This window comes from Medicago sativa, chromosome 7 (assembly GCF_051527215.1).
Source record: "Medicago sativa cultivar Bolivia chromosome 7, Bolivia_mono, whole genome shotgun sequence".
In the NCBI taxonomy this organism is placed as follows: domain Eukaryota; kingdom Viridiplantae; phylum Streptophyta; class Magnoliopsida; order Fabales; family Fabaceae; genus Medicago; species Medicago sativa.
In genome coordinates this window covers 13,285,203-13,429,381 of record NC_140755.1, presented here as the reverse complement: position 1 = coordinate 13,429,381, position 144,179 = coordinate 13,285,203, and the positions used below count along the sequence as shown (strand labels likewise).

The window sequence follows — 144,179 nt, the reverse complement described above, 5'->3', positions numbered from 1 at the left end:
CTGATGGAGATTAGGATATTTATATCCAATGGTGTGATTTGAATACTTTGTGTTCAATGGATAGGATGTTTTGTTGGCATCTTAAGGTGACGGCCTTTGTTGGTGACGGTACCGCATGCATCTAGAAGAGTCTAGAACATTGCATACATTTGAATGGTTGATAAGTCGTGTCATAATTGAATATGTGACTTGATGAATTTGTGCATTGGTGGAATTTGGAGAATGTTGCAATTATGTGGATTGGTGTATATGTGCATTGGTGGATTTTGTTGATGGTTGTGAATAATCGAATTATGCTCTAATTGCATGTCTTACTTGCTTGTGCTTATACACTTGGTGAATCTATTTGATGATAATTATTTTGGTAATAGTAATGAGGTGATAATTGTATATGTGTGTCTATATATATATATATATATATATATATATATATATATATATATATGATGTGGTGATTTCTTTGATAATGATGATTGCTTGCTTATAAGTTTGAAATGATGAATTATACTTGTTGAGTTAAGTATGCTAAGCGAAGAATAAGGTGAGTAATCCTTTAATTGATTGATGTTGATAAATGATGAGCTTATGTCGATGACTTGATTAGAGATTGAATATGCTTGCTATGCTATGTTAGTATTGTGATAGCTTGATGTGTTTGAAATGGGGGATAATAATCATGTGATGTTAGTATTCTATGAGGGATAGGTATGTATATGTGAGATGCATGAATCCTTGAATGCTTATGTTTTCATATGTTGATTATGATTGATGTGAAGCTAACCCCTAGTGGTCTGTGGTGGACCGCCTACCTGTTTGTATGAATGGGTAGACAACGTGCAGGTTTAGTTATGTTGCTTGTTTGGTGAGTGCTTGAGGGTAGCGGGAGCTACCTCGTCTATTTGTTTTTCGATGTCTTAGATTAGGCTCTGATCTAGGATGTCAGTTGTTATTTTATTTTGGATTTGTTGATGTTGTTGAGATTTTACTCTTATGTCGGGATTTGGAGATTTTACATATTGATGTACTTGGAGTTTATGACATGTATACTTGGAGATGTATGTTATATGTCCGCTGCGTAGTTGTTTGAATTTTTATGCATGTTATATTTTTGGAGAACTTTGGAGACGCAGCGTCTATTTCTTGAATAATTGTATTATTCGCGTGTTTTATCGCTTTAATAGAAATAAGGCGTTACAATGCACCTCTAAGAGGTTCTGTTGAGCTTGATCATGCTCCTCTGTCAATTGAAACTTGTCAGTTGGCAGGACAGTAAGATTAAGTTCAACGCAACCTCTTGGAATGCATTCCTTTGTGTGTTTACTCATTTTATATGAGGGAATTTGATGTGAAAAGCTATAAAGTTGATTTTCTAGAATACATGTATTGTGTTCTCTTCATTCTTTTGATTTTTCAAAGAAGGTTGCAAATCTCTGCCCGAAGTATACGACACTTCAATGCCAAGATTTTCAGTAAACTTCCAAAAGTTAAACTTAAATATATCCAACATCATGATGATACCACATATTTAGGGAGAATGTAATGTAATGTAGATGAAATTAAAACTAAATAAAATTGTTTATTTTTTTAATTGATTTTGTGTATTTATGCAACTTTATTCAAAATTATTTAATACTCAACTTTAATCGAAATTATTCAATACGCAACTTTAATCGAAATTATTCAATACGCAACTTTATTCAAAGTACCAAAATGCGCAGCATATCAAAAAAAAATCCAAAACAATTAGACATTACAAGCCATTACATTTAATCATCTTCCTCGTCACATAAGTCAATTGGGTTGTCCTCGACAGTCCCTGGGGCATCTGCTTTTGATTGAGGACCAAAGTAACAAGTCCTTCCGCTGCTCATCAGCCTGGAATGATTGTACACCGACAACTTCGAATTGCTTTTTTTAACGGAACCATCGCATTAGATTGTGTGCCATGTCACAGTCGATTTTGCTTTCTTCTTCTCACCCTTTTTTTTAATTGAGCAGCATCACCCTGTTTCTGAGACATATCTACACAATGCAAACATAAGATCAAAACTTACTCTAATCCTAAAAATTCTACCATAAATTCCTAACAATTTTTACAATTTCTAACAATACCTAACGATTTCTAACACAATTCTACTCTAATCAACATCTAACAAATTAATAAATCACAAACATCTAACATCATAAAATCAAAAATCAACAAAACCTAATTATGTGACAATTTATCCAAAAAATCTAACAATTCATTCAAAAAAAGGCAATGCAATAGGATAATAAGAACTTACTTGATTTTGTGTTTGTAATTGGCATTGAATGGCTTTAACTTGGAGAAAATTGCACCTAAGAATCTCAAATCCGCAACAACGAAGTTTTGGAAATTCTTGTCTATTTTGTTCTTATAACAGAGCATCGGCAGTTAACTGCCAATGGAACCTCGGTAGTTAACTGCCGCCGGTTCATTGCATCTATAGTTAACTGCCGAGGGGGTATTCGCGTCTTTTACCGATGTTTTTCAGCCTTCTAAGAACTATGAACAACAATTTTCCATATTATTATGCATTTTTCTCTTTTATAAATTATTCGTAGCAAATAGTATTGTCCATGTCGGGATTAACAAGTTTTTAATGAGTATTATTTTTTAAATGTGGCTTAAACATTACTCACTCCATTTTACTTATCGCTTTTGAAGAATAATTTTGTTTCACATTACTTGTCACTTTCAAGTTTCAATGCAACATTAATTATTGATTTGTCAATAATACATTTACCTATTTATTGTAGAGAGAGAAATAATAGAATGAAATAATAAATGGTTAAGGATATTATAGAAAAAACACATAGAATTTCATCAAAAATAACAAAATTTGTTTGATTTCTTGGTATGCGTAAATTCCACAAAAGCGATAAGTATTGTGAAACGGAGGGAATATATAATATACAATTAGGTTTATGTAGCCGGCTCTTGTTTGTTAGTGAGAGAAAATCCATCTTTTTTTAAGTTCTCTTTCTCCTTCACTAATCGAGGAGGGGGTGGTTTTAGGTCATTTGTTGACCTAGAATCACCCCTCGGTAACTTTTTACTCATTTCTTTCAATCTAAATAAGTAGTTTTCACATATATAAGTTTTTTCTTTTGTGTTCATCTGTCTCAAATTATATGTCATTTTAACAATTTCACATAAATTAAAAAATGAAGTTAATGTTGTATAGAAAAGAGTAATTGTGTGATATTTTACAAAAACGTCATTGATTAATGGTATTTAAAACATAAATTAAAATAATTAGGAAGGGGCGTAATAGGAAAATAAGCATTAATTTTTTTGACAAAAGGAAAATAAGCATTAATGATTCATGGATAATGTAAAATAAAATATAATTTAGGACAAACAAATTTTGCTAGAATCACATATAATTTGGGATAGGGCAGTAACATTTTGTCAAAAACATTAATCAACAAACTTAAAAATTAATCTCAGTAAAAAAAAAGTTAATTAATACTCTCTCCGTCTTAAATTATGTCATTTTAACAGTTTCGCATATATTACGAAATGCAATTAATGGTGCTTAGAAAAAAATAGAAAAAATTACACTTTTAGTCCATTAACTTAATTTTAGGTAACGGCTTGATCTTTTATCTTTTTTTCATTTCAATTTTGTTCTTTTGATCTATTTGCATATGAATTTTCAAACTTCAAATCTAATATTCATATGCAAACATAGATGAAAGACCATATATTTGATGATTGAGAGGCCATAAGAAAATAAAAACATGAATTTTAAGCTAGAAAATCTATATGTGAATGACCCAAAAAGACAAAATTGAAATGAAAAAAAGATAAAGGACTAAATTGTTACCTAAAATTAAGTTAAGGGACTAAAAATGTAATTTTGTCAAAAAAAAATAATTATGATTTATTTTACAAAAATATCATTCATTAATGGTATGGGAAAGGATAAAGTAATAAATAATAAAGGACATAATGAAAAAATAAACATTAATAATTCATTGATATTGTAAAATTACATATAATTTAGGACCAACAAATTTTGCTAGAATGACATATAATTTCGGATGCAAGAGTGAACATTTAATATTATATAAAAACCCGTTAATAAATTAAGTGATTATATTTCTTAAATTATTCAAAATATTCAAAAGAGTAACTTGTGAGGAAGACTCTAATTTGAATTCTAAAATTATACTTTCATCAATATTATATAAAAACCCGTTAATAAATTAAGTGATTATATTTCTTAAATTATTCAAAATATTCAAAAGAGTAACTTGTGAGGAAGACTCTAATTTGAATTCTAAAATTATACTTTCATCAAACGTAACGGGTATATAGGTTATACACTAATATCTTAATGATTTTAAAAGGTTTTAAAATATATTTTGTTTTAAAGTCAACTTTGATCATATTCTCAACAATCTCACCTAAGTTCATACTCATTATTTATTTATAAAAGCAAAGGAAAAACAAACACCACACACATCACAAACATTGTAACAACTCTTATCAACCAAATCACAATGTCTTCTGTTCCATTCCTATTTCCTCAAACTCATTCAACTGTCCTCCCAAACCCTTCAAATTTCTTCTCACAAAACTTACTATCCACACCCCTCCCTACTAACTCATTCTTCCAAAACTTTGTTCTCCAAAATGGTGATCAACATGAATACATTCACCCTTACCTTGTCAAATCCTCAAACTCTTCCCTATCTGTTTCATACCCTCTTCTCCTTTTTTCAACAGCAATGTTATACCAAGTTTTTTCACCAGATCTTACAATCTCATCCTCACAAAAAACTCACACAAACATACCTAAAAACCATGTTATTTCATCATATAGTGATCTTGGTGTGACTCTTGACATTCCCTCTTCAAACCTAAGATTCTTTTTGGTTAGAGGAAGCCCTTTTATAACTGCTTCAGTTACAAAACCAACACCTCTTTTGATCACAACAATTCATAGTATAATTTCTCTGTCTCCTTTTGATAAGAAAAAAACCAAATACACCCTTCAACTCAATAACAATCAGACATGGATCATATACACTTCTTCACCAATCAACTTCAACCATGATGGTTCTGAGGTTAAATCCGGTCCATTTTCCGGTATTATTCGTATCGCGGTTGTTCCTGATTCCAATGGTGAGAAAATTCTTGATAAATTCAGCTCTTGTTACCCTATTTCTGGTGATGCAAACATCAAGAAGAAATTTGGTTTGGTTTATAAATGGCAAAGAAAAAATTCTGGTGATTTACTCATGCTAGCACACCCTCTTCATGTTAAGCTTTTATCAAAAAGTAACAATCATGGTGTTATTGTTCTTGATGATTTTAAGTATAAAAGTGTTGATGGTGATCTTGTTGGTGTTGTTGGAAATTCATGGAATTTGAAAACTGATTCTGTTAATGTAACATGGCATTCAAACAAAGGTGTTACAAAAGAATCACATGCTGAAATTGTTTCTGCTCTTGTTAATGATGTGAAGAAGCTAAACTTTTCGTCGATAACAACAAATTCATCTTATTTTTATGGTAAGATTGTTGGAAGAGCTGCAAGGTTTGCTTTAATAGCTGAAGAAGTTTCTTACCCTAAAGTGATTCCAATTATCAAGAATTTTTTGAAGGAAACTATTGAGCCATGGTTGGATGGAAATTTCAAAGGGAATGGTTTTTTCTATGAAAAAAGTTGGGGTGGATTAGTTACTCAACAAGGGATTAATGATTCAAGTGCTGATTTTGGTTTTGGAATTTATAATGATCATCATTATCATTTAGGGTATTTTCTTTATGGAATTGGAGTTCTTGCAAAAATTGATCCTTCTTGGGGACAAAAGTATAAACCACAAGTTTATTCACTTGTGAAAGATTTTATGAACTTGGGCCAAAGGGATAACATAAATTATCCAACTTTAAGGAGTTTTGATCCATACAAGTTGCATTCTTGGGCTTCGGGGTTGACCGAATTTGAACATGGAAGGAATCAAGAAAGTTCGAGTGAAGCTGTGAATGCGTACTATTCAGTAGCATTGGTTGGTTTAGCATATGGCGACAAAGATCTTGTCGCCACTGGATCAACGCTTTTAGCGTTGGAAATTAATGCCGTGCAAACTTGGTGGCATGTGAAAGTCGAAAATAATTTATATGGTCAAGATTTCGCGAAAGAGAATCGGATAGTGGGAATTTTGTGGGCAAACAAAAGAGATAGTGCACTATGGTGGGCTTCATCTGAATGTAGAGAGTGTAGGCTTAGTATACAAGTTTTGCCTTTGTTGCCTATAACTGAGTCTTTGTTCAATGATGGTGTTTATGCTAAGGAGCTTGTGGAGTGGACAGTGCCTTCTTTCAAGAACAAGACTAATATTGAAGGGTGGAAAGGGTTTACCTATGCTTTGCAAGGTGTTTATGATAAGAAGAATGCATTGAAGAATATTAGAATGTTGAAAGGTTTTGATGATGGTAACTCTTTTAGTAATATGTTATGGTGGATTCATAGTAGGTAAGGAGTGATGTATAAGATCAATTGTGCAAAATTTAATAATCAATAAAAGATTTGCAATTTGATGTTTCAATTTGATAATTTAGCTATATTTTTAGTTTATTGTAGTTTATGAAATTCTATATTTGTTATAAGATTTTGTGATCATGGTGATGGTGTAAAATTGATCATTGAGATATTTTTATTGATTTGATGGAATTGAAGTTTACCATATTTTCCAATTGTACTAGAAGTTCATGTATCTTTTAAATATAATGCATTGACATATATAGTTCTGACCCAATTGGCATTCTTTTCAATCATTGAATTTCAAAATTAGGCTGCTTGAAGGTTCCTCATTGGCATCTTGAACATGTCAAATTCACACACAAAAATGGGCCAATGAAATTCTCAAATTTCAAAAAATGCTTTGGGTACTTTTTGGTCAAAGGGGCCTCAAAAGCAAAGCCGTTTTAAAAATGACAAAACCTAAGTCATGTGACATACTACATATACACCAAATCACAACTCACGAGACATATAACGATAAACATTTGAATTAACGTTAATTTGGTGTTTACTGGTCATTAACTATAGAAATAAATACACCCTTCGGTCACAAATATAAGCAAAAATTCATATTTTAGATTCATTCAATAAATGATGTATGTGGTCTTTATTGTAGACAACATACATCATTTATTGAATGAATCTAAAACATGAATTTTTGCTTATATTTGTGACCGGAGAGTGTATACTAGTAGTCCTCTAAAAAACTGTTTTCAGTATAACATGTAAGTCCCTAACATATAAGCCCCCTCAACTATAGGGTTTCCTGCTGTAAAGCATCAACACAGTTTCACGCTATAATATATAACATCCGTTGATTCGAGATCGGATGGCTCAAATTTCATCTCAGTTTCACACAATAAAATAATCCTGATCATTTATTTTGATCGGACGGCTGCCATTTGTTACTGCAGGACGCAATTACAGTAGCAAATCTTATTCTCAACTATAGTAATTATTTCTTCCTTTTTTTAAAACAAAATAGATACAAATTTGGTGAACTAAAAACTAGTTGAGGGACTATGTTCTTTTTTCTTTTTTTACGGTTTGTGCTAAATAAAATATTATAATAATTAGAAAATCGTAAAATATAAGAGATAATGATAATTTGACCTTATCAAAAAGAATAGAATGATAATTTAACCTAACAGAAAATTTACACGGAAGCAAAATCCTTCTAAAGACGCCTTGCCTGCTTCATTTGTTTTTTTCTTTGGGTCCAAAACTTGCTTCATTTCTTCCAAGGTAAAAATTGCAATAAATATGGGAGTGTATATTTTCCTTTCTAATTTCATATTATATAACATAAAAAGCGTAACACACGTTAAAAATATCTCAAAATTCTCTATTTTTTTGATTTTATAATCTGAATAGAAAGCGTAACACACGTTAAAAATATCTCAAAATTCTCTATTTTTTTGATTTTATAATCTGAATAGAGTGTGATAGAAGATTGAAGGGTTATGAAAGAAACACTCTAACTATGGATGTACGATGAGAATACATGCATTTTTAGGACTTTTAGATCCGATGGACCTTTTCATTGGGGCCTTCTTCGAAATTATAGATACCTAAAGAAATCATGGGACATCAACGAACTGTATTTCTCTTAAAAAGAAAAAGACTAAATTAATTTCACGTTTTACTAAATTAAAAAGGATCTAAACTATGTTTTTTGATAATAAAAGAGGGCTAAGATCCAAAAAGAAAAAGGACTACAAAGTTATGCGGATATGTCATAAAAAATGAGACTTATAAGCTCACTAGGAAGAGTGTCGTGAACATGTATATGGAAAGAACTCAAAGAAAAATCAAAATTGGTGAGTCAATCCGTGCTTTTAGTGCAGTCCTACCATGTATGGTTGAATTGCGTCGATCAATTCAAATATAAAAGCTTATGTATCTCGTGCATTAAGATGATCAGATTTCTATTGATTTTATTGGTCCTTGTTACCAAGTCAATCAGAGTTTTGGAAACGCTCTCAACCTAAAGACTTTTGAATCTATGTCTATCTCCAAACCAGCTCCATATCCAAGTTCATTCCTCGCATTTTAGCATGAAGCACGTCACAACTTCGCTAAAAAATCTTATTAAATATATCCCATTTGAGTTCCGCATTAGACCACCACAACTTGACAAATCCATTGTCTTTTTCTTAAAAGCTCCATCACAGTTAAGCTTAGTCCAACCCTCTAGAAGTCTTTTACAATCAATGAAAATGGTCTCTCACTAATGAAAAAGTCGTTGGGAAAAACTGACATATAAAAAATAAAGGAACCCGAGAATTTAACATGGAAACTCCAAAACTAGAGAAAAACCACGACCGTTGTCTAACGACCAGAGAATAACATTATGTAAATATTGTTACAACATATAGATTACTTTCAAACACGCACCAACCCCAATACATTCACACCCTCCAAACGCATGCCTAACTACATCTCACAACACTCTTAGACAATAGTATAAGAAAAAAAGAAAAGAGTCAAATATAAATTTAAAGTGTTTTTGACTTGTGCATCTTGCAACAAAGAAGTAGAGCATACATGTATACATTGCTCGGCTTGTCTTGCACTTCAAGAAACATCCTTGTGGCCTACAAGAATTGACAAACAAAGTAAACAAGTGAAGGAACTATCTTGTTTATCTTACACTTCAAGAAACAATCTTCATTATTTTGTACTACCTCTTCCTTTATAATTCTAAGCAATGTGATATTTTTTCAACATGTATATTTTTCGACCAACACTAACAAAATCAAACGGTGGTTAGTCTAACATCAATGTTTTTAGTCATTTTTAGAACAATATGTCAATTGATTAGTGAAAGTCTTCATCAAAAACAACTTTGTTCCTCCATGACCACTAGTGCTAGCATGCAACCGGGAAAATTGAGTCCCCCTCCTTATTTTGAGTTCCGTGAAGTAGTTAGTTGATATTCTTGAAAATACAGTCCCAACAATTCAAAGAAAATAAATTTGAAATTTGATTTGAATGGACTAACTTGAGCCAAATTTGAGTTGCCTCGGAGCAATCTCACTGCACATCCACATGAAAGTAACTAATTCGTGTGATGTTCTTTTTGATTCCATAAGACCTTCTAATCTCTTTCTACGAGTTGAAACTTGTCCCACTATCATTTATAAAATAAAATTAATACAATGGATAATTTCAGAGATTTTATAAAATGAAACACAAAATTTAACGAAAAAGGTAGTATATTTTGGGAAGAAGGGAGAATAGTTTTGTCATTTCCTAGTTAAACAATGTATGGATTTTATAAAGGATTTTTTTACTATATTAAACCAAGTTGCACTGATATTGGAGTTTATTCTTTTCTAAAATAGACTAATATTTACAATGTCAATCGATACTAATTATTTTATTTTAAAAAAAATGTTAACATAGATCTTTTTTTTCTCATAGAACTCAAAATTTCCCCTCCCCAATGTGTAGATTTTGGGATTATTCAATTATTTTCTACTTTAAATTCTTCAAAAAAAAAATATTTTCTATTTAAAAAAAAAAATCTTAAAACTCAGTATCCAACCTAAGATCGATTAATCCAAATGGTTCAATTCAATCGTCCAGTTGCAAGATCCCATTTAAAGTGAGAGCATCATTCATTATTTTGGGTGTCTTAATTAGTTCAATAGTGCTGCATGTCATTGTTTATCTTTCTCTAGTTCCCTTGCTGATTTCTTGTTTCTGCCCGTTGGTTCTTGTTTGACTTTGTTTTATTTCCTTAGTGGACACTGGACATGATGCAATTTCCTTTTTTTGTCAAAAAAATGATGCCTTTTTGAACGTTGGATAAAAGATTCTCTCAAATATTTTATGATCCTCAAGTCACATGCCTAGATCCAAACCCTACAGCTTGGCTTCTATGCAGCAACAAAATCAAAGGTCTAAGAAATTTAGTCTTTTTTTTCATGCTAACAAGTACTTTAATGTTTAAGATTTAAAGCTAGTTTGGTCCAGCTCATCATTTAATAACAAGGTTGGACTCAAACTTTTTATAAAGCTTATTTAATCGAATAGGCGAGGCAAATGTTTACAAACAAGTCTATTAAACCCGTCGGTTCAGCCTATTAAGCTTTTTATGTATAATATTTATTTCATTATTGATATTTTTTAAAAAAAATTATAAACCCAAGCCTTCATATTATTTAGTTATTTAGTAGCATGTGTATTTGTGTGACTAGATCTTTATAATATTTCATTATTTAGTAGCAAACTTATTTGTATGCTTTAGGAGCCTAGATATTTGCATAGGATGGTTTGTTATGATGAACTTAATTTTGTTAAGGGTAATGTGATAATTAGAGATGATGATGTGATAATAATCGAAAATCTTGAGAAGGAAGAAGGTTTGAACTAATAAGAAGGTCGGAGATATTGTTAAAAGTCTTGAAGTGTCAAATATGATATCATAGACCTCGTCAAAGATTAATTCAAATGTATATGATTAGGGAACAAAACACATTATATATTGATATTTTAATATAATTATCTATGTTTTTATTAGTCAAATTCTGCATTTGATGAATATCAGTTAAACTCGCATAATTATACCTCTGTTACATTTGCATTTTCTGTTGTGTCCTACACTTTGGGTGTTTTTGGATTTTACAATCCAAAAACGGTGAAAGATATTTAAAATTGAAAATGTGGAGGGCACACAGGAAATATGGAGGATGGAAAACGAAATTATTAAAAATAATAGTACAATTTATTTTTGGGTAATTTTTGCTGCATTTTGTAAACGGGCTTTCAATTGGCAAATATGGTCATGATATACATTTTCTTTTGTATTTCGTCTTTTTCATTTTTTGATAACTAATTTAAGGTATCTCTAAAAAAAGGTAGAAAAGAAATTATGAAGAAAATTAACTACCGCTGAGACCCAGCGGCTGTTAACTACCGCTGAGTTCTGCATCTTAAGAACGCAGACAGCTTCCAGTTTCTGGTTCAAGTTCAAAACAACACAAAACCAACTTGACCCCAACTTCAATTGCACGGATTTGAGGCAAATTTCTTCAAGTAATTAACAAGTAAGTACCTTTCTTCCTATTTACATGTAATGTAGGCTGTTTAGGTTGTTAGTTTTCATAATTTTAGCAAAATGTTTAGAGTTTAGGTTAGGTTTAGGTTAGGTATAAAAATTGCAAATTATGATAGAATTAGATGTTGTTTAGGCTTGGTTATGCTGACATTGTTGTTTAGAGTAGGTTTATGTTCAATGTAGTTGAATTTGATGTTGAATTAACACTAATTGTGCTAGTATTTTAAAATGCACTTAAGGTGTTTGATGAAATGCCTAAGTGAAATAATCTTGCTTTTTTGTGATTTTTTTTTCCAAATATGTTAAATTTAATAATGTATATATGTTATGTTGGATTTTGAATATGTGAATATGTGAAATTTGTTTTGTTGTGTTATGTTGGATTTTGAATATGTTATATGTTATGTTGGATTTTGAATATGTTATGTTAAAATGCACTTAAGGTGTTGGATTTTTTGGCAACTTATTTATGTTTTTTAAAATTTGTTTTGTACAGATATGACTAGGGATACGGATGAGCAGCAGCGGGTTATTAGAGAGGATAGGATGCGGAGAGGTAAAGAGGCGAGTACCGCAAGTGCTCGGAGAGAAAAGAGGGCTGAAGACCCGTATGTCCCTAAGACTCGGAGGCGCAGGGACCCGATGATATATGGAGAGGGCTCACAGGCACATGTGGATGACTCCTCCCAGGTGGTTGATCCGACACCAGCGCATGATTATGATGGGTATGCGGATGATGATTTTGTTGGCTATGATCGGATGGAGGAGGAGAGGATGTATTTTCAGCCGGAGGCCGAGGCAGAGGATGCGGAGATGGGACATGATCAAGGGGTGCCAGAGGATGTTGTGGCAGATTATATGGAGGCACAAAATGTTATTCCCGATGGTGAGCCTGAGCGTGAGCCTCAGCCACGACGAGGTTGTCGTGTTCCGCGGATACCGCCCTATCCTGCTGGAGAGGCTCCCTTTCCTAGAGGACCTCAGACCACGTCATTGTTGTCCGACTACGCGAGACACGTGGCGAACCTTCTTTGGGTGAACCATAATAATGTAAGTGTTTAAATTGTTTAAAATTCTTTAAATGTTTTAAAGTGATTATTTAAAATATTATGTAGCGTAAGTGTTTGAATTATTAAATATAATGTAGCGTAAGTATTTTAGTTATTTAAAATAATGTAGCGTAAGTGTTTTAGTTATTTAAAATAATGTAGCGTAAGTGTTTTATTTATTTAAAATAGTGACAATGTCTTATTTAATTTGAATTTCAGATGTGGCATGATGCAGCGGGTTATAAGTGCGTAAACGCAAGGAAAAGGTTGAAGGAGCTTGATAAGCCGGAGGAGGCTTTGAGGTGGTTTTGGGAGCCTGTGGAGGGGTCTGGCCTCCATGGTTTGATACACGTTGGGTATTCGACTGTGACCCATGCCATGATACGTGCTCTATGCGAGAGGTGGCTCACGGAGACGAGTAGTTTTCATCTACCTGTGGGGGAGATGACGATCACTCTAGACGATGTGCATAATCTTCTGCACATTCCTATTTACGGCCGCATGTTGGAGCACGATGAGTCGATGGATCGGGACCGATCAATTGATATGATGACCAGGTTGTTAGGCATGTCAGATGCTGATGCCAGAGCTCAGGTTAGGGATGAATCTCCTGGTCATATCAGTTATCCCGCACTGAAGCGGGTTTATGAGGAGCACCTGACTGAGGCTAAACGACTTGAGCATCCACAGTCGAGGGAGGAGATGCAGGAGAGAGCCAGGAGGAGGGCGTGCTGTGTGAGGAGTTTCCTTCTATATCTCGTCGGTTGTGCGTTGTTCACTAACAAAACGAACAGACACATCGACTTGATATATCTTGATTACATGGCGGACTTGGGGGCGATTGGGAAGTGGTCATGGGGAGGGATGACCTTAGCCTACCTCTACGATTATCTGGATGATTCTGTTATCTTGAATAACAGAACGATGGCTGGCTCTGCGGCTCTTTTGATGGTAATATTTATCTTAATTTCTTTATGAATTTATTTTAATAATTTTATTATCATGTTAGGCTATTTTATAATGTTTTAGATTTATCGAATATTTAACTCGAATAATTATTTTTGTGTATTATTTATTTTGTTGCAGGGATGGATTTTGGAGCATTTGCCAGGTCCTTATCCAAGGAAGCGTAACCCAGAGTGGGACCCGCGGACACCATGTGCTAGGAGATGGCTCACTAGCAAAGGCCATAAGAGTGTGCACCATTACCGCTCACGCCTGGATCGCATGGAGGTGGATGACGTCGGGTTTTCTACCTATGGTGATCACAGAGACGTGCACCCATTTAATATCTTGTGCACTTACTCGGGATGGCTCATGTGCGGGAAAGAGAGGGTGTACCGTCATTTGTCTGAGCGGGTGAATAGGCAGTTCTCCTTTGTCCAGGACGTTCCCAGACATCCTTCAGCTGTCCCTCAGGTGCCTACACAGATGCTGACCACTGTGTTGATGGACGCTCGGCCATGGCTTGTACCTGCTTGGGTAGATGGGTGTGAGACACCATGGCAGCATGTTCCTGGCTACATGGCTTGGTATGCCAGAGTCTCTCACCCTCGCATTCTCCCACCTGATGAGGGATCCCCTCCCAGGCCGGCGAACGTGGAGCAGCTGATTGAGGAGGAGCATGCCAGGGAGATGCCTGACACACTGACGATCGTCCGGGATGTGGCGCACATAGCCCGAGATATTATGGCCAGGCATGGCGAGATGACCAAAGAGGAGGTTGTCCAGGAGGTCATGCGGATAGTTAGTGCTACTGAGCCTGCCCTTACTTATCAGATTTCCAGGCGGCGCAGGGGGCAGGGTGTAACGCCCCGGATTTTTCATCCAAGACATTACGTCTAATTCATTTTCATTTTTCGAAAAACACTGCTATTTTTTTTACTTCATCAAAAATAAGTTCTTAGCTAAACCTATACAAAATTCTTAAAATAAATATCCTTCAAAAATATCTTCCAAAGTTACAATTCAATCAAAAACCCAATTTTTATCCCCGCGTACGCATTCATCACACATCAAACTTCATATAGCATCTTTGGTACCTACAACATTATATTAATGTAAGGGTCAATTTCCTTATCCAAATTGGTTCATACTCAAAGCACAAGAAACAATGTCATAAAATAGATAATATCAAAACTTATCAATCAAAAAGAATTTAGAAAAATACATTCGAGTCATATGCTTCAAAGTAAGGTTCACAGACATCTTATTTACAATAAAATAGTTTAAGTCAATAATCAATCACATGCATACAACAGACTCAATGCAATGCAATGATGTGTAAAATGCATGCTCTTATAACTATATGATCCGGATATAATTCCCGCCACACAGGCATCCACACAGAATATAATTGCAATTCCCGCCACACAGGCATCCACACAGAAAATAATTGCAATTCCCGCCACTAAGGCACCACACAGATGCATATGCCATGCATGATCATGAAAATGCAGACTAAAACCCGCCACACAGGCACAACAATGCAATATGATATTATCCCGCCACTAAGGCACCACAAAGAAATATATTATTATAACCCGCCACACAGGCATCCACTAAGAAATAATTGTAACCCGCCACTAAGGCACCACACAAAAATAATACCACATCATGCACACGACAAAAGAAGTCTTTCATAAAAAGCTTATTTCTCTTCTTATTATTTCAGTTCGATAACAATCTCAAATTTTACGTGCAACATCCATGATCACATACCCACACATAAAAGAGAATCAAACTTCATATAACAAGTCATAGACACACATATTTCATGAATAATAAGCAAGCACCAATTTTATAGTCCACCAAACTTAGCTGCACAAGCATTCAAAATAGGCAGGCATTATCTCATCAAGTATATAGTAGTGTACTATCTCACTGCCATAATCCTACAAAAAGTGGCTCCCGAAGTGAAAAATATTAAGACTATAGTATGTTTGCTCTAAACGATAATTAGTCACCCATATACCACAAATTTAGACATCTATTAATTCATTCAAGAATGATTTGGAGCACCAAATCTATATCTTCTTATAACACATATTTTCATCTTTTTCCTTTCTTTAATTTATCAAAAATTTATCATTTCTTTCCTAACATCACAAAAACATAGCAAGCATAATAATATAAAACATATCAGTTCACATCATACACAACTTTCATATAAAACATAATTAAGAATAATCACTATTAGAAAGGATTAAATTTTACCAAGAAAATACATTTTTAATTATTTTCCTTTTTAAAAGACAAGAATTGATACCTCTACTTAATAACAAAGCCCTAGCACTTAGTATGGACGTATGGGGAAAAAGCCCTTACCTTGGATGCTCTTCCATTGAAAGACGTCCCTAAGATTAATTCTGAACAAAACGCACGAGCCTGTCCTAAGATTGATTCCGACCAAACGCACGAGCGAGTCTTTGAAGTGCTACACGAATATAGATATACAATTGGAGAGGTGGGTAACAATAAGCCAAATCTTCAAATGAGAAAAGGACTTAATAATAGAATATGAACGAGAATGGAAAAGGGACAACACCATGACTTTACCTTAAGATTTTATACACAGACGAAGTTGTTGAATGAGCAAGGGTTAAGCGATAATAAGAAAGTGGCGTGACGGTTTTCTTTTGTGAAGGCTAGAAAATTATTGTCTCTTGACCTTACGTTGAAATGGCTTGAGCAGTAAGAAGGGTTTTATTTTACTCAAATGAATTCATCAAGAGGCCACTGAATAAGGGAGTAGTAGTATCACCGTGAAAGATAAAGGGATAGAGAGATCATGCACTTTGGTTTGGGTCAAAAGGAATCAATAACTACTTTCCCATGTAGCCGAGTTATAAGAAAGGAGGGGAAAATCAATTAGGCACGTTTCTCTCAAAGCCAATTACAAGTGGATACTCAAAATAAATTGGGATAAACAAGAGATATGGTGATGAAGCACATACTATACTGGCGCATGGCATGAGAACTTAAAATTAGGGTATGGAAAGAAGGGTCGCGTGCTTGCTATACTAGGAGACAAAATATCATTTTAGAGTAGCAAAGATGAATTTGTGGTTTTAAGAGACATCATGGTGAATGAAGGGCAATAATTGGTGGAAATTAACATAGTGGTCGGGTGATGTAATGGAATTTGAGGGGAATATCTGGTGTTTATTGAGTCAGTAGAAAGAAAACTAATTGAGAGAGATTGGATTGATGGATAACGAGTGGTTTGTTTTTAGGAACAAATGATACACATACTGAATGAGAGAATTTGACTACTAAATATTTCATTGACTCCACAATTCAAGGAACAAAGTGGCTTATAGAGAGAACAAAATCTGCACGTTGGATGGTACTCCATTGGTAACTAAAATCTCTAATTAATATCATTATAATAATAACCAAAATAAAAGAACATGATTTGTTATCTATGGTTTCCCTCACGAGGCCACTAAATCCGATTATTTAGGATGATTGAATATGAAAACAAGTTTAATTGGCAATTCAGGAAAGGAGAACGTGGGATATGACCAAATCAAATTAGAAAACCAATTAATAAAATAATTAATATAATAAAATTATTAACTCTAAAATAGATTAAAAAAAAATAATAATAATACAACATTTAATGATTTGAAAACAAATTTTGTAAGGAATGATTATCCCTTTTTTTTTTGTCACACCAAATTGATTTATAAAAAGAAATGTTTGTAATGATAGATGGAATCAAATTCTAAATAATTAACCAAATAGAAAATGCCAAGTTTTTTTCTTAAATTTTAACACGTAAAATAAATTGTCGAGTGAATCATAAATCAAGGAAAATACTATGAATGACATATATATAATTGGATAAAAATATCGGGATGTTACATTATTACCCCCTTAAAATAGTTTCGTCCTCGAAACTAGAAAGTGGAAAGAAGAAAATGATAGGTTTAACAAAACATTTGTCGTAAAACCATTCAACTTTTTTTTTTAAAATAAAATAAATTTTTCAGCCAAAATACTTTCAAATTATTTTCAAAAGAAGAAAAAAATAATCGAACATAGACATTCATGTAGACAACGACAAGTAAGAAAATTTAAGCATGAAATAAAACATCCAATGTCGATAAAAGAAAATGAAATGTTTCCGCTGCGCACTCTGATTAACTACTTGGTCATCTATCATAATGGTGGTACATACTATCCTACCCCAACAATCATAATATTCTCTATAACTTGCACTAGGTGTTCTCCGAGTTGCTATTAGTATTCGTCACTCTTGGTTTACTCTCATCCACCAAATAACACAATTTATCACCACTGAGGTGAAGGTTTATACGAATTGATACCTAAAATAGACACTTTTCGACAAGGGATGACATTAAGACGAGGTTCGAGTAGTGGTGGAAAAGAACACACCATCTCTTGAAGATGGGAGAAGAGTCATCTAAGTCCTATAACCTATTATAGTAAGAAAATATATTTACAATTTAGTCTTAGCTCTAGAACTTCCAAAAGTAACATCTAACTTGCAACCAACAATATTTTACTAAAAATTTCAACGACAAGCCACTAACAATAAAAGAATCAACCAACTTAACAACAGGTTGTATGCATGCAACACACAAGATACACATTTTATTATTATCATTTTCACAATAGAACACACAAGTTACACAATCAAATCACTTTTTAGTTTTTCAACTCTTTCCTTTCAACCACAGTCAAAATGATATCCTTTCAAGACATACATTTACACATAATCAATTTTTTTTCTTCATTCCAACTAATCCAACCAATTTAACTTAATAAATACATTAATTAATTATTATTTTTTTCAGCAACAACAACAGTTTTGTAGAAAGCGAAAGCCACAAAAACAGAAAATACATTTAGTGACAGACATCAGAAAACATAAATACACAATAAAATGGTTTTAGTGACAAACAACAACAAAACTAATTATAATAATGAGAACATCAACACAAAGAAAAATTGATAAGCTAATCCTATAAAAATCATTTATAAGCTAATATATCATCATTTAAATCTTTTTTTAATTCCCTGATTATGATCATTAAAATATATACTCATACCATCACAACATGATTGAACAAAAGAATAAATCACAACACAAGGATAGGACCACTGAATTCGAGTGAGTGAGTACTAATCATGTTATCTAATTGTCTTGCATATATGATATGGCTGCCACTACTTAGATTTAATAAAGAAAGACTTTCCGGAAAGAAAAATGCAGATTAGCACAAAGCTAGAAAATTAGGAGAGCTTTCACAACCAGGCCAAAAAGGAAGCAATATAGATGAACCTTTGAATATGTTACTTGCATTAAATTTTCTATAATCTAAAGTACAATTGATACTATTCTCTTGATGTATGTTTCTCTTCATACAACACAAAACTATTTATTTCATAAAAGTCATTTTTTATATATATAAAAAAATTAGATTTATTAGAAATCATTCATATATTTTTTTATTAAAGCCAAGAAATTATTAAGAAAAGAAGCAAACGAATGGGGACCAAGTTCAAACCCATTAACAAGCAATAGCTAAAAATAAAAATTAGCCTGGACAAAGCTGATATACTACACCAAAACAGAACCATCAACATGAGGAATAACCTAACACACACAAAACCACATGAAAACATCATCTCAAGAGTAGCCTTGGTTCACGAAAATGCAAAACCAATGCAACAGTTAACATATGAATACTAGCAACTTTATATCACCAAGAAACAAAAATAGAGAAGGATATCAAAACCAAACACATAGGGATCAAAACATCCACACATACACATCAATCAAAGCATGCGTCATACAAAAACGTCCCACCCAAAAACATTTATCCGAGGATTATTGCTCTGATACCATAATGTAACGCCCCGGATTTTTCATCCAAGACATTACGTCTAATTCATTTTCATTTTTCGAAAAACACTGCTATTTTTTTTACTTCATCAAAAATAAGTTCTTAGCTAAACCTATACAAAATTCTTAAAATAAATATCCTTCAAAAATATCTTCCAAAGTTACAATTCAATCAAAAACCCAATTTTTATCCCCGCGTACGCATTCATCACACATCAAACTTCATATAGCATCTTTGGTACCTACAACATTATATTAATGTAAGGGTCAATTTCCTTATCCAAATTGGTTCATACTCAAAGCACAAGAAACAATGTCATAAAATAGATAATATCAAAACTTATCAATCAAAAAGAATTTAGAAAAATACATTCGAGTCATATGCTTCAAAGTAAGGTTCACAGACATCTTATTTACAATAAAATAGTTTAAGTCAATAATCAATCACATGCATACAACAGACTCAATGCAATGCAATGATGTGTAAAATGCATGCTCTTATAACTATATGATCCGGATATAATTCCCGCCACACAGGCATCCACACAGAATATAATTGCAATTCCCGCCACACAGGCATCCACACAGAAAATAATTGCAATTCCCGCCACTAAGGCACCACACAGATGCATATGCCATGCATGATCATGAAAATGCAGACTAAAACCCGCCACACAGGCACAACAATGCAATATGATATTATCCCGCCACTAAGGCACCACAAAGAAATATATTATTATAACCCGCCACACAGGCATCCACTAAGAAATAATTGTAACCCGCCACTAAGGCACCACACAAAAATAATACCACATCATGCACACGACAAAAGAAGTCTTTCATAAAAAGCTTATTTCTCTTCTTATTATTTCAGTTCGATAACAATCTCAAATTTTACGTGCAACATCCATGATCACATACCCACACATAAAAGAGAATCAAACTTCATATAACAAGTCATAGACACACATATTTCATGAATAATAAGCAAGCACCAATTTTATAGTCCACCAAACTTAGCTGCACAAGCATTCAAAATAGGCAGGCATTATCTCATCAAGTATATAGTAGTGTACTATCTCACTGCCATAATCCTACAAAAAGTGGCTCCCGAAGTGAAAAATATTAAGACTATAGTATGTTTGCTCTAAACGATAATTAGTCACCCATATACCACAAATTTAGACATCTATTAATTCATTCAAGAATGATTTGGAGCACCAAATCTATATCTTCTTATAACACATATTTTCATCTTTTTCCTTTCTTTAATTTATCAAAAATTTATCATTTCTTTCCTAACATCACAAAAACATAGCAAGCATAATAATATAAAACATATCAGTTCACATCATACACAACTTTCATATAAAACATAATTAAGAATAATCACTATTAGAAAGGATTAAATTTTACCAAGAAAATACATTTTTAATTATTTTCCTTTTTAAAAGACAAGAATTGATACCTCTACTTAATAACAAAGCCCTAGCACTTAGTATGGACGTATGGGGAAAAAGCCCTTACCTTGGATGCTCTTCCATTGAAAGACGTCCCTAAGATTAATTCTGAACAAAACGCACGAGCCTGTCCTAAGATTGATTCCGACCAAACGCACGAGCGAGTCTTTGAAGTGCTACACGAATATAGATATACAATTGGAGAGGTGGGTAACAATAAGCCAAATCTTCAAATGAGAAAAGGACTTAATAATAGAATATGAACGAGAATGGAAAAGGGACAACACCATGACTTTACCTTAAGATTTTATACACAGACGAAGTTGTTGAATGAGCAAGGGTTAAGCGATAATAAGAAAGTGGCGTGACGGTTTTCTTTTGTGAAGGCTAGAAAATTATTGTCTCTTGACCTTACGTTGAAATGGCTTGAGCAGTAAGAAGGGTTTTATTTTACTCAAATGAATTCATCAAGAGGCCACTGAATAAGGGAGTAGTAGTATCACCGTGAAAGATAAAGGGATAGAGAGATCATGCACTTTGGTTTGGGTCAAAAGGAATCAATAACTACTTTCCCATGTAGCCGAGTTATAAGAAAGGAGGGGAAAATCAATTAGGCACGTTTCTCTCAAAGCCAATTACAAGTGGATACTCAAAATAAATTGGGATAAACAAGAGATATGGTGATGAAGCACATACTATACTGGCGCATGGCATGAGAACTTAAAATTAGGGTATGGAAAGAAGGGTCGCGTGCTTGCTATACTAGGAGACAAAATATCATTTTAGAGTAGCAAAGATGAATTTGTGGTTTTAAGAGACATCATGGTGAATGAAGGGCAATAATTGGTGGAAATTAACATAGTGGTCGGGTGATGTAATGGAATTTGAGGGGAATATCTGGTGTTTATTGAGTCAGTAGAAAGAAAACTAATTGAGAGAGATTGGATTGATGGATAACGAGTGGTTTGTTTTTAGGAACAAATGATACACATACTGAATGAGAGAATTTGACTACTAAATATTTCATTGACTCCACAATTCAAGGAACAAAGTGGCTTATAGAGAGAACAAAATCTGCACGTTGGATGGTACTCCATTGGTAACTAAAATCTCTAATTAATATCATTATAATAATAACCAAAATAAAAGAACATGATTTGTTATCTATGGTTTCCCTCACGAGGCCACTAAATCCGATTATTTAGGATGATTGAATATGAAAACAAGTTTAATTGGCAATTCAGGAAAGGAGAACGTGGGATATGACCAAATCAAATTAGAAAACCAATTAATAAAATAATTAATATAATAAAATTATTAACTCTAAAATAGATTAAAAAAAAATAATAATAATACAACATTTAATGATTTGAAAACAAATTTTGTAAGGAATGATTATCCCTTTTTTTTTTGTCACACCAAATTGATTTATAAAAAGAAATGTTTGTAATGATAGATGGAATCAAATTCTAAATAATTAACCAAATAGAAAATGCCAAGTTTTTTTCTTAAATTTTAACACGTAAAATAAATTGTCGAGTGAATCATAAATCAAGGAAAATACTATGAATGACATATATATAATTGGATAAAAATATCGGGATGTTACATTATTACCCCCTTAAAATAGTTTCGTCCTCGAAACTAGAAAGTGGAAAGAAGAAAATGATAGGTTTAACAAAACATTTGTCGTAAAACCATTCAACTTTTTTTTTTAAAATAAAATAAATTTTTCAGCCAAAATACTTTCAAATTATTTTCAAAAGAAGAAAAAAATAATCGAACATAGACATTCATGTAGACAACGACAAGTAAGAAAATTTAAGCATGAAATAAAACATCCAATGTCGATAAAAGAAAATGAAATGTTTCCGCTGCGCACTCTGATTAACTACTTGGTCATCTATCATAATGGTGGTACATACTATCCTACCCCAACAATCATAATATTCTCTATAACTTGCACTAGGTGTTCTCCGAGTTGCTATTAGTATTCGTCACTCTTGGTTTACTCTCATCCACCAAATAACACAATTTATCACCACTGAGGTGAAGGTTTATACGAATTGATACCTAAAATAGACACTTTTCGACAAGGGATGACATTAAGACGAGGTTCGAGTAGTGGTGGAAAAGAACACACCATCTCTTGAAGATGGGAGAAGAGTCATCTAAGTCCTATAACCTATTATAGTAAGAAAATATATTTACAATTTAGTCTTAGCTCTAGAACTTCCAAAAGTAACATCTAACTTGCAACCAACAATATTTTACTAAAAATTTCAACGACAAGCCACTAACAATAAAAGAATCAACCAACTTAACAACAGGTTGTATGCATGCAACACACAAGATACACATTTTATTATTATCATTTTCACAATAGAACACACAAGTTACACAATCAAATCACTTTTTAGTTTTTCAACTCTTTCCTTTCAACCACAGTCAAAATGATATCCTTTCAAGACATACATTTACACATAATCAATTTTTTTTCTTCATTCCAACTAATCCAACCAATTTAACTTAATAAATACATTAATTAATTATTATTTTTTTCAGCAACAACAACAGTTTTGTAGAAAGCGAAAGCCACAAAAACAGAAAATACATTTAGTGACAGACATCAGAAAACATAAATACACAATAAAATGGTTTTAGTGACAAACAACAACAAAACTAATTATAATAATGAGAACATCAACACAAAGAAAAATTGATAAGCTAATCCTATAAAAATCATTTATAAGCTAATATATCATCATTTAAATCTTTTTTTAATTCCCTGATTATGATCATTAAAATATATACTCATACCATCACAACATGATTGAACAAAAGAATAAATCACAACACAAGGATAGGACCACTGAATTCGAGTGAGTGAGTACTAATCATGTTATCTAATTGTCTTGCATATATGATATGGCTGCCACTACTTAGATTTAATAAAGAAAGACTTTCCGGAAAGAAAAATGCAGATTAGCACAAAGCTAGAAAATTAGGAGAGCTTTCACAACCAGGCCAAAAAGGAAGCAATATAGATGAACCTTTGAATATGTTACTTGCATTAAATTTTCTATAATCTAAAGTACAATTGATACTATTCTCTTGATGTATGTTTCTCTTCATACAACACAAAACTATTTATTTCATAAAAGTCATTTTTTATATATATAAAAAAATTAGATTTATTAGAAATCATTCATATATTTTTTTATTAAAGCCAAGAAATTATTAAGAAAAGAAGCAAACGAATGGGGACCAAGTTCAAACCCATTAACAAGCAATAGCTAAAAATAAAAATTAGCCTGGACAAAGCTGATATACTACACCAAAACAGAACCATCAACATGAGGAATAACCTAACACACACAAAACCACATGAAAACATCATCTCAAGAGTAGCCTTGGTTCACGAAAATGCAAAACCAATGCAACAGTTAACATATGAATACTAGCAACTTTATATCACCAAGAAACAAAAATAGAGAAGGATATCAAAACCAAACACATAGGGATCAAAACATCCACACATACACATCAATCAAAGCATGCGTCATACAAAAACGTCCCACCCAAAAACATTTATCCGAGGATTATTGCTCTGATACCATAATGTAACGCCCCGGATTTTTCATCCAAGACATTACGTCTAATTCATTTTCATTTTTCGAAAAACACTGCTATTTTTTTTACTTCATCAAAAATAAGTTCTTAGCTAAACCTATACAAAATTCTTAAAATAAATATCCTTCAAAAATATCTTCCAAAGTTACAATTCAATCAAAAACCCAATTTTTATCCCCGCGTACGCATTCATCACACATCAAACTTCATATAGCATCTTTGGTACCTACAACATTATATTAATGTAAGGGTCAATTTCCTTATCCAAATTGGTTCATACTCAAAGCACAAGAAACAATGTCATAAAATAGATAATATCAAAACTTATCAATCAAAAAGAATTTAGAAAAATACATTCGAGTCATATGCTTCAAAGTAAGGTTCACAGACATCTTATTTACAATAAAATAGTTTAAGTCAATAATCAATCACATGCATACAACAGACTCAATGCAATGCAATGATGTGTAAAATGCATGCTCTTATAACTATATGATCCGGATATAATTCCCGCCACACAGGCATCCACACAGAATATAATTGCAATTCCCGCCACACAGGCATCCACACAGAAAATAATTGCAATTCCCGCCACTAAGGCACCACACAGATGCATATGCCATGCATGATCATGAAAATGCAGACTAAAACCCGCCACACAGGCACAACAATGCAATATGATATTATCCCGCCACTAAGGCACCACAAAGAAATATATTATTATAACCCGCCACACAGGCATCCACTAAGAAATAATTGTAACCCGCCACTAAGGCACCACACAAAAATAATACCACATCATGCACACGACAAAAGAAGTCTTTCATAAAAAGCTTATTTCTCTTCTTATTATTTCAGTTCGATAACAATCTCAAATTTTACGTGCAACATCCATGATCACATACCCACACATAAAAGAGAATCAAACTTCATATAACAAGTCATAGACACACATATTTCATGAATAATAAGCAAGCACCAATTTTATAGTCCACCAAACTTAGCTGCACAAGCATTCAAAATAGGCAGGCATTATCTCATCAAGTATATAGTAGTGTACTATCTCACTGCCATAATCCTACAAAAAGTGGCTCCCGAAGTGAAAAATATTAAGACTATAGTATGTTTGCTCTAAACGATAATTAGTCACCCATATACCACAAATTTAGACATCTATTAATTCATTCAAGAATGATTTGGAGCACCAAATCTATATCTTCTTATAACACATATTTTCATCTTTTTCCTTTCTTTAATTTATCAAAAATTTATCATTTCTTTCCTAACATCACAAAAACATAGCAAGCATAATAATATAAAACATATCAGTTCACATCATACACAACTTTCATATAAAACATAATTAAGAATAATCACTATTAGAAAGGATTAAATTTTACCAAGAAAATACATTTTTAATTATTTTCCTTTTTAAAAGACAAGAATTGATACCTCTACTTAATAACAAAGCCCTAGCACTTAGTATGGACGTATGGGGAAAAAGCCCTTACCTTGGATGCTCTTCCATTGAAAGACGTCCCTAAGATTAATTCTGAACAAAACGCACGAGCCTGTCCTAAGATTGATTCCGACCAAACGCACGAGCGAGTCTTTGAAGTGCTACACGAATATAGATATACAATTGGAGAGGTGGGTAACAATAAGCCAAATCTTCAAATGAGAAAAGGACTTAATAATAGAATATGAACGAGAATGGAAAAGGGACAACACCATGACTTTACCTTAAGATTTTATACACAGACGAAGTTGTTGAATGAGCAAGGGTTAAGCGATAATAAGAAAGTGGCGTGACGGTTTTCTTTTGTGAAGGCTAGAAAATTATTGTCTCTTGACCTTACGTTGAAATGGCTTGAGCAGTAAGAAGGGTTTTATTTTACTCAAATGAATTCATCAAGAGGCCACTGAATAAGGGAGTAGTAGTATCACCGTGAAAGATAAAGGGATAGAGAGATCATGCACTTTGGTTTGGGTCAAAAGGAATCAATAACTACTTTCCCATGTAGCCGAGTTATAAGAAAGGAGGGGAAAATCAATTAGGCACGTTTCTCTCAAAGCCAATTACAAGTGGATACTCAAAATAAATTGGGATAAACAAGAGATATGGTGATGAAGCACATACTATACTGGCGCATGGCATGAGAACTTAAAATTAGGGTATGGAAAGAAGGGTCGCGTGCTTGCTATACTAGGAGACAAAATATCATTTTAGAGTAGCAAAGATGAATTTGTGGTTTTAAGAGACATCATGGTGAATGAAGGGCAATAATTGGTGGAAATTAACATAGTGGTCGGGTGATGTAATGGAATTTGAGGGGAATATCTGGTGTTTATTGAGTCAGTAGAAAGAAAACTAATTGAGAGAGATTGGATTGATGGATAACGAGTGGTTTGTTTTTAGGAACAAATGATACACATACTGAATGAGAGAATTTGACTACTAAATATTTCATTGACTCCACAATTCAAGGAACAAAGTGGCTTATAGAGAGAACAAAATCTGCACGTTGGATGGTACTCCATTGGTAACTAAAATCTCTAATTAATATCATTATAATAATAACCAAAATAAAAGAACATGATTTGTTATCTATGGTTTCCCTCACGAGGCCACTAAATCCGATTATTTAGGATGATTGAATATGAAAACAAGTTTAATTGGCAATTCAGGAAAGGAGAACGTGGGATATGACCAAATCAAATTAGAAAACCAATTAATAAAATAATTAATATAATAAAATTATTAACTCTAAAATAGATTAAAAAAAAATAATAATAATACAACATTTAATGATTTGAAAACAAATTTTGTAAGGAATGATTATCCCTTTTTTTTTTGTCACACCAAATTGATTTATAAAAAGAAATGTTTGTAATGATAGATGGAATCAAATTCTAAATAATTAACCAAATAGAAAATGCCAAGTTTTTTTCTTAAATTTTAACACGTAAAATAAATTGTCGAGTGAATCATAAATCAAGGAAAATACTATGAATGACATATATATAATTGGATAAAAATATCGGGATGTTACATTATTACCCCCTTAAAATAGTTTCGTCCTCGAAACTAGAAAGTGGAAAGAAGAAAATGATAGGTTTAACAAAACATTTGTCGTAAAACCATTCAACTTTTTTTTTTAAAATAAAATAAATTTTTCAGCCAAAATACTTTCAAATTATTTTCAAAAGAAGAAAAAAATAATCGAACATAGACATTCATGTAGACAACGACAAGTAAGAAAATTTAAGCATGAAATAAAACATCCAATGTCGATAAAAGAAAATGAAATGTTTCCGCTGCGCACTCTGATTAACTACTTGGTCATCTATCATAATGGTGGTACATACTATCCTACCCCAACAATCATAATATTCTCTATAACTTGCACTAGGTGTTCTCCGAGTTGCTATTAGTATTCGTCACTCTTGGTTTACTCTCATCCACCAAATAACACAATTTATCACCACTGAGGTGAAGGTTTATACGAATTGATACCTAAAATAGACACTTTTCGACAAGGGATGACATTAAGACGAGGTTCGAGTAGTGGTGGAAAAGAACACACCATCTCTTGAAGATGGGAGAAGAGTCATCTAAGTCCTATAACCTATTATAGTAAGAAAATATATTTACAATTTAGTCTTAGCTCTAGAACTTCCAAAAGTAACATCTAACTTGCAACCAACAATATTTTACTAAAAATTTCAACGACAAGCCACTAACAATAAAAGAATCAACCAACTTAACAACAGGTTGTATGCATGCAACACACAAGATACACATTTTATTATTATCATTTTCACAATAGAACACACAAGTTACACAATCAAATCACTTTTTAGTTTTTCAACTCTTTCCTTTCAACCACAGTCAAAATGATATCCTTTCAAGACATACATTTACACATAATCAATTTTTTTTCTTCATTCCAACTAATCCAACCAATTTAACTTAATAAATACATTAATTAATTATTATTTTTTTCAGCAACAACAACAGTTTTGTAGAAAGCGAAAGCCACAAAAACAGAAAATACATTTAGTGACAGACATCAGAAAACATAAATACACAATAAAATGGTTTTAGTGACAAACAACAACAAAACTAATTATAATAATGAGAACATCAACACAAAGAAAAATTGATAAGCTAATCCTATAAAAATCATTTATAAGCTAATATATCATCATTTAAATCTTTTTTTAATTCCCTGATTATGATCATTAAAATATATACTCATACCATCACAACATGATTGAACAAAAGAATAAATCACAACACAAGGATAGGACCACTGAATTCGAGTGAGTGAGTACTAATCATGTTATCTAATTGTTAGGGAACTAAAAAATAAAATTTTATCATAAAATGAGTATTGTTTAGACTTTTAAAATATAGTCATGTTAACTAACATTATTGAGACACATGTTAAATAAACTAAAAAAAAAACAATTATAGTAATTTCTTAAGTACCTTGGAGTTTAATGGGGAGCCAATACTCTATAGAAAAATTCATTTTACATTTGAATTTATATTAAAATGAATTAATATAAAAATATGACTAACATTGAATAATTGAATGAAGGATACATACTTAACGAAAGTCCATGAGTATCATTGTGTTTACTAATTTTTTTTATTTAAAATAACATTTTTTTACATTTTTAAAAGGTTGACTATAAGTTTCCAGAACTTCTAATAAATTGCTATTATTATTACGTTTGATTCCTTTACAAGATGTGTATGGATATGGATTCTCTCATTCTCTTTTATCTCATTCCCTCTCTCCTAACTCTCTAGCTTTCTCTTAATTTCACGCTCTTTCTTCGTTAGAAAAATAAAAGCATGAGAGAGAGAGAGAGTACTTGGAAGGGTATTTGTTAGCCTTTTTTCAAAACAAAGTTATGCCTATCAAGTGTTGTCTATTGTTAAGAAATTAAAATTTGAGAGAGATATCAACATTTTGTGTCAGACACGTCTTGAATAAGATTTGAAAAAAAGAAATAAGAGAGAGAGAGAGAGAGAGAGAGAGAGAGAGAGAGAGAGAGAGTACTTGGAAGGGTATTTGTTAGCCTTCTTTCAAAACAAAGTTATGCCTATCAAGTATTGTCTATTGTTAAGAAATTAAAATTTGAGAGAGATATCAACATTTTGTGTCAGACACGTCTTGAATAAGATTTGAAAAAAAGAAATAAGATAGTTGTTCATTGAAAAGATTAATGATATATTTTTTAAAATAAAAGATTAAAGAAAACGTTAAGCAATGTTCTAAGGCCATTGATTAATCATCTAAAACAAATAAGTTTTTGTTTTTATAAAAATAGTGTGATTATTAATACGTCAAAAGTGACGACTTATATATTTTTAAAACAATAACTTCTATTTATATATATTCTTAATCAATACGCTTTAAAACATCGGATATTAAGACCCAAATACTATAACCATTTTTAATATAATAATTAAAAAAACAACTTCCAATAATATATTACTTCGTAGATTTATTTATCGCTATCTTTAGATCACTCATTAACATTTTTAAAGAAAAAACATTGAAAAGGTTGAGGAGTTTATCTTATTACAATGACTTCGATTATTCCCACCATTATTTATCTTCATTGTTTAAAATAAAAATTGCACTTATCCCAGTACGTTTAAATAATGAAAGACAAAATAAACATTTAATATAGCCTTTAGGGTTAAATATGTTTTTGCTCCCTATAAAATTGGGAACTTTTAAGTTTAGTCCTTACTTAATTTTAATAGCTTTTTTAATCCCTACAAAACATATTTACTTACAATTTTAGTCCCCGCTAAAACAAACTTTGTTTAATTATCCTTAAATTCTTAAATTTTTTAACGATTTTTTTAAGACAAGTTTAGAACACTGTGAAAGGTTCATTTACCGAAATCTATAATTTTGTAACATAAAATAAATTAAATATGAGTTTTTTTAAACGACAAAAGTTCAAGATAAAAGTAACAAAAAGATGGACGTAGAAATCAATTTTCTGTGATAATTTTTTGTGGTGGAACTTTTAATAATGTTCTTAACACGTCTGTGAAAAAATGTTGAAAAATTTAAGAGCTTAAGCATAAATTAAACAAATTTGGATTGAGTAAGAACTGATATTGAATGCAGAAATTTTTTATAGGGACTAAACGAACTATTAAAATTATGTAAGGACTAAACTTAAAACGTCTCAATTTTATAGGGACCAAAAACATATTTAACCCTTTAATATATTGTAATGCATATTCCAACATGCAATTTTAATCTCTTCGATATCTAACGCATGTGCGTTTCGATTTTTTAAAGGTTAAATTACACCAAAGGTTCTTTGAGTTTGAGGTAGGTAACAGATTGATCCTTAATTTAAGTTATTTTGGTCACACATAAGTTTTTAAGTTTGAAATTTGTAACAGATTGATCATTTAAGTTATTTTGGTAACACTTAAGTCCTTTAAGCCTGTAAACGTTTTCAATTTAGTCCTTCTACCACATCATCGTTTTGGTTAACAGAATGACTAAATTGAAAACGTTTACAAACTTAAAGGACTTATGTGTGACCAAAATAACATAAATGATCAATCTGTTACAAACCTCAAACTTAAAAGACTTATGCGTGACCAAAATAACTTAAATTACAAACATCAAACTTAAAAGACCGTTGATGTAATTTAACCTTTTTTAAATTGTATTTAATCTTTTTGGTATATATCTAGCGTATATGAGTTTTTTTTTCTTTTTGTGAATCTGGTATCCTCCACCTGTAACTTACAAAGACTAATCATTCGAGCCTTACATGATTAAAATAGGTGGCAACTCTCCCTATTAATCTTTTTGGTATATATCTAGCGTACATGAGTTTTAACGTTGTTTCATGTTAAGTGACGGATTCAAATTCAAGATATAGATTAAATTAAAAAATACTCATATTATCTCATTTAAACGCTCTTGAGTACGTTGCCTACGATAATTTTAACCAACATTTTTTAAAAATTGCATATAGCGAACAATCTACTCCTATAAGCCTAAGTACAACATGACGAATGAATTTAATAAAAGGACGCATGCGTGTAGCACCTGTAGATCTGACAATTAATCTAATAATTCTTCCAGATCGAACTACCTCACTCACTGCTCAGAACACACGGAAAATACTTGGGTGACATAATGTCATCGTGACATTAAATCTGGGTCACACAAAGGTGTTGTGTTGTGTGGCCCAGATGTGTTGTATGTGTTGTGTGGCCCAGATGTTGTGTGGTAATGTGTGTTGTGTGGCCCAGATTTAATGTCACGGTGACATTATGTCACCCAAGTGCTTCCCGAACACACGGAAAATACTTGGGTGACATAATGTCACCGTGACATTAAATCTGGGTCACACAAATGTGTTGTGTTGTGTGGCCCAGATGTGTTGTATGTGTTGTGTGACCCAGATGTTGTGTAGCAATGTGTGTTGTGTGGCCCAGATTTAATGTCACGGTGACATTATGTCACCCAAGTGCTTCCACAGAACACACACCTTTGGATTTGGAGTGGATACTCGGCTATGAAGCCCGGACACTCCAAAATGGTGCCGTACCCGTGTCGGATACGTATCGGATACCGATACTCCGCGGATACTCCCGGATACGTATCCCAGAAGTATCCGAATGATTTAATTTAATTTTTATTTAAAAATATATTGGATACCTTAAGGATACGTTAAGGATACTCCCGGATACGTATCCCAGAAGTATCCGAATGATTTAATTTAATTTAATTTAATTTTTATTTAAAAATTTTATTTGTATTTTGATCACAAGTATTAATTTTTGTAAATTGGGATCATTATATTGGCCATTACTTGAAAAGGGTGACTATCTTCATACTACCTTGGTATCATCATATTGCAGGTTGTTTATATGGTATGTTTTGGTTTAAAGGATGCTATCTTAGTTGGTGAATGGTCCATTGTATTTTGACTTGGTGTAATTAGTTTTAAGATTTCACCCTATTTATTTTTTGTGCGTTTATGTCTAATATATATATATATATATATATATATATATTAAAAAAAATTGTAAACGTATCCAAGCTGTATCGTATCCTAAATTTCAAATTTTTGACGTATTCGCGTACCCGTATCGTATCGTACCCGTATCCGTATCCGTATCGGGGCTTCATAGATACTCGGTAAAGTAACATACAAAGAAAACGTAGGAAGCAAGAAACAGTATATGTGACGCAAATATATACATAAACAGCATGATTTCAGTGAGAATTTATAGCTACGTGAATAGTATACAAAATATCTGAAATTTAGATAGTATTCACGTGTTCTTATGAATTTCTCTTGCGTTAGTAAGTCATAAGAACATAATTTAATATGAAGATAAATGTCAATGCAATATGCAATAATGTCACGTAGGGGACATAGGATACTATATCTATTTAAACATTATTGCTATCATTATATGGAATTTTATAAATTGGAAATAGGAAGAACGTAGATTGTTCATGCGGGTCTTGAGGAAGAAGATGGCCATTGACCAATCAGATGTGACAATGACAAATACCTTTCTCAGTCTTTTAATCAATGCCTTTGAATTTAGGTTAATAATAGTTGGATCTAGCTAGGGTAAAAAAAATATTAGGGAAGCTAGGTTAAATTTTTGTTTCTACCAAATTTGTTATATATAGTTTTTTAGGGGACCAAATTTGTAAATTGCAATATATAAATAAGTGTAAAGATGAGTATAATCATCTGAACAATACATAGTCACGATCTTAAATAAGATTTATGTAGACATACATGAAATATAAAAATGAAACAATTAATAACTTTCAAGTAGAAAAAGTTACTTTTTGATATTTCAATGTGTGGAATTTGAAAAAATTTAAGATAAAATTTCTATTTTAAACTTCTTATCAAATGTCATAAAGGCACTTGTTATCATTTTCTTAAAATTTAAAGGGGAGATGAAATTTTAATTGATGTGACTAATTTTTTATTTTAATATAAGAACAATGTTTCGTCTTGTTATGTTCAGATAATACATGTAGGTTGAGAGCGTAGTTGCTTCATTCTGGTGAACACAGTCTAAATTTTTTGGGTCCATTCAAATCACGCCTCTTTTTTGGAGCAACTTGTAAATTGGAAGGCATGTTTCGACCATCTGATGAGCCTAATTGGAGTTCATAGGTCTGAGTGCAGCGGATAAAATCAAACAAAAAGATAAAGGTGGAAAGAGAAAGCAGACACAAAACAAATATACTGGTTCCTTCTACAATCCAGGAGTAGTCCAACCCCTTTGTGTAACACCCCGTTTTTTCAACATAAAAATTTCATAATAAAAATCAGAGTTTCTCAATCATAACGGAATGTCACATTCTTTTCTTAAAATCATAAACTGAATAAATAAATATTTATCCTTCAAAATCCAGCAACAAAATTATTTTAAACTTCGCAGCGGAATAGTTTCAACAACTTAAACATAATCTTTGGCACAAGGGTCTCAACATAAAATCTCATAAAACTTAGTTCAATAACGATTCATGAAAACTTCTGAAAATAATATGTAAGGAACATAAAAGCTATAACAAAATTCTCATCCCGTTACGTATCAGAGCACCTAGGACACACTTGTGAGGAGTCCACTCACGACCGCGACTAATCTTGGTTACCTGCAAGTTACCCATACGAAGGGCAACATTTTCAAGCAGAAGGGGTGAGATTTCACAAACAATAATATTAAGCATATAATTCATCAATTACATTTAACATCATAAACATCATCAACGTATCATAATAATAATCATGTAACATCATATCATCATCATAAACAACTTCATATTAATCATCGACATCAACTTCATAATCAATCATCAACATCAACTTCGTAAATTAATCTTTAACAACTTGACGACTTTGACTCGACTATGCAACTTCAACTCGACTATGCAACTCTTAACATCTTAAATCATCTTGACAATGCAAATGCATGTGGTACCAATCAGGGCATCAAGCCCCCAACATATTTGAGCAAAACCACCAGGGCATCAAGACCCCAACATATTTGAGCGTAAAAAGGCTCCAGGGCATCAAGCCCCCAACGTATTTGAGCAAACACTCCAGGGCATCAAGCCCTCAACTTTGATTGAGTATGCATGGACTCAACATCTTACATCTTAAACATCTTGAACATCATGAACATCTTATATGACTCCAATAATTTGGACCACATCTTACAACTTTATAACTTAGACCGACATTTACAGCTTTATGACATTAATGGTCAACAACAGCAAAACAGCAACATATGCAGCAAATAACAGCTCTTATACATCATATAATCATTAAAGAATGAATCGCATCAACAAAATCATCATAAGTAATACTTAAGGTGCATATTTAACAACATCACATTACTATTAATATTAATCATCTTAATTCAGGTCTTCTGGATAGCTTCTAACATCATCAAGAACTTTCATTTCCTACCCCAAGGTCATCTCATGACTACACGTGCGAAAGGTTCGCAAGGCAACAATTCAAGGCAGCCTATCACTAGTTAGACTCATCACAACATAGGTTAAATACTCTTAAACACCTTAATTAAACTCATAGTATACAAGCTTTGAAGTTTGGAGACAATCCATAAGTTTTGGTTTAACTTAGAAATAGTTATGCTGAATTTTCATAAAGTTTTACTAAGACCCACTTGGAGTATTTTCATCATAACTCAAAATCTAAAAATCATTTTTGAGCCAAACCAAGACCATTAGAAAGCTAACACAATTATCTAAAACTTTCATGTTTACACCTAAGGCCAATTCAAAATAGAAATGTCTGAAAAAGACACGAGAACGCAAAAATCAAAGTCCTGACAGCACACAAACGAAGGCACAACAAAGCAGTCACCCATGAGGGGCTGCCTTGCTGCGCTCAGGCGCTGGCAAGCTGCGCCCAGGCGTGGGCAGGCAGTAGCTAGTGACCTACGCTGCAGCTCTGTGCAGTCCCGGTTCTTCCCCGGTTTTACCGTTTCGTCCGTAAAACCTAACTGTTACCCCGATTCCAATTCCGTTTTCGCCTACGCGTTCTATTCGACAAATCCTATCATATTTTACTGAAAAATCACATTTTCAAATCTCCAAAACAGCTTATCCCAGAATCACTTATTTCCCAAAAACACTTAAAATCACTTTTTCTCAAAATCTCAATTTTCATCAACTCAACCCCAAAACTGGTTCTAATCGTTGTACTATGAAAGTTCTAAGGTCTGAACACTTTTTTCCTACATCAATTCAACAGGTTTCCATCATCTAATCAACAATTTACAACTTCTAACTCTAATTCCCAAATTCTCACAAACTAAACCTACAACATGTTAGATGCAATTTCAGAATCACAGACTTAATATTACTGAAAGATCGTCTCACCCTTACCTTAGAAAGTAGAAATCGCAGCACTTCTAGGTCTTCTCCTCTTCTCTTGACTTTTTCTCCCTTTTTCACCAAAAACTGATTGTACGCGTTCTTTGTCTTTCTAACCTAACTTCTCTTAGGTTGATTGGTAGCAAGGTTCTACAGACTTCTCCTTCTCTTTGTCTTCTCTTATCTTCTCTTCTCTTTAAACCTTGTTTTTTCCAAATCCTTGTTTTTGCACATAATGATCTTTCAACCTAATCTCTCCTCTATTTATATTACTCATTATTCTTCTTAAATCTAATTAGGCCCAATAACTCTCTTCTTTCTATTTCAGCCCCCAAATCTACTTATTCTAATATTTATTATATTTCTCCACTAAATATATTCTTCCACTAAATATATTCTCCCACTAAATATAATATAGGGGTTACTAATAAATATAAACACACAACAAAATATCACTCATCAAATAAATTAATTAAATTATAAAAAGTCTCTAAACTTAACAAAATAAATAAATAACAAGGAGGGCGTTACACTTTGCACTTTCAAGGGATTTTCACTATAATCGCAACTGATTACAATTGTTCAAGGACACAACCAAGAGTCTTCATATGCTCAAGCACACAGGTAAGAGACGTCCAAATACTTAATCACAACTGAAAGAGTCTTCTAAGAGTTTACAAATAAAAGTGTTTTCTTACACTTGATATACAGTCAGAGGTGTAAACAATTACAAAACAGAACAGACTCTACAGACTTAGAATTTCTAAGATATGAACTTAGTAAGAAATTCTAAATTGTTCTATGTGCTTTTGAATTTGATAGAGTAAGGGCACAATTAAAATTGAATAGTCTTCTTATCATTCTTCAAGTCTTCATCTCCTTATGTAGGCGAGAATTTGAGAGACTTTGGAGAGTGTCAATGCATTAAGAGTCATTGAGAAGCTTCAAATTAAAGACGTTGAAATGTTGTCTTATATGGTTAATGTCTTTTGAAGAGACTTTCGAAATCTATGCAAATAGAATTATCTGTTTCATTTCTTTTGTCTTTGAATTTGACTAAACATGTGATTCAGAAAAAAGACAAATTGTTATGTCTGAAAGTGACCCTTCTCAAAAGAAGACAGATAACTAGGCTTCTGGATCCCTCAGAGTCTGGATGCTACAAAGTTTGGGTGACTCCAAGTCTGAGTGACTCATAACCTGATTGTTTAGAGTCTGGTCTTCACTTGCTTATGGGTGACTTCTTTTCTTTTGATCTAAAGTGTTGACTTCTGGTTGACCTTTCTCCAGATCTTCTACCAAGTTTTTTACATTCTCTTGTGCATTTGATACTCTTATACATGTTCAGACCTTTTAAAATTTTAATCTATGGTCATGCACACTTAAACATATATTAACATATCCAATTATTCTTTAATACTTTGTTATCTTAAAAACTTTAGAGGTATTATACAAATCCAATTTTGTTCCAATATCACATAGGCTTAGCAAATCTCATATCCCAAAATCAAAGCTTATCTGCAGTCGTGTAGTGTTACCTTAATATCCCAAAAACAAAATATAGGCATAGTAATTAGAATACTTAAATTTCATCATAACCCTCACTGAAATTGGTACAATCATTTTGATTTTTTAAACCAGTTGTTATGACGATATGAAAACACGGGACATAGTTATAGCGACAACTCAAGTTAGCTTATAATTATGGTTTGATAAAATTACATGATCCGTCCATTAACTTGATTTTTGGTAATACTTTCGTTCTTTATCTTTTTTTTGTTCCAATTTAGTCTTTTATGTTATAAAATATCAATATCTTTATATGAGATTTTTTCAATGAAACGTGAGTTTTTAAGTTTGTATGATGAAGATTTGAATATGTTTATGAGTTTGTTGAGTTTTTGATATTTTTTTAGAGTTTTTTGATTTTTGTTTTATAAAAAAGGATAATTATGTTTCTCAATTTGGGCGAACCAATTTAGTTTTAAAAAAAAATGAATGGACAAAAAATTAGACTTAATATAATTGAGGTACTTTTTTCTTTTCCAAAAAGTCTTGACACATTTCACATGCAACGTACATATTTGTTTACGTACATGGAGTTAACTTTCACAGTCAACAGAACAGACAATATATACACCAAAAGTGCAAGATATTACACACGCACACACTGAAGAAGAAAGATACTAACCTTGTTTAATCTTTAATGTCTCTAGCTACGATTTCATATCTTTGATTAAACGTTCACCCAAAAAAATATCTTTGATCAAATCACTCTAATAGTAAATGGCATATTATTAATTAATGATGTTTTTTATTTTATTTTAATCCCAACCATATGCACGAGGGGTTTGCATGAATATTTGTTCTTTGATAAAGCCATTAATTAATTAAGGGTAATGTTAACTTGTGCCCTAAGGGCACATGTTAAGAAACCTAAAAGAAGAAAGATTCTCTAAAATTTTGTGCATTTAAATGATTAAAAAGTTAAATATTGAATGCAATGCACAAATTCCAATAAATTTTTTCTATATTTGAATCATTAACTTGTGCCTTGAGGGCACAAGTTAACATTTCCCATTAATTAATGTCAATCTCTTCAAAGAATGAAACAAGAATATAAATACTCCAATCAAACTATTAATTTTTTTTTTTGGTTACAATCAAACTATTAATTAGTTGATGATGAGTGTTTGATGAATTTCTAATTTTTCACCATCTAATTTTTCACCATAGCATAGATCCATTAAAATTTCAAAATCACTGAATCACGTTGGTGTTTGATGAAATTGGTAAAATGAGAAGTCACTTTTCATTTCAGAAACTGTAAATGACATCACGTTCTTTTACATCAGTTCTGGCCTCTGAGCACAACACAGTTTATAGGCAGAATAGTGTAAAGGCATTTAAATCTGATAATAAGTGTGACCCTTTGCCAATTTTTTTCTGTTTTTTTTTTTTGCATTATTTTGCCTTTTTTTTTTACAAGAATAAACGATATTCATTTGTTTAAATTGATTGAGTAAATAAATACAGTACAAATTTAAAAATTTAAAAAACAAAAAGGATAATATGTGAATAAATTTACAACATTCAGGTTAATAACATAAAACGGTAGAGTACATATGCCTACAAATATGACTATATTCAAGACATCGAAATACTCATGTTTTCGAATTTGCAACTTTGACGACGCAAAAGTCATTGATTGAATCTACACTTGATCAAAACTAATATTTCAACTTGAATCAAATAAAAACCGCACTAAAACGAGAAATAAAAAATACACCCCACAAAGACGGAAAATCAAAATAAACAAAATCGTGTTAGACGACAAAATCACAAAACCAACTAAAGAAAGCTAAAAATACGTGAGAAATCATTTATTTAACTAAAAGAGAAAGAAAAACAAATTGAAGGGTGATTTTGATTCAAAATTGATTCTAAATCACCCCTTTTTAATAAATCACGAAGAAGAAAAGTTGTAATCGTTAAGGTATTGGAAAGGGAAAAGAGAGAGAGAATTACTTTGCCAATTTTTTCTTAGATAGTATATAACATGTATCGATAATTAAGGCTAAAATATGGTTTTAGTCCTTGCAAATATGTCTGGTTTTGGTTTTAGTACCTATAAAAAAAATTTGTAGTTTTTGATCCCTGCAAAATATTTTGTTTTTGGAAATAGTCCCTGGAAATATTTTGCAGGGACCTTTTTAAAAATCAAAATATTTTGCAGGGATTATTCTTCTACAAAATGGGTTCATTCATTGTGTGCCACGTGTGCAAATCATCACAAAAGTGAAGCCAGGGACCAAAATCAAAACGAGACATATTTGTAGGGACCAAAAACTACAAAAAAAAATTTACAGAGACTAAAACCAAAACAAGGCATATTTGCATGGATCAAAACCATATTTTAGCTTAAAATTAATAAAAAAATAAAAATTTTGACAACAAATTAAGTTTTATCTCACTAAATAAAGTCACATATATGAATCGAACAACATTATAATACTTTTTAGAAACTTTAACGTGGTTCAACGTGATTTTTTATCGTGGTTTTGATATTTTAAATACACATTAATTCATGTATCCGAAAACACTCACTTCTCGGCTTTTTGGCCAAGATCAAGTGTAGTTTTTGTTCTTATCAGTTTAATATCTGATATGTGGTCTAATGAGTCACATGATATTAAATTACTTTTTTGAGGGGGAGAAGCCACCTCAGTAGCTTGCTACTGGGCTTCTCGAGTGTCGCTTATATGTTGCACTATCGCATAGGCTGGCGCACCCCACCAAAAAAAAAAAATGTGTGAGCTATAACCACTAGACTACTTGACAAAAAAAAAACACTACTTTTATTACCACAAAATCTAATGAGAAAATTGAAATAAATTTTACATTTTTCTTCACTAAATTTTTCTTACTTTCACTACTAAAACAACATAAGTTAGAGAGAAAATGTTGTGAGAAAAACATCAAATCTTCTCGAATTTTTTTTTTTTGGTCAAGAGATCTTCTCTAATTTCGTCACTACTATGAGAAGGAAATTAGGAAGATTTTTTTTTCTTGCACTAATATTTGTTGCTGATTTTATTTTTTAATAATAATTCTGTTTTTTTTTTATAAAATTATGATTCTATTTTTTTAGTAGTTGACAAGACACCAAAACTATGAATCCAGAAAATCTCAAACTATATTAAGTTTGTATACTACTACTACAATACAATATGACAAAAAAGTCATAATTTCTTTAAATTATAGGTAGTGAACAAGACAAATTAGATATTTCTAGTTGATCTAATCAGAAAATCATGTTGATATATTTGTATATAGTAACAGGAATGGATAAAGCCAAATAAAAAATTAATAATTCAGTCAAAGTTCTTGTGCTTAATTAATGGTGGATCAAAGTGACAGGTTTGTATGGTCATGCAAAGACCATGTGAGCCAGTTGCATTGCATACAGATTTAATTTAAGACACCCATCAAAATCATCTTTGCCTGAATTTGTTGCCATTTAATACCATCACCTTCTTTTTATGTTAATGGATGAGTGTGAATTACCTAATCAAAAAGCTACTCATTTTAATTTCAATTTATTGATAATGTCTCTATTCTTTTGCCACAAGAATACCTATACTAATTGGATTTTAGACTAATTACTCTATTGAAACCCCTAGCTAACACTTATATGCATATGCATGCATGTAATTCAGATCTTCCTTTGAGACTCTCAAACACGAATTTGAAATTACAAAAACGAATTTGGCTATATATGTTTTCCTCTCCTTATTATCCTCAAGTAAGATTTAAACCTACGTTAATCGGTTAACATTTGACCGCTCTACCACTGAGCTACCAAAAGGAACAACGGACTTATGTTAAAGAAGTTAACTCTCGTTCTTTCATGTATTTTACTTTCTATTAAGCAAAATGAAATTAACGGAGTATAAGAAATACTTCTACTCGATACAAGGAGAACTAACCACTTTGCAATAAAAAGGACATTGCATAACAATTCCTAATAATCTTTTCCTACATTTGTTCATATCAAGTTAAATACTTTTTTTTGACAAACTTACTACTCAAATACACTTATTTTGTTCTAAAGAATGCAATTATGGGTTACAAGGAAAAAATTAATTGGATTATTAGTTGGATGAAAAAAATTCAAAAAAAGTCATACCTTCAAATTATTTTGAAAATATAAAGTCTTTCACTTGGGAAGTAGCCTTTTTTAAAGAAAAAAATTTAGTGGTTAGCTTTGCTAGAATTAGAGGAAAATTGTTACAAGAGGGATCCAATATTTATCTTCTCCTTTTTTTAATACTCTTTTAAATTTGACTACTACATTCAAGAGTACTGAAATGAGATGATAAACGGTCTCTTTCAGCTTAATTAAAAAAGTCTTGAGTTTAAATTCAGCCATGAGAACGAAGACTTCGAACCACGACGAATCTTGTCTTTGAAAATATAATGAGACCATAAGTCTATTTAACCTTTTCTTTGATTTCATTTTTCAACTGTTTCTTTAAAACAGAGTTTTGTCACTTATTATAGTCTTATCTGACTTGTAAATTAAAGTCTATCGTTGCGCTTAGATGATATTTTTTTAAAAAAAGCATGGAATACCTTGACCATCGAGTACATTTCAAAAAGTTAACTTTTTCACAAACAGTAATTTTTTTCATCAACAACAGTATATTTTTCTTTCTTTGATAAGACAAATTTCTTCCTCTACAGTTTTTATATCAACATTCTTTGGTATTACATGAACCAAAATTAGTATATCTATACAAAATAGGTCAAAATATGATTTTGAATGAAAATTTAGCATGTAGGTGAAGTACCCAAATTGTTTATGACACTCATAACTCCTACTATCTCTCAAATTCTCTCTCCTATTTAATCCTTCCTAAAGGGCAGACACGCCTAACTTCCTATCACTCTCATAGACAACTAGCAAGTGTGTGTTAGAAACATTTTCCTTCCTCTCCTAAACTACTTTCTTTCTTTAAAAATATTCAAATTTTCTTCATATTTTTCATTTCATTTTAACCTAAAGTCATGGATGAAAGAAAAAATATCTTTGTTCATGTAGTTATTTTTTTGGTCATGGTCTTACTTAGAGGAAGTAATGTTGAAGCAAATGGTGAAGAAGAGAAAGATAGGATCTTCAAGCTTCCTGGTCAACCTAAAGTTTTGTTTAAGCAATTTTCTGGCTATGTTACTGTTAATCATGTTGCTGGTAGAGCTCTCTTTTATTGGTTAACTGAAGCTGAACAAAATCCTCTCAACAAACCACTTGTTATTTGGCTTAATGGAGGTTAGAATTATGATTACTAAATACACCCCTCCCTTTTCTTTTATTTCTCTCTTACACACCAAAATTATTTTAGTAATTTGAATTTCATATATAGTGTTTAAGTGAAAGAAAATGTCATGCAAAAAATTTGAAAATTTTATTTACCTGACTAAATTTTGTATTATCAAGTCCCTTTCTTGTCATAGGGAACATGAAAGTTTAAAGTTACTAAAAACATAAAAAGTGTGATGCAAACTCATAATTGCAAACTCAAAATTCTTGCTTTATGAAATTCTCTTAAATTTTTTGAGTGATATGTTATGTATAAAAGTACTACTATATTATAAAGTCACTGTTATATTGATTATTTATTATTAGTGGTATGATTTTTCCTCATTTGGTATATTAAGCCTTGATTTTTTTTTTAATATATTGCCTTAAGTTAATTATTAACAAACGATGCAAAAAAAAAAATGCAAGCATTAATTCTGTACTAGTTTGCTACCGACATAACAAGTCAACAAAATGTGGAAAATATTTTTTCTTTGAACTCTTTTCAATATTGGTCAGTGAAACCTTGATGAGACGTTTTTGATTTTATTACCTTCTATAACACTTCTTTGATTTGAAGTATCAAGCATGAGCTAGAACATTTATTCTTTTACTTGTTACTTACTCTTTTTACTATTTGTTTTGTTGAAGGAACTTACTCCTTTTACTATTGTTACTACTATAGACTTTTTAAAAGTAGCTTCTTTAAATCTATATGGATAATAGACTATATTTAATTATAATTATACCAAAAATGTCATTCATGAGTAATTATTCTTCTTTTTAAGCAATTAAGGGTAATTTAGCTAATAAAGTTGGACTTTTAAAGTGAGATGAACAAGATAAATGTGTAAATAACTAATTATATCAAGAAAGTGTAAGTGATGAATTTTACTATATTTTGTTGAGGACGAAAGGGAGTTATGTCATAAAACTTTTTAGAGGGGAGGGTCATTACACCATTATTATTGAAGGAGGAAAATAATGAAAAATTAAATTGGGTGGAGAAGTGCATTGAATAGTTTGTACTATTGAAATTTAAAAATAACCAAAACAAAAGAAAGTGTTCGTAGAGCCCACATGAGTTGGTTGCCATTGGCAATGGATAGCTTGAAATGATGACCAAACTTGTAACAATGAATGAATGGTACAAAGCAACTCAACTTACACACACAAAGCTATAGTGAACGTTCTTGTCTTTGTTTTCTCTCTCAACTCATTTTTTTCATTCTCATTTTATGATGCACAAGTAAAATATATCTTAGGCTAAACCATCAAATTGATCTCTATCTTTGTATCAAATTCTTAATTTGGTATCTGACTCTATTAATAACTCAAAATTGTCTATGTCTTTGTCAAACGTTTCTCAGTTATGTCCTTCCGTTAGTAAATCATTTACAAAGACACTGACCATTTTGAGTTATTAATAGAGTCAGAGACTAATTTGAGAATTTGGTACAAAGACAGAGACCATTTAATAGTTTACTCTAAATCTTATGATCTGATAGTAAAATTTATTGATTCAATGATCGAAGCAGATTTGTGGATAACATAACGCCTATCTCATTTGTGCACTATTAGTAGTAGCATTTACCCTACATATACACGCATGGCACTTATTAATGCTTGAAAGCAACTAAAAACCAGCCACATTAATTATTAATCAGCTTCATAGGGCCATTATTTGAGGTTGAGGTTTTGTTATGCAACTTGTCAGCTACTAGCATGCATTGGTGAACCATTAATGCAACCCTATATTTAGGAGCATAGCTAGTGGCATTAAAATGGTTACAACTTAACTATGCATTTAATTGTACTTTGATTTGGAATCCTATTCTATCTTTCCTCTTTTATACCGTATCGTTAAAATCGGTTTTAAATATATATACAGGTAAGAAGTTGTTGTTGTGTTACATATTTAATGGCAATGGCAATGGCAATATATACATATATTTATTGTACATTTGTTGGAGTACATTAAATGGAGTATACTCCTATACTAGCACTAGTATAAACAAAAAATAATATTGGACCCTACTCATCTCCTGCCCTTTTTGTTTAGCTATATCTCCTTTTCCCTAATTCAACTATTGATTTGAGTCAGAGAGAAATAAAAAAAAAAACATTATGAGAGAGAGAGAGAGAGAGAGAGAGAGAAAATATGGATGAATGACTCTCGTTAAGGTAAAATAGATATAGGATGAGAGAATGAACAATGTTTATTTCAAATAATTAAATATAAAAATATGATATCTTGTTAAATCATTCGATTCGATGGATGGGTATGTACCCAACAAAACTCGAGATACAATAGTATTCAACAAAATTCCCTTCATAACACAGTATTCACCTAAATTGCTACCTCCTATAAAAAAAAAAAAAAAATCTCTTTTAATTTTTTCAAAATATATAATAATACAGAAAATTATATTTTTCAAATGTCCTTTGTAGGAACTTTGTTATATGTGTCTTTTGTGGACAATTTCTAATACATACTCCCTCCGTTTCACAATACTGGTCCATTTTGAAGAAATTACACATACCAAGGAATCAAATAAATGTTGTTATTTTTGATGAAATTCTTTGTGTTTTTTCTATAATACCTTTACTCATTTATTATTTCATTCTATTATTTCTTTCTCTACAATAAATAGGTAAGGGTATTATTGATAAACTAACAATTAATGTTGCATTGAAACTTGAAAGTGATAAGTAAAATGAAACAAAATAATTCTCCAAAATGGACAAGTATTGTGAAACAGAGGGAGTAATTTCTTTGTTTAGTACTTTAACATATGGTCCTAAGGACACATCCCTTAGGGTATGTTTGGTTTAGAAGAGAAATTGTGAAGAGAGAAATAGGTAAGAGAGAGTTTGTGAAGAGAGAGAAAGGTGAGAAATATAGTAGATTTAATGGGTTGTTTGATAGAAAAGAAAGAGATAAGAAATAGAGAAGAGAGAAGTGTAGCTTTTTTGTAAAAGTACAATATTGTCCCTATATTAAATAACATTTCTATCAACATAAATTTATTAGGTTGTTATAATAAATTTATTATTTTTAGTAATTGAATTATTTATCTTTTATAGTATGGTAACAAATTGATTAATGTAATTAATTTTTTTAAGGAATAATAAATTTAATTTTTATTTTAACAGATTAATTAATATATTTTAATTTTAATTAGTTAATCACTTAAATATTCAATTAAAAATCAAATATAATAAAATACTCCACCATTCACTACCCCCTCTCTTCTTGCTTTCCCAGCTTGGTAATTATTACTTCAACCGCTGCATTCATAAACTAATTTAGGCCAAGACCCATCATAAACAATAGACAAACTCATGAGTAAACGATACAAAAACCGCTGCATCAAATTCATTGAACATAATAACAACATCGGTAGCCATTTGTAATTCAACCATTATGTCGACAAGCTTACACATGAGTGGCCAAGGCATACACCTTTGAGAGCATACACAGTTGTTGTTGATGACAGGGGCAAAACTGGAAAATAACTCAAGTTGCATTGTATCCCTCCACTTTCTTCGCATAAGTGGGAAGATTGAGATTTTAGTGGGTCCCACCCAAAAGTTATCACTCTCTTCTATTTCTCTGCTAAACCAAACGAGAGAAGTGTGCCTTCTCTCTTCAACTTCTCTCTATTCAATTTCTCTCTTTCCTTTTTCACTTATACCAAACACAGTGTTAAAGTAATAGCATTAAATATAATTAAATTAATTATGTTTTGCTTATGTATTAGACCATCAATCAAAACTTTTTTTGTTGAAGAGGAGGGTGTAATTTCTCCAACATTATATGAATGATGCATCTTTTTTAAAAAATATGTGTTAATTAAACTTATTTCTTATGTATTTCCTACTCATTTGTTTCATTTCTATTTTTTGTTTACAATGTTGATACTACTTTCAAAACCATTAATTCTGTGTTGTGATTTTGTGGATAATTAGGTCCAGGTTGTTCATCAGTGGCATATGGAGCATCTGAAGAGATTGGCCCATTTAGATTAAACAAAACAGCTTCTGGCCTTTACATTAACAAGTTTTCATGGAACACAGTGGCCAACCTTCTATTCTTGGAAGCTCCGGCCGGCGTCGGCTTCTCCTATAGCAACCGGTCTTCCGACCTTCTGGACACCGGCGACCGCCGCACTGGTAGGATCCACCACACTCCCTTTCACACTAATTACTACCATCATCCATGGTTCATAAACTGATAAAAATCAATTTTACTTAAAATCAATTGTATCAAACTCAATTTTCGCCACCGCAAAACCAAACACACATAGTAAACGAGTTTTAAATTGTTATGATTGAAAAGAAAGAAAAGAAAAAAGAGTGTCTCAATGGACTAGGTTCATAGATTTTAATAACTATTTGTAACACTATTATGGGTATTAGTTGATGTGTGTCCTAAACATAATTGCAAATTGACAATTGACAACGATGGACCATTTCTATGGTGGTCCAAAGTTTATGTCACATAATAATTTATGTATAGACCCATACTAGTGATGTTCCTGCAAGTGCACACTAGCCACACATATTGTACTTGTAGCACTCACATCAGTACCAAAGAAAATGGGAAAAGATCATAACTGAAACTTGATTCTTATGAAAAATAATCCCTAGAGTAAAATTTTGTTTGCATCCATTTGTCTTGGTTTCTCAGTAAAACATCAAAATCATATAAAAGTTTTTTCTTGTTAAGTTTATTGGAAAAAATTCAAGTCGCACATGAAAAAGAGCAAGGTCGGCTCAAAGATAAGGCTATACTAAAACCCTCGTTTTAAGTCTTTTAAAACAAAAATTGTTTTTCATTAAATTTCATAAGCAAAATTATCTCATATGAAGACAAAAAACATTAAATATTAAAACCTTCTTAAAGTTGCACTTTTGTTACGATGCGTTAGACACAATATAAAAATTGAATCGAGATCACATTTATTTTTCTTAAAGTCAATTATATATTGATTAATTGGGTTTTATTGTTAGCCCCTATAAAATTATTCCCCTATAATTACATACAATATGGTTGAAATCCTTTCTCTTCATTTTTTTCATATATAAATACACAACATATTATTGTAAGGTTAATAATGAATTGTTGATTTGTTAACTTTTTATTCAGCCAAGGACTCTCTAGAATTTGTAATCCAGTGGCTAGAAAGATTCCCACGTTACAAGAATAGGGAACTTTATATCACAGGAGAGAGTTATGCAGGACATTATGTCCCTCAATTAGCAAAGGAAATTATGACCTATAACATAAAAGCCAAGCAACGCATCAATCTCAAGGGAATAATGGTAAATATATATACATTCTACCTTTTTTTACCATTGATTGATCTATATATAAATGGAAATTGATTATGACAATTAGGATATCCTTGTTTTCACTCATTCAGTGTATTGGTGATCAGAGGATTTCAATCTAACAATTCACAAAATTTAGTTTTTAATTTTTTTTTATAATCCAAAATATTGAGCTATAAATCTAAACTGTCTGATATTTATTATTAAATGACATATATTAATATTGTTAGTTTTTATGACGAGGATGGTGATCAAACATTTGTCTTTTTTATCATTTTACTTCTTAACTCTCTCACTTCAGTCACCAAATTATATATAGTCTTAATTTGGCATTTATCAATGTGCTAAAAATGTGTCTTAGAATTTGGTTGGTCTTAAATTAATCTAACTCTTACAAAACCAATTTATAATAAAGTAAGGGATGTCACTCCTTTTAAACTAATTTCATACATACATTATTTATATACACTCTCTCACGTCGTGCAACACTACTGAGTTTGGTGCGACAATATAAATGATGGGTGTTCTAAAAAAAGAAGGTGGTATTAACATGTGCTCTTAAGATATACATTAAAGATTCCATTGATATCAAGAATTTATTGAAAAAAATTAATGTTCAATCTTTTGAAAAATAAATTGACATAATTCCGATATATAATTTCTATTAACGACATCCTTAACGCGTGCCCTAGAAATATGTTATTATTTTTTTAAAAATAAAATAAAATATAAATGATGGGTGACCCTCAATTGATAGACTATAATATTATTGTATAATTTGAGTTGAACTTAACTCAACTCTTGTTAAATCATCTTGTAAGGTCATTAGCATCATTTTTATAAACTAATTTCACGTGTTATGTGAATTCATGATATGCTACTACTATTGTGTCCAAAAAATGATATGCTACTATTGAAAATCTTTGTTATATAAATTGGGCAAAAATAAATAATGATGATGGTCATGTACCTTATGTTAATTTAATAAATGTAGGTTGGGAATGCAGTGACAGACAACTATTATGATAACTTGGGCACAGTGACGTACTGGTGGAGCCATGCTATGATATCTGATCAAACATACAAACAACTCATTAGTACTTGTGATTTTCACCACCAGAAAGAATCCAATGAATGTGAATCTTTATATAGCTATGCTATGGATCAAGAATTTGGTAACATTGATCAGTATAATATCTATGCTCCTCCATGTAACAATTCCGACGGCAGCTCGTCCGGTACCCGCCACACTATTCGGTTGCCCCACCTTCCTCATGTGGTATACTTCCTGTCTCGTATTATGTTATGTTTGTCGGGTCTTATATTTGTTTGTCTCGAATTATTTGTCGTTTTGAAATATAATTGCACTTTTTGTCACTGTCTTTGTTCCAAAAATTTGGTAGTTGAAGGATTTTGCAATAGAATTAGGAAACATTTAGTTGTTGCATATTTCATATTTGTATCACCTTTTATTTTATCATTGATTGTTTTATGAATTCTCATTTTTTTAAGAAAATAATATAACATGCTAAATTGATCAAAGATATTTTTTTGACAAATTGATCAAAGATATTGAATGGAGCGACATGGTGAGGCAGAGTAAAAATATATATGTTGGGAGAAGTCGATACCTTAAATAAATCTCAATTACTTCAAATTATTAGTCTCTGCTGTTATAAGCAAGAATACCTTGATTTTACCTTTATTTATTTGTATGTCATCTACCTTATGCTACCTTATATTAATTAGTACTACAATAAGGGCTTTTTAATCAAAACTTTATTTTACCATACAAATAGATGTAATCATTTTTTATGTAGGCAAGTTATTAGTGGTTGATGTGTTATGGGAAAAAATTGTTAGCAGTATGGATCGAATCATAAACCTCCTTATAAATACTCATATCACTGAGTTACACCTCGAGAACAATGATTAGTACAATATTTAGTATAGAGCATTATCAAATCATGTGTAATATGTCACATAATTTTGTATAAGGTTGTCTTATTATATTGATTAATTTGTCTAATGGAATTTTTTTTTTTTTTTGTTCATAGGCTTTTAGGCAAATGGCTGGTTATGATCCATGTACAGAAAAATATGCAGAAGTTTACTACAATAGGCCAGATGTTCAAAAAGCACTTCATGCTAACACAACAGGCATTCCTTATAAATGGACTGCTTGCAGGTGAGATTACTTTTGATGTCACAAGTTTAAGTTAAAAAAGTGATTATTATTTATTATTATGCAAATTAAAGATTTGTTGGTTGATAATTAATTAAGTTTCTTTTCATTTGATGCAGTGAAGTTTTGAATAGAAATTGGAATGATACAGATGTATCTGTTCTTCCACTTTATAGAGAATTGATAGCTCATGGAGTAAGAGTTTGGATTTTCAGGTTGGTTTTGAAATATGCATTTATAACTTTCTTCTTTTTGTCTTTAGTACTATACACTAGAAAAAATTGATTCCTAATTGAAATGATCTTCAAAGTTTTCTGATTACTTTGCTGGTAAAAAAAAAAAAAAACTAGAAAAATTTAAAATTAGGAACAGAAAAATATATAATTGAAATTTAATTTGCAAATTTCATTTTTTATTTATTTTTAATTTCGGTCGAAATTGCCGAGCTTGGTAACGGAAGCTTGTGACCTAAGTAGAGGTATTCAGATGTTTGAAGGTCTTTGACATGGCCAAAAAAAAATGGGTCCAAAATTCAACTTTTATAGTGTATGTGAAAAATTATAAATAAAATTGTACTCCATTGATTAGCAAGTTAAGGTATTATTTAATTAGTATGATAGCATATACATATTAATTATGTTTGTGTTAATTCAGTGGGGATGTAGACTCAGTGGTTCCAGTTACAGCAACAAGATATGCCCTTGCACAGCTTAAGTTGGCTACTAAAATACCATGGTATCCTTGGTATGTCAAAAAGCAGGTGAGTTCAATTCAATTTTGTTCTTCCCTTGATCCCTACGATAATTTGCAATTAAAACAATTTTTTTGTTTGAAACGACCAATTTTAGCAATTAGTGGTTGGATTAGTATTTCTTCACTTTCGTTTGGACTTGAACCTGAGATCTTCATCTCATTAAACTCTTAGCTCAAACCGGTTGAGTTATTCAACCCTCGTATGTCATTAAAACAATTGTTTGGAAACTTGATTTTGCTTGTGGATTTAATAGATAGTGTAGCACATGATGTGGATTTAAGTGAACATTTATATGTCCTAAGTAGTTTACTAGGGTGCTGAATTAAAGGACATCTAAAAAAGTTTTAAGCAAGAGGTTCATGATTACTTAACATTTGCCTATAAAAAAGTGATTGTTATTGTTTAGAGTTCTACATTGAATAAGTTAAGGTTGGAGATGAGTTTTAAGTCAGAGTCGTCTCTCATTCTATAATTCAGTTTTTTAGGAGTAGAGTTTGATCCATCACAAGTTTATCAAAAATCTATTGGATCACATTTTATCTGAAAATGAGTTAGGAGGCATCCCTCGCTCTACAGGCTGATTTTGTACGGATCGACTTAGGTCCAATCCGAATTCTAGGATTTATGTAAATGAATAATCATTTCACATCTTAAAAGTATATAAATTGATTCAGTTGAGTTTTACAAGTATAGACACACTAAGCTAATTTCCTTTCTTTTTTTTTTTTTTTTTTTTGTGAAGGTTGGAGGTTGGACTGAGGTGTATGAAGGGCTAACATTTGCCACAGTGAGAGGAGCAGGACATGAAGTCCCACTATTCAAGCCTAGGGCAGCCCTTCAATTATTCAAATCATTCCTTGCAGGAAAGCCTCTTCCAAAAGTCCTAAAATAGGAAAACAAGAAGAGGTAGTATTTAATTGGGAAAGGGGGAAAAAAGGAAAGAAAGAATGAAAAGAAAGAAGGAAACAAGTGAAAAATTCTAATAGGTGCTAATTAGTTTATGTTTGTCATTAATTACTATTGTTCTGAACCAAGGTTTTATGCCATTTTTCATTGTAGCAAATTAACAAGTTAGAGGGGTTGGTGGAGTTAAAAAGAGCAAGTGTTTATTCTAAATTGTGAAGGAAAAAAAATGTTTTTCTTCTCATATTATATATTTTCCTCATTTGTTATAAAGAGGGCTTTGAAAATACAACAACTAAAATTTTAAGAAGAGTGAATGGATAAATCATTAATTGAAAGTGTTCTGTTCAAAAACTCAGATATATCAGATAAGATAGTCTCACAGTGAGGTCTTGGCCGGAATCCATGGAGGTTGGGACACCTGACAATGGGGAAGTACCTACAAACTCTCCAACGTTTAAGTATGATGTCCGAGGAGGGTGAAAGGTTTAGAATAATGCATACTTTGATTGGTATTGATTTGGACCTTACACAACCTTAAGAATTTTGCTCTCCGCCCTGCACTTTTCGCTCGCGCCCTGCAGTCATTTCGAAAATACTCCTGCGCTAGTTAACTAGCGCAAGTGTAAAAAAACAGGACTTAATTTTTACACATGCGTGACTTAAATCACGCTGCGTGAGTTAACTCAAGCAAAAATTAACACTTACGTGAGTTAACTCACGCAAAAATTAACACTTACGTAGGTATTTAGCATATTCACATAGTACCTATTATAATAGTATATAAATTGGTTCCTTAAAGATACGTATGTGAGCTTGTGGAAATTTTATTTTATTTTCCCAATTTAGAAGTACCTGGAGGCACCTCATGTTTCAGCCCTCCATTCAATGATTGAGCAGTTGGTTCATAAAGAAGATAAAGAAGATATGAGGGAAGAAGATGAAGAAAAACAAATAAAACAAGATGAAGAAGATGATGGTTACTGAATATGAAAAACAATACCTACGTGAGTTAACTCACGTAAGTGTTAATTTCTGCGTGAGTTAACTCACGTAAGTGTTAATTTCTACGTGAGTTAACTCACGCAGCGTGACTTAAGTCACGCATGTGTAAAAATTAAGTCATGTTTTTTACACTTGCGCTAGTTAACTAGCGCAGGGGTATTTTCGGAATGGCTGCAGGGCGCGAGCGAAAAGTGCAGGGCGGAGAGCAAAATTCCAACCTTAATTAGGTAGTATCGGGCTTGAGTCGGTCTAAAAGTTCATATCGAAACCGTAAGGCGTAAGCTATCCTCGTAGAATTAACTCATTTGATAGGAACATTACACTGTATATGCAAAGGATTGGAGTCTCTCCATTTCACCTTAAAAGAGATTTTTTATCCACTAAACTAGTTAAAAAAAAATAAAAAAATAAGCCAAAATAGTTCTTCATTTTTGTAAATTGGCAAATTCACCAAAATCGAGAAATGTATATATGATTCCTATATTAACTTCTATCAATGAAGACTATGTTGATAAATGTTAGACTTCATGTTGATTCTACATCAATAATACCAATTCTCTTGAGATTAATTTGCTTATTAAATTTAGGTCCATCCTATTGACAAATTTGTTGTTATTATGCATAGAGTTACAAATTAGTCTATGGGACATCTATGTTTTATTAGCAAACTAGTCACAAACTAATGAATTGGTGTAAGATCAACATAGAAGAACACATATTCTGTTAACATATAACATATTTGACTGACATTGTACAATTTTAAAAAAGTATTTACTATTCCTTCAAAAAAAAGTATTTACTAATCATAAAAGTTAAAACTATTTTGAACAATTCTTGTAATTTTGAGGACTAATTTATGTGTTCACTCTTAAATGATTGCATTTAGACTGCAATTAGGTACAAAAGTCCCATGTTTAAAGTTATATATTATACCTCTAGATGGATTTTGAATTGACATTTCACAATCACAATTGGAATAGACGTGTCTGCCTTTTCTTTAAAATAATACAACTACTAATCATTCATTTTAACAAAGCAAAAACTATAGTTGATTGATGATTTCGTGTAATGTTCCTAGTTTATTAGTTTCTAATATAAAATTATGAAAGAACAACGAACAAACTAGGACTCTTCAGGTGTTTTTACACGCCAAAAGAAAAAGGTTTAGTGAGTCAAAAGCGAAATGGAACAAATTCTTGCAAAATGTTAACGATTTATTGACTTATTGTAGATGTTCCAAACTAAAGCGTTATACTCTATCCGGTCTCGAATATAAGAAAATATTTTTTTTTTCTGATTTATTGAATAAATGATGCATTTGATTTATATTATAGGTCAGATACGTTATTTATTGAATGAACTTTAAAAAAGAATATTTTCTTACATTCGAGATTTGGAGGGAGTATTGTATATTGACTTGGACTAATGTTCTTCACATATGTGGTATGATGTAGATGCGAAGATTACTTAGCGGTCCATGAGTTGCTCAACCTATCAGAACGTATATTTTGATACTTTTTCTTCTTACAAAGCTTACGACGAAAGCTGGCTTCCGATGGATGTCTTTCCTAAATTTTGAGCAATACATGAGAGTGGAGGCTAGCTGTATATAGAGACGTTCGCGGTTTGGTTAAATTATATTAATTTAGGTTGGGTCAAAAACTTGTATTTTGTATGTTAAATCCAAACCGATTCAACTCGATGATGAGTGAGTTGGTTTGGATTGAGTCATTTTGGTCTTTGGAAAATTATTTTTAAAAAAAATCGCAAGAAAAGATATAACTAATGACATTATTTTTCGTGAAAGAATCAATACTTAGACTTAATTCTACAATTTAAAATTTTAACAATTAAATTAAATTAAAGGGAAATTATATTTGAACAATCATTTTGTGACACCTTTTATGACAATTTTTTCTTTCATATTCACATTATGTTTTCATTTTCCCTTTCTATTGCTTTGATTTTTGTGTCAAGACCTACAAATTGTTCCATAAAATGATTGTTCAAATACATTCACGTTTTGCAAATACAAAGATTTTATCTGCTTTGAAATACATCCTTCAAAGAAAAAAAATCTGCTCTGAAATACTGGTGTCCCCTCACCTAAATTTAATTTGCAAAAAAAAAAATGTCCTGTTCAAGAAATATAAAGTCCCTTTCGAAAAAAAGATAATATAAAGTAATAATGGATACTAAAATCTTTTGAGTACAATGTTTATTTAATAAAAACATAAAATTAGTTCATAACAACAACTTAGATTTTGTCAAAAAATAAAAAGTAACTCAGATAGTAAAAACTGCATGCACATTTAATTTGATATATCTCTTCTCTACATTTAGTGAGTTTTTCCACTAAACTTAAAAATAAAATAAAAAATTAACTAATATGTTCACTTATACAAAGAAAAAAGATAGTCAATTTATATTAAATATGGTCACTTTATATATAGTTTTTAATTTGACAAATTTATATACTCCAAGCTGCCTATTAAATTTTTATAGGATCTTATTAATTTTTATAAAAAAAATAATGAGATCCTATTAAATTGTGTATATTTCTAAAATTAATAATGTGATGATATAATAAGTATTGATTCAAGTCAAAGTGTATCTTATTTGGAATCTGTACGTAGTTGTTATTTGCTTATGTAACTGCTTATCTAAGGAAACAACATATCGTTATTTTTTGGGTAGATGAAAGCAACATATATAAATTAAATATGTATTATAGATTAAAAAAATACAAAATAAAAATATTCTTCTCATAGTTTTAACTTTTACTCACTTGTAAGTTAGTGATTGACAAATTAACAAACATTTTAAATTAATACCAAAAAATAAAAATATTCTTCTCATATACTAATTGTCTTATTTGTCCTTTTGTCTAATTTTGGTTACACACTAGCTAAAAAAACAAATCTTTGTTCAAATACACACTATTGTAGTTGAATTTTTTTTTTTACTTCTCTTTCTTGGATTGAACATGTTTTATTATTATGTCACAATAAAAATGCAAAATTAGATTCCGGTCTATGTAACTTTTATTTTGTTTTCACCCTTTCAAATTTAAAATGATTGCTTTTGGTCCCCATGAATTTTTGTTTAGATCATTGCATTGAAGTTGTGGATTAAATTTCGAGAAATGATATTTGTACATCTACTTTTTGACAACTTTGAAACAACTATCTCCCTCATACTCACATGTGTTTTTATTCTCTCTCTTTTTCTTTCTCTCTCCTTTGTTTTTGTCCAATAAAAAGAGGATAAAAGTAGTTGTCACAAGAGTTATACAAAATTGGTTGTACAAATATCACTCCTCTTAAATTTATTAAATTTTTGTATTCATGTTCTAAAAATTGGTTTTAATTAATATTTTAGTAAATTCCTCAAAAAAAAAATTAATATTTTAGTAAAAGATTGACACTAGCCCTATATCATGTGTTTTTTCGCTATATCATATCAATAAATATTTAGCTTGGTGTTGAGAGTGTGCAGAAATTATTTTCCTACTCTAGCTAGATTGCAAAATAGAGGTATAAATTGTCCACTTAATTGTATGATGTGCAATCATTCTCATGAGTATAGCTATCACTTATTATTTCAATGTACCATGGCTGTCGATGTTTGAAGGGCTGATGGTGTGGGCTGATGGTGTATGACCAATGAAGCATGGATGCGGACATGGATATCGGACACGATACAAACACTAACACGCCGACATCGTTAATAATTTGAGATAATCATATAATTCAGTTTAATTATATGTGTCGGTATCATGTCGGTATCAGACACTGATACGTGTCCGACACCAGGACACGCCTAATCCGAGGAGTGTTTGTGCTTCATAGTATATGGCAGATTATTGATCTTGGTGTGCAACAGTTTGACAACGTACACGACAAAGCTGTTGTTTATATTCTGTAACATGCCCCCTGCATATCAAGTTGAACAAATTGCTACTTCAATGTGGAGCATATGGAAAAGGCGCAAACTAAAGTAGTGGCAGCAAGTGTCAGAATCAAATATAGGCATATTGGAACGAGCAAAGCAATTGTTGGAAGACTAGAGGAACGCGAATCGCAAACAATAGTTAGCTGTCACGGGGCAAACAGATAGGTATGCTTCCTGCGCATAGGCAGAATGCGGCTAGCATTACAACAGGCAGTAGATGGTCAAGGTCGTGACGTGGACGTTATAAATGCAACATTGATGCTTCTTTTTCAATGTCCAGAAACATACTGGGTATAGGTATGTGTATCCGTGATGATGAAAGTTTATTTGTCCTCCCTAAAGCCATGTGGTTCTTGCTGGTATGCTCAGTAGATGTAGGAGAGGCCTTGGAACTATATCATGTTATCCGATGGATTAACGATTTACAATTAACAAACGTGGATTTTGAGGTCGATTCAAAAAGAGTTGATGATTACTTTAGGAGTGGTATTGGTGATTTAACCGAGTTTGAAGCCATTATGTCAAGTAGAATCCAGTTTTGTAGTTTACATCTAGAGGAGTCTCATGTTGACTTCATTAGAAAACAAGTCAATAAGACAACCCATGTTCTAGCAGCAACTACATCTTTATCTAGCTTATGTATTTGCACCAATGTATCGACATGTATCAGTGATTTGGTTGCTAATGAAATGTCATAAGTTTATTTCTTAAAAATGTAATTTTTTTTTTACAAAAAGGACTAAAACAAGTTGATGATCACTTAACTAAAAAAAGAGAATTAGAAGGACCACTTTCAGAAAAATTTCTTATAGAGACTAAAAATAGAAGTATCTTACAAAAACCAATTTTTATTTCTATTTTCTCCACGTACCAAAAAGAGATTATGCTCAAAGCCTCAAATGTCGCTAAACTAAAACTAATTTGTCAACATAAATTTCTATTGTAATGAAATACATTACATAATTTGCTATGTGCATTGTACCCTAAGTCCTAAGCAAAGTGTCAGTTGCACGAGAGTTTAGGCGTAAATATCATCATTTATGTGAATGATTAGTTTTTCATTGAAGGATTTGTTAAGGAAAATGTTAACCAGTGCCCCTGGGGCACTAGTTAAGCAAACCAAATATAGTATAAGTGTCTTGGAACTTGTGTAGTCAAATTTTAAAAAGTGTAAAACATGATGTTTTCAATGCAAATATTTCTTTTTTTATTTCCTTAACTAGTGCCCCGGGGGCACTGGTTAACAAGACCCCTTTGTTAATCATCTTTAATGGACTCTTCCTTTTCAATCATATTTTTTCCATTCACTTGAATCGAATTCACTAAAACCTTGCATGAGATATTCTACTCTATATTTCCGCTTGAAGTAGCATGATGTCTGTTTGTGAAGTTGCTATATGTTTGTTTAATTTTTCCGTAATAAAAATTAATTTGAAATGAATTGATTTTATAAATTATTGCATGTTTGGATTTGCGTTCACTCACCAGTCACCACCACCGTAGAAAGGATTCCTATCGTGAAAAACAAGAAGCTGCGTTCAAGTTAAACGCAAGTTTGGCAATATACTACTCCCTCCGGTCACATTTATAAGCAAAAATCAATTTTTTAGGTACATTAAATAATTAATGTATCTAACCTATAAATGTGACCGAATACATTAATTATTCAATATACCTAAAAAATCATTTTTGTTTATAAATGTGATCGGATGAAGTATGGTGGAAACAAACACAAACTTTTTAAAATTTATCTTAGTAAAGATTTAAAAGTGAGTTTAATGTAAATTTATTTATACCTGAATACAAATTCCTAAAAATAAATAATAAATTTGTGTGTAAAAATCATATCTATATTCAAAAGATACAAATCATGGCCTCATGTTATAATCAAATGTGAAAACAAAATCAATTATATTAGAAAACACAAAAATATCAAAACAAATTTTGCACCATTAAAATCAAATTTTACACGTCTAAAAATAGAACCTACCAGCCTTTTCAAAAAAAAAAAAATGGAACCTACCATGCATAATAAATAAAGCTTAAATTAAACTAAAACATTGGAATGTTCAAACTATTTTGACTAATTTCTTTTCTCATTCTTCTTAAACTCAATACACACACAACATATAAAAAATCAATCAAGAAATCAAGGACCAATACGAGATATTCAAATTTTTTAAGGGTATAGTTTGAAACAAGTTGCAAGCCATAGACAAACTTGAGATTGGTCATAGAAATCGCAGCCACACCATTATTTTATTTATTTTCATTTTTATTATTATTATCTAAAAAATTTCCCTTTTAAAAACTCCAAAAACTTTGTTTTTTTCCTCATTTTACCATTCTAACACAAACACAACACACAACACAAACAGCAACATTTTTATCTTTGTTACAAAAAGTCAAAAAAGCACCGTACAGTGCTTTTTTTGCTTGCTTATGTTGTCCTTGCAGATCTTGCAGAAGATTCAATTCAACTCTTGTTTTTCTTCATTCAACTTGTTCCTGATTTTCAGGAAGGTAAATATTAACTTTTATCTTGTTTTGTTCATCTGGGTTTGCAATATTTTTGATAATTCAGTGTTTTCTTTAATTGGGTTTTTTTGGTTATGTAAAAAAATGATTTTTTTTTGTTTGATGCAGGTGTAATAAGGTTTTTCTTCATACCCTTTTGATTTTTTTGTTCTTGGATTTGATTGGTGGGTTTTGTTAAGGTTGTTGTAGTGATTAGTGTTTCTGGGTCGTTTTGTGAATTGTTGTCGTGAATGAAATGCTTGAATTGATTTTGAAGGTGAAAAAAGTTTGAATTTTGAAGGTGATTTTGTTTTTGAAGAAGTGAAAAAGGTTAGAATTTGAAGTTGTTTTGGTGATTGTTGTTGTTTTTTTGGGAGAGGTGAAAAAGGTTTGAAATTGAAGATTTTGGTGATTATTGTTGTTTTTGAAGAATTTGATTATCAATGGCTGTTGAGGAATCTAGGCAAGTGATTCCTGAGTTAGAAAGAGAGGAGAATCTAATTGCTGCAGCAAGACATATTGTGATGGCTTTAGGGTCAAAGAACAGTCTTACAAGTGATGAAAAGAAGATTCTGGCTGATCTTGGATCAAAGTTGTCTTCCATGAACATACAAAGTGAGAAGGAGGAGGGGAAGATAGGGAGAGAAAAGGAGGATGATATCGATAAGGAGGACGAGGTGGACGAGGAGGAGGAAGAAGGTGTTGGTGTTATTGAACAACGACTTGGTTTGATTCAGGAGAAAATAATGAAATGGGAGGAAGATCAATCGATGATTTGGGATTTGGGACCTGAAGAAACGTCTGAGTATTTGAATGCAGCTAATGATGTGCGCATATTGATCGAGAAGTTGGAAGGTATGCATTTGAATAAAGAAGATCAAGAGTATAAGTTTTTGCAAAGGGCTTATAGTGTTCTTCAGACGGCTATGACACGGCTTGAAGAAGAGTTTAGCAACCTGCTTATCCAGAATAGGCAACCTTTTGAACCTGAGTATGTCTCGTTTCGATCGAGCGAGGAAGATGCTGTTGATGGGAATTCTTTTGTCTCTTTTGGTGATGATTCATTTGAGGAATCTCTTCGAAGAGATAGTGTCAGTCGAGCCACTGAAGAGCATGTCATTGATTTAGTTCATCCGGCTGTGATTCCTGATCTCAGGTGTATCGCAAACTTGCTTTTTGCTTCAAATTATGCTCAAGAATGTTCACAAGCTTATACCATTGTTAGAAGGGATGCTTTAGATGAGTGTTTGTTCATTCTTGAAATGGAAAGGCTAAGTATTGAAGATGTCTTGAAAATGGAATGGGGTACTTTGGTTTCAAAGATCAAAAGATGGATTTGGGCTTTGAAAATCTTTGTTAGGGTTTATCTTGCAAGTGAAAGGTGGCTTAGTGACCAGATTTTCGGAGAAGGCGAGCCTGTTAGTCAAGCTTGTTTCGTCGATGCATCCAAAGCTTCAATTTTGCAGCTTCTGAATTTTGGTGAAGCTATGTCTATTGGTCCTCATCAGCCCGAGAAATTGATTCGAATTCTTGACATGTATGAAGTTCTTGCAGACCTTATGCCTGACATCAATGCTTTGTATTCAGACGAGGTTGGTTCCTCGGTTCACTTTGAATGCCACGAGGTTCTGAACAGATTGGGAGATTGTGTAAAGAAAACATTTCTTGAATTCAAAAATGCTGTTGATTTGAATCCGTCAACAACACCTTTAGTTGGTGGAGGGATACATCCTCTGGCGAGATATGTTATGAATTATCTTCGGACTCTTACGGATTACAGCGAAGCCCTGAATCATCTTCTGAAAGATCAAGAAGAAGAGGATTCCATTTCATCGTCACCTGACACAAGTCCGGGTACCGAAGATGATAACAGAAGCCAAGCATCTCCTGGTAGATTTCCCTCAATGGCGCGGCAATTCCTATCGTTTGCTTCAGTCTTGGAGAACAATCTCGAGGAGAAATCGAAGTTATACAAAGAGACTTCATTGCAGCACTTGTTCTTAATGAACAACCTACATTACATGGCTGAAAAGGTTAAAGGGTCTGAACTTAGGATCATATTCGGAGACGAATGGATCCGAAAACACAACTGGAAGTTTCAGCAGCACGCGATGAAATACGAGAGAGCTAGTTGGAGTTCCATTCTCAACTTTCTTAAGGATGAAGGAATTCACGCTCCCGGTTCAAATTCTGTCTCAAAAACTCTTCTAAAAGAGAAGTTACGAAGCTTCTACCTCGGCTTCGAGGATATTTACAGGATTCAAACGGCTTGGTCGATTCCAGATGTTCAGCTTCGCGAAGATTTGCGGATTTCTATATCGGTTAAAGTGATTCAAGCTTATAGGACATTTGTTGGAAGGAATAATAGTCATGTGAGTGATAAACATATTAGATACACTGCTGATGATTTAGAAAATTATCTTTTGGATTTCTTTGAAGGTTCTCAAAAGTTGTTGCAAAATCCTATTAGGAGATGATAATAGCAGATAAGTAAGAATAATCCATTTTTATCTAACAATGGCTTGTATTTGGTCAAAAACCTTCTTGTTTCACTTAGTGTGCATTATATGTATGTAATGATTGGAAGATTATCAGAGTTATACTTCCTTTTTTGCAATGTATTCTTTAGATTATTTTAATCTGAATCAAAATAGAAGAAATGTGATTATTTGTTGCTTTTTTCTTTGCAATGTTTGTGTCCAAGGCATGCAAAAAAGTGTAAAATAAATGTAGATAATTATATGCCTCAAGGCCTACTTGGATTTATCTATTTATTTGAGTTAATACTTGTAAGACTGTTCGAGAGCTTTTGGAAACAGCTTATGGCGGCATGTCAATAAGTTGTTTTTAGCTTATTTCCATAAACTCTCTAGGATGGACATATTCGAGTTTATCTACTGGCATAAACATTTGTGTGTATGTTTGGGAGACTTTATGGAAACAACTTATGACATGCCAATAAGTTTTTTTCAACTTATTTTCACAAGCTCTCTTGGTGACGGATTTTAACTAGAGACACTTGGTGATGAATTTTGTCTGTAGATTAAAGTTATTTTTTGTTGTTTTGCAAATTTGAAGGTTCTTAATTTTGAAGTTCTGTGCTAAGAGTCTTGTTGCACTGATGAAAAAAACATGGTTCAATATTAATGTTCTTGTAATTCCTCCACCTATACCTGAGGAGGGATATAACTTGCTCAGGACTTCAAGTTTAAACTATAGACAGTACAGTATATTGGAGTTATTTGACCATAAACTAAGTCCAATAATTGGACTTCATAAATGGTCCTCAAAGAAATAAATTTTATAGTCAAAATCTAGAAATACTATGAAATTAATTTTGTTAAGGCTTAGAAGATATTTTTACTTTGACCTATAGGTGGATGAAATTGTCTGGAAACAAAAATTTTGAAGTCAACTTGAGATTTTCATGTCAGATGCATTCACCAAACGACCTGCAAAATTCAATGAATTGGGATTTAATTCTCAAGTTTAAAATACTCATTTTTTGTGGTATTCGAGGTTCGAACCCCAGACCTTGTATATATTATGTATTGTTCCTACCTACTGAGTTAAATACTCCTTTATTAAAAGAAAAAAGTGCAGTATAATATTTTCAAAGAAAATGTTTTCTTATTGATTGGATTTTTAAGCAAAAATGTTAAATAATGTTCTTAAGACATTATTTAAGAAAGCGAATAGAAAAATATTGTCTTCAAAAGTTGCGAATTTAACTTTTTAAAAGTGTAAGCATCTTTGCTTTCAATGAAAAACTACTATTTCCTCGGTCTCAAATTAAAAGTCACATATGAGTTATGCACATTTATTATGGAAATGATTAGTTTGATTGATTTCAACTGCTAGTTTATAAATTATTCGACATAAGTTCATCTTTTAAAAACTAGTTTATCAATCAATTATCCCGTTATTTTTTTGCCATACAAAAGTCTTAATATAAAAGGGGAGCATTGGTGCAACGATAAATTTGTTGTTACCGTGATTGAAAGGTCACGAGTTCAAGTATTGAAAACAACCTCTTATGTAAATAAAAGGTAAGACTGCATACAATACATCAAAATAATAAGACCTTTTTTCAGACCTTACATATGCAAGAGTTTTAATACACGGACATGTCTTTAGTACGAGACAAGTTGAGGAACAACCGCATAAGTGTAACTCTATCAAATGAAAGAGACACTTCCTTGAGCAACTTGAAAACTTTTGGAAGGTCATGGGAGGAGTACATGTCCAATTACACCGGCATAGATGGTGAATAAATTTAATGGGTTATTGAATATGGACCCAACTATTTTTTGTAAAGCCATGTGAATTATGTACAGATAAGAAGACCCTTTGTCCTTACCATAACTACCAAAAAGGTGGATATTAATTGATTGGTACGGGTCGTGCACAAAGAGATTGCCTCAATTTGCAACTATTCTCTCTTTTTCTCAATGTTGAATGAGAAAATGTGTTTTTGAATGATTAACAAGTGTAAAATGTTTAAGGTCTTAATTGGTTGGCTTTAAATTAATTGGACCATTTTGACATGCTACGTCAAAGAGGGTTGAAGATAGATGGTTGGATATTCCATTTGCTGATTGTCTAGCTGTGATATTATGAGTTCAAATTATTAATTTCTTTCTTAATAGTGGTATATACTATATGAGAAATGTTAACAAGTGCTCCTGGGGTACTTGTTAAGGAATTATAAAAGGAAATATTCTCTTGAAAATTGTATATTCTACTTTTTGAAAGTTGAAAAATTGTTCTTTTTAATGCAAAACTTGACTTTTCTTTCTTTTTTTAGTTTGTTAACTAGTGCCCCAAGGACACCGGTTAACAAGACTCATACTATACACATAGGTGTATATTGTTTTGAGGTTTGTGGTTAGCCTTACATGGAGTACATAAGGTGATAATTTATTGATTAAAATATGACTTTTTGTGAAGAGCAAAAAATGTGACTTTGTACCTTAAAAGAATAGAGTTTAATAAATTATTATTTGTTAATAATAATTTTATTTTACGGTTGAAAATAACATGACATTTTTGTGAAGAAGAGGAAAAAAATGTGACTTTGTACTGTACCTTAAAAGAATAGAGTTTAATAAATTATTATTTGTTAATAATAATTTTATTTTACGGTTAAAAATAACAATTTCTCTATTTCCAATGTAGTTTATTAAAAATGGCATGGAGGTGTGCCTTTTGGACTTTCCTTTTTTTTTCTTTTTTTATAAAAAAAGGTCATCAGCCCAAAAATAAAATTAGAAAACTAGTTGAACATTCATATGCATAGAAGCCCTGGAGATGTTATCAAAAAGAAGTTTATAGAGTTTACTAGATGGACTCTTTGATACAATTAAAAGGGTCTAAAGAAAAGTTAAAGTTAGCCAACCAATTTACACATCGCCCTCCCTCCATGTATGACGAAATTGGATTCGTCAATCCAAAACCAACAGTTTGCGAATGCGTTACACCAACATGGGAACTGATCCACTAAACATATAGTTTTTTGTAACCATGTCAATCAAGATCTTAGAATCACTTTCAATAATGAGTTGCGGAATGCGCTCTCACCAAGCCATCGCTAAACCAAGATACATGCCCCATATACATGAAGTGTATCCCACACTTCAATCTTTGAAATGTAGCCTTTTAATCATCTCTCTTCATAGTTGTGGAAGAGGCCATCATAACCTGAATATTCTCCACTTTCTTTGAAAAGCACCATCACTATTGAATTTAATCTAACCTTCAGAGGGTTTATTCCAACCTATGTAGATTGTCTCCTTTATTTGAACATTGCGATGAGGCGGTTGGTTCGAAAACAATTCTATCTTTTGAGCAAAATTTTGGATCATCAAGACAAAGTTATTTGGTTGTTGAAAATTCTCCTCAAAAATAGCTTTGTTTCTCCAAGTCCACATGAACCAACAAGTAGTCATAAAAGTTGTCTTACAATTTATAATATGACCACCAATATCCTACTTACTTACTGATTTTATTGAAAATCAAATTCCAAGAAATCAGTTATAAAAAAATGGATGGAACCAAATTGAGCCATAGCCTTTAGGACTTTCCTAATCTTAGCTTTTGTTTATAAAAAATAGTTTACATGTTATTATCCATATATGTCAATTGCCAAATTAGCATTGTATCATTTGTATGCTAAGTGGTCATAAATGTTGTATGAAGATAAGACTCTTGTGATGTAGCTGTTTCTCTTTAGTTGACCCAAAAATAAATGTCCAGAAATCCACTATCTTTTATAAAAAAGAAATAAAATTTAGATACACAAATTATTTTTTCATTAATTAGGTTCTAGACATTCTTTCTAGTTATACATACCATTCCGACTTTATTCCTTTACGCAAACAATTCAACTTTGCGGCTGACCTTTTTTTTTTGAGAGAAAACTTTGCGGCTGACCTGAAATGTTGAACATTGAAAGAATTTTTATTTTTTTAGAAACATTGAGAGAATTAATTATTAATGTATGCCACCACTTTAAAGTGTGTACGTTTTATATTTGAAAAATCACAAACCATTATTTGAGTAAGATTTTATTTCTTGTAATTTTTATTCAATAATAACAACTTTTGAAATGTATCCCCTCAACAAAAAAAAATTAACTTTGGAAATGTATGAGATAAACCAAATCTGCAATAAGTATATCTCTTTCTTTTTTAGGTGTAAAATTATTATTATTATGTATAAACAAATTGGAACTACATTTGTCAGAGGAAAAAATAATTTTAGACACATAACTAATTCAATATATTAAATACTTTGATGAATACACACGCAATGACAATGTAAAAAGCTCTTACAATGTTATTTTACTTTTTTAAGGAATTATTTTTGTTATATTATCATTTTAAATATTAATTTCTAAAATATCTTAAAATCTGATTGATCGTAGAAAAGCATTGTTAGTTATTGTACTTGTTGTAAACTTATTCTTTATATATATATATATATATATATATATATATATATATATATATATATATATATATTCTGTAAGTCAAAACTCAAAATCGAAGTACATGTTATTTAAGGATATGCGAGTTTTTCTCTGGTTGATAAAAAGTTAGCCGAGCGTTATTACAATTTACAACCAAACTAGGGTCAACCGATTTTGTCTCAGATCTACTAAAGAATATGTCGTCTTGAAGACATCACACCTAGTTAAATCTCGGTAGAACTGGACAATGAGGCACTCACCAAACATTCCCTATTTACAGCGCCACTAATTACAGAGAACAATGAGAACGGAAACGCGTTTTAAGGGAGGCTGCATACTCTAAACCTTGTCATCGGATCATGATGAGGAAAAGGAAGTTGTTAATCGAAGATGGGGTACCATGCACCCCCTCAACGAGGAAAGCCAATGCATTACATGTGTAATTAGTCGAGCAGGGATAAACACTGTAAGTCATGCCATTTTGTCTAGTATGAATAAATTTGTCTATCAATACTCATCATGGTATAATTTTTGAAACACAGTCAATCAAACACAAACTATTTACGCTATTTTGTCCATTTACTTTTTTGTCTTTATTTTTATTTACATGTGTCTCTTAGTATTAGGCAGGGCAATGGGGCAAGGTGGAGACGAGTTTTACCTTCCCCGTCTCCATATACCTTACTCCCAAATACTTACCTGTTACCCATACCCAGTGGGGATGAGAAATTAAATCTCATCTCCGTCCCCGACGGGTTTGGATATACCTGTCTCATCCCCATCCCCGCAGTGGATATTTTTTCTAATAAAAATAAAAGTATTTTTCACTCCCGATCGCAATTTTGTAATGAATTATCCAGGATAGAGATGATGGCGATCAATGGCTATGTGTTAGAGAAGAGAGAGGCCGAGAGTGTGAGATATGGAAGGAGATATGAGAGAACTATGATAGATAACTAATTGTCATCTGAAAGACTTAGACTCTGACTGTGTAAGTGAAATAACTTAGGGTTTCGATTTCTATTCATATAAAAGGAGGTAATAATTGGATTTTCTACATTCGGGACAAATTTGCGTATGGGTTCAAGGTGAGTACCTATATCCCCGTTACCCGTCTCGTACCCTTGTTTTGAAATCGGGAAAAACTCAAACTCATACCCAAACCCAGTCAAAGCGGGGAATACCCGTCAAAATGGGTTTGGCTTAGACGGGTACCCGCATGTATGGGTTTTGTTGCCATGCCTACTTAGTACAGTAACAAAAAACTTAAACAACCATACTTAATGCTTTGCTAGCACAATTAAAGAACTCATTATTGAGGGACAAAATTCTTTTTCCTCAACATTAATCACTTGAAGAAAAAGAATCATCGTAAAGGACTATCATCTTATACATTTGCAAAATCTTTAATTCGTCAACAGCGTTACAAATAAAAGTGTTTATTTAGGCTTCATGTTGAGGGAAATGTCAACGAGTGCTTCCAAACTACTCTTTAATGATCTTAAATAGTAAGTTTTTATGAAAACTGTGTATTCAATCCATTGTAAATTATACTCCATCCGTTTCAAAATGAGTGTCGTTTTAGATGTTTACACACATATTAAGAAATGCAATGATTAAAAGAAAGAGAATGATTATTTTACCAACTTATCCTTATTAACTATTGGTTAGTTTTAAAAGTAATACTTTGGAAATAGTGTGCAGAAAAGAAAAAGTTATTATTGCATTGGAAACTGAAAGTGACATTCATTTTGAAACAATTTTTTTTGGCTAAAGCGACACTCATTTTGAAACGGAGGGAGTAGTATTTAACTTTTTGAAAGAAAGATTTATTAATTTAAAATTCTTAAAAAGTGTACATTCGTCGACAAGATTCAAAGTATTCGTTCGTAAAACTTATACATTAAATAGAGGTGAATTACTCATCGTTATCGATGATTTTAGACACTAAAATGAAGAAAGATTCCGTTGTGAATGCTACAAATTTGCTTATTCACTCATTTATAATTTAAAAACCACAATTAAAATAAAAAAAAATTAAAAAAAAGTGGATACATTAAGAAAATCTAAACGGTTAATTCAAAAGCATGAAGACATCAAGAAGCCACCACGTATCAAGTTCCAAAACCCTAATTATTAAGCAAGGGTTTAAGAGTTTAAGCACTTTCATTTCATTGTTCGATTTCAGAAGCAGCCATAAGCGCTTTTCAAGGTAAGATCCCAACTTTTTCACTACCCATTTTCCCATTTCCATTCTGATTTCACTGTTTTCCCATTCAGCTTCTTTGGCTTTTGTTAACTTCTTCGTATTTACCTGTTTATTGAGTTTCTAGTAGTTGTATATTTTCAGTATTTTGACATTGATGGTGCTTAATATTGTGCAAGATTTGATTTTTAATGATCTAAGCTTTCTGTTTTGTGCAAAATTCAAATGGGTGTTCGAGAAAGCGAATCAAAATGAATGAATTAATTTGGGAATTTTAGTTTTGAGATTTGAGTATTGTTTATGTTAATGTTATTGTTTATATGTTGCGTGTTCTTTTAAGAAAATGTAAGTGATTGAAAAAATGACGTAATTGAATGTAATTTCATGTGTCAGTCGTGTTGGTGTCTCGGGACTGTCTCAGGACATCCAACACACCTTTAATTTGAAGTGTTAGTGTCTATAAAGCACAGACACGGCATGCTAAACACCTGTAATAATATGAAAAAAATAACATAATTGAATGTAATCTCATATACCAGCGTCGTGTTGGTGTCGGACACAGACACATGTCGGACACCTGACACAGCCTCGGTTAGAGGTACTAGTGATATATGCACAGTTACCTTTGTTTGGTACAAAAATCAATTACAAGTTTATTGTTTTAATTGGGAATTGGGAATAAATTGCTTGGTATAATGCTACTAAAAGCACATAATGTTATGACTATGAGATCATCATTGTCGTATTTTTTATTTTATTTTTGTGGGAGGGAGGAAAGAAAAATGGGGAAGATCAGAGGGACAAAATCAAGCTGAGAATGAAGAAAATAATCGTTTGTCATTGCACGCACAGCCCTGTATTCTGTTTGACAATTTTACACTACACGTTGTCGCTTATTATTCTTCAACTTTTTTGGTACATTGAAACGGAACTTGAAGGTGATGATCTGTATAACAGGAAAGCAGCAGGGATACATATAATTGCTTATTCTGCTGCTAATGTGAAATTAGATTTCATTTTCATCCGATAAAAATTCAATGAAGAATGAAACTTCCGATGGAATGCTTGTACTTAGCAGAGCATAAGTTACTATGAACAATTGATATATCATTTTACTGATGCTAATGTTCTGTGGTTTGATGGTTTTAAGGTTTGAGCAATGGCGTTCTTTGGTAAAATGGGAAAGTTACTCAAGAATTCTTCAATCAAGCACATCAATCATGATTTATCTATGTCTACTCCTTTGGCATTCCAAGCAATTAGATCCATGTCATCTGCAAAGCTTTATGTTGGAGGTACATTAGTTTATCATGTTGAACTGTCCGAATGGAATGTAGCTATAATTTTCTAATTTTCAATCTCAATGCAGGTATTTCGTATAGCACTGATGATGCGAGTCTCCGAGAATCTTTTGCTCCCTATGGAGAAGTTCTTGATGGTAATTTTCTTTCTGACTCTCACTATCTACTAGTTATTCATCATTTCAGGTAGAGGTAATATCAAAATAAAACAAGAGTTGTAAATTCTTTCTAAATCTAACATAGTGAGCTACCGCAAACAAGTATGATGTTCATTTTATATAGGCTTTATTGCACATTTGCTCCCCGAATTATCGCCATTGTGCGATTTTGGCTCCCATTATTTTTTGAGCGATTATTACCCTTTATGATTTGGTATTTCCCGTCCCAAATTTAAGCTGACAGGACATCGTTTGTATCCAACTCTTATAGCTAATGTGGCTTTTCTTTAAAATTAAAAACGCCAAAAAGCACCAAAAGTTTGAAATTGTAATTAGAGATTTCATTTGCTCTCACCTATATGGGTTGATTTTTGGCATTCTTTTATATTTAATTTTATAGAAAGGCATGCTGGCTATGAGAATTGGATGTCACATTAATAAATGATACCTTCCAGCGAAAATTTGGAGGACTAGCAAATCACAATAAGGGAAAACATAAGGGGCTAAAATCGCTCAAAAAAAGTGGGGGCGAAAATAGCATAATCCTGATATCTGGGAGACCAAAAGTGCAATTAAGTCTTTTATATATGATTTGATAGATTGGTTACTTTGTTTTGATAAAAGATAATTTTCATTGAAAGCAAAGGTCACACAAAATTGATGGCTGTTATAAGCATATGCATTCCATAACATGGGGATTATTGATTTCTGCACTGAAACTTTCGTTTCTATTGTTCTTCCAGCAAGAGTTATCATCGACCGTGAACAAGGCAGGTCCAAAGGATTTGGCTTCGTAACTTTTGCAACAAGCGAGGAAGCATCTTCTGCCCTTCAGGCCATGGATAACAAGGTATTATCAGTTTTTGTGATGATTCATCTTGTCGAGCATTCAAAAGATATACTCTCTTCGTCCTATAACAATTGGCATACTTGTTTATTTGACACAATTTAAGGAAAAACTATTAGTGAAAGAAAGAGAATGGTAATTTTACGAAATTATCGTTGTTAAGCATTGATGTATTCACCATTATAATGAATGTGAAAAATATAATGATGACTTGGGAAGAATGCACATAATATTAATTAGAGGGTTGTAGTTATTTTGAAAATGTTCAACTTATTGTAGGATGGAGTAAGATTTAGTAAAACATTTTACCAACTAATATTTATACTTGTATATAATTAATAATCAAAGAATGTCGATACATTTTTATAAGGCAGTTGTATTAGAATTTCACCATCAACTAATTGTTGCTGTTTGTTTCAATTAACTCATTTTGCTGCTCTTTGCAAAACTCAAAATGTTGGCAATGTTTCTTGTAGCATCTAAAATTATGTTGTAACAGGAACTTCATGGTCGGACAGTACGAGTGAACTATGCTCAAGAAAGGCCACGTTCTGGGTACAGTGGTGGTGGCTATGGCGGCGACGGTGGTGGCTATAGTGGTGGCGGCGGTGGTGGCTATGGTGGAGGCGGCTACTGACCTGGAAAATTTATCATGTATGCTTTGTAATTGGAAAATCACGAACCATTGTTTGAGTAGAAGCATAACTTTCTATTTTAGGTGTAATGTTATATTATGTTGAAACAAAATTGGAACTACTTTTTGGTTTCATTTTAAATTGGACGCGAGATTTGCTTCTCTGAGATTAAACTTAACGTAAGAGATTTGAAAATGCTAACTACAATTATTTATAATAGTTCCAAATTTTGTAATGTCTCAACTACCTCGATGAAAGTATTCCACCACTTTCTTTAAATCAATCACAAAATCAATGTTACCCAATTGAATATAACTCCAATGCTTCTCGAATATCAAATAAACACAACTAAAACCAAAGAGTCCTCACAAGCACATAACCTCTGTCATTGTCTTGGATGCACATACCAATACCCACCTTATTGCGAGAGGAGAAAAACGACACGTCTATATTGCAACTCATCTTATTGCGAGAGGAGAAAAAGGACACGTCTATATTGCATTTATACCTTCATTATATTTAATAAAAGTAAAATATTATATTTAATAAAAGTAAAATATTATAAATAGAATTTATCAAGCGAGAACTTTGAAAAAGTGAAAAGAACTTTGAAAAAGTGTAAAGGGAGTCGTAGTGCTTCTAGAACCATCTTCGTCATTTTCTTATTCAAGTATACCTTAAATATGAAAAAATAGATAATTCATATTCGAACCCAGACTCATACAAATCAACGTCTTTACCAATTACAAAGTGAGTTGTATTTAGGAACATACCAACCATCTTTATGAGCCCAAAATAAATTTCACCCCACAATAAAGAAGTCAATTTGGATTGGTGTCAATTTGCTAAATGATCATATGCAATCTCATCCACTATTCATTATTTACCTCATGTGGTCTACAATACTCATTATTGGATGAACGGTTAAAATCAACGCAGGATGGAAAACATAAGAGAGATAGCAGTAGATAATCCATATATTCAATTGATAAATAAAAGATTACTACTTTTACCACCCTAACCATTTCTCGCGCGCGTTGTAAATTTTACAAAAATGTCCATGAGTAATTCAGATTTTAAAATCCGAAATGATTTTTCACTAATTCGGATTTTATAATCCGAAATATGCTTATGTATAATCAGCAATCATAATCTCTCCCATTTCAGCAATTTTGAATTTTGCTTTTAAAAACAACAAAAAACAAAGTAAAAAAAAATGCTAAAAACATGTCAAATAAAATCATAAAAATATAAAAATACCACCCAAAAAATTCTAAATATCAAATAAAACTAATGCAAATTTTTTTGGATTTTTCTGAGAATATGAAAAATAAAAATGAAAAATGAGTCTAACGATGAAATTTTGGATTTTGAGAAACTGAGTCCCGTAAGAAGTACCTTATAGGGGAGTCTTGATCCTTGATTTTTTTTCTGATTTTCTGGCCAAGTTTCGGAGCAATCCGATCAAGGAGTCCGAAAACTAGATTTTTGAATAAGAACAACTAATAATGACCAAAAACAGAAGGATGAGAGTTAAGAAGATTAATATTGTTCATAAAATTACTATCTATATTACAAACATGTTTAGAATTTGTGTTAATACAGTTTAGATTGTATAGTCCGAACTATTTTTCTCTTGAAAAAAGTGTTTAGGGGGTGTTCAGATTATATAATCCAAACAAATCAAGGAACACACTTTATTTTTTTAAAATTTTTGGGTTATAAAATTCGAATTGCTTTCACCCTATACCAAAGGAAAAACTCAATTTAGATTTTAAAATCCGAAAATCACAAGAACATTTTGAAAATTTTACACGACGCTAATAAGGGATAGTGTGAGAAAAATAATACTCTAAATAAAAAAAAAATGGAGACATAGAGAAAATCTAAACGGTTGATGCAGAAGCATCTAGACATCACATAAGCAGCCACGTGGCAACCAAAGCCCTAAAAAAACAAATAATTAGGGTTTAAGCACTTTCATTTTATTTCATTGTTTCGTTTCGAGTTCTGAAGCAGCCATAATCGCTTTTCAAGGTACGCACTAAGATCTCAAGATCACAACTTTTTCACTACCCATTTTTCCCTTTTCAATTCTGATTTCACTGTTTATTTCTTCTTGTTCTTATTTACCTGTTAATTGGGTTTCTATTAGTTATATTTTTTCAGTATTTTTGACGTAGGTAATGCTTAATATTGTGAAAGATTTGATTTTTATTGTACAAAATTCAATTGGGTATTAGAGAAGGAGAATCAAAATGATAGAAATGACCTGAAATTTTTCTTTGATTTGATTCTTGAGTGATGTTAATGTTATGGTTGTTTTTTTTTCCTTAGATTTTTTTAATTTTTAATTTTTTGCTTATAACTTTGTGGTTTATTTACGGACATATAATCATGTATTAGAAATGAGTGGATAGAGTTTGATGGTTATTATTTCCTCAGTGTTGTCGATGGCGGAGGATTGAGTGACTTTAAGCGTAAAAGTTATATAATCATGTAAATTTATGTGTTTTACGAGAGAGAAAGTAATATACGAGAGAGATAGACACGAAGTCACCGTGAAATCCCAATCCTGTCACTAAATCCCAACCTGTCAATGGCAGACTACGGAAGATAATGGTTTGTTAAAACTCTGCTAGGCGAGCTTGTGCTTGTGCATTGCACAATAGCAGTTTGTTAAAATTCCACTACACTATAGTGATGCTATATCCGCCATTTGACAACAAGAGTTACCTTTTTTTTCGTGTACAATTAAGCAGTGACAGTGTAAGTTTATAATAATTTTCATTAAGAATGAATTGCTTGTTTGTTACTACTTAATTCTACTAAAAAACCTGTTATTACGAGGAAGATAAATGATGAAAGCTAGAGGGTAGAATGAAGAAGACAATATTTGTAATTGCACACACAACCCTGTACTCTGTTTGATGTATTACACTTCATTTTGTCACTTATAACTATTCAATAATTTTGGTACTTTGAAATGGATGATTTGTATAATAGCAAAGAAGCAGGGATACATACAACATCACTTAGAACCCTTTTATAAGCCTTCCCTACAAATGATGATTTGGGGATGAAATTGGCCATCCTACAAAATATATTTTGGTGGTCAATTTCATATGATAAAATTGCTATTTTTTTAATTCTTTTTATGGAACCGGTGGTGGAATGTTTGTACTTAGCAGACCTCAGATAAAATTGCTATTTTAATTCTTTTTATGGAACCGGTGGTGGAATGTTTGTACTTAGCAGATCATTAGTTACAGTTAACAATGGATATATTGTTTAAGTGATACTAATTTTCCGTGGTTTGATGTTTTCAAGGTTTGAGCAATGGCGTTCTTTGGTAAAATGGGAAAGTTAATCCAGAATTCTGCTGTCAAGCACATCAATCATGATTTATCTATGTCTACTCCTTCGTTATTTCAAGCAATCAGATCCATGTCATCTGCCAAGCTTTTTATTGGAGGTATGTTAGTTTATCATGTTAAATTTTAAAAATGGAATGTAGCTATAATTTTTCAAATTTCAATCGTAATGCAGGTGTTTCATATAGCACTGATGATAGTGGTCTCCGAGAAGCTTTTTCTCGCTATGGAGAAGTTCTTGATGGTAATTTTCTTTCTGACTCGCAATCTACCAATTTTTCATCATATCAGGTTGTAATATGAAATAAAACATGAGTTTCCACTTGTAAATTGTCTTTGAATCTTGCATAGTGAGCTAAAGCAAAAGCAAACCAGTATGATGCTTATTTTATATAGGCTTTATTAGACGTTTGACCCCCAGAGTATCATGATTGTGTGATTCTGGCCCTTCACGATTTGATATTCCCCGTCCCAAATTTGCACTAAGGGGACATCATTTACTGACATCCAACTTTCATAGTTAGTGTGGCTTTTCTTTAAAATTTAATAATAAAAACGCCAAAAAGTTTGAATTTCTAATTAGAGATTTCATTTGCTCTCCCCTGTTTGGGTTGATTTTTGGCGTTTTTAATATGTAATTTTAAAGAAAAGTCTGGTTGACGATCAGAGTTGGATGCCACAGCAATAAATGATGCATTATCAGTGTCAATTTGAAGGAAAATTCGGACGGAGACTACCAAATCAGAAAGGGAAAAACATAAGGGACTAAAATCGCTCAAAATAAAGTGGGGGGCCAAAATCGCTCAACTGTGATACTTGGAGGACCCAAAGTGCAACTAAGCCTTTTATATATGATTTGATAGAGTGCTTACGTTGTTTTGGTAAAAGATAATTTTCATTAAGTAATAGTCATATAAAAAAGGCGGCGGCTGTGATAAGCATATGTATTTCATGATATTGTGGTTATTGATTTCTGCACTGAAACCTCTCATTTTTAATGTTCTTCCAGCAAAGATTATCACGGATCGTGAAACAGGCAGGTCCCGAGGTTTTGGCTTCATAACTTTCGCAACTAGCGAGGAAGCATCCTCTGCCCTGCAAGCCATGGATAACCAGGTATTATCAGTTTTCGTGATGATTTCATCTTACTAAATTCTAAAAGTCACCAATTCACATGGTAAGCATGACTTTCTGCCTCATTTATGAAAGTACATTTAGGGTTTGGCTAACATGTGCAATATTGCACATGTTAAAAGCAACTAAAAGTAGCAAGTTTTTATTGAAAAACAACAATTATTTATTAAATAGTTATATATTTAATACATAACGTATAAGTTCCAATGCGAAGTTACTATTTTAAATTCTTAACTGCACATGATAGAAAAACCCTTACATTTATTTAGCCAAAATAAGATAAAAATAATAAATGCATATGTGGCTGTAGTATCCTAAGGTATTCTCTTTGTTAATGATTCTTTGTTCTACATATTCAATTTTTACATTTTTTAGATCTCTTGAAGAATATATTTAAAAAGGATGATATTAGAGAACCCATGCAAATTCTTTCAAAATGGGAATTAGATTTCAAAAGCCTGACTGAGTATTGAAAACATATACTTCCATCCTATAATAATTTGCATACTTGCTTGTTTCACAAATTTAAGGAAAAACTATTGACGAAAGATAGAGAATATTATTTTTACCAAATTATCATTGTTAAGCATTGGTGTATTCACCATTATCCTGATGAAAAATAGAGAATATTATTTTTTTACCAAATTATCCTTGTTAAGCATTGGTGTATTCACCATTATCATAAATGCAAATTGAAATATAACGACTTGGGAATGATGCATATAGTATTAGTTAGAGGGTAATAGTTTTTTGTGATAATGTGACAATTATTGTGGCTCGGAGGGAGCAAGATTTAGTAAAACACTAGACTCTAACCCGTACGATGTACGGGTTTTGTAGAGTTTCTTATATAAGCATCAAAGTGATTATATTATTAACATTAGTTTGCATCAACAAAAATAAAAATGGAATAAAAGTCATAAATTAAATTATGTGAAATTAATCAAACATGAAAATAAACACAATAAAAATGAGTGTTAGTGGCTTAAAAAAAAGGCCTTTAAGATTACATATCCATTTTAGAAGCAACTATATTTCAATAAAAATGTTAGTGGTCTAGTGGTAAAAGCTCTAAGGTGTTGTTATGGGTAGTTGGTTCAATTCCTTGCAAAACAATTTTTAAAAAAAATATATTTAGACCCGCCAAAAAGGGCAGGATTAGGGTTAATTAAGGTTGATTGAAGAATATCTAACATTTATATATATATATATATATATATATATATATATATATATATATATATATATATATATATATATAAAGACATCCGTTCCTTTATAAAAATGAAAAAGATTCGTTAGGATTTTTATAGAATTTTTCAAGCATGTGATATTTTTTTATTTTTTTTATTTTAAGGAATGTGATAGTTTTTTGTTTCTTTTGTTTTTAGGGAGGTATGTGATAGTTTTATTGTCACGAGATATACCACGTAATAATTTGATTTATTTATGATTTAGAAAAATATTGATTTACATTATGTCAACATGTGGAAAGACGGGCATTCACATAGCCGTCTTTTCGTTTTTTATTACGCTAACACATATAGATTATGAACGATATTTTATATAAAAAAGTTTATATAGATTAAAATTATAAGCATAAATATTTATGAATTTCAAATGTAACAAACAAAATTGTTTAAGGTATAGTTTGAATAACAAAAGTCAGCCTAAAATCCTCTATTGTTTATAAATATAGTACAAAGATATCATTAATAATTGTAACAAAAAAAATATCATTAATAAGTGTACAACAACTTGTCAAAAAAAAAAGTCTACAGAAACAATAGATATATACAAACAATGACACAACAGGATATGAATAAAAAGCTTATCAGCGAGGAGAAATATTAGGGATTGCTGCATTTTAGAAGGAATTTGTTAGTTTAAATTGGTGCGCTGCATTTTAGATGGAATTTGTTAGGTTAAATTGTTGCTAATCTAATGCAGAATTTTAGAGGGAAATTATTAGGTTAAGTTAATGCAGACCTAATAAGATTAATAAATAAGGATAAATAAGGATAAAAAAGGCATGAAATTGGTGGGCATGAAATTGGTGCGATGCATTTTTTTAGATGAAATTTGTTATGTTAAATAATTGCAAACCTAAAAGTGTAGAAAATATTTGATTCAAAAAAAAAAAGGAGGATAGAAATGAAATTTGTTAGGTTAAAAAATAAGGATTCGGCTGGCCAAAATTATAGCAAACTTGATAAAAAAATTCGGCTGACATTAAGTAAGATGATCAATGGCTAAAATTGAATGGCACCTAAATGTGCAAGATCCAATGGCTCAGAAAAGTGGAGGGAAAAATGGGGGGAAAATATTAGGGCAACAATAACTTGAAGGTTAAGCTTTAGTAATTAAGATATTTGCTTCATAAAAAAAAGGCAAGAGGATAGGAATAAAATTGGTGCGATGCATTTTTTTAGATGAAATTTGTTATATTAAATAATTGCAAACCTAAATGTGTAGAAAATATTTGATTCAAAAAAAAAAGGAGGATATGAATGAAATTTGTTAGGTTAAAAAATAAGGATTCGGCTGGCCAAAATTATAGCAAACTTGATAACAACATTCGGCTGACATTAAGTAAGATGATCAATGGCTAAAATTGAATGACTCCTAAATGTGCAAGATCCAATGACTCAGAAAAGTGGAGGGAAAAATGGGGGGAAAATATTAGGGCAACAATAGCTTGAAGGGTTAAGCTTTAGTAATTAAGATTTTACCAACTTCTATTTGTACAATTTTTTATATGGCAGTTGTCTTAGAATTTCACCATCAACTAATTGTTGCTGTTTGTTTCAATTGACTCATTTTGTTGCTCTTTGCAAAACTCAAAATGTTGACAATGTTTCTTGTAGCATCTAAATTATGTTGGTTGTCACAGGAACTTGATGGTCGGACAGTACGAGTGAACTATGCTACAGAAAGGGCACGTCCTGGGTTTGGTGGCGGCGGTGGCTATAGTGGCGGCGGTGGCTATAGTGGTGGCGGCGGTGGTGGCTATGGTGGAGGCGGCTACTGACCTGGAAAATTTATCATGTATGCTTCGTAATTGGAAAATCACTAACCATTGTTTGAGTAGAAGCATAATTTTCTATTTTAGGTGTAATGTTATATTATGCAGAAACAAAATTGGAATTACTTTTTGGTTTCATCTTTAAATTGGACACGAGATTTTCTTCTCTGAGATTAAACTCGACATATGAGATTTAAAAATGCTAACTACAATAATTTTTACAATTATTAATAGTTTCAAATTTTGTAATGTCTCTAATACCTCGATGAAAGTATTCCATCACTTTCTTTAAATCAATCACAAAATCAACGTTACCCAATTGAATATAACTCCAATGCTTCTCGAATATCAAATAAACACAACTAAAACCAAAGAGTCCTCGCAAGCACATAACCTCTGTCATTGTCTCAGATGCACATACCAATACCCACATTATTGCGAGAGGAGAAAAACGACGCGTCTATATTGCAACTTCCCTTATTGCGAGAGGAGAAAAAGGACGCGTCTATGTTGCACTTATACCTTCATTATATTTAATAAAAGTAAAATATTATAAATAGAATTTATCAAGCGAGAACTTTGAAAAAGTGAAAAGGGAGTCGTAGTGCTTCTAGAACCATCCTCATTATTTTCTTATTCAAGTAGTCTAGTGATTATACTTACATACCTTAAATATAAAAAGTAGATAATTCATATTCGAACCCAAACTCATACAAATCAACGTCTTTAACAATTACCAAGTGAGTTGTATTTACGATCATTTTTTTGTTGTTGAGGGGATTATTTACGATCATAACAACCATCTTTATGAGCCCAAAATAAATTTCACCCGGCAATAAAGAAGTCAATTTGGATTGGGGTCAATTTGCTAAATGATCATATGCAATCTCATCCACTAATCTTGATTTACCGCATGTGGTCTACTCATTATTGGATGAACGGTTAAGATCAACGCAGGATGGAAAACATAAGAGAGATAGCACTAGATGATCCATATATTCAATTAATAAATAAAAGATTACTATTTTTCCCACCCTACCCATTTCTCGCGCGCCCCTGTAAATTTTACAAAAATGCCCATGAGTAATTCGGATTTTAAAATCCGAAATGATTTTTCACTAATTCAGATTTTATAATCTAAAATATGCTTATGAATAATTAGCAATCAAAATTTCTCCAATTTCGGCAGTTTTGAATTTTACTTTTAAAAACAACAAAAAAAAAATGCTAAGAACCTGTTGAATAAAATCATAAAAATACAACAAAAAATTCTAAATATCAAATAAAACTAATGCAAATTTTTTCGGATTTTTATGAGAATATGAAAAAAAATGAAAAATGAGTCTAAACAATGAAATTTTGGATTTTGAGAGACAGAGTCCCCTAAGAAGTCCCTTCTAAGAGAGTCCTTATCCTTGATTTTTTTTCTTCTGATTTTCTGGCCAAGTTTTGGAGCAATCCGATCAAGTAGCCCGAAAACCAAATTTTTGACTAGGAACAACTAATAAAGACAAAAAAAATAGAAGGATGAGAGTTAAGAAGTGTTTAGAATTTATGTTGATACAGTTCGAATTTATGTTAAACAGTTCGAATTATATAATCCGAACTATTTTTCCATTGAAAAAAGTGTTTAAGTGGTGTTCGGATTATATAATCCAAAATCCGAACAAATCAAGGAACGCGATTTAATTTTTGAAATTTTTGGATTATAAAATCTGAATTGCTGAAAAACTCATTTATTCACCCCTTAATAAAGAAAAAACTCAGTTTAAATTTTAAAATTCGAAAATCACAACATTTTTTGAAATTTACCAAAACGGATAGTGTGAGAAAAATAATAGTCTAAATAAAAAAGTGGAGACATAGAGAAAATCTAAACGGTTGATGCAGAAGCATCTAGACATCACATAAGCTGCCACGTGGCAACCTCCAAAGCCCAAAAAAACAAATAATTAGGGTTTAAGCACTTTCATTTTATTTCATTGTTTCGTTTCGAGTTCTGAAGCAGCCATAATCGCTTTTCAAGGTACGCACTAAGATCTCAAGATCACAACTTTTTCAATACCCATTTTTCAATTCTGATTTCACTGTTTATTTCTTGTTCTTATTTACCTGTTAATTGGGTTTCTATTAGTTATATTTTTTCAGTATTTTTGACCTAGGTAATGCTTAATATTTTGAAAGATTTGATTTTTATTGTACAAAATTCAATTGGGTGTTACAGAAAGAGAATCAAAATGATAGACATGAACTGAAATTTTTCATTGATTTGATTTTTGAGTGATGTTAATGTTATGGCTTTTTTTTCTTAGATGATTTTTGCGGACATATAATCATGTATTAGAAATGAATGAATAGAGTTTGATGGTTATCGTTTTCATAGTGTTGTCAACCGCGGATTGGGATTCAATGACTTTAAGAGGTAAAAATCACGGTGACTTTAATGTAAATTTGTGTTTTACGGGGGTGAGAAAGTAATATACGAGACTGTGAAATCCCAATCCTGTCACTAAATCCTAACCTGTCAATCGCGGATTACGTAAAATAATGGTTTGTTCAAACTCCGCTAGGCGAGATTGTGCATTGCACGATAGCAGTTTGTTAAAATTCCACTACACTATAGTGATGCTATATCCGTCATTTGACAACAAAGTTGCCTTTTTTCGTGTACAAATAAGCAACTACAGTATAAGTTTAAAATAATTTTAATTAAAAATGAATTGCTTGTTTGTTACTACTTACTGCTACCAAAAAACCTGTTATTACCACTATGAGGAAGATAAATGATGAACGCTAGAGGGTAGAATGAATAAAACAATATTTGTTATTGCCACACAACCATGTACTCTGTTTGATGTATTACACTTCACGTTGTCACTTATAACTATTCAATAATTTCGGTACTTGGAAATGGGTCGATTTGTATAATAGCAAAGAAGCAGAGATACATTCAACCCCACTTAGAACCCTTTTTTAAGCCTTCCCTACAAATGGTGATTTGGGGATGAAATCGGCCATCCTCCAAAATAGATTTTGGTGGTCAATTTTATCAGATAAAATTGCTATTTTAATTCTTTTTATGGAACCGGCGGTGAAATGTTTGTACTTAGCAGATCATAAGTTACAATTAACAATGGATATATTGTTTAAGTGATACTAATTTTCCGTGGTTTGATGTTTTCAAGGTTTGAGCAATGGCGTTCTTTGGTAAAATGGGAAAGTTACTCCAGAATTCTGCTGTCAAGCACATCAATCAGGATTTATCTATGTCTACTCCTTCGTTATTTCAAGCAATCAGATCCATGTCATCTGCCAAGCTTTTTATTGGAGGTATGTTAGTTTATCATGTTAAATTTTAAAAATGGAATGTAGCTATAATTTTTCAAATTTTAATCATAATGCAGGTGTTTCATATAGCACTGATGATAGTAGTCTCCGAGAAGCTTTTTCTCGCTATGGAGAAGTTCTTGATGGTAATTTTCTTTCTGACTCGCAATCTACCAATTTTTCATCATATCAGGTTGTAATATGAAATAAAACATGAGTTTCCACTTGTAAATTGTATCTGAATCTTGCATAGTGAGCTAAAGCAAAAGCAAACCAGTATGATGCTTATTTTATATAGGCTTTAATAGACTTTTGGCCCCCAGAGTGTTGTGATTGTGCGATTTTGGCCCTTTATGTTTTGATATTCCCCATCCCAAATTTGCACTAAGGGGACATCATTTACTGACATCCAACTTTCATAGTTAGTGTGGCTTTTCTTTAAAATTTAATAATAAAAACGCCAAAAAACACCAAAAAGTTTGAATTTCTAATTAGAGATTTCATTTGCTCTCATCTGTACGGGTTGATTTTTGGTGTTTTTAATATTTAATTTTAAAGAAAAGTCCGGTTGACGATCAGAGTTGGATGCCACAGCAATAAATGATGATTATCAGTGTCAATTTGGAGGAAAATTCGGATGGAGACTACCAAATCAGAAAGGGAAAAACATAAGGGACTAAAATCGCTCAAAATAAAGTGGGGGGCCAAAATCGCTTAACTGTGATACTTGGAGGACCCAAAGTGCAACTAAGCCTTTTATATATGATTTGATAGAGTGCTTAACTTTGTTTTGGTAAAAGATAATTTTCGTTGAAAGTAATAGTCATATAAAAAAAGCGGCGGCTGTGATAAGCATATGTATTTCATGATATTGTGATTATTGATTTCTGCACTGAAACCTCTCATTTTTAATGTTCTTTCAGCAAAGATTATCATGGATCGTGAAACAGGCAGGTCCCGAGGTTTTGGCTTCATAACTTTCGCAACTAGCGAGGAAGCATCCTCTGCCCTGCAAGCCATGGATAACCAGGTATTATCAGTTTTCATGATGATTTCATCTTGCTAAATTCTAAAAGTCACCAATTCACATGGTAAAACACCTTTTGTTCATACAAGGAGTTGGAGGAAGCAATTACATGATAGAAAAACCCTTACATTTATTTAGCCGAAATAAGTTAGAAATAATAAATGCATATGTGGCTGTAATATCATAAGGTATTCTCTTTGTTAATGATTCTTTGTTCTACATAATTTGTTTTTACATTTTTTAGATCTCTTGAAGAATATATTTAAAAAGGAAATTCTTTCAAAATGGGAATTAGATTTCAAAAGCCCGACTGAGTATTCAAAAATAATTTGCATACTTGCTTGTTTCACAAATTTAAGGAAAAACTATTGATGAAAGATAGAGAATATTATTTTTACCAAATTATCATTGTTAAGCATTGTTGTATTCACCATTATCATGATGAAAGATGGAGAATATTATTTTTACCAAATTATCCTTGGTAAGCATTGGTGTATTCACCATTATCATAAATTCAAATTGAAATATAACGACTTGGGAATGATGCATATAGTATTAGTTTGAGGGTAATAGTAGTTTTGTGATAATGTGACAATTATTGTGGCACGGAGGGAGCAAGATCTAGTAAAACATTTTACCAACTTCTATTTGTACAATTTTTTATATGGCAGTTGTCTTAGAATTTCACTTACAACTAATTGTTTATTTCAATTGACTCATTTTGTTGCTTTTTGCAAACCTCAAAATGTTGGCAATGTTTCTTGTAGCATCTAAATTATGTTGGTTGTCACAGGAACTTCATGGTCGGACAGTACGAGTGAACTATGCTACAGAAAGGGCACGTCCTGGATTTGGTGGTGGTGGTGGTTATGGCGGCGGTGGCTATGGCGGTGGTGGCGGTGGTGGAAATTATGGTGGCGGTGGCTATGGTGGTGGTGGCGGAAATTATGGTGGTGGTGGTACATATGGTCGCAATGATTATAACAGTAGTGGAAGCTATGCAAGTGGTGGTGCCCCAGACAGCTATACTGGTGGCCATGTCGGGACTACTTATGCAGCTGGTGGTGAATTCAGCAGCAACTCTAATTTGGGATATGGTAGCCACCAGGATGACGGAATAGGAGAAGGTAAGAATGAATTTGGTGAGCCGTTAGATAACAACCATGTGCCAGAGAACAATGATCAATCTGATGACTATGCTGAGACCCGTAGGTGAGGTCAGATATTTTCATCATGAATGAATTCCTTTCGAAGAGCGAGTAAATTGTGGATTGATGATATAATCAAATGTGTTTTCAGAACTTCGTTGTTTGGCTTCAATTTGGTAGTTTTGTCAGCTCAATGACTGATGTAAAAATAAGAGCTTTCTAGGATTGTTTGCAATGGAATTTACAATGATTTAATTTTTCAACTATTTGATACAAAAACCGACTTTATTATTTATAGTCAGTTATGTGACATAGATGTTCTGATAATGGGACAAGGATTCTCTCCGGTGGCTTTTTCAGTGCACACGGTCCAGTGACAATCTGCATTTGATTTACTATATTATAACGATTAAGGTCAAGTAGGCATAAGAGCTGACCATTTCAAAGCACCTGCTTTTCACCTCCCTAGCTTCCAAGAAATCTCATGTTTTATGATGGGAGTCATATGTTTTGACAGTGTAAAGATTCTTTACACCGAAAAGATTTTTAAGCTTATGAAGGGAGTAAATTGTTAGTAGTTTGATCATTCAAAAGGTTTTATTTATTTATTTTTTTAAACTAGTTACATCAATTTTGTTTGATTTTTTATTTATATTCAAGATCAAAGTAGTAATTATTTGTGGCATTGTCAATTTGGAGGGTGTCAACCTTCATAAGAACGGGGTTATACGTCGCATAACCAAAGTTCAAGACCAAAGTTCAAGAGGAGTAAGTGTAATTTATTTGTGCAACTTTAAACTTCATAGGTACCAAGATATCATTAACCGTTGCAACGGGGAAATTTTAAGATTCTTCGTAAGTTTCTGTACAAAAAAAAAAAAAAGGATACTTTGTAAGTTAGTGTTTGGTAGTAATATACTCTTTCCGTATCAAAATATAAGTAAAAATTGATCGGCAAAAGTTGACGTCTGTGGTCTAAAATTTGTATTAAATACATCAATTTTTATTGATTCATTTTTGTTTATATTTTTGAACGAAGAGGGTATGATGAATACAAATTTAGACCATTTTTAAATACTCTATCTTCTCCATCCTCTCTGTGTCTTCTTACTTTTCACCAATCTCTTTCTCTGCACCTTAACACACTTTTTCCTTGTGTGCTTGAGAGGGAGAAAGATCGAATTTCGGCAGCACTTTCTTAGTTGTGGCTTACTTCCTCAACACATGTTTATATTCAAAGGGTTCTGAATTACATCGGAGAAATCACGGTCACTATTTTTCTTACGCAAGCAAATTTAAGGCATTACGCAAGCAAATTTAAGGCAATTTATTCCAAAAATTGTAGCAAAATAATCGAGAATTAAATCAAAAATATTGCAAGAAACATGAGGTAAAGCTCTCATTGCAAGAGTATATGAGCTACCGTTTGCTTGACGTCTAATAAACACAACTTGATAGCTGTTATAATTTTCAAGTAAGATTTACAATCTTGCAAAACTAAACCATACTTCAAGTGATTCAACTTCTCTGAGTGCACATCATCAATAACCATTTTGCAATCTAATTCAAAGATCACATGATTGTATCCTAATGAGACAATCCAATTGAGGCCTTGGAGCAACCCCCTAACTTCACCCTCACATGCTCACATGGCAACACTACATATTAAACTGGTGCAACAATGGGGTTTGGCCTAACCAAGCTAGCAACCGTTTGTATAAATGATTGTAGCTCAAGTCCAAGGACGACAAGATCGAGATTTCTTCCCCATACTGGCATCACCGCGTTAGTGAGATCAAACGACAAGCGATTGCACGAAAAGTTGAGTTCCGAGTGTTTGTTTTATTCTGCCCAAATATAAAAGAAGGGTCACCCATAAGAATATCAAATAAGTATAAAATATATGTAAATTAATGAATTTATATAATTTTTTTAAGCATAAGAATAAAGATGTGATAGCTACCATTTCTTTTGATTAAAAAATTTAAAAGAGATCAATACTTTACATAGTTTTAATACCCATGTGGTCCGTGGTACAATCTTGAAGATTTTTAAGGTAGATAACAAATTTAATACCTTTTCAATTAAGCTCGTGGGAGTTCAGATGCTTCCTACCCCTTGCAGTATATCTTATTCTAATCTCTTTTCACACATGAAGAATTAATATAATTTACTACAACATAATGCTGGATCGCCTATATAAAGAGAATTTGGTTTCATTTTGATACACACACAAAAACTCATACACATTTTAAGTTAAGCACAAGTCATATATAAGAAAGATATGGATATGAGCAACAATAAAGTTATTTGGGTTCTCATGCTTGCCTTGGTGGTTTTGGCTACCATATCTCAGGCCAAAGTTTGTGAAGATGGTAACTTAGGTCAAATTTGCAAAGGTGCTGATAAAACATGCTGCGAACCGTTGGTTTGTAGTGGTGGGTTTGTAGGAACCTGCATTAAGCCAAAACCATCTTGCAAGAAAATGGGCGAACAATGCACTCCACAAAGAGTACCATGCAAAGGGCCAAGGTGCCCTCCACAACTACCAACATGCAAAGGGTGCAATCCACAATTACCACCACCATGCAAAGGGACAGGCTGCCCTCCACAAAGACTACCATGCAGAGGGACAGGTTGCCCTCTACCACCATGCCCATTCCCGTGCGTTCCACAAATAACACCATGCTGCGAACCCTTATCGTGCTTCAACGGTCGTTGTGTGTTTCCATCCACCTAGGCTCAGTCCAAAATTCTCTGCCATATCCGTTATAAATAGTGGCAGAGATCTTGGCGAGCCTAACACCAGATAGAAATTCACCAAGTCTTATACGAGACAGTATTCTCGCCTTAAGTTAAGATTAAACCATGATGCAAAATCCGTGTAGTACACAGATTTGTGATCTACATTCTATGTTTTGTTTATTTGCTTAAATCTTGGTAGATTTCTTTTTGTTTTGAAGTTCATTTGGACTTTTGTTGTATGTCTACTAACAATAAAGTGATTAGATAAAAAGTTTAATTTGCTCAGAAGTAACGTTTCTTCCTTTTTGGTTTAGTAATTCCAATTCGATGTTGTGTTCCAATTCGATGTTGTGTTGTAAACTTAAAATTGTTTGTGAATCCATAGAATGGCTATGCTCATGAGATGTTGTAAGAGGCATAAATGGATGAAGAAGATGATGGTTTTAGTAGGGTTATTATTTTTTTCAGAAAATGATGAAGTATATGAAGAATTAAGATGAAGATGAAGGATGGAGTATAGATAGTTTTAAGCCAACCCGAAAATGACAAATGTACTAGAGTTAATGTTTTTTTTTTTCTCTCCTTAAAACTAACAAAAGGTACTAACATGACTAAGATACGTACAATGAGGGGATCAAAACGGAACAAAAACTATTTAGAGTACCAAAATAAAATCCAAAACCAATTTAAAAAGACAAAAAGGGAAGTTTAGATTAAAATTAATTAAGAATGCATATAATTCTAAAAGATAAAGATAGATGAACATGGCACACAATGTTTTTTTTTTTTGGGTACAAACATGGCACACAATGTTATTATCTATTTATTTATGAGTTTAATTATTTAAACAACTCAACTATATTTTCTAAATATTTTTACCACTCATAATAATTTTTAAAATAGGATCCACTCTTCTCATAATATACGCAAAACTTATATTTTACATTAGTATATTTAATACTCCCTCCGGTCCTAAATATAAGCAAATTTAACTTTTTAGGTTCATTCAATTAATGATGTATGTGGTTCATATTATGGACCACATACATCATTAATTGAATGAATTTAAAAAGTCAAACTTATTTATATTTAGGACCCGAGGGAGTGCTGTATAATTGAAAGAGGCACAGAAAAGCTAGTGACTTTGCTGGGGAATGATGACTTAATATTACTACGATTCTTCATTCCAAATACACATGCCTTCCTGACACTGTGGCATTGGTGAATGTGTTGACGACTTTAAATTAGTGTTGTCTATATGTATTCGAACAATTTTAGTTAATGTAAAATGAGTTTGTTCGCATAGCTTGTTAAAAAAAAAGTTTGTTCGCGTATTCATCTTAAAAATGATGTATTTTTTACTTCTCAAATCATCCAAATAATTAATCAAAAACTCCTACGAATCTTCTTATTCATTCCTTCCATACTCCAACATTTCCAATGGTCCACCAAATTTAGAGGAGAGATAAAAAAGTTTTTCAGCCACATAATAACCTCTAACAAAATTGTATCTGTCACTTCACAATGTAAAAAAAAAAAAAACGATTAAACGATTCTTCCACAGTTCTTCATAAAACACAAGCAGTCAAGACTACCGAAAGTAAAATATTCCACCTAACAAAATTACTTCTCATCCAAATACGTTTAAGAGGAAGTTTTCAATAGAAAGCCACCCCTTTTGAAATTGCATGACTTTTCCAAATGCATTCAAAAACTCCCTTCACTTCTATACAACCATTTTGTAGCAACTTTTGTGACAACCATCTTCTCTTGGTCAAAAATTAATGAACAAAAATGGGTTTTGTACAAGCCTCTGAAGTATTGTTGATAACAATGAATGAAAGAACAATTGTATATGCTAATATTGTTGGAACAAAATGTGTTTAACAATAAACCTTAAAGAGTTTTGATGATAACAAGGTATTAAAAATTGTAAATTGGACTAGCTAATATTTGTTCAAGTGTACAGGACCACAGTTAAAAAGTTACATTATTAATTGGTTCTGAATGAGCAAATAAAGAGCAAAAGAAAATGAAGCTTAGGCGCTTCTGAAGGCAATACGCTCCTGAAGACGGAAAGAGCTCCTGAAGAATAGTGCTCCTGAAGAAATGGTGCTCCTGAAGATTACTGCTTCTGAAGACAAGAGGTCCAGAAGCCACATCATCAGAAGCTGCGTTATCAGAAGCTGCGTTATCAGAAGCTGCATCATCAGAAGCTGCCTCATCAGAAGTCATTTCACCAGAAGCTGAAAATCAACTGGAATTGCAAAGATTCAAGGATTGAAGAATCATCACTGCAAAAGCTGTTTATTGGATTCAAAAACACAACAAAAGATTAGTGGAATTTTGCAATGGTCATTTCAAAGGTGTTTGAAGGCATGTGCTTACAATTTGGACGAAAGCGTTGACATTGTACGAACTTACAACCACCTTCTCCACTACTCTGTTTTGTGTCCACACTACAAGACAAGAAAACAGCTCCAGAATACGGCTTCGCCTGCATAGATGTTCCTTTGGATAAGGAATGGATTTCAAATTGGTTCTTCATAGGACAACAACCAAATCAGGCAAAAGATCAAAGGTGAAAGATCAAGCTTCAACAACGACTCTTTGATGTGCTGGCAATTTCACAACGTCTCTTTCACACCTCTATATAAAGGAGTGAAGGCTTAGAGATTTGGCAATGCTGAACGACAGACTCTCAATATTTTTACTAGTGCCAAACCTCTGCTGAAATTGTTCTGCATTCACTTAGAATTTCTGTGTCTCAAAGTCATATCTTAGAAATTCTTAAGTCCATTGAGTCTGTATCTGATTTGTATTGTTAGCACCTCTGATTGTATATCAAGTGTTCAACCTTAAACAATTTTCTGTGTAATTTTGTTTAGTTAGAAGTCTCTTGCAGTTGTGCTTGAGCAGGAAGTCTCTTGATTGTGTTCTTGAGCAAATGAAGTCTCTTGCTTGTGTGCTTGAGCAAAGGAAGTCTCTTGCTTGTGTGCTTGAGCAATTGTAATCAGATATTACTCTTAGTGAAATCTCCTTGGAAGTGCAAGGGGGACTGGACTACTTCCGGATTGTGGAAGGAACCAGTATAATTGCTTTGTGTCGTTCTTCTTCTCTCTATCTCTCTCTCTGTTTTATTCCGCTGCATTTAGATTCTGATAACCACTTCAGAAGCTGTTTCTTTTAGCTTCTGGTCAGTGTGTTCAGTCTTTAAGAGAAACGAAGAATTTTCCAAAACACAATTCAACCCCCCTTGTTGTGTTTTTCTCACCTTCAATTGGTATCTAGAGCCTTGGTCTGTTGTGTAACACTTAACCGTGCAACAGTCAAAGATCTGAGAAAGACATGTCTACTCCTCCTCCTGGAACTGGTGATACTAGCTATAAAAATGTTTCACATGATTATAGTGATAGTAAGAAATCCAGTGTTGGAAAGATTCCAAAATTCAATGGAGATGCCGAAGAATTTTCTTGGTGGAAAACCAACTTCTACAGTTACATCATGAGCTTAGATGAAAAATTATGGGATATTCTAGAAGATGGTGTTGGTGATTTAGTCCTTGATGAAGAAGGAGCTGCTGTGGATAGAAAGAAACATACTCCTGAGCTGAAGAAACTCTACAAGAAGCATCATATTATCAGAGGAGCTCTTGTCACTGCTATACCCAAAGCAGAGTACATGAAGATGAGTGACAAGTCCACTGCCAAAGCTATGTTTGCTTCTCTCTGTTCAAACTACGAAGGCAGCAAGAAGGTCAAAGAAGCTAAAGCTCTCATGCTTGTACATCAGTACGAGTTATTCAAGATGAAGGATGATGAAACTATTGAGGAGATGTACTCAAGGTTTCAAACCTTAGTCTCTGGGCTACAGATTCTGAAGAAGAGCTATGTTGCTTCTGATCATGTAAGCAAGATACTCAGAAGCTTACCTGCCAGATGGAGACCAAAGGTGACTGCCATTGAGGAAGCTAAAGATTTAAACACTTTAAGTGTCGAAGATCTTGTTAGTTCTCTCAAAGTTCATGAGTTAAGTCTTAATGAACATGAGTCTACTAAGAAGAGTAAATCAATAGCTCTTCCATCCAAAGGCAAGTCATCAAAAGCTCTCAAAGTGGTTGAAGCTGAAGAGGAAGAACAGTCAAGTTCAGATTCTGAACCAGATGCTGCTGAAATGGCCATGCTCTCAAACAGACTTCAGTATCTGGCCAAGAAGAACAGAAAGTTTCTCGCCAGAAGGAGTAACTCCAGAAGCTCAAGAAAAGAAGATCAGAAGGGATGCTTCAACTGTAAGAAGTCTGGACACTTTATTGCTGAATGTCCCGATCTTCAGAAGGAGAAGTCAAAGGACAAGTCAAAGAAGTCAACGTTCAAACCAAGCAAATTCAAGAAGCAAATCAAGCAGAGTTTAATGGCAACCTGGGATGATTTGGGAAGTTAATCTGGATCTGATAAAGAGGAAGCTGATGAAGATGCAAAGGTAGCTGTTGGGTTGGTAGCAACAGCAACTTCAGAAGCTGGATCAGATTCAGACTCAGAAGATGAAAATGATGTATATTCCAAAATTCCCAGAGATGAACTTGTTGAGTCACTTAAAGAACTTCTTACACATTTTGAAGTAAGATCCAATGAGTTGAAGGATTTAAAAGAAAAATATGCTGAATTGGTACAACAGCAAAAATCAACTCTATTGGATCTGAAAGCTTCTGAACAAGGACTTAGGGGCTTTGACTTCATGTGTAAAACATATGAAGATCAGCTCAGGTTCTTATGTCAGAAGCTACAAGAAAAGTGTAATGAAAAACCTTTAAGTAACCATGAAATTGCTCTTGAAGATTTTATTATATCTGGCATTGACAGAAGCAGAGTGGCTTCTATGATTTATAGCATTTACAAGAACAATGGCAGAGGAATTGGTTTTCCAGAAGTGAAACTTGAGAAAACCAATCTAAAATCTTGTTGTGAATGCATCAAGGAAGGTCTGAAAACCTTCTTTGTACCAGAAGGCGCTGAGTTGGAAACTGTTGTTCAATCAGAACCTGAAGCTTCTAGTTCTAAGGCTAAGATTACTTCAAAGCCAAAGAACTCTAAGTCAAAGGCTATGATTAAATCTGATTCCAAGACTTCAAAGGTTAGGATCCTAAAAAGATCAGAACGTATTCCTCAGAGTCTGGTGAAACCAAAATCTGAGGTTCTGAAGTCTAAGATTCAGAAGAAGACAGTTGCTGCTTCTGAAATACCAAAGCCAAAGGTGATGGTTAATCAGAAGCAATCCAACTTGCAGCACGAAGTACAGGAAGTGAAGAGTAAAGCCTTAAGTACTAACCTTTCAAGACCCATAGGACAATGGGTACCTAAATCTAAAAATGTCAATGATGCAGGTATGTCTAAGAGCAGTGCCAAAGCAAAGATCATGGTACCTAGACAGCGGTTGCTCAAGACACATGACAGGAGAGAAGTCCATGTTCCTCAACCTAACAATGAAAGAGGGAGGAAATGTGAAGTTTGGGGCAACAAGTCAGGCAAGATCATAGGTACAGGAACTATTGGTAATTCCTCTACCTCAATTAATAATGTATGGTTGGTAGATGATCTTGAACATAACCTTTTGAGCATTAGTCAATTTTGTGATAATGGTTATGATGTGCTTTTTGAGAAACCCAACTGTACAGTAATCAACAAGGAAGACAAATCCATTGTGTTCAAGGGAAAGAGAGTTGACAATGTCTATAAAATCAATTTTTCTGAACTGGCTGATCAGAAGGTGATTTGCCTACTATTAGTGAATGATAAGAAATGGATGTGGCACAGAAGGTTGGGACATGCTAACTGGAGGTTAATCTCTAATCTTAGTAAGTTACAACTTGTGAAAGGGCTACCAGACATTGACTATCATTCAGATGCACTCTGTGGTGCATGTCAGAGAGGAAAAATTGTGAAATCATCTTTTAAAACCAAAGACATTGTTTCAACCTCAAGACCCTTAGAACTACTCCATATTGATTTATTTGGACCAGTTAGTACTGCATCCTTATATGGAAGTAGATATGGACTAGTCATTGTTGATGATTACAACAGATGGACTTGGGTGAAATTCATAAAGAGTAAAGATGTTGCTTGTGATGTATTCAGTAGCTTCTGCACTCAAATTCAATCTGAAAAGGAATCTAAGATTTTGAAAGTCAGAAGTGATCATGGTGGAGAATTTGAAAATGAGCCATTTGAAGCTTTTTGTGAAAAACATGGAATTGTCCATGAATTCTCATCTCCTAGAACTCCACAAAAAAACGGGGTTGTAGAGAGAAAGAATAGAACTTTACAAGAAATGGCCAGAACCATGATCCATTAAAACAATTTACCAAAACATTTTTGGGCAGAAGCAGTGAATACAGCGTGTTATGTCCAGAACAGGATCTATATTAGACCTATTTTGGAGAAAACAGCATATGAACTCTTTAAAGGAAGGAAACCCAATATCTCTTACTTTCATCAATTTGGATGTACTTGTTACATTCTGAACAACAAGCTCTACCTAAAGAAATTTGATGCCAAGGCCCAAAGAGGAATCTTCTTAGGTTACTCTGAAAGGTCAAAGGCATACAGAGTGTATAATTCAGAAACACTTTGTGTTGAAGAATCTATGCACGTTAAATTTGATGACAAAGAGCTTGAAGATAAAACTTCAAAGCAAAGTGAACCAAGAAGAACAAGATCACATTTCAGACAAGTAGAGTCAATGATTGGACTAATCTCAATGATTGAACCAACAACAGTTGATGAAGCACTTTCAGATGATGGATGGATCCTAGCTATGCAAGAAGAGTTGAATCAATTTCAAAGAAATGATGTGTGGGATCTGGTACCCAAACCTCAGCACAAGAACATCATTGGAACAAAATGGGTATTCAGAAACAAGCTGAATGAACAAGGAGAAGTAACAAGAAACAAAGCCAGACTTGTTGCACAAGGGTATAGTCAACAAGAAGGCATTGATTACACTGAAACGTTTGCTCCAGTTGCAAGATTGGAAGCAATCAGGTTACTTCTTTCCTATGCAGTTAATCATGGCATAATATTATATCAAATGGATGTCAAGAGTGCATTTCTCAATGGTGTCATAGAAGAAGACGTGTATGTCAAGCAACCTCCTGGATTTGAGGATATTAAATATCCTGACCATGTTTTTAAACTGAAGAAATCACTATATGGCTTGAAACAAGCTCCCAGAGCTTGGTATGATAGACTAAGTAATTTCTTAATCAAGAATGATTTTAAAAGAGGACAGGTTGATACAACACTCTTCAGAAGGACCCTTGGGAAAGATATTTTTGTTGTGCAAATATATGTTGATGATATAATATTTGGTTCTACTAATGCATCTCTTTGCAAGGAATTTTCTAAGTTGATGCAGGATGAATTTGAAATGAGCATGATGGGAGAGCTGAAGTTCTTCCTTGGCATTCAAATCAATCAATGCAAAGATGGAGTTTATGTTCATCAATCAAAGTACACAAAGGAGCTTCTGAAGAAGTTCAAGCTTGAAGATTGTAAAGTGATGAACACTCCAATGCACCCTACGTGCACCTTAAGCAAAGAAGATGAAGGAGCTAAAGTTGACCAGAAGCTGTACAGAGGTATGATTGGTTCTTTGTTATACCTTACTGCATCTAGGCCAGATATTTTATTCAGTGTATGCTTGTGTGCAAGATTCCAATCAGATCTTGGAGAATCTCATATGACTGCTGTCAAGAGAATCTTCAGGTATTTGAAGGGAACAACTAATCTTGGATTCCTTTATAGGAAATCCTTAGATTATAAGCTAATTGGATTCTGTGATGCTGATTATGCTGGTGATAGGATTGAAAGAAAGTCAACCAGTGGCAATTGTCAATTTCTGGGTGATAATCTTATATCCTGGGCTAGCAAAAGACAAACAACTATTGCTATGTCTACAGCAGAAGCAGAATACATTTCAGCTGCAAGTTGTTGTACACAACTACTTTGGATGAAACATCAGTTGGAAGACTATCAGATAACTGCTAACAGTATTCCCATTTATTGTGACAATACTGCTGCTATTTGTTTGTCTAAAAATCCAATTTTGCATTCAAGAGCTAAGCACATTGAACTCAAACACCATTTTATCAGAGATTATGTTCAAAAAGGAATTTTAGATATACAATTCATTGATACTGAAAATCAATGGGCTGATATATTTACTAAGCCTTTAACTGTTGAAAGATTTAATTTTATAAAGAAAAATTTGAACATGCACTTTGTGTCTGATTAAATGCTTGCTTGCTCCTGAATAGGATTTTAGGTTCTGAAGTTAGTTCAGAAGCAGTAGTCCATCAGAAGCCCTTTATTGAGGTTCTGAGGAAAACTCGCTTCTGATGATGACGTCAGCATCTGAAGTCCAGAAACTGGATTTTATGCTTCTGAATAGTAGAGTTAGTGGAAACGTTGGGAGTTACTTTTTATGGTAACTTCTGGCCCACTAACTTGGTAGTTACTCTGTGAGCTTCTGACGTGGCCTGTATGTGTTGGTGTATAACTAATAGGGCAATGATGATTTAATAGCTTTGAAAGTACTTTTCACGCGCCCCCAATTTTGTCATTAATGTATGTTTGTTTGTCTCTTTTGAATTGCAATCGTTTTACTCTTAACACTTTGTCAATTCACACACTACTCACTCACAACAAACACATTTGCTTTCAAACCTTTTGCGAAGTAAGCGCATTCTCTCAACCCTGGAACCCTAAAATCTTCATCTTCTTCAAATCTTCTTCAATCATCAAATGGCATCATCAAGCTCAAAAGTGTCAGAATCTACGTCAACCATGCAAGGCGCATCAGAATCTGGGTACGTTTACAAAGAAAAGACTATGGATATTCCATGGGAATCCTTAATCGTCCAGATAGAATCACATGTGGATTTCGCTTCACTTAAGAAGTACAAAGTGAACATGGAAGGTTTGGTAAATACTCAGAAGCTATCTGAGTACTTCAAGATGCTGAATGGACCAACTTATGTAAACTTGGTCAAAGACTTCTGGCTAAGGGCTGAGGTGTACAATGAAAAGACTGCGAAGGTCGTAGGTAAACAAGCTGGGTCAAAGAAAGGAAAGACGACGGTGGAAATGAATCCTACTTCTTTTGATAGCTTAGAAGTAAGGTCTGCAGTGATGGACATTCCCATAACCATCACTGAGGATGTTATAGCTAAAGCTTGCAAAGTGGATGCTGAAGGAAGATTCCAAGAAATAGTCAAGAAGGAAGATGTCCTGCTACAAGGCTACTACAACACTCTTCTGGGTGGAAACAAAGATGCTAAGCCTTCTGAAATGGAGATTCACAACAGGATGTTGGTGAAGTTCTGCACTGATTGCTTCTTTCAAAGAGCAGGAGGGTCTGATCAACCAAATCATCAACAGAAGCTAGCCGTTTACTTCATGGCCATGTTTGAAAAGATTAATTTTCCAAGATATGTTTTGGATCATCTTTGCTGGGCTATTAATGAAAGCACTATCAAAGGAAGGAAACAAGTGCCCTATGGAAGATTGTTGTCTGAAATCTTTCATCAAGGAAGAGTGCTGGATTTTCTAAAGAAAACAAGGGATATATCTGATAAATGCTTTGAAGTCTCTACTGCTGAGAAGACTATCAGCAGCAAGACATTGCATTCTATGCATGTTTTCAAGACAGCCCCTAAATATGAAAAGTGGTTGGAGATGTCCACAGAAGAAACTGAGATTATCAGGAACTTTCCTTCCATCTTTAAGGAAAGTAACTCTGAAATCTTAGCTAAATCAGTAGCTGAATATGTCTTGGAGAAAGATGCAAGCTCTCAGGAGGAAGCTGCTCCTGTTAAAGGAAAGAGGGTCAGAACCAGTACTGAGTCTGAAGCTGCTGTTAAGACCAAGAAAATAAAAGTTGTTAAGTCTGAAGCTGAATCTGATGCTGCCAAGGATAAAGGAAAGAAAAAGAAAATTGGTGTTGCTTCTATTCCTCAGAAAAGAAGAAAAGGTAAGGCAGATCTGGTAATCACCAAAGAGCAGCTGGATGAAGCATTTGAAGCGATTGAGAAAGAAGAGGCTGAGCCCATTCTGAAGAAGAAGAAGGCTCCCCTTCAACTTGTGTGTCCTAAATTTGAGATGACTTCAAGAATGAAAAGGATGGCAGATGAACGTGCTTCTGATTTTATATCAGACAAAAAGGAGCTAAAAGCACAGTACATCCAACAGAGAGATAACAAGCTCAAGGCTTTGGGTATGGAAGACTGTGATAGGTTCTTCAAAGAAAAATTAGCTGAAGTAAGAGAAATTGCTGGTAAGGCTTCTAAAGATGACGAGGAAGAAGAAATGATGATCATTATGGAGGATGCTCTAGAAGATGGAAATTCCGAGGCTGCTGGTCCTCAACCCATTGCTAAAGAGATCACTTCTGAGGCTGGCTCTGCAGTTCAGGTATGTCAGATTCCAGTCACTTCTACCCCCATCTCACCCTCTTCATCACAGCCACCTGCTCCTGAATCAACCCAAGACAATTCTGTCTTAAACAATCTGATTAGTCACTGTTCAGGTGAACTACCAGAATTCAATTCTAACTCAGAAAAAGCCTCTGAGACAACTCCAGAAGCAGCTGCTTCTGATAAAGTTGTTTCAGAAAGCCCCCATCATCAACCACCTGAACCACACAAACCTACATCACCTCCACAACCACAATCACCAATTGTTGATATTGACCCCCAACTCAACACTCAAACATCAACTTCACCACATCAACCACCAACCGAAACTGAAACTGACTCCCAACTTAACCAACAACCAGAACATTCATCAAAACCAACTCCCATGGATATTGACAATCCTCAAGTCAATGTCCAAGCCTCAACCTCAACCGCACAAATTGCTTCTGACCAGCCATCATCCTCAACTCCATCTCAACAAATCACCATTTCAGAATCCAACCTTGTTCAAGATCCTACTCTTAGTGATTCTGACCTGGAAACCCTTGAACAACCACCCCTGGACATTCTGGAATCTGAATATATTGACGTTGATCTACTCAAGATCCTCTCTGAAATGCATGATCTGGTGGATCAAAGAAGGACAATTGATCTCACCAATGCATATGAGGAAGCATGGGCATCACTTCAAGAGAGAGCTACTGAGTTGATAAGAGCTGTAAAGGACAAGTGCATCAGAATCAGTAGAGCTTCTGTCAGAAGATTAATGGAGAATCTGAAGCAAAGACTCAGAGTCAGAAGTCCTAGACTGCTTCTGGCAAACAAGCCTTTCTTCTCAGAAATGGACTACTTGACCAGAGACGCAAGGATAGTCAAGCTTCTGAGACAGAAGATGGCACAGCAACAGCAAGAAGCTAAGGCAAGGGAATTAGAGTTTCTTCAGAAGCAACAATTTCTTGAAGATCAGTTGAAGAAGCAAGCTGAAGAATTGGAGATGATGAGGAAACAACTTCAAACCAAACCTTAGTTGCACACCTCTGTTTTTAATCCTTTTCTATTTCCTGCTTCTAAATACTTCTTGTCTTAAGTTTCTTCTACTTCTGAATTCTTAATGCTTCTGTTTCTTCAATATCTATATATTTTGTCTTGTTCTTACATATTCTCATTGTTTGATTTACTCAGTTATTCATGTTCTGATTATATTCTTTGATGAGATTATAGATTTTAATCTTTATATACTCTCTTATTGTTTGAGTTTTTCTCAAATATTTTTGTTTTTTTATTTTATTTTTTTTGATAATGACAAAAGGGGGAGTATATGTGATAGTATTTAAAGGCTCTGAGCCCCATTAATGATATTTGAAAACCTTGAAAAACTTATAACTTTTTGTCTTACCTAAAGAGAGGTGTATCAAAAAGGGGGCGTATCAAATTTCAAATAAAATTAATTGAACCATTCTTCTTATCTATAAGTCAATTCTATCAAATTTTTTAAGCTCTGATACTATTGTGCGAAAAATGAATTTAATTAACCTGGATAGAACTTAGGGGGAGCTTACAAACCTCACCTTAAAGACTATCAGACTCAGGGGGAGTTTGAGCTTACAAACCTCAGAACCCCAAGGTCAACTTGTTAATTAAATTAACAACAATTGATCAATTTTTAAATACTTTTGTTTGTCATCATCAAAAAGGGGGAGATTGTTGGAACAAAATGTGTTTAACAATAAACCTTAAAGAGTTTTGATGATAACAAGGTATTAAAAATTGTAAATTGGACTAGCTAATATTTGTTCAAGTGTACAGGACCACAATTAAAAAGTTACATTATTAATTGGTTCTGAATGAGCAAATAAAGAGCAAAAGAAAATGAAGCTTAGGCGCTTCTGAAGGCAATACGCTCCTGAAGACGGAAAGAGCTCCTGAAGAATAGTGATCCTGAAGATTACTACTTCTGAAGACAAGAGGTCCAGAAGCCACATCATCAGAAGCTGCGTTATCAGAAGCTGCGTTATCAGAAGCTGCATCATCAGAAACTGCCTCATCAGAAGTCATTTCACCAGAAACTGAAAATCAACTGGAATTGCAAAGATTCAAGGATTGAAGAATCATCACTGCAAAAGCTGTCTATTGGATTCAAAAACACAACAAAAGATTAGTGGAATTTTGCAACGGTCATTTCAAAGGTGTTTGAAGGCATGTGCTTGCAATTTGGACGAAAGCGTTGACATTGTACGAACTGTACAACCACCTTCTCCACTACTCTGTTTTGTGTCCACGCTACAAGACAAGAAAACAGCTCCAGAATACGGCCTCGCCTGCATAGATGTTCCTTTGGATAAGGAATGGATTTCAAATTGGTTCTTCATAGGACAACAACCAAATCAGGCAAAAGATCAAAGGTGAAAGATCAAGCTTCAACAACGACTCTTTGATGTGCTGGCAATTTCACAACGTCTCTTTCACACCTCTATATAAAGGAGTGAAGGCTTAGAGATTTGGCAATGCTGAACGACAGACTCTCAATATTTTTACTAGTGCCAAACCTCTGCTGAAATTGTTCTGTATTCACTTAGAATTTCTGTGTCTCAAAGTCATATCTTAGAAATTCTTAAGTCCATTGAGTCTGTATCTGATTTGTATTGTGAGCACCTCTGATTGTATATCAAGTGTTCAACCTTAAATAATTTTCTGTGTAATTTTGTTTAGTTAGAAGTCTCTTGCAGTTGTGCTTGAGCAGGAAGTCTCTTGATTGTGTTCTTGAGCAAAGGAAGTCTCTTGCTTGTGTGCTTGAGCAAAGGAAGTCTCTTGCTTGTGTGCTTGAGCAATTGTAATCAGATATTACTCTTAGTGAAATCTCCTTGGAAGTGCAAGGGGGACTGGACTACTTCCGGATTGTGGAAGGAACCAGTATAATTGCTTTGTGTCGTTTTTCTTTTCTCTCTCTGTTTTATTCCGCTGCATTTAGATTCTGATAACCACTTCAGAAGCTGTTTCTTTTAGCTTCTGGTCAGTGTGTTCAGTCTTTAAGAGAAACGAAGAATTTTCCAAAACACAATTCAACCCCCCCCCCCCCTTCTTGTGTTTTTCTCACCTTCAAATATGTGTTCAAGTGTGCATGGCTACATAATTAAATTCTAACTCTTAAATCAAGTTTTTGTTCTAAAATATGAAGACTTTGAACGCATAAGAATGCATTTGAAACAAAAGAGAAGTTTATAAAATTTGGAGCAAGATCTGAAGAAATGTCAACCAGAAAGTCAACATCATGATCATAAGAGAATATTCAAAAGCATCTAAAGAAAATGGAGACTCTAAAGAAATGGAGACTCTAAAGGATACATGTCTCTGAAGGCAACATCAGAAGCTGAAGACTCTGAACAACTTTGCGTCTTCTGATGGAATGTCACTATCAGACTCAAAGTAGTACAATTTGTCTTTGTCTGATCACGTGCAAAAACAAACAAAGAAATTCAAGGATAAAGAGAATCTAACAGAACATTCTATTGATAGCAAACGAATTTCGAATGACTACTCAACGACATTATCTATTTGAGGAAAAGATTCGACGTCTCTGATCAAGCCTTTCAAGGACTTATTTGATGCGTTGGGCACTTCTTCAACAATGGCTCTCATATTCTCTCCTACATACAGACCTGAGCAGATGAAGAAATATAACAAGACTTCTGTCATTTTTATAAATGCCCTTACCATGTCAAATTATATAGCACACAAACACTTACAAAAATTCTTATAAACTTTTATATCTTAGAATTTCTGAAGTATTAGAAGCCATCTGAACTTAAACTTCTAACACCTCTGATACTATATCCAATGTAAAACAATAATCTTTTTATTTGATTAAACTTTGATTGTAGAAGTCCCTTTCTTGCGTGATTGAGCAAACGAATTCTCTTAGTTGTGTGTTTGAGTAAATTGTAATCTAGTGAGATTATAGCGAAAATCTCTTGGAAGTGCAAGGGGACTAAACTACTCTCAATGAGGTAAATTGGTCAAGTAAGTACCATATGTTTAAAGTTGGACAATGAAAAGTTTATCAAAAGCAATAATTTTGTGTTTTGGAAGGTTGAGATGCAAGCGCTTTTGACACAATAAAGGGGTGTGGAAGCATTGAAGAATGAAGTCAAGATTCCGACTAACTTGACACAAGCATAGAAGAGAGTGATGATAGATAAGACAAATAATGTTATTATGTCTTGGAGATAAGGTTTCGAGGATGTCGCTAAGGAAGCTACCACAACATTGATGCGGGCAAATAAAGTTTGGGTCATTGTACATGACAAAATCTTTGGTTCTTAGACAGTTTTCGAAACAACTACTTTACTCATTGAATATGGTGGAGTCTAAACCTATAAAATAGCAATTGACAAAATTCAGCTAGATACTTAATGACTTAGAAAACATTGAAGTGAACATGGAAGATGGGTAAACGATTTTTCTTTTGCTATGTTCTTTACCAAAGTCTTTTGATCACTTTTAGGATATTGTCCTTTACGGAAAGGAAGACAATACTACTTTGGAGGATGTCTAAGCGGCTATGAAAACCAAGGAGTTAACCAAGTTCAAGAGCTTAAAAGCTAATGATAGTGGTGAAGACATGAATGCTTCGAGATGAAGTAGTGAGAATAGGGAAAAAAAGTCAGGGTCGGTTTAGGTCTATGTCTAACGCGAAAGGTTTTGATAAATCGAAGTACATCTGCTTCATTTATAATAAGCATGGTCACTTCAAGAATGATTGTCATGAGAAAGGGGACAATGATAGTTCTTCCATTCAAGTTGTGTCTTGAAGAGGGAGGGACCTGAGTCTGTCGCTACCTCTCCTTGTGTTTGTCTGCGACACATCAGAACATTTTTATAATAATAACATCTTCCAAGTTTATCTTAAGAATTTGTATAAATTAAAATTTTAAAAAAGTCACAATTCTTAACCTCTACTGAATAATATAGAAGATTCAAACTCTTACGAATGACGTGAACAGTAAGAATAATTAATATATCTTAGAAATCAACTTTAAAAATACAGTTAGTGTTGTGTGAGGCGAGTTTAAATTTGTAGAAACCAATTTGAGAATGAGAAGTACTTTGTATTGATCAAATGAGTATAAAAAAAAATATGCAAATCACTGAATAATTTTTTAAGCATGAGAATAAAGTAGATGTGATAGCCACAATTTCTTTTGATTAAAAAATTTAAAAGAGATCAACAATTTACATAGTTTTATACCCATGTGCGTCGTAGTACAAGGTTGAAGTTTTTCAGATAGAAAACAAATTTAATACCTTTTCAATTAAGCTCCTGGGAGTGCAGCTGCTTCCTACCCCTTGCAGTATATCTTATTCTAATCCCTTTTCACACATGAAGAATTAATATAATTTACTACAACATAATGCTGGATCGCCTATATAAAGAGAATTTGGTTTCATTTTGATACACACACAAAATCTCATACACATTTTAAGTTAAGCACAAGTCATATATAAGAAAGATATGGATATGAGCAACAATAAAGTTATTTGGGTTCTCATGCTTGCCTTGGTGGTTTTGGCTACCATATCTCAGGCCGATGTTTGTCCGAGCGGTAACTTTGTTGGTGAACCTTGTGATCGTATGGTTAACACATGTTGCGAACCGTTAGTTTGTAGTGGGATTGTAGGAACTTGCCAAAAGCCAAAAGAAAAACCCACCATCTCATCATCTTGTAAGAAATTAAACGAAAGATGCACTCCAAATAAACCACCATGCAAAGGCTGCCCTCTACAAAAACCACAATGCTGCGAATCCTTCTTCTGCAACACCTCCGATCGATGTGTATTCCGATCCACGTAGGCGGAAATCTTGTAATAAGAGTTTGCATCCACAAATCCATGTAGTGGTTTGTGATCTACATTATATGTTTTGTTGTTTGAATAAGGATCGGGATAGTTGATATCTTCTTGTTCCCAAGTTTATTTGTACTTTTGTTATATTTCTGCTAATAATTAATAAAGTTATTAGTTTCTTCATTTTGATGTTGGTTGCAAATTTGACGTGTTTTCTTTCTTGGATCTCTTTTTTTATTACAAAATTGGTCTAACTTTTTTAAAAAATTCAGTTTATCCATCCACACATGGGAGTAGACAAACTATTTACAAACACATATGCCCTCCAATGTAGCGAAAAACAACAGAAAAAGACATATGCCTAAATCAATGTATTTATACACCATATATTATAATTATAAGAAAGAAATTATAAAATATTATAATTATAAGAAAGAAATTATAAATTCAGACGAGGGTATATTGGTGGCTACATATGATATCGGATAATTTACTCAAAAAATAAAAAAAAATGATATCGGATAATAAGTAATATAAAAGGTATATATTTTACTGGGAGTATGCATGTGAGAGTAACATATATTTATATTGTATTGCGACACACAAAATAATAATTTAATATGTATTTTTGTCAAAAAGAATCAATTAATATGTATTGATTTTTTCCTTCAAAAAATGTATTGATTTTAAAAATGACTTATATTACGAATGGATATAGGTATATTACTCCCTCTGTTTTAAAACAAATGGATATAGGTATATTACTCCCTCTGTTTCAAAATGAGTGTCGCTTTAGCAAAAATAATTTGTTTCAAAATGAATGTCGTTATCACTTTTCAATGTATTATTAATTACTTTTTTCCAATAGTACCCTTAATTATTACTATTCACACAACTTCCAAAGTATCATTTTATACTATAATTTATAATGATGACAAATGCACCAATAACTAGCGAGACTATTTTAGTAAAAGTATCACATCTTTGGACAACATTATTTCATTCCTTAATCTGTGTGCAATTGACTAAAGCGACCCTCATTTTAAAACGGAGGGAGTAATATTTAACTCAATGGTAGAGGAGTTCACCAAAAAATAAAACTCAGTGGTAGCAAATACTCCATGCGTATTTCTTGACAGAACTTTTGAAAATAAATAGAAATGATATGTACTCTCTCTAAGACTTAATCCTTTATTTGATGAAATTCATGTGGTTTCGCCGCCATCCGTGAGATCCAATGTTATCTTTTCTACTCTCTCCAACTATAAGGGAGAGATTTGGATCCAATATTGTCGTTGCTAACAGTGACTTTTACCCCTAATCAGAATTGAAATGGCATTTGGAACCACCTATTAGTCTATCCTGAAAATTTGCAAGAAATTCTGCTAGCTGAAAGTTGAGATTTCTATACGCTTTTTCTCAAACTGTGAATAACCACATCCAACTGAAATTATTATTTCTTTTCAAGAAAAAAACTCAAATTAATTATTACTTTTTAACCTCTTACTTTATTTTGAAATTTTGTTATTTGTCAAACTCCAAACAATCTTTCTAAAACAGGCCAATTTGGATATGCAGTTATCAGTTGACAGCTCCCCCAATGTCAGAATCAATTTAAAACTCGAAAGAGATCTTTTATGACATTACTAGAAGAGTAATGATATTTTGACATCCATTTGATGACAACTTTGTTGACAACCTTGTTTTTCTCACTTTTTATTGGTCAAAAACAATGGAGAGAGAAAAAGGAAGAGAGAGGATAACAACATCATGTGAGTATGAGAGAGAAAGTTGTCCAAAATTGTCAAAAAGTGGTTGTCAAAATATCATTTCTCTTACTAGAAAAATGGTCAAATGAATTAGAAACTTGCACAACGATAATCCATTAACATTTAGATTTCGAGTGCAGGAGTTTGGGCAATTCATATCCATCCCCTTTTTTTTTTAATAAAATAATCCATACTCATCTAGTAAGATATATTTTTAAAATGTTGCATTTTTCTTGAATAAATCAATCACAAATTAGTGTTGATTTGTAAGAAACACGAGATAGCTAAAACCCAATAGGAGGATGGAAATACATATTTCACAAACTGGGACTGGGAGCGCTACAGTTTCAGTTGTCAGTCAGGACTAGTTGTAAAGAGTTTGCCAACTATCATCATATTGATGGCCAACTAAACTACTAAAAAATTCGACTACTGGTGTAATACTGAAATTAGGACTAAAAATTACAAGACATCTGGAAAGCAGATGAGAATGTGCAATATATCCTGTAGAGTTCAAATGCTACTCTCGACAACCAACTATCTTTTCTCCAAAAATCATGCTAAGGGGTTTTCACCCGCCAGAAAGGCTTTTGAGCCCCAATTGCTTGGGTGGGGCGAGGAGGCATTTTCTCATTTGAATCGTCTAGATCATCATCGTCATCGTTGTCGTCGTCACCATATTCCATTAGCTTGACTAAAGTATCTGAAATAAATTCCTAAAGTTACAAACAAATCTAAAAGATGCACAATAAAGAAAGCATTACAAAGTCAATTAAAGGGCCACACTTAAAAGCAGACGGTAAAAGTTTCATACATACTACACATTATAGAGAGAACATATAATGACACATCTAAAACAATATTAAAGTTGTTCATTTCAGTAAAAGCAAGTTAAATGCTAACCAGGAACTGCATCAGATTTTGTCTTCCGTAAACTATTGCTCTTGTCTTGTACTTTAACTTCAGTTGAATCATAAAATTTAGGTGGAGGAGGTGGTGGGGGCATAGCTCTTTTTGGAGGAGGTGGTGGAGGCATAGTTCTTGGTGGAGGTGCTGGAAATCCGTTGGACGGTGGCTGGATCAACTTCTTGGGAGCAGGCATAGTCGATATATTCCTCACAGCCAAGCCCTCATATCTTTCACTAGATTTTAGAAGTTCCGATCCCTGCAATTGAGTTAGAGTGGAACAAAACAAAAATACAAACTTCTGAATCAGATATTTTACTAATGTTCTAATAAACCAAACTAGTCAATTGAGACTGAACTATAAAAACATACAGAAAACAATGCACAACAATATAAGGTAGGATAAACTGGCAAATATCTTGTCAACTATCAATCTATAACTTGATTTAATGTCACATGATAAAAGTCTAAGGAAATTTGTAGCCTAAAACCGTTTTAAGTGGCTAATTAATTAATATAATTGAAATGTAACACAAATAGGAATTTGTTGAGATAACATATGTCAACGAATAGTATAATCGGCAACATGACTGTACATCTGCAGCTCAAATTTTCCCAATATTTTGGGGACTGAATGCCAATGCCAAATGAGCCATTGATGTCAAATACCAATATAAACATATCTTGCAAAAAGAACTGCGATTTTTGTCAAGTGGTGGGTTAACTTTATGGGTAGCACTCAAAAAATTGAGATTTTTAATGAGCAATGAGTTTATGTACACAACTATTTTTAACTAAACATATCGAGGCATGTAGGATTAGCCTAACAAGATTTCGTGGAGGCAACAGGTTAAAGTGAGATGCAAAATTTTAAGTAAGATGGCTTTGTTTAGGATATGGCTGACATCATTTTGGTTTTAAAAATATTGGATGTTCAAGAGTGTCCTTTCAATGGATAACCTAAAGATGAAGGACCCTTATATTTTTTTTCTCGTTCAAAGTTGTGGTAAATTATTAATTAAAGTGACATTAATGATCATTTTATAAATGTCCCAAAGGGCATTTGAACTCTGTCCTTTGAGGTTACAAGGTCAAACTCTTACCATTAGTGACTCTTATCACATATAAATTTTATTCTCTCTCTTATTATAGTATTTATTTTCTTTTGGAGCCTATGTATGCAGAAATGGAGGGCAAAGCACAAGCTTGCCACAACTTTACCAATGGAGAGAAAAATCATAAAACATTTGGACTGGCAAGGGCGTATACTGTGAAGCCACAAGCAAACTTTCCAAAACTGAAAACCCTGTCAAACATAAACCAACAGCCCAACAGACAGGTCCAGTGTCAGCATAGAAGGTCAGAGAAAATACCTGGAATATTAAGTATCAAAAATCAGCACAAGATAATATGTTTAGACCAGAACGGAGCTATAGATGAAGAGCATTTGAAAGATAAGTTTTGTAATGCTATTGTTTTTTTATAAAGAAAAATTATAAACGAGAATAGAAAAATATTGGAAGTTATGTTTAATATGTCAATGTGTCCACACTCCACAGACAGCTCTAGATGCAATAAAAACGGAAGAAAAAAAAATGAGGTTATCTGCTCAACTGGCAATTTCACCCAAACATACAGTGGAAAGTGAAAATACATCAGGTAAGTTAGAAGAACCACACCCAAGGCTGTGGTCAGAGGATAAGGAGAACCGGGACAAATAGGAATAATAAACGGGTAAAAAAAATAATTGCTTCTATTATGGAAAAAAAAAAAAGGAATTTTTTGTCAAATCAGTCATTTGAGGGATTAGCTTATAGCAGATCTGCTGTATACTAGGCATTTGACTTCCCTTTCTGAAGCATTTGATATTTTGCTACTATTTACTTCGCTACCTTTCATTTTGAAAACCAAAAAAAATAAAGATAACTACGTTCAAAGAAAGTAATAATGAATAATCTAATCTATTCAATAGCAATGTGGATCAATAGCAATAATCTAATCTATTCTTTACCTGCATTGCTATTGAAAACTCTGAAGTCTGAAAAAATATGAAAGGGAAGGAAAGTTTGTAATGTGTTCATGTTGTATACTAACCAACTTGGTTGTGAGGGAGTTGTCCCTTTAGGGAGTTACCAGCCTTGGTTTGTCAATCTTTTCTTTTCAAAGAATGATTCTTTCATTTGTTCTCATCCAAATTTGTTAGGATCCAATATGAGAGGGTGTTTTAAGCAATTAGTAGGTGGTTAATTTCCCTGGTTCATTTCCCAATTCACATTCTTTGGATTCCCCATTTCCCCGGTTCATTTCCAATTCCCCATTAACCATACATACTACTTCAATTATCTATCAGAGCATTTCTTGTTCACAATAATATTTGTTGAATTAAATTCAATATTCTTAAAAGTTATTCCCACCCGCAATCTTTTACTTTATATCGTTATAGTGCTCCTCGTTTACAGCCCTAACATAAGATAATTCTTGCATTGATGCTTTTCAAAATATTCAAATTTCCACATCCAATTAATAGTATATATGAATGCAAAGAGATTAAACCAGACTTCCCATAAACCAAGGCTTCTATTTACTGCAACCTAACTAGTTATCAAGAGATTCAATGATATTCCCCCTGCATCATGCAGTGATATATTAAAAGATTTTATCAATGGCAATGCAATGACCTGATTGTGTTTTGCGCCCTTTGAAACAACTGGTTGTTCTTGAAATTTTCGCCTCTGAGCTGTCCGTTTATCCTCTTTTTCATGATTAGAGTTTGTGGTTGACTTGAATTCTCTGTTTGGTGCCGATGTTGCGGGAGCAACTGTTGAAGCAACAGGAGGCGAGTGCCTCAGGGCAAGAGCAACTTGTTGCAAAGGGGTAGCTTGAGGATATATTCCACCATATCCAATATAGCTAGTTCCACCTGATACTAAAGGAGGAGCATAACCAATCATGTTTGCTGTAGGAACTGGTGTCGAAACTGCAGTCAATGACATTGAAGTAGTGGTTACGTCTGTGCTTGCCTCCGAACTTTGAACTCCAGCCAACAACTGCTGTGGGGGTGGAACAGCACTGTAACCTTGTTGTAGGGGTGAAATGGCATTAGAAATCTGCTTCGACAATGAAGGGCCACTATAAACCTGCTGGGGTGATGGAACAGCAGTATATACCTGCTGTGGAGGTGGAACAGCAGTATATACCGGCTGTGGAGGTGGAACAGCACTATAAACTTTACATGATGAAATCCTATGACAGTTAAATCAAAAGTTATTCCTATAACTTAGAAGAAATTTAGCATGTTCCCAACAATAAAAATAACCAAATAACATAGTTTAAAGAATTGCAAGGGAAAAAGATGATTGCCAATCAGATTTACCAGATGTCCAATTGTGGGAATCCCATCCCACCCACACACTACCATATCAAACCCAACACAAGTACCAAATTTAATACTTAAATCAACCAACAAAGTCCAGGAGTTTCAAATTTCCCAATTACCATACAATGACCATGTGAAAGAACCTATCTGCAACACAAATGTGCCTAAATTTTAAACTAAAATAACAAGCATCAATAGCAGGATAGTATAAGTGTGTCCCTGAGATAGAAGCGAAAACAAAGGCAACATACATTCATGCAAATAATTTTTATGAGGCCCTTCATGTGATTTGAGTGCAGGGGAGAAGCTGTTGGGTATCAGCCTCAAGGGTCTTACAATTTGAAAGGCTTACATTATCTAATGAGATGTTGTGAAGTGAGTGCAAGGGAGGCCCTTCATCAAAATAATTTTTATGAAGCCCTTACTTTGAAGACTAGCGATAATTTATGAGGCCCTTCAAAGTAAGGACTTACACAAAGCCCAAAATATTCATTTTCTACTTTAGTGCAATAGGTGTCATCTTAGTGTTAAAAGTTTGACTTTGTAACCTCAAAGGGCATGGTTCAAATCCCATCACGGACTATCGTAAAATGGTCATTTGTGTCATCGTTATTAATAATAATCTTAAAATTTGAGTTGGGCTCAACTAATCCTTACAAAATCGGCTTGTAAGGTGAGGGTTGTCCAAGCTTTATAAACACTACAGTACTACACACACCATATCTCTAAGCACTGTGGGACAAAATCCACCCCCTCAAACCCAACACGATGAAGGTGTTGAAGGCTGCAATGAAGGCAACCCAAATGTTCCAACAAATAATTTCCCCTTCCCCAATTTTTTTTAAAGAGAAAAGAGGGAATTTAAAGCAGCGAATGTTTCGGAGATGAGAATTTCTCAGTCTCATCACCGGTCACCTAGCTACCGAAAATATCACATCTTTCTAGTCAAACCTACTGTCTATCACACTGAGAGATACGTGTTTTTCTAGGATGTGTATCGGGAAAATTAATGTTTAGGCCCCTTTTCCAGAAGGGTACCAAAGTAATATTACAGATTCATTTAAAACTACACGTGATATAAATAATTCCATAATTTAGCCCCAGATTCCAGAAATGTACCGAAGAATATTCCAAATTCACTTCAAAAAATGTGTGAAGGATTGTTGTCATGTTGACATCAGCATGGGAAATAATCAAAAGGTAGGTTGCCGTGTTCCATGAAATATCAAATAATAAAAATTTGTATTTTCTAAAAAAAAAGATTTGTTTCTATATGGTAAGAGCTAACATTTGAGAAAAACAAAGTATTCCCTAAATTTTCTACTCTGGTAAGAAAAAAACCTGGCTCACATCCTATACCAGATGACAATATAAAATTAAATACCTCGAAGCACCACATTCCACACTGATTGTATCCAAAAGATTTTCCGCCAAGAACTTAGCATCTTCAAGGCTTTTTGCATTGTTACTAGACAAAAACAGGTGCATAAGCTGCTGTCCATCTAAAACCGAAAACGAATCAAATTGAAAACCGAATATCATGAAAATAAGCTATGCTGAAATATAATTCCCTTCAAAAGTTTGAATCCCACAAATGAAGAAAGTACCTTCTCCATTTGAGCCTTCATCGTTTCCGGAACCACGTCCTCTAAGTATTACTGTTGCTCCTGTTTCATTCATAATGTGATTTATATACTGGTCCTGCACGTTCAAATCCAAACGACCACCAACCCCAAAAAAATTCTCCAAATTGTACGGAGACGTCAGAGGAGGCTTGAAACATTAGATTATTTACAAATACACAATTTTAAGCATCATAAAATATATTAAAATAAATAATTATCCAGCAATAATGATGCGAGGCATCCGTCCAATAAATAAAAAAAGTTAGGTCAGACTTATGCTGTTAGATGAATTAGCATAACTCCGATATTTTCTTAGGTAAATCTAGTTTTACGTATTGATGAGCAAACAACCGAATGCTCAGTCTCTACCCGTAATTATCTGTGTAAATTTAATCTCTAATTTGTAGTTACTTGGTGAGTTTCCTCTGTTCTTGTTTGTTAGTATGTATATATACAGGCCTAACCCCACACCTAAGAGTTTTTTGTTTTTTTTTTGAAGAAGCCCACAACCTAAGAGAGTTAGTTATTGACATTTCAATTTTATTTAGGAAATGGAGAGGATCCCAGTCAAGAGTTAAGATCCTCTCCATTTTTTATTCCATTTGTTCCATTCTCAAAGTTTCGGTGTATAAATGTTCAATTAATGTCTCCAATTTTAGAAATGTTTACATTTATATTATTTATTTAGTAAAAAAAAATATAGTAATTGACATTTCCATTTTGTTTAGAAAATTGAGAGGATCCCAACCCATAAAAAGAACACTTTGCCAACTACAACACTCTTCAATTTCCCCAGACATCCTCCCTCTTTTCTTGCCTAATCAACACCTTGGAAATCAATAACCTAAGCTATAGCAAAGTATTTCCACGCAATCAAATAGAAGTTTAAAACAAATACACACCTACTCCCAGTGGGCAATAAGATAGACTAGTAAAAATGTAAGGAGAAAAAAAACAGCAAATCAATATATGATAAAATCGTGAATCATAACATGTCCATTACATGAGACTCAAAAAGTCAATAATAGATGGACAGATTACAGAGGAGAAAATTCAAAACAGTCCTCTCTGAAAATAGTTGTGGCAGACTGTCCACTTATATTCATGCACAAACATCAAGTCCAAGAGTAACTAGACAAATCAACTAGTTAGGGAAGGACTCACATTTGGTCCACGTATACGGGCAACAATGTTCCATGATGGGTCAGCATCAAAGCCCAAAAACACACATGTGCTCAATACCTGATTCATTAATGCATTTTAGTTATCAACACATCACATCACATTATATATGAGCTAATGATGAATGAATTTATACCTTCACTCCATTAGCCAAAGGTGAAGGTAAAGCAGAAGACATTGACTGTGAATTTTGCCCCTGCCTTAGCATTTCTTCAATCATCGCAGCAGCACGATCAACAACTAAAATCCGTTCTGCCGTATCTTTTATCTGCAACATAATGTATGTCACCAGAAGCAAACTAAATTACATAATTCATTCTCATGTAACACAGCCATTAATCAATTATTGTGTCATGACATACAAAAAAGTAATATGATTCTCTTTTCGTGAATAAGAAGCCAATTTGTTACAAATTCAATAATCTCTTTCACGTGACATTTCATTTAATTGCTTTAATTAGACTCTATTCATCTTGAAGCTTTCCAATCTATGAGTTCTGACCACATTATTTTAAGAAATAATAAATGTTACTTCAATACGAAAATAAAAGATTGGACAAAAATGTCCAATTGAATCTGATCATTTAACCCAATCATTGTGCTATATAAAAAATAAAAAAATAAACAAGTATCAGCATTTACATGAGCCCCTGCAGAGATGTGGAGATACAACGGCTTTTCTCCATCGAGCGGCGCATTGGGCGGTCGATACTTACCCCTGCAAAAGCAACCAGCATATACATTACTTTCAGCAGTATAGCAAAAAAACTTAAAAGGGCTTAAGAAATGCTTTAAACGATACAAACCTAGTTATAACTATAGTACCAGTGCACCTCTGGATCTGCAAGAAGAGGAAAACTGATCGTTAGGATAAAAATTGAAGAGAAGCTTGGGGTTAAAAGGGAGTAAAATTGATCTTATACAGGTCACCTCCTCTTGTGTCTGCCGTTTTGTCAGCTTGTAACGAATAGAAGATTCTGCATCATTTATGACGATTTCTCGAGCAATTACCAACTCATCTTGGATCTTTTGCTACATGAAAATTTATCCCACAATAAATTAAAAAAATATTTAAAATTTACAAAAGAAAACTATATCTATCTATAATAAAATAATGCAAAAACTTCAGGGAGAATCAAAGGCTTCAGCAGCATAGTACAAAATCTCTACACACATAAACACATAAACACTTCAAGTAAATATGTTGCTAGTATCAATCTACCCTTGCAAATTATTCTATGGAAATTAGAAGGAAAGGAATATTTGGAATAACAGAGAACACAAATTTGCCAAAATACTCCTGTATAAATTAAATAAAAAATTAAAGAGAGCTTATTAATCACAAATGCACAAAATATGAAGTCAATGATTTTAGACTACCCGAAAGCATATTCTGCAGACTTGTGAGTGATGGGTCTAAGAAGTTCAAGTGGACGAAGCTAGTATTCAATATCACAAATCTTAAAAGAGCGTGCTTTAAAAGGTAAAAATACAGAGCATAAGAAGCTGAATAATCAAATCATTAAAGTGTCAGACTACAAAACTAAATTAATTGTATATAGTTTCAACTTTCAATGTCAAGATTTCATTGCATTTTCCGTTTAAAAAAATATCATGAATTCATTGCGGTGTAAATAAACTTCCAAGAGGATTACTAGCACTTCAATAGAGGACACAGTTCAAGCACCAAGTTCACAATCCCCTTATATTTCTCATATCATTCAAGCACCAAGTTCAAAATCCTTAGATGAAATTTCATCAAAAAATACCACACTTGCTTTCCCACAAACTAGAACAATAAAACAATGATACGGCAATATGATTAATAGCATCGGCAAACACATCAAACATTGCAAGGTATTAGACTGCTCACTTGATTCAATTTTTGGGCCGCCGCCGTGCTTTGCTGCTGAAGCAGGGCTGCAGCAGCCAATGGATTAGTCAAAAGAGCGCTGGATATCACTGGTGTCACACCCGGAAATGCAACCCCACCAAGAGGCACAGCATTGCTCAAAGGAAGAACTCCGGGTACTGCCATCCCAACTGGTACCAATGACTCTGCTGGTTGATCCCACTTTCTCTTCTTTCTACAAATAAATCAGAACATTCAATAAAAAACTCACAAAATATATCAAATACAATAGAATAAATTTTCTTTAGTATTCTCATTCTATCAATGTGACCCTAAAATCTAATGCACTAAGGCCCTGTTTGGATTAACAATTTAATTTGCAGTTGACTTTGCAGCTTATAGCATAAGGGTTTATTGAGTTTTTTGTATAATCTATAAGCTATTTTCATAAGCTATCCTGATGTGGAAATAACATGAAAACAACTTATGAAAACGTCAGAAATTGTTTTCATAAGTTACCCCAAATCCCGAAACAATGTCGCAAGTACTTATGCCAGTAGATAAGCTCAAATAAACTAATCCAAACAGACCCTAAGTGTTTTCCGTTCTGGCATAACCCTAAGGGAGAAACTTTCAACACCCCAACATTACTTAGAATGTACGCATCCAGAAAAAACGGGAATTTTGACCATACTTCCAAACAAAATAGGCCGTCCAAAAGTGCGCTTTCGGGAATATCTTGGAGAACTCCCTTACAGTTCTGCCAAGCACTGTTTGGATAAAAACTTATTTGCAACTTAAAGATCATGCGCTTATGTATATGTTATTTCTATTGCAAAAGATAAAATAAATTTAAATTGTTTTGTATAAGCTATTTTCATAAGTTATCCGGGAGAACTTACGAAAATAAGCTGAAAAACAGTCACAAATCTTGTGTTAGTAGATAAACCCAAATAAGTCAATCCAAACAAACATAACCTAAAATCTAATGCACCAAGTGTGTTGTCATTTTGGCATAACCCTAAGGGAGAAACTTTCCACGCCCAATGTCACTTCAGTTCGGAAGTGTGTTGCATACTCCCAGACAAAATACACTTTCGAAAACATCTATTAAAGTTTTTCCCAAACCCTAAACGCCTGTTTCACCAATAGATAACATGTTTGCTATCGCGGTGAGTTTGACAAATTTGCACGAGCCACCGTAATTTTGCAAATGAACCAAATATAATAAAATTATCTTAAAACTAGTGTAGTCAACCCTCTTTTCAATGCAAAATTTACTTTTTTTTCCCTTAACAAGTGTCTCGGGGGCACTAGTTACCACGACCCTCTTGCAAAAGCTACACTTTGGAGGTAAAAAATCACGGCGTAACCATGATTTCAGTAAACCCACCGTGATACCAAAACTTTCAGAGACTAATCCAGCTTTTTAACATTTGAAAAGTGAAAACATTCGCACTAAGCTATTCATAATAATTCTAATTCCATAAAAAAGACAAATCCACAGTGAAATCGATCACACAGCAAAATAATCAAACTAATTTCACATAATTAACAACAAAAAATTAACTAATTTCAATTTTCAATGACGTGAGTTACCTCTGTCTTGTTTGTGAAGCTTCGTTAGTCGCAGATGCTTCATTGGAAGAAGAAACCCTAACGCTGTTATCCTCCGTCGTCATTGTTTAAGCAGATTCTGAATTTGATTCGGTAATCAAAAGTGAAAATGATTGTTTGATTTCTTCAACTTTTGTTTTCGATTAAAAGAAGGGGAAAATGGATTATTCACGCGCGAGCGTTTGGGGTTGGATTATTTGAAACGCGCGTTTGGGGTTTTTTTATGATTCTCTATCGTTGTTTTATTGATACTGTGTAAAAGCTGCTTTCGGGTGGAATGTTGTTAAGAGTTGTTAAACGCCAAATTGAAATAGGGGTAATAGTTATTGGGAAATCTTAAGCACCACTTAAGGTCTTTAAATAATAATTATCATAAAAAAATATGTGTAATTACTAATTAATGATTCGGAAATCAAAATATTTGATTTTTTTATAAAATAATTTCTTTTTTTAGAATTTTTTTTTTTAGGAATTCTTTTTGAATCCTTAAAAAGTGTCCGGGGCACTCGTTAACAAGACCTATAGTTATTTTGGTGCCGAATTTCTGATGTGTATATCGAAATTTTAAAATTGTATTTTTTTTTACGGTGATCGGGGTTTGAATCTCAGACCATGCATATATTATGCACTGTTCCTACCAACTGAGCTAAGCTCACAATGATGTATTTAATTGTGCAATATGTTATTCAGAATAGTCATTTACTTTTGTTTGTTTCATTCTTTGCACACCTTGTGCGGGGTGATTCATTGTTAATATATACATCATTTTAACCCTGTCAATATACTTATTTATTATCATATCAGTCCTTGTAAGTATTTATTTAGTGTCATATCAGTCCATATATGAAAAGAGTTAATGTCAATGTTAAGAAAATATTTTAACATCGGATACTATTTTAAAATTTCGATACATTGAATGACTATTGTGGTTATTTGTTACACATTCATGGATTAAAATGACTATTACCCCAAACAAAATATGACATGCAAAAATTTAATCACATTTATGTTACTCTCAATTTAACAGCAAAAAATAATCGCATTCATTTTCTTCTTTTTACCAAAACAATAACAATATTACAAAATAGGGTTAATTATGTTTTTGGTCCCTACAAAATTGCGACCTTGTAAGTTTAGTCCTTACTTAATTTTAATAGCATTTTTAATCCCTACAAAAAAAATTTACTTATAATTTTAGTCCCTGCTAAAATAAATTTTGTTTAATTATCCTTAAACTCTTAAATTTTTTAACGATTCTTTTTATACAAGTTTAGAACACTATGAAAGGTTCATTTACTAAAATCTATAATTTTTTAACATGAAATAAATTAAATATGAATTTTTTAAAACGACAAAAGTTTAAGATATAAGTAACAAAAATATGGACGTAGAAATCAAATTTTTGCGATATTTTTTCGAAGGACCTTTTAATAACGTTTTTAACACGCCTGTAAAAAATTGTTGAAAAACTTAAGAGTTTAAGCATAAATTAAACAAATTTGGATTGAGTAAGGACTAATATTGAGTGCAGAAATTTTTTGTAGGGATTAAAAATGCTATTAAAATTAAGTAAGGACTAAACTTACAAGGTCGCAATTTTGTAGGGACCAAAAACATAATTAACCCTACAAAATATTAATATTTATATATTTCATTTATAATAAAAAAAAAAGTTCGCAACTTCTTAAAATAATACGAAAGTGTTTTTACGAAAGTTGAAATGGTCTTTTATATTTAAGTGAGAATATTTATGTTATTTACTTAGTTTAATAATGAGTATAAATATCCACATACACAGATATCATTAAATCCACATTGCATCCATTAAATGACAAATAGTTAAAATATTCATTTATTTTACTTGTTGATGTCCCGTTAAGGTATTTGTTCCGTGATCATGGTGATTTTATCCATGATATCCGCGCTATAGATTTTTTTTTCATCCCCACCCAAATCTTGTGAGTGATAATAAATTATGATGAAAAAACTAATGCTGGTGTTGATGAAAGTTGCAATTGGTAGAGGTCGATTGAGTTTCCTCTGTGTGATTTCCTTGTTTTAAGTGATTAACCACGAGAGAGAAACTTTATCCTAGTTGTGGGTTCCTTAACTACTTTAGTCGAACGTTTTACACTAAGAAATGCAAAAATAAAAATAGAAAGATAAAGGAATAAATTGCGAAAATAAGCTTGTTTGATTGATTGGGTGTGTTGATTACAATGTATTAGGGGATAATTTATAACAAAACTACTGCATATTAGCAAAATATCGTGGTCTACAATGCATAACCTCTATTCAACAAATTTTGTGGGTGTTGCGTGTTAATTTCCATGGTAGTGGGATTGTGGCACCCCCACATTTGGCTTCAACTTCCTCTTTTCGGTATGATATATTGACGAGGTTCATTTATGCATAACTCTATTACATATCGTGTGTTTGTCCTAATTCCTTATAACAGCTACTGGCGTTGAGAGAAAGATCGTGAGTAAAACGCCATTGTCTAGTTCCACTATGTCTTTGACTCAATGTTGAGCTTTTTGACAACTCATGTTCTGGCCTTGGGAAAAAAATTAACTCCCTCACTCGAATACTCTAGCATCACTTATCCTTCACTCGACTGAGGGGACTTCAGCGCATGATTATTTAATCACTTATTTGTCGAATTCGGCTAATATGGTAATTAGTTTAGGTGTAAACAAATGCTTTTGCCTAAGGTTTACTAAGTCAAGAATTGGAGGGAGAAGAAAGCGTTTGAATTTTTATTTTATTTGAATTGAAGGAATATTGTTTCCTTGCCTACGTACCCGTTTAAGGGATCAAATCCACCGTAGTTCTCTTCCAAAAAAGTTTTTGTTTTTGTTGATTGATTTTAAGTTTGAAAATTGGAATTTTGAAGAATGGAGGTTGAGAGGCCTTAAAGGCATGAGATTTAAGAAAAAGTGGGGTTTGATTAGTGATTTTTGGAAAAAAGGTCAAGTATGATTAAGATTCATTGAAATTTTGATTAAGAAAATAAAAGAGAAAATCAATGGGGTTTTGGACCCCCAAGGTTTATTGTGAAAATGATTTGAGTGATATTATTCATATTTGTTTAAAAAGAGATTTTTTTTCTAAGTGTAAACCCTAGGCATTCATCTAAACATTCAATCCTAAACATACATCTAAACATACATATCCTAGCCATGCATCTAAAGTGAGGTGTGTGCATGTGTCGGTGCTTGTGTCGGTGTACATTATTAGAGTCCATTGTCCTTTACATCATTGGCCTAGATACATTCTATGGTCTTGTAAGAATTTAAAAGCAATATTACAAAATACCTAAATTTACATACTAGTTCTTGGTGAAAAATTAAATTGTAAGAAAATAAAGGTGAATATGGGATGAGATGGGGATGTTTATGAAGCGAACGAAGCATGTAATGAAAGGGTTAGTAGCACGATATGTAATATGGTAAGAAAATTCAAGCAAGTAAACATCACAAGATTTCAAGATACACCAAAAACAAAAGGCAAAACATGCCTAAAACTTGACCACAAATGCAAAACCAATACATAACTCATAACCCTCACATCTCAATCAATCTTTAAAGGTTTCATTTCAGCTTTAACAATGAGGATTAGAGCAAAGTATCAAGCCAAGCAATTATGGAACATTCTAGGCCTATTTTACACTTTTCTTTCGCACACGAATATTTACATGACTTGTAAAGCAAGTAATCAACCACACCTATTCATATACAATAAGAAACACATTCAAACAGTGGCAAATCAATCCCCAATCTCCACATCCCAACTCACAAGCATGCACTAAAAATTGGAATCAAAAACTAAGCATTTTCACAAATTCTTAACCTAAAATTCAAGGGATAAAGCAACACACAACACATTATTATTTTTTGTCCAACTTTGTGTTGTATCATTGCTTGATTCTTGAGAAATGAGACGACATGACACACTTAATTGTAGCTGCGCATGGATAACATCATAATTTTGCCGAAAAATAGGTGTTTAGCCGTTATGACCCTATTTGGCTCATGATAGGTCAAATATCATTACTTCTTGCCTACTCCACTTAATCCAACAATAACCTTCTTAATCATAAGGTCACCGTTTTCTTAGTATTTTGAAAAAACAAAACCCTTTGTTTTCATCTTGTTTCCTTTTTCTTTGCTTCATAAACCCTTTTTTAAATCAAATATTTGCAATTCCCCCAAACTAGAACATGGTTGCCTCATCGAGGCATTCTCCCATTCTAATCTTAAAACTAGATCATTTCTCACTATTCCCTTCGACTTCGTTCACTAAAGAAGGGATAACGTTCTTTTCCAACTAACTTCGTCGTGATTTAACATACTTTTTTCCTCTATTTGAATATAAGTTTCCTACCGATGGGGAAAACTTTAACATTCCAGACCTTTCTTCGCCCGTATGACGCATACATATCATGGTTGAGGCTAGTCGAAGCTACTCATGGTGAAACATGGATGCGTTGGGCTATCTATGACATGATCAAGCTAGCTCTCAGACATGGACACACCCTTCAATTCAAACCTATTGTTTGGATTCCTTAGATATTGGTCGACTGGGGTAAACGTCTTTGTCTTCCCTTGAGGAATGATGAATCACGCTCTCCTTGATGTGGCTGCCATCATCAACCTTCCAATCATTGAATCTGAATCTCCTTTAGTTATGCCTTCAAATTTGACTATTGTGGCATTGCGTTTAACAAAATTTATTATATTTACTACTTATTCATTGTAGCCAATTCGACTCCTCTTTCATAAGTTTATGACGTTGAACATAACACTTTTTTGTTATATTGGCTTTTCAAACCGCAAGTGGCTCTATTTGGTTTCTATAACGCAGGGTTCAACTATATTTACCATAACTTCTTCTAAAGAAAATAGGAGTCCAAGATCCCCTCTCAATCTGTGCTTTGTGGGTCGATTAGTTGTATGTCCAGATGTATCCATGGAGATTCCACACATGCATCACCATTTTTTCTCCAAGCCTTGTTGAGTTAAGTGGTCTCCCTTGTTGTCGATCAATTACGTCCCAACATGGATCCTCAAGACGTCGTCTTAACCACTTTCTTCCTTGGCCTTAGATATCATTCATTAGAATTGGGTGAGTGTCTTGGTCGCCCAATATATGATTTTAGCACTGGGACCTAAGTGTCGAAACAACAAAACCTCGGTAAGGCATATAACTCCTATTGTGTCGCTGACAATTTGGCCTACTCCAAGACTTTATGTCCCTCATGGGTTCGGTTTACGCCGTATTGTTCATGCCAACACCGGGCCAAGAGGAAGTTCATCATATATCTAACTCAATACGCCAAACTCCAAAGCTTCCATATGGAATTATTCCAGAACTTGCTTGGGGAGACCTATGCTTTTGTCACATAGTGGTAGGCCGTTAAAGGTTCTTTATTTGCGGTTGCCGCATGTACTGCCTTACCCTATCATATTTCCACAAAACCTCCAGCCGCATGTCCGCGACCAACGAGACCGTCGGCTAAAAAATGTATATCCTTTCTCTCATGTTGTATTTTCTCGTGAATTACCAACGTTTTTAAAATTTTCAACGAGCTTCGAATTCATGAAAATTTAAACAAAAGTTTTATATCTGTCTATGACTGATTATTAACGAATGATTATTTTTCAGAGGAAAAATTAGTTATTTTCGTCAAATAATAATTTAGTCTCGATGTGGTGAAAATTATTATCGACGAACAATTTCAAGAGTTGTTGTTTTACTGTAAAATTCATTTGTGAGCAAAGTTATGTTAGAATAAATATATTTCTAGTTTCCAACATCATATGTTTAATTTTCAAAGAGCTTATTTCATACATAAAAACTTGGGTTAATTAAGTAAATGATCCCTATAAATATTCAGAATTTTGTTTTTAGTCACTACAAAATAAAATCACACTTTTTAGTCCCTATAAAATTTTTCATCTGCATTTTTAGTCCCTATAAAATTTTTCCATCAGCATTTTAGTCCCTATAAAAAATTTCCATCAACATTTTTGATCCCTAAAATGCTTAAGGAAAATGTCACAAGGACTAAAAAGTGTGATTTTATTTTGTAGGGACTAAAAACAAAACTGTGAATATTTATAGGGACTAAAAACTTAACCCTAAAAACTTACACAGACTAAAACTAAACAAGTTCTATAATTGCATTAACTAAAATCATATTTAAACTTTTTTATAACAACCTTATTTTTATTGTTGATAGATAGACCGTAAAGAAACAACCTTGACAAAAAAAAGAAAGAATACAAAGAAAAATATTCACTATAAGATAAAGTCGTATTGAATTTGTCAAATCTCTTCTTAAAGAAAAAACAACTGACATTATAATAGACCCGTTGACATAGAAAAACTGTCATGCGAAAGTTAACTTGTGCACAAAGCTTCATAATTGTTGTTTTTGGATTTCTAAACTGTTGTATTTGGATTTCCAAATTATATTATCTACCGAAGTTGTTACTAGGTTGAGTCACGACCAGGTCGCTCTCTTTAAGACGTTTCGTGGCACTACCCAAAATTGTGCAAGGTAGACTATCAACCACGCCACCTCCAGGATAAAACAAGCCCAGCTACAACTGTGCGGTTAACTACTGCACCGTAGAAAACCGTTCGAGAATTACACCTTCAAATATGGTACTAAGACCACTCTTTAATACTGAAACCACTTTAATATGGTATTGTTACCACTCTATTATGGTGCTAAGACCACTCAAATATGGTGTTACCACCATTCTAACCTTAATTTCTCCAAAGTATCAATATGGCACTACGACCACTCAAATATGGTGTTACCACCATTTCTCCTCAAATAGAAAAATATTGTTATAATATTTATATACCGTTAAGATCATTCTTTATTCCGACGGGACATTATTATTTCAAATAGGGACTATGATCTTAAAAGTACTCTTTATTTCGAAGGGACATATATTACCGAAGGGACTATGAACTTAAGACCATTCTTAATTCCGAAGGGACATTAAACCGAAAAGGGACTATGGTCTTAAGAACACTCTTAATTCCGAAGGGACAGAAAGGAGTAGAAAAAGGAGAAGGACTTGTTAAACAAGTGGAAGGAGGGAGAAGAGATGAAAGACTCGTCAACACAAGTCAAAAAAGGGAGAAGAGAGAAAGAGTTCCCGACAACTCAATGAAACTCTTTGGTGTGTGGAATGCACTGTGTGAGCTCTCTATTTATAGAGAAAATTCACAACTAATAAGTGAGAAACTTTGGGAACAAGTAATATGAGAAACTTTGGGAACAAGTAACATATTACTTTGCGATTAAGTAATTCACATATTAGATCTAGTACAAAAATATCTTAATTGAGTACTAAAATATATTAAATTTAGTACAAAAATATATTATATTATGTACCAAAATATTTTAGCAAAACTTGGGGACTAAGAAAGCACTTTCTAATAATGATTAAATTAATTATTTAATTTATCATTTCCAAATAATAAAATATATATCAATATATATTTTTTCTCTAGTGCTTATGTACCCCCATTAATTAGAGGTACACCCCCACTATATAAACACTACTAATGTGTGTGTTCCATCCGATGTGGGACTTTCCACTTTTTTCAATTCACACAACACTAGTTCTACCCAACATGGGAATTTGTGTTTAGTCTTTTTACTCAATTTCCACACACGTTCCAACAATAATTGACCAAGTATACAATTATAAAGATCTGTTAGTCCTTGGACATTTTTTTTTTGAAGGAGTTAGTCCTTGGACATAACATCCTTTTAAATTTTTAGATGTATTTTTTTTAATATATATTTTATTAATACTATTAATTTGTTGAGATATGAAAAGTAATATTGAATGTATTTATAAACAAAATGTAATTTAGTGATAGTCATACATTTTTCAGACAAACAATTTTTTTAATATCTACGAATTTTGTTAGATGTTCTTGTAAAAGTGATGAGAGAAGTACATTAGTATGATAATGGATCCTCTGCTTTTACTATTTAATAACTTTAGAGTATTTTGTAGATAGATTGTGATCGAGTCTCATAAGTCCTAGCTCAATTGGCAAAAATGCCAAAATTGTTAGGTCGGACGTCCTGACTGAGGTTCGAACCTCGATACCTCCACTTTGTGTGTGTGAGTTTATGATGACTTTGTCATCTCGTCTATCTAATAGGAAAAAAAATTATTTAGACAAGTGAAAAAGTTAAGTTAAGAAAGGGATAAGTCAAAATCACAAAAAATAGACAATCCAATGGTAGACAATTTCAACCCTATATAAATATACAAACAGTGAGATAAAATCTCTACAAGATAATTTTTTTTATAAGAAAAGTGTTCAAGGTAAATGGATCAACATAGAAAACTTGGTTGTATGCTACCTTTTTTTATTAGTGTCATTTTCTTTTGTTCAACTCAAGTTAAAGAAAATAAGTAAATGGCAAGAAAGAATTAATTTTGCGCTAATTAACTTTATATCTAGTGGAAGAAAACTATTAAAAAAAGTTGGAGCCATTCTTGTCAAGATTATACTGACCTTATGATCAAACTCTGGGTTACAAGGCATATTCCCATGAAAATCGGAGGATTAAAAAAGTGAAAGAAAACTACTCAAAAAAAGTGGGAGATAAATGCAAAGTGAAATTCATAGGAGTGAAAGACATATTATTAATTAGAGTATGATTAAAAATAGGGAAATGTTAACGGGTGCCCCCGGGGCATTGGTTAAGGCCTTTAAATAGTAACTTAACATTAAAATATGTGTAATCAATGCATCCGAAATCGAAATCTTTGACTTTTTTATAAAATCTCGGGGGCACTCGTTAACAAGACCCTTAAAAATAACAAATATTACATTCAAATTAAACCCATTATATATATATATTTACAAATACAACTCTGGAAATAAGACGAAGGAGAAACAATTACAAAAACCAATGATACACAAATATTAAGGGCTAATTTGGATTGACTTATTTTTGAGCTTATGCAAAACAACTTATCCAAATAAATAAGCTTTTACGTATCATTTATAAATTTATCAAGATAGTTTACGACAAAACAACTTATGAAAATACAATTTTTGTTAGTGAGAACTTTTAAATTAACATAATATGTTATTTTTTTATAATCTCAAAAATAAATCAATCCAAGCGGACCCTAAAACAATGAATGTAAAATTAGTTAACTTAAATGGTACACAAATTTTAGTTAAGGTTGAATACTTTGGGATGTATCCCAAATTTGATCTTTAGCTATACAATATTTAATCCGATCTTATTTTCCTCTTAACCAAACTATAAAAAACAGTCTTGTCGCCTTTGAGTGATACGTTAAAAAAATAAATTATGTTTACATTAGACTTGTTCAATGTTGTGACACATGCTAATCCAAAAAAATAATGCTGTGACATATGCATAGGGCAGTTAATTATTCAAAGCATTAAATCATATTGAATTGGTCTATGAGAATGGGAGTGTCTAACGAATATAAAGGTTGATGCATCTTATTAGAACATATGCAATTCATTCAATCTCAAAAAATGAACTTGACAAAATCTTTTTGTTCTAATATCTATAGTCCAAAAATGTGGAAAATTTTTGTTCTTACTTGGGGTTTGATCATGGGGACTCAATTTGCCATAGTGACATCTCAACTTCAAATGGAAGCAAATGCAATACTCAATAGTGGATGGTGGAACACATCTGATGCACACTTCAATATCTCCAATCGTTGTAGTTGGTCTAGTATATCTTGCAATGAGGTTGGAAGCATAAAAGAAATCAATATATATATTGCAACAAGAAGATGGGCTATTGAATTTGGAAAACTCAACTTGTCTGTTTTCCACAATTTAGAAAAACTTGATGTCATTGGAATTGGTCTACAAGGGAGTATCCCAAAAGAAATTGGTCTTCTCTCAAAGCTCGCATATCTCGGCTTGCGTAGCAATTCTCTTGTAGGTGAGTTACCTCCTTCGCTTGGAAATTTTAAAAGATTAGAGTATCTTGATATCTCTTTTAACAATATTCAAGGTTCTATTCCTTCTTCACTAGGAAATCTCACACAACTAGAGTACCTATATATCTCTAACAACTACATCCAAGGTTCCATTCCTCTTGAGTTAGGGTTCTTGAATAATCTCCAAAAAATAGATTTTTCGCACAACCGACTAAGTAGAAACTTGCCTATTTTCCTTACAAATCTCACACAATTAGAGTATATTGACATCTCCAACAATTTTCTCACTGGTTCCCTCCCATCTAATTTCGACCAATTAACCAAACTGAAAACGTTGCGGTTAAAAAACAATTCCATCAGTGGCACCTTTTCTATTTCGGTGAAAAATCTCTCTCAATTAGAAACCCTTGAGATTTCCCACAATTTACTCAATGGTACGCTTCGTTCCAATTTGTTTCCATTGACAGATTATGGAACTTCCATCGACCTTAGTCACAACCTAATTAGTGGTGAAATCCCATCTCAGTTTGGACATTTTTACAAACTTAATTTAAGTAATAATAATCTCAGTGGACTGATACCCCAATCTCTCTGTAATGTCTTTTATCTGGACATTTCTTACAATTGTTTGAAAGTTCCCATTCCACAATGTACTTATCTTAATCAAAGGAACACAAGGAACAAAGATGTATGTATCGACACTTCATATGACCAATCGGAACCTCATTCACCTCACAAGAAAAATAGCAAAGTAAAACGTATTGTTTTCATTGCTCTTCCTATCCTTTTTATTCTAACCATAGCCTTATCACTTCTCGTGTACTTCAAACGTCGTCATAATTCTATCAAGAACAAGCATGGAAACACGGAGACAAGGAATAATGGTGATTTATTTTGTATATGGAATTATGATGGCAAAATAGCATACAATGACATCATTAGAGCAACAAAAGACTTTGACATTAGATATTGTATTGGGAAAGGAGCTTATGGAAGTGTTTACAAGGCACAATTACCAAGTGGTAAATTTGTTGCACTAAAAAAACTTCATAGCTATGAAGCAGAGGTGCCATCTCTTGATGAAAGTTTTAGAAATGAAGTGAAAATATTATCAGAAATAAAGCACAAAAATATTTTGAAGCTTTATGGATTTTGTTTGCATAAAAGAGTTATGTTTTTGATCTATCAGTATATGGAAAAAGGAAGCTTGTTCTCCGTCTTGCATGATGATGTAGAAGCCATAAAATTCAATTGGAGAAAAAGGGTTAACACCATTAAAGGAGTTGCATCTGCTCTATCATATCTTCATCATGATTTCACCTCTCCAATAGTGCATAGAGATGTATCTACTAGTAATATCTTGCTAAACTCGGAATGGCAACCTAGTGTTTCTGACTTTGGCATAGCTCGACTCCTTCAATACGATTCATCTAATCAAACAATAGTTGGTGGAACTATTGGATATATAGCTCCTGGTAAATTGTTCATTGAATTAATTTTATTCCTGTCTCTTTATTTATTCCAATTTTTGTATGATGCATAACAAACATATTCATAATCTAGGCAAATAACGAATATACATGTTTATCTCTAAAAAAAAAAAAATCCCTCAAAAAAAAATCTCTAAAAAAAAAAACATATATACATGTTTAATTGTTTTTTAATACTAAGGTCATAAAAGCCTACTCCTAACTTTACCCTTAAATACAAGGTCTCGTTGAAAAGAAATTTTCATTTTGAATAGTTAAATATAATTATTACTTGTTTCAAATAAACTCCTAATTAAAATAATTTTTTCTCTGGTCACTATTATAAACAAAACTTTACTTTTTAGATACATTGAATAATTAATATATGTAGTCTTTATCATAGACTGGATTCATTAATTATTGAATGTATCAAAAAAGTGAATTTTTCCTTATAATAGTGACCGAATGAAGTATATACTTTTTATATTTATAAGAGTTGGTTGTAATAATATATTTTTATATTTTCTTTATCATTTTCTATTTTAAAATGTATTGAGAGATGTGAAGTTAGAGTTGGATAAATTCATTCGCAATATGATATTTTAGAAATATTCATTCCAAAATAGAAATCACTGACTATTTTTTACAATATACGTGAAAGAAGAAAAAAGACATAATAATAATTATCAACTATTTTTCTTCACATCCTTTGACTTTCTCATTGTGATTTGGTCAATGCAGAGCTTGCATATACTATGGTTGTCAGTGAAAAGTGTGATGTATATAGTTTTGGAGTAGTGGCACTTGAAATTTTATTGGGAAGACATCCTGAGGAAATATTGTCATCACTTCAATTAACATCAACTCAAGACATCAAATTACGTGAAGTATTAGACCAACGTCTCCCACTTCCAAATGATGTGAAAGTTTTACTTGATATAATTCATGTTGTTGTAGTAGCATCTGAATGCTTAAATCTAAATCCTTCCTCTCGACCAACAATGAAAAGCGTGTCACAAAGTTTCTCCATTGAGGTTACACCATTAAATATTCCTTTGAGTGAAATTTCAGTGAAGCAACTCATGAGTCAAGAACTCAAAGCATTATTTCAGATTGTGAACCCTAAGCTAAACTTTGAGATTAATTAATTTGAGTATATTATAGTTCAATGAAGACATTGTTATTGATGAGTATCAACTTAATAATAAGAATTTGATTTTATAACTTTGTTCAAATCTGATTAGAAACAGTTGTAAAATTTCTCTTTCCCAATTTTTTTTTTTTAAAAAGAGACATTGTCAAAATTTGTTTGCATAAATTGTTAAAAAGGAACATACTTGGTTGACCATAAGTATTTGGGTACTCAATTTTGGCATAACATTCAAGGAGGAACTTTCCAGAAAAAACATGAATACGGGAATTTTGTGCATAATTCCAGACAAAATATGCCATCCAAAAGTACACTTTCAAAAAATCAGTTTTTTTTCCTTCAAATGTGGTGTGGGGAAAGTTCTTCACAAACCCTAAACGCACGTTTCACCAATAACATTTACATTAAGCTATTTAAATTGTTGTGAATTTGGTAACTTCAAATCTCACACCAATGAAATTTAGATTCGTGGGGCAAGTATCATTGACAACCAATGACCAAAATGTCTATATCTAATCTAGCAACAATAACATATCTATATCTAATCTAGCAACCAAATGTAAAGTAAAACCACAATCGAACCAAAAAATAAATAAAGAGAGTAGAGAAAAGAGAACAACACTGAAGAATTGTTTACCCAGTTCGGTCCAACAATGACCTAATATGCGGGAGAGAGATCTCTCCACTTCACTATCAATGAGTTATTTACAAAGAGATACAAAATGGTTACAAGAAATTAACTTCAACAAACTCTCCAAGAACAAACTTAATTTCTACCCATTTTCCAATCTCTTCCCATGAACAAGAGACTCAATGATTTCACTCACCCAAGGTGTTTCCCAATTGACTCTCCACTTATGTGTCCTAACCCCATGAATCTCTCCCCAAAAGACACCAACCCTTTCCTAAGAGCCCCTCTTTAGGTTCTCTAAGATTCACATCTTAAAGCTTTGAACCTCACCCAAATACCCTCAACCTTTAGTATTTAAGTACCTTAAAAGTTCTCTTCTTTAGTTTCCATGAGATTCATGATAACTGGCTAATAAGTTGGTTATCATGTTGCACTTAGCCCCCATAATGGACAAATAATTGAATGATTGCATTGCCTTAAACATCTAATCAGTGCCTATTTTAGAATTTTATAGTGTTAAGTGTTTTTAGAACTTTGGAACTAGTAATGCTTGTTTATGATGTTTGATGATGTAGATTAAGGAATGACTCAAAAGTCGTGGGAAGCTGCAGCGTGGATTGAAGATGTATCGCTGAAGATGTGGAAAGTTGCAGTGTCCTGGGACTCTAGCCAGGTCGTACATAATATGTCTGCCAAGAAATCGAAATTTTCCACTGCAAACTTCACATTTAACACCACTCCTTCTGGTTCTTCTTCAGTTCCTTCAGCTACCCATACTAGCTTTTCAGTTGGTATCATCATAAGTCCTTCGACCTTTCTGAATGTTGCAAGCGACATCAGGTTTATTTTGGTTCCTAAGTCACATAAAGCATCCCCAGAGAATACACCATTAATAGAGATTGGAACATTGAAGCTCCCATGATCTTTAATCTTGATGTTGGAGTTTGTTTTAGTGTTGGTATGGTAATCTCCGACTAATGATACCCATTCTGCTGCAGTAGGATGTGTCTTACGTTTCACAAGGTTTTGTAACATTTGCATGCAACAAGGATTATGTTTCAAAATTTCTTGTGTTGGCATTTCAAATTTTATCTTCATAAGCTTTTGTAAGAAACGCTCAAAACTTCCTTCTTGACCTTGGTCTGCTCATACTGTGGACTGTACTTTTCTTTGGAGAGCATCAGTACCCTCCTCTACAAAGGCTTCAGTACCCTTGTCTTCGAAAGCTTCAGTGCCTTCGGTTGCAAAAGCTTCAGTACCTTCATCTTCACTTGGATCTTCCTCGACTTCATCCTTGTTCATGGTTAAAATCTTTCCAAGCCCAAAGCGAGTGTTGTTTGTGTTAGGCTGATTCACAGTTTGTTCCGATCCTTGCGAGTATTCTGGTGATCCATACTCATAGTAGTGGTTGATGTAATGGTAACTTGGTTCTCGCTCTAGCTCATGCTCTTCAGGTCCAGAATGATATTCCGGTGTTTGCGGACTCCAAGGGTATTCGCCTACTTGAGAGAAATTTTTTTCCATTGACATCTTTGATTGAAGCTGTTATCCTGTTACAATAAAACAACCGATTCGTATTCTAGCAAAAGAGTATGATAATTGTTTTATTACTATATTTTAGTTGCTTGTTTTAATTAATCCTAAGATTAATTCCCTAGACTCGATCTATTCCTAATATCTAAATGTAATGCAGACTCGATCTAAATTAACTATTACTAGTCAATACCTAAGACTCTTACTAATACTAAATGCTAAACCTAATTCTAAATGCAAAATTAAATGGACTGACTCTAAATAACCTGGTTTACTAGACTCGATCTAATGTAGATATTATAACAACCGTTACTTTTACTACGGCTCCCTAATATGCAATGGGAAAAATAAAAACCTAAGCTAAGACTCTAAAAAAAAAAAAAGAATGGGGTTAGTTCCTAAATGGGAAAACAAAAAGAAAAATAAAAATGTTAATACTAAATGGAAATAAATTCAAAACGGAAAAATAAATTATGTTAGTAAAGACTAAAATAAATAAACTAGACTTTAAATAAAAAAATGACTCAAGTAGGACTAAATATTTTTAGTATTTTTTTTTGTTGGTATTTTTGAAAACAGAAAAATAAAATGCGGAAAAATAAATGACTGAAAAATAAATGATAGAAAATAAAAGATAAATACAAATAAGTAATTGAAATTGCTCAGTCGAAAATATCAACTATCCCCGGCAACGGCGCCAAAAACTCGATAGGTCGGATATGGCAAGTGTACCAAATCGTTTACCAAGTAATAAAGTGATAAGTAGATTATCGTATCCACAAGGATTATCGTTTCGTCCAAACAATTCTCGTTACTTATTTTTGTAAGTTGACGATAAAAAATATAAGGGTTAAAAAGACTTGCAATTTTTTTTCTGTTTGCAACAAAGTAAGTTTACCTGTTTTGGTTGCAGAAAAGTAAGCAGCGGTTATGATTCTTCGAATCTCCTCTGTATATATGTTGTTGGATAATAAGTAATAGGATGTCGCGTTTATTTATCTTAGGTAGACTATACAAGTGATGAGGCCGTTGGGACGTTACTAACCTACTTTGGTCTATCCCTCTGATGGCTAACTGCACCTGTTGATCACAAGGTGATCCTTACGTGCGGGGTCTTGCTAATTCAAAGGTAATTGAAACATAAACTTAAATTGACTTTCAAGTGTTTCCCAAGGCAATGAACGCCAAGGTTCCTTTAGGTTTGCCCATCTTTGAATCTTAGGACCCTCATAGCACACTCTCTCTACGGTTTCTTAGTAGTTCTACAAACGGGCAGCCCTAATTTATGTCTACCTTACTAAGAGTTTCAAGAGAATGGTTCAATTCTCATCATTGATGAGAATATGATGTTATGAATGCATGTAATACAAGTATTGACACGACAATGTATACTATACAACTCATCATTATCAATTCTCATCATTGTCAATTCTCATCATTATCAATTCTCATAATTTGTATTGTCACGAAAATACATCCACACATCACAACGAAATCAAATATTCAATAACCATGTATTTCAAATCATTATCTCATCACAACATCATTAAAATCATCGTCATGAACAACATCATATTCATCATCAATCATCATCGACAAGTTTTTACAACAATTACTTGAAATTCACATCATAAGGTATTATAATGCAAAATAGATGATCAATCAATCACACCATGATAACCAAAACATTTCACACACATCAAGCATGAATTCATTCTCATTTCATCATATAAACATGAATACAAAAGCATTTGCATGTTATCAAACCATTTTTCAACATTTTGACAAAGTTCGTCTATTTTCACAAAAGCACCGATTTTCAAGTATTTCACCAAAACAATGATTAAAGCATCAAAAATATTCTCATGACATCCCTACATGTTAACTAATATCCCAGAAGTTCAAACATATCATAATTTTTCCACAAGGTTCGCCTAATTTTTCAAAATTGCAAAGTTCATCTCATTTTAATCCTTTTTTAAAACCAAAACATTTTCATTTTCATTTTCAAGTATTTCACCAATCCTTATTTATACATTAATTAACTAAGTTTAGGTGTTTGGGACCCAAAGGCATGCTTAAAACATCAGAAAATGACAAAAAACGAGTTTTTCGTGCACATAACAGGCCGCATGGTCGTGCCACTGGGGCGCACGGTCCTGCAACCCAACAGCGAACCACACGCATGGTCCGTGCCCCCAGGCGCACGGTCGTGCTCGAGTGACAGTACAACTCTTTCAAAAATTTGTGTTTTCGCGCGCGGTAGTCTGTTTTCAACCTCGATTGTGTCAAACTTGTTCCAATCACTTAAACCAGTCAATTACTACTTTCTAACATCATATTCACCCCAAAACAACTCAGATTCAAACTTCCTAGAATCAATTAATCCCAAAAAGTGCTTAAAACGACTTTTAACTCAAAACCTAATTTTCTCCCAAACGATTTGTCATCAAAACTTCATGATCCCAAACATAATTTCACATCATCCTAACTCAACATAACAACACATTTACTTCATTCAAAATCAACAAAATCATATTTCACCTCAATTGACTCGTTTTCACAAAAATCATAAAAACATAACAACTCAATCCCAACTTCTCATTTAACACAATCAAAATCATGAATTCTTCACAACAACACATACTCAATATCATTTATAGCATGTAAACCATGAATTCAACAATATTCAAACACAACATCATCAATTTCACCATTTAAGGTAAAAACCCAAAGCAAACAATTTATGATACATCAACAATGACATTCATGTATAAACAACAAGTTTTCGACCTTTTTAACATACTCAAATTCACCATTCAATTTCAAGCACGAAAATCATCATATAATATCATCAATTTCACAAAAATCAAATTAAGCAATTATGACCCATAAGCTAAAACTCAACTATAAGTGATTATATAAACAAACATATCCTCCTTTCATCTTTTCTCTTCACTTTTCTCCACTCCCCCTTTTGATTCTAGCTTTCTTCCTCTTGAATCTCTTTTTGGGTCTCTCTTTACTCTTTTCTCTAGCTCTCTCTCTAATCCTCTAGCCTCTCTTTTGTTTATGCGAAATGAAATAAGTTGTAACCTAATCTCTACTCAAACTAACCTTATATAGTCACCTCACAAATGAGCTTAGGTTAAATCATCTTCTATTGGGCATAAACACTCTTACCATCTAATTAGAAAAGTTACTACACACTTAATTCATTAAACGTCTAATTATTACCATCTCAAAATAATTACCCCCAAGTCATCACTAAACTTAGTAAAAATAACTATTCTCACTAAAACACTGAAAATGCTCTTCATCTTAAAATTACTAAATTACCCTCGCTCAAAATTACCAAAACACCCTTAGTCCTAAAATGACCAAAATAGCTTTTTCGTTAAAAAATCCACTAATCCCAAATCAAACACAATAACAAGCACATATAACCAAATTAACCAGTGTTGGCGGACATGTATGTGTTTCGATTGTTGTTTAATGATGTCATTTTATCGAAAATAGATTAATGATTCATTTTCCATGTCTTGGTGGATCTATAAATCCATAGTCTCCATTTTGAAACTGTACGATAAAACGAAAGTGTATCAATTTTGATTATCAAAATAGATGAATGATTCATTTTTCATGTCTTTGCGGATCACTAAAATCAATACTTTGATGCTAGAAATTGCACTTATCACATACCAACATAATATAATGTTGGTTTTCTTCTCTCTATTATGAAAAAATAGATAAGAAAAAAAATAAGGGTTAATTAAGTAAATGACCCTTATAAATATTCAGAATTTCGTTTTTAGTCCTATAAAATAAAATCGTACTTTTTAGTCCTTGTGACATTTTTCTTAAGCATTTTAGGGACCAAAAATGTTGACGGAAATTTTTGACAGGGACTAAAATGATAATGGAAAAATTTTATAAGGACTAAAAATGTTAACGGAAAATTTTATAAGGACTAAAAAGTGTAATTTTATTTTGTAGGGACTAAAAACAAAAATCTAAATATTTATAGGGAATATTTACTTAATTAACCCAAAAAATAATAATAACAAAAGGTTGGTGAGTAAAAATAAACTCTAATTATTTGAAAAATTGGGGTATATTATAGGAGTTAAAGTGTCAAATATAATTCAACAGTAGACTTCAGAGACATTTAATATTTTTTTTCTAATTTTAAAGACGAGTTTCTTCCAACAAAATATTTATTAAAAACTATTCAATTGATGTAAACATAAATAGAGGGATTTCCCTACTATATAATGTGTTAAATTATTTGAATTCATATAGTAATATTAATCTACTTTTCAAAAATGAACAAAAATTAACTCGAATTGTATAGAAAATTATTGTGTTAAATATATTATAGGAGCTAAAGGGACAAATTTGATTCAACAATGTTCTTTAATTTATAGATACTTAATATTTTTTTCTAATTATAAAGACAAATCATTACAATAACATAATTATAAAAAACTATTCAATCGATGTAAACATAATAAAGAATATCCAATGTATTTGAATTGATTCTTTGCCTTTTTATTCATCAATTGATGTGTTACCTTTTCATCTATACTTTTTATTCATCTATTTACTATTTTCCTTTTTTGTCACTGGTAAATTTAATCGTTATCGTACAATCAATAATTTATGTGATTACTTGTCACCGATTGCAATTGCCACCAAATTAACCATTATTGGCGGGCATTTATGTGTTTCGATTGTTGTTTAATGATGTCATTTTATCGAAAATAGATGGATAGTTCATCAATATTTTATGTTGTAAATTTAATTGTTATCGTACAATCAATATTGTATGTGATTACTTGTCACCGATTGCAATTGCCACCAAATTAACCATTGTTGGCGGACATGCATGTGTTTTGATCGTTGTTTAATGGTGACATTTTATTGAAAATAGATGGATGGTTCATTTTCCATTTCTTGATGGATCTATAAATTCATAGTCCCCATTTTAAAATTGCACGATAAAAGGAAAGCGTATCAATTTGGATTATCAAAATAGATGGTTCATTTTTCATGTCTTTGTGGATCAATAAAATCAATACTTTGATGCTATAAATTGCACTTATGACATACCATCAGATATAATGTTGGTTTTCTTTTCTCTATTATAAAAGAATAGATAAGAAATAAATAATAATAACGAAATGTTGGTGAATAAAAATGAACTCAAATTATTTGAAAAATTGGGGTATATTATAGGAGTTAAAAGGTCAAATATGATTCAACAGGATACTTTAGAGACATTTAATATTTTTTCTAATTTTAAAGACAAGTTTCTACCAACAAAATATTTATTAAAAACTATTCAATTGATGTAAACATAAATAGAGGGATTTTACTCTATAGTGTGATAAATCATTCGAATTCATATAGTAATATTAATCTACTTTTAAAAAATGAACAAAAATTAACTCGAATTATATAAAAAATTATTGTTTTAAATATAGAGACTTGTCCTGCGGTTCTGCGGTACCACTACAGACTCGGTTTCAAAGTGAGATTTTCTTTTTAGTCAGGTAATTGTTCGTTCCAAGAACCTATGTACCGAAGTTTAGAAATTTCTAGAAGCAAAATGCTAGAATGAGTATCTTATTAACTAAAAAGAAGTAGTACTTGAAAGTATGCAAATGCTATGGAAAAGAAGGTATTAAGAAGAAACGACAATGTCCGTGTGATACTAATATCATACGGGATGCACAGATTTGTGCTTAGAGTGTTCAATGCAAGTGGAAATGGACTTAGTAGAAAGTTTTAAGAGCATGTGTTTAGCAAAACTGGTTATTAGATTATCAAGTGAATCGACGTAATTGATTTCGCTTCCCCAAGTCAAGTTATGTGAGTTACCCATGATTTTGGGTGCAAGGAGATTGTGAAGAGATAGAAAGGTTTCTTAAGAATTTGAAAGAAATAAGAGATGTGTAGAAACATCAAGATAAGTAACATAAGTAAGAAGTATAAGTCGCAAATTGCGGTGAGAAAGATTATGTATACATGATAGAATGTATGCATGATAAGATGTTTTAAATGCAAGTAAGCACTGTAGGGCAAACCTGGATTCCGGTAGGACCCCAGTTAAAAGGCAAATCCTGAGTGTTTCAATTAATGATAAGCTACTTATTTGATGGCTATGTTAAGTAGTCAAGATGTGGATCCAAGACAATCAATCCTCATGTAGCAAAAGTAAGTTTCAATCATGATGTTCTAAGATAGTTCTGTGATTTGGATAAAGATATTAAGATTGAATAGACTATTTTCGTTTATGCGGATTAAGAAAGAGGATGAATTATATGTTTTGATGAGGAAAGTATACTTCGAACTCCTTGGAGTGGTTTTGATCAGATATTGTTTAGCTGAAACCAAAGAAGGCAGGGTTTAGTCGCGGCGATTGGTAGATAATTTCTAAATTTCGAGGACGAAATTTCTTTAAGGGGGGTAGAAGGTAATTTCCCGCCTGTCAGTATCAGATTATTATTAGTCGATCGTGCCAGAGGGTTACTATTACGGAAAGAAAGTTTGGCGGAAATAATTATTATGTGATGCCAGCTAATTACGGGTTAAGTATTAGTGTCGAATTTAACACGCTTAAGACAAGGGCATTTTGGTAATTGCTTGAAAGAAGGATATTTATTTGGTGTTGTCCCAAAATATCTCAATTTTCCCATCTTCTTTCTCTCACTAGGTTAGAGAAAAGAGTTCTCTCCTCCCTCTCTCTATAAGGACCGCCCCCTCTTCCTCAATCTTCTTCCATCAAAGCTTTTAAATACATGGAATTAGTGATCGAGCATGGATCATGGCAACTTTTAGAGCAAGAAACAACAAAGAAAATGGATTGAAGCTTGGATTGGTTAGAGATCAAGAATGAATCACAAGCTAGGGTTTGAGCTTGAAGCTTGATGAATTGCAAGGAACTTGTTTAGGTGAGTTCTTAGATAGTTTATCCTACCTATGGGTTGTGCAATTCTTGTGAGAAAACATGAATTTTTCTAAGTTATGTTAGTTTATGAAAAGTAGGGTTTTAGTACCTCTATGTACCATTTATGATCAAATATTGTTAATTGATGCCATGCACATGATATAAGCTGTTTTTATGATGTTTTGGATGATTAAAATGCATTAGAACACTTGAATTGAGGATTTTGGGTCAAAAATACGAATTCTGCAGGTCTGGACTGATGAATGTTCGCTTAAGCGAACGGTCGTTCGCTTAAGCGAAGGAATGGCAGAACCACCAGAGCTGTTCGCTTACAGGTTCGCTTAGGGTTCGCTTAAGCGAACAGGTTCGCTTAGCGTTCGCTTAAGCGAACAGCCTCAAAACAGCTTTAGTCATCACTTTTTTAGAAAATGTTCTGAAATGTTCCCAGCTTTAGACAGCACTTTTTGAAAATGTTCCTAAATGTTCTGGTGGTCCAAAAATGCAGTTCAAGGCCCGTTTCTTGCAATCTTTTAATGAAATAAGAACCCCTCAATTCCAAGTGCCTAAAGTAAATTTCCAAACAAGGTTTTAATCAAGGGAAAGGCATGGTAAATTGTTAAGAATGATTGTTGATGAATGATACGCTAGAGTGATATGTTAAGCAATATGTTTGGGTAGTAATGAACTAAGAAGGGGAATAAATGTAGAGCCTCGACATAGCGTGTCAAGAACTAGAATAGCTTGTAAAGAAATAGTATGCTATGCATTAGTGAGATGCTTGATAAGACGCGGAGTGATATAGAGTATTATCTTCGCATAGGAGCTAAAGTGACCATACGAGTATGGCAAGACGTGAATTGATTAGATATCTCTTCACATAGTAAGTTAAGCAAGCATTAAGTTTACCTCGAGTAGGATTGTTAGGGATCCGAGGTAAAAGAGATAGCATGTTTAAGTTTAACTTTCATGCATGCATAAGACTAAGACTTTAAAGAAGCAAGTGTCATGTCTCTTGCTATCCACATTAGGTTGGATACAAGGGGTTCTCATGATGGGAACGGTTAAGCCGTAAGGGAGCCGCATGTCACTAAGTAAGCAAGAGTAGGTGTCGTGTCTTTTGTATTCCATACAAGGTTGGATACAAGATGTTCTCCAAGGGGAACATGGTAAGCCGTAAGGGACCCGCACGCCACTGAGGGAGTCCGGTGTGCCTTAGCTGGGATTTTCACCGGTAGTAAGGGATTAACTTCCGGGGTTACTCCACCCGGGACTAATCCGTAAAATGAACTCAGATATGTTTGTTTGTTAAACGCTAACATAATCAATGAATCTGACTATGCATATTTATTAGACATGGATATGTTATTTCATAGAGCCTTGACGTAGATCGTCAAGAACTAGTAAGATAGCGAGAATCACTTTTGTGATAAGAGATGATATGTTGTTAGATACAACGTATTCATGCTATTAGAAGCAAGTAAAGAAAGTTATGCCGGGGACGATCTTAGGTTTCCCTAATCGTCCGGTTTAGAATTGTGTCATGACTCTGTTATGTTTAGGCCTCGATACGTAGAGTGTATTCTTGGCAATGCGGTTTTAGATTCCCCTCGACCGCCATGACACGTATAAGAAGTGAAGCCTATAACAAGTTAAGAAGTACCTATGACGGGTCTAGTATGCACGACCGTCTAGGAAAGCAAGTCCCCACACACGTATAATCAACCGGCAGGTTGTATTGTAGACACGTGGTGACCGTAGGTTTCCCCCCGAGGTTACCTATAGCCTAGGATTAGGTGGAACTCACTGAGACATTATGTCTCATCCCAATCCTTATTTGTTTCAGATAAGCAGGATGATATGCAAGCTTGAAGTCGGATGGATATTTCATCAAGTGCGTGTTTGTACCTTTGCATGATGTTATGGATTTCCAAGGATGCATTTTCTATGTAAGGATGAGATGTTTTGTAATTTGATTGTACGAACGCGGATGTTGAATAAATATTCATTCGTATGTATTTTATGTTTTAAATTTTTAATGTATCCAGTACTAAAGATAACGCGCATGCTAAACTTCCTAGGTACGTTTAATATGGGTGTTAGAGGTGATTTGGTACCACATGCATGTATGTGTCGAGTTTAGGCATATCACATTGCATGAGTCTTGATTGTTGTATTGAATGATGAATGATGATGATGAGTGTGCTAGATGATCATATACTTCCAATGATTGAGGTTGTTATATGAATGTGGATGTGGAGGTTAAATATTCATGATGAATAATTGAGAATTGAACTGTTTCATCTATATCAAGTTATTTATATTGATTATGATTGATGTAATACTAACCTCCAGTGGTTTTGGCCGCCTACCTGTCTGTATGGATGGGTAGACGTTGTGCAGGAGTAGTCCGCTTGCGGTGAGTGCTTGGATAGTTGGCGTTAGCCTCCGCTATCATTTTGGAGTTATAGTTTAGGGCTCTGATTAGGTTGAGTCAGTGTCTTTTAGTTGTGTTGGACTTATTTTATTTATTTGAGATGTACTGATTGTTGAGATTTGGAGAATTTTATGTTGATGATGTATTTGACCATGGTATATGTATTGATTTGATATGGAGATGTATGATTATATGTCTGCTGGTACTGTTGAGATTTATATCTATGCATGCAAGTTGTTGTTTAGTTTGAGACGTAGAGTCTATTTCTTGAATATTTGCTATATTCACGTGTTTTATCGCTTAAATAGAAATAGGGCGTTACAGAGATAACATATTTTTTATGGTCTCCATCATCATCAACAACAAACTTTGACTTACGACATAAACATAAAAAAGCAAATTGTTAGTTAACACAAAAAACAAGAAAAATCATATATATTTAAATGTATATCAATTATACCCTTTACTTTGCTATCATAAAACTCAGTTTTCTTTTCCTTTAAAATTGCAGCATCCCATCTTTCAACCATTATTGGGAAATCTTTAAATTGCCTTGCCAATGCGCCCAAATAATTTGCTAACAATTTAGCAGATTGCCCCACCGGTTGAGGAACATCATTCCATCGAGTCATTATCCTGGTTCCATTTGGAGATTCTTCAAGCACATCTGCCACTGTTAAACGTCTCCTTGAAATATGACCCGCCACATCTAACAAATAAGAAAGTGAAACATACTTATTACTTCAACCTCCCAGTATCTAGGTTTCTTTTTATCAGTAATGTTCAGCTCTTCATCTACATCATCATGTACATAATCATCTTCAGAGCCAAGGGACGGAATATCATGTGTAGGTGTCACATGTGTAGGTGAAGGTGTCACATGTGTAGGCGATGGAGGTGTCTCATGTGTGGTTGGTGGATCTGTAACATGATCATGCGGTAAAGGTGTCACATGTGTAGGCTGTGAAGCTGCATGTGGTAAACCTTGTGAACGGAGGCGCTTCTTATTGGTTGCCTCAAGAGTTCCGGGTTGTACAAACTTTGATTTTCTCTTCACAACCTAAAGAAATGGCATAATTCAGAATCTTAATTGTCTCTCCAAAAATTCCAAATACATTAAGTTAACAATGAAAGAATTCCATTATCAAATTATCAAATTACCAACCTTTTTTGATGAACGTTTTGAAGTTGCAGAATAGGATTTTGCAAGTTCTTGAGAGATAATTGGAATCTTTAGAGCCTCCATCCTTTTTTGATTTTCTGCCATGTTTTTCAACTTTGCAGCCTCGCATGGTGTCATGTTTTTACAAGAATGAGACCTTTAAAGGCAAAATCAATAAATTCCACTATCCCTTACTCGTATGCAGCCGACGTTTGTGGCTTCATAATCCATGACTTATCCATTGCTTTAAATATAATATATGGATTTCAATAAGTTGACATAGACATGTCAAAACAATACAAATATTCATGAAAAGTGATTCACACAACCAACTAAAAAAATCAAGTGTAAGCAGTGTGTTTACAATATGTAGTTTGGAAAATCACAGCTTGGTGTCACTATATTTTAGAAACAAAAAGCATCAAATAGAAGCAAATCAAATATATATCCTACAAGACATAATCTATATTTCCATGTTTTACAACACAATGAATAATAGTTCCAGCAATAACCTATCAAAAAAATGTGCAAACTTAATAGTTAAAGTTCAAAAAACATGAGGGAAAAAGGACTTACATAAACAGCAGCAGACTTAAAAAAACCAATAGCGCGAAATGCTTCTTTCACTGAGCCTAATCAAAATATCTGTGAATGACCAAAATGAATAAACAATTAGGGAAACAAACAATGAATTGTTAAATTAAAATAGTATATCGCCAATCAAAAACACCATCTGTGGACAAACAAAACAACCTATGGGCATAAAATGGTGACACTACTACCATATCATGTGACACAATATAACATACGCACAAAATCAAATACTGCTATATAGCGCATACCCCTGCATCACAACCCAAAACCAACCAACGGAGAAACGAACCACCACTTCAACATAAACACAACTGCTGCACCAGCTGCTACAGCAGCGCCTAACCCATCTAGCAGCAGCCCACGCCAGAAAATGACAGCAAAAACCAAACAAAACCTGCTGACATCCCAGGCACACCTTCCAGAACCGCAAAGCCACTGCTGAAACATCACTGCACAGTAGAAAAAACCGATACTCCCAACCCCACTAACGACAAAATTAACGCACCAAGCAATCCCTCGGTAAGCGGGATTCAAATAATATACTAACGACAAAACAAACCGATACTCCCAACTCCACTAACGACAAAACAAACAGAGATGTAGATTTGTCGATACGGTAAGCGGTGTAACAAATAATATACTAACGATTCAGGGCTAAAAACCAGTAAAGGTACTTGTGCAAATCAAGACGTTCAATTTGAATTCTGACCTAGTTCACTTCGCTGCGGGATTAAAATATGTGTAAATCAAAATCATTCATTTTACACAATTTTAAAACAGAACCCCATGCCATGTAGTGCCCCATAGAATTTGAAAGTTTGCAAGAGCAATACAATACAAGTAACATGTAGAATTAGAATACAAGTTGATATTTGAAAAGAAATCCGACTTATTTTGTTACCAAAAACTTCAGCAAACAGTCTTGTAAATAGGTTGATTTGTTGATCAAGTAAAAGCTAAAAAAACTTCAGTGCTTGACAGTGTAAAACTGTTTCAAAAAATAAGAATTCATAATGCTTCTTGTTTGTTAATCAAGTAAAAGCTAAAAAAAATACAGGGTTTGACTGTGTCAAACTATTTCAACAAATAATTTAGAAAAGTTAAATAAATCCGGTAATGAATTTCAGAAACAAATCTCATTAATTTCAAAAGGGAATTTATAAATGAAACATAAAAGATTTGTTTCTTGTTCCTTGTTTCACTAAGCAATCGTGTTCTGTCCTTTTTTTCTCCTCAATAAATAAAATCAATTTTCTTTGCTTCTTTCATCACTATCATCATCCACATACATAGCTCACAAACCCCATTTCAACAAGTTTAAATTTTGATAAAACATCACTACTACACTACTAAAAGAACCCAAATCAAATTTTTCACTGTACAAAAAGAACCCAAATCAAATTTTTTATGTATCCAAACCAAAAGAACCCAAACGTGTTAACTTACCAAAAGAACCCAAACGTGTTATGTACAGGTTATGGCTACATAACTAACTTAAAACATGTTAACTTAAAACATTTTTCACTGTACCAGAAGAACCCAAATCAAATTTTCTGAATCAAAAACTTAAAGCAAAGGTGAAGGATTACATAAATCAAAAAACCCAAATCAGAAACCCTAAAATTTTAAATCACAAATTAGCAGCAATAAAATCAATTTAGCAAAGGTGATTTACTAACCTTTCAGAGCAATAAAATCAACGGTGATGGATTGTGGACTGATTGAGTTGGAATCTGAGCAATATTGGGTGTGAGAAGAATCTGAATCAACTATTGGATCGATTGTAGAACCGATTGGACCGATTCAAAGCTAGGTTAGGGTTTGGGAGTGAGACAAATCTGAATCGAGTGTCTAGGTTGGGAGTGTGAGAGCGACTATGATTGAAGGCATAACGAGGAAGAAGAAGGGGTGAGTAGTGATTGAGTTGGTGAACGAGGAAAAGGAAGAGTGAGTTGGTGGTGAGTGAGTTGGTGAGGAGTGAGTTTGAGATTTGGGGGTTTTGGGGGAAAGTGAGAAAGCGGGGGGATGAGATTTTGGGTAGAGAGCGTAATGAAATTTACAACGCGCCTTTTAATTTTAACAAAAAAAACCTGCGTCAGTTGCTCCAAATAGTTGCAACAACTGTTGCAA

General features: G+C 32.9%; 8 protein-coding genes and 1 non-coding gene across 15 annotated transcripts; 8 read left to right on the top strand and 1 right to left on the bottom strand.

Moving 5' to 3' along the window:
- Window positions 1–4,407: 4,407 nt before the first annotated feature.
- LOC146904399 (glucan endo-1,3-beta-D-glucosidase-like) lies at window positions 4,408–6,585 on the top strand. Its single transcript, XM_085724433.1, has one exon. The coding sequence runs from the start codon at window positions 4,534–4,536 to the stop codon at window positions 6,514–6,516; it is 1,983 nt and encodes a 660-aa protein (XP_085580559.1). The 5' UTR covers window positions 4,408–4,533; the 3' UTR covers window positions 6,517–6,585.
- A 33,608-nt stretch (window positions 6,586–40,193) lies between these two features.
- LOC146904398 (U2 spliceosomal RNA) lies at window positions 40,194–40,387 on the top strand. Its single transcript, XR_015021030.1, has one exon. It is a non-coding gene; the product is annotated as a U2 spliceosomal RNA (small nuclear RNA).
- A 2,141-nt stretch (window positions 40,388–42,528) lies between these two features.
- Window positions 42,529–52,342, top strand: SCPL25 (serine carboxypeptidase-like 25). The gene is made up of 8 exons (XM_085723417.1): window positions 42,529–42,920; window positions 46,923–47,126; window positions 48,103–48,278; window positions 49,282–49,566; window positions 50,345–50,475; window positions 50,592–50,687; window positions 51,127–51,232; window positions 51,969–52,342. Exons 1-8 carry the CDS (start codon window positions 42,662–42,664, stop codon window positions 52,116–52,118), a joined length of 1,407 nt encoding a protein of 468 aa, XP_085579543.1. The 5' UTR covers window positions 42,529–42,661; the 3' UTR covers window positions 52,119–52,342.
- A 7,082-nt stretch (window positions 52,343–59,424) lies between these two features.
- On the top strand, window positions 59,425–62,295 carry EXO70E1 (exocyst subunit exo70 family protein E1). Its single transcript, XM_085722762.1, has 2 exons — window positions 59,425–59,611; window positions 59,735–62,295. The coding sequence occupies exon 2, from the start codon at window positions 60,049–60,051 to the stop codon at window positions 62,080–62,082; it is 2,034 nt and encodes a 677-aa protein (XP_085578888.1). The 5' UTR covers window positions 59,425–59,611; window positions 59,735–60,048; the 3' UTR covers window positions 62,083–62,295.
- Window positions 62,296–68,648: 6,353 nt separating this feature from the next.
- On the top strand, window positions 68,649–79,496 carry LOC146904394 (glycine-rich RNA-binding protein 3, mitochondrial-like). Of its 3 annotated transcripts, none has more exons than XM_085722390.1 (5): window positions 68,649–68,787; window positions 75,053–75,197; window positions 75,272–75,340; window positions 76,106–76,212; window positions 79,124–79,496. In XM_085722390.1, the coding sequence occupies exons 2-5, from the start codon at window positions 75,062–75,064 to the stop codon at window positions 79,259–79,261; spliced, it is 450 nt and encodes a 149-aa protein (XP_085578516.1). In that variant the 5' UTR covers window positions 68,649–68,787; window positions 75,053–75,061; the 3' UTR covers window positions 79,262–79,496. The 3 variants fall into 3 exon arrangements, with proteins under 3 accessions (XP_085578516.1, XP_085578515.1, XP_085578517.1); XM_085722389.1 differs by lacking the exon at window positions 68,649–68,787 and adding an exon at window positions 73,662–73,759; XM_085722391.1 differs by lacking the exon at window positions 68,649–68,787 and adding an exon at window positions 73,777–74,491.
- LOC146904395 (glycine-rich RNA-binding protein 3, mitochondrial-like) lies at window positions 68,665–71,856 on the top strand. Its single transcript, XM_085722392.1, has 5 exons — window positions 68,665–68,787; window positions 69,932–70,076; window positions 70,151–70,219; window positions 70,984–71,090; window positions 71,587–71,856. Exons 2-5 carry the CDS (start codon window positions 69,941–69,943, stop codon window positions 71,722–71,724), a joined length of 450 nt encoding a protein of 149 aa, XP_085578518.1. The 5' UTR covers window positions 68,665–68,787; window positions 69,932–69,940; the 3' UTR covers window positions 71,725–71,856.
- A 1,740-nt stretch (window positions 79,497–81,236) lies between the features above and the next one.
- LOC146904393 (glycine-rich RNA-binding protein 2, mitochondrial-like) lies at window positions 81,237–85,084 on the top strand. Its single transcript, XM_085722387.1, has 5 exons — window positions 81,237–81,281; window positions 82,441–82,585; window positions 82,660–82,728; window positions 83,506–83,612; window positions 84,403–85,084. The coding sequence occupies exons 2-5, from the start codon at window positions 82,450–82,452 to the stop codon at window positions 84,823–84,825; spliced, it is 735 nt and encodes a 244-aa protein (XP_085578513.1). The 5' UTR covers window positions 81,237–81,281; window positions 82,441–82,449; the 3' UTR covers window positions 84,826–85,084.
- A 20,707-nt stretch (window positions 85,085–105,791) lies between these two features.
- On the bottom strand, window positions 105,792–116,417 carry RIK (RS2-interacting KH protein). Of its 5 annotated transcripts, none has more exons than XR_015020490.1 (12): window positions 116,121–116,417; window positions 114,543–114,756; window positions 113,600–113,701; window positions 113,476–113,510; window positions 113,312–113,387; window positions 112,806–112,937; window positions 112,652–112,729; window positions 111,470–111,563; window positions 111,247–111,364; window positions 109,165–109,729; window positions 106,484–107,859; window positions 105,792–106,283 (listed from the first exon to the last, which is right to left on the bottom strand). XR_015020490.1 is itself a non-coding variant. In XM_085730234.1 (12 exons), exons 1-12 carry the CDS (start codon window positions 116,201–116,203, stop codon window positions 106,141–106,143), a joined length of 1,902 nt encoding a protein of 633 aa, XP_085586360.1. In that variant the 5' UTR covers window positions 116,204–116,417; the 3' UTR covers window positions 105,792–106,140. The 5 variants fall into 5 exon arrangements, 2 of the variants coding, with proteins under 2 accessions (XP_085586360.1, XP_085586361.1); XR_015020489.1 differs by having other exon boundaries at window positions 106,484–107,792; XR_015020491.1 differs by having other exon boundaries at window positions 113,600–113,695.
- A 9,264-nt stretch (window positions 116,418–125,681) lies between these two features.
- On the top strand, window positions 125,682–128,882 carry LOC146904391 (uncharacterized). Its single transcript, XM_085730233.1, has 2 exons — window positions 125,682–127,599; window positions 128,335–128,882. Exons 1-2 carry the CDS (start codon window positions 125,682–125,684, stop codon window positions 128,739–128,741), a joined length of 2,325 nt encoding a protein of 774 aa, XP_085586359.1. The 3' UTR covers window positions 128,742–128,882.
- The last annotated feature ends 15,297 nt before the right edge of the window (window positions 128,883–144,179 follow it).

Coding starts and splice junctions, on each gene's coding strand:
- LOC146904391 (XM_085730233.1), top strand. CDS start 125,682: ATGCAATTCATTCAATCTCAAAAAATGAACTTGACAAAATCTTTTTGT. Junction 127,600..128,334: donor TATTGGATATATAGCTCCTG/GTAAATTGTTCA, acceptor TGGTCAATGCAG/AGCTTGCATATACTATGGTT.
- SCPL25 (XM_085723417.1), top strand. CDS start 42,662: ATGGATGAAAGAAAAAATATCTTTGTTCATGTAGTTATTTTTTTGGTC. Junction 50,688..51,126: donor GTAAGAGTTTGGATTTTCAG/GTTGGTTTTGAA, acceptor GTGTTAATTCAG/TGGGGATGTAGACTCAGTGG. Junction 51,233..51,968: donor CTTGGTATGTCAAAAAGCAG/GTGAGTTCAATT, acceptor TTTTTTGTGAAG/GTTGGAGGTTGGACTGAGGT.
- RIK (XM_085730234.1), bottom strand. CDS start 116,203: ATGACGACGGAGGATAACAGCGTTAGGGTTTCTTCTTCCAATGAAGCA. Junction 106,746..109,164: donor AGGGCGCAAAACACAATCAG/GTCATTGCATTG, acceptor ACTCAATTGCAG/GGATCGGAACTTCTAAAATC. Junction 106,284..106,483: donor AAAATCTGATGCAGTTCCTG/GTTAGCATTTAA, acceptor AATTTATTTCAG/ATACTTTAGTCAAGCTAATG.
- LOC146904395 (XM_085722392.1), top strand. CDS start 69,941: ATGGCGTTCTTTGGTAAAATGGGAAAGTTACTCAAGAATTCTTCAATC. Junction 70,220..70,983: donor CTATGGAGAAGTTCTTGATG/GTAATTTTCTTT, acceptor TTGTTCTTCCAG/CAAGAGTTATCATCGACCGT. Junction 71,091..71,586: donor TTCAGGCCATGGATAACAAG/GTATTATCAGTT, acceptor ATGTTGTAACAG/GAACTTCATGGTCGGACAGT.
- LOC146904393 (XM_085722387.1), top strand. CDS start 82,450: ATGGCGTTCTTTGGTAAAATGGGAAAGTTACTCCAGAATTCTGCTGTC. Junction 82,586..82,659: donor TGCCAAGCTTTTTATTGGAG/GTATGTTAGTTT, acceptor ATCATAATGCAG/GTGTTTCATATAGCACTGAT. Junction 83,613..84,402: donor TGCAAGCCATGGATAACCAG/GTATTATCAGTT, acceptor TGGTTGTCACAG/GAACTTCATGGTCGGACAGT.
- LOC146904394 (XM_085722390.1), top strand. CDS start 75,062: ATGGCGTTCTTTGGTAAAATGGGAAAGTTAATCCAGAATTCTGCTGTC. Junction 75,341..76,105: donor CTATGGAGAAGTTCTTGATG/GTAATTTTCTTT, acceptor ATGTTCTTCCAG/CAAAGATTATCACGGATCGT. Junction 76,213..79,123: donor TGCAAGCCATGGATAACCAG/GTATTATCAGTT, acceptor TGGTTGTCACAG/GAACTTGATGGTCGGACAGT.
- LOC146904399 (XM_085724433.1), top strand. CDS start 4,534: ATGTCTTCTGTTCCATTCCTATTTCCTCAAACTCATTCAACTGTCCTC.
- EXO70E1 (XM_085722762.1), top strand. CDS start 60,049: ATGGCTGTTGAGGAATCTAGGCAAGTGATTCCTGAGTTAGAAAGAGAG.